Source organism: Chenopodium album, chromosome 12 (genome assembly GCF_948465745.1).
Source record: "Chenopodium album chromosome 12, dcCheAlbu1.1, whole genome shotgun sequence".
NCBI classification, from domain to species: domain Eukaryota; kingdom Viridiplantae; phylum Streptophyta; class Magnoliopsida; order Caryophyllales; family Amaranthaceae; genus Chenopodium; species Chenopodium album.
Genome location: NC_137845.1, coordinates 5,535,493 through 5,661,453, shown reverse-complemented (window position 1 = coordinate 5,661,453; position 125,961 = coordinate 5,535,493). Strand labels below are relative to the sequence as shown.

The following is a 125,961-nucleotide window of genomic DNA, read 5'->3' as shown; positions in this document are numbered from 1 at the left end:
ATACAAGTATTTCGCTTAACTATTGGCGCATAGCTGCTATTTACATGACATATAAATAGCAGTTATAAAACAAAAGAGTGATGAATTTTTTTTTTCTTTCTATTGGTACAAATATTTATATCACTGTTATCTATAATGGTTATAAGAGAGTGAGGGATAACTCAAGTGGTTAGAGCTCCCCTCCCAATTTCAAGTGATCTTGGGATCGATTCTCATCACTCGTCATTGTGGCACTCTAAACACCAAAAAAAATCTATAATGACTATAAATAGTACTATTAAAACAACCTATACTCTAGTAAAATATATTACATGTATAAGTATATTACAAATACCACTGTAAGTACAATGGTACTTTAAAAGTACCACTGAAACGACAAAAACTCAAAAAAAAAAATTATGTGAATTTACCAATTAACCCTCCTATATACATTATAAATCAATAGCAGCTATGCGTCTAGTTGCACGCATTTCGAAGTTTATTAGTGAAACGAACAAATGAATTATTTTCACATTGTTTTCTTAGGTTTTGTTACATGTACAATTTTTAATTAATTATGCTACGTGTTTTTTTTTTAATCTTATATTCTTTTTGTTATGGTATAATATAATGAAGAAATATTTCGTATTCCCTAATACATTTATAACTAATACTAAAGTAGCAATCACTAACATCATTCATTTATCCATATTGTACACGCGTTAGCTTCTCCTTTAATTTTTTCCCACCAAATTTTTTTTTTCTCTTTTACATTTTTTTTAATGCAAAAAACTAAATTTTGGTCTCAAAATAATTTAATACAGTATACTATACAAATAACTCTGCACAATTTTTTTTTTTGAACGGTTTTACAATTTTTTTTTTAATAAACCTTTTGACAACCATTTACCCAATGGGATATTAATTTATGTTTTTTTTAATGGAGTATTGTTTTATATAGATCTTTTTTTCACTATATCCATGCATCGCACGGGAGCTAATCTAGTCAGTAAATAAATTCATTCACCCTCTCCTCGTTTTATCCAAATATATATTCCCATTATGCACCGATTTTAATTTAAAACAAATTTTCAAAATATTGTCCAAGTAGGATTGGTCTTTGATTTAGCTTAAAACCGCTAAATGTCATCAACGATTTTATTAAAACCGCTAATAATATCGGCGGTTTTGTATTTTTTTTTTTTTATAAAGACAAAGAGACCCGTCGTTATTGAAAGGCGGTCTCTTTCATGCATATCATTTTCTTTTTAAATTCTATTTATTGTAGTGTAGGCTTTTGTTATGCACGCAAATTCTTGATTTTTTTTTTTTTGATAAAGGATGAATTTGCATATATTGAAAGAGTTTAAGCTACAACAAGAACTAGGCCTATTAAAACCTTTACATTAACAAAGCTACAAGCAACACTGGGTGTACCATGCGCATGGTACACCCAAATTAAAGCGGAAATAACATAGCAAATAATTATAAAGTACATCATTAATTTATAAAAGAACATATCACTGAAATATAAAGAACACGGTATATTGTGAGATACTTATTATCAAAAAGGTAAAACATAATTATGAATTGAGTTTTACCAATAATTTAATGTCAAATCATTTCAAAAATTTCTCTATCTAAAATTAATTTTACACAAATATAATTCAAAATTTCTTTCTTAAATTTCAAAAATTCGAAATTCAAAATATAAGAACATATTATATAAGTAAAAAGAAAATAATTTGTATTATTATACCCAAAGAACATAATTTGTATTATTATAACCAAAGAACATGATAAATATACATTACCTTAAAGAACATTGTTTGTATTGTAAAGAACATATAGTTTAGATTCAAAGAACATATTGATCAGACTTAAAAAACATATTTCATTGCAATTAAAAAAATGATAAAAGAACATTCATCAAAATAGGAAGAACATCATCTTCAACCTTAGAAAATAACAACAAAACATAAAAAATTGATAACAAAAAATATTTGAAAATACATTTTCTCTCAACAACGAATTTGTCCATTACATCGATCTTTCAATTAAATGATTCATCAAAACGATAAAATCAACTCCGAAATAACATTAAATCACTTTAAAATTCAAAATTTACCATAGTTTCTCTCTCTATAAACCCAATTTTTGTCTCTTAACAAAAAAAATAAAATTTTGTTTATCAAAAGTAATATGGAATGTAAATAATGAATCAAGGAATAAAAATAACAAATCAATCTTTTAAATCAAGAGGAGAATCGTTTTGATTTTTTTTTTTTTTTTTTTTTTTGCTCGTGTACTTCTATTTGTATACAATGTTCTTTTCGCGTTTTTATAACTCATGTATTTTCACCGGGTGTACCATGGTATACCTGGGTGTATGACGAAATTTTCACTGAAGAGAAGATAACAAAACAACTTAAAAGAAATTGTTTTCTTTGTCATCCCACAAGTGTTGGAGCTACTTTGTAGGTAGCACCGCCGCGATTCTAGCGAGCCGAACCCTACATTACATGTTATTCCCGGCGTCCTTTTTCCACCTAGGGTAAAGCTTGGGTAATTGACCACGGTAGAAACTCTTTGTAGCCTGTGGAGCTTGAAAAACAAAACCAAAGCCAGAAACGAAAGAAAGGTAATATCACGATAACAAGTAACTTGAATTCTCTCTTTTAAAGGAAAGAAATTCATGATTGGTAGCATACTATGAACCCCAAATAATATGGGAGCAGCGCAAAAATTTAAAATTTTAAATGTAATGAGTACAAAACCCATCACAGACCTGAAAACACTAAAAGAGCTCCAATTATAAAAATTAGAGCCAACTAACAACAAAACAAAATACCAAACCTTCCGGTCGTACACTCGCAAACCTAATAGACAAAGAGCCTTTAACAAATGACTTTCACCCAACTTGTTCTTCAAGGCAAACCCACAGCCCAGGAAGCATAAGCCAAAACTTACTACAACAAGGAGACCAACTTCTCCAAATCCCATACATGAAACAATGGCGAAGGGCAAGACACTTTTCCTTCCCACCACCCAAAACCTAGAGTCTAACCCAAAATTACTTCCCTTTACCATATCAATTCCATCCAACCAATAACCAAACAAGGACACAATACAAGGAAAAAAAAATCCAACAAAACCAAAATGGGAGACATCCAAACACGCGGCAGGAACTTAAACTCAAAACTAACATGTTAGCTTCAAAATAAGAAGAACTATGGAGAACAAAGACTTACAGAGCAATTCAAAACTAGCCAAAACCAAAAAAGAAACCAGAACATACAAAGAATTTCGAAATCAATCACAAGAAATCTACGAAACCCTAACATTAACTTCACCAATTACCGTCGTGATTTCCACCCCTGACGGTGGCGTTAGAGTTAGCCTAAGAACCCTAAAAAAACGTCAATTTCATCCCTTGAACAACGGATCTATAACCTAGATCCTTCTTCTAAGAAGTGAGAAACAGGCCTCCTTGTCTCCTTATCTAACGAGGAACCAAAAAAACCAAACTAACCTTTTCGGTGAGAAGAGGGTAACACTAAACGGAGTTTGAAGCTCTTCATGGAACTTGGTTCTGCTTCAACTTCACCACACCGGAACACAAACTGTAGAAAATAAACTAGAAAAAAAAGGAAAGGAATGAAACTCGCCGGAGAACCGGCTGCAGCACCGGAAGTCCGGTGAGTACTAGGTTTCAGATGGGTATTTTATGTGGAAGAGGGAGAAAGAACAGAGCGTTTTTCAAGATTCTCTATTGTCAATTAAATATCCGTTGTATGAGTATTAACTACTTTCTCGGTCCCTTTTTTTTTGCCCCATTGTTAATATCGGGTAAAACTTTATTACTGTGTTATCTTTGATTATAAATTCTCTTTAATCTATATGAGATAAATGAAGATTCGTCTTATTATATACTCCGTACTTTGTATTTTATTAATATCCAAAAATATTAAATTATATTTACGTGTATACAAATAAATTTTTTTTAAAAAAAACAGGGACTATCCTTTTATAATCAAACGATATCTGGGCTCTTTCATCTAAAACGGTACTAAATATTATTGAAAATTTTACAGTAGTCGTTTGAAATATGAATACCATAATGTTTTGATGATTATATAGTTTATACTTTATAATTGACATTTTTTTTTCCCATGTAATTAATTATATTACTTTATTAATGGTATTAAATAGCATTATCAACATTTTTTGATTTATCAAATTTTTAGTTTCATTTATGTAATTTTTATTTTATAGTTTCTCAAAAATATTTATTTTATGTTGGATTAAATTTTCAAAAATTATATTTACATTGTAGATATTATAAGACTGATTGTGGCCATTTTATAAAATGAAAAAATAAGCTAATCATAGTATATATTATTAAAATAATATGGTACTCATTTTTCAAACGACTACTGTAAAATCATCCAAACATAATGCTGTCGGGTTTATAATCTAACTATTGTTTCACTTGGAATTATTTTTTATATATTGCATTCAGATTATATACTGAAGGGAGACATAAAACAAGCTGAATAGCAAGCGTACAACAATTAATCAAAAAGCAGAAGAAAAAACAAATTGGCGATGGAATATACTAAAATATGGAAGATGATTGTGAAAAGTGTGAGATCATCCGTCGCTACGACGAAAACATGAAGAATTTAAAAGAACAAGTACAAAAACTAAAGAGACATGAGTCCAACATTGTATTTGATTTATGGCTTGCTGAAGGACCAACCATATTGCCGAAAGAATCCACTTTAAAGTGGCTTGAAGAGGTTAAAAATCTGCTGGAAAATGATCAGGAGTTGAAGGATTTGATCACGGAGATAGATGAAATGGAAAATGGGCAATCAAATGGTCACTGCTTTGGCGTTGTCGGACGACGACAAAGCAGTGTCTGTAGTTTTGAACATCGGTATAAAACTAGCCTTTTAGCTCAAGAGAAGATCGATTTAGTTAAATCAATGTGTAACAATCGTCCCGGCCACGATGATGCACCCATCACTCGATCTCTAAATATTGAAGAGATTGAAGAAAAGGGATATAAAAAGTATCCAGTCAAGAAGTTGGAGTCCAGAAATGAAAATCTTGTACAACAAGTGGTGACCATGTTAAAAGATGTTCAAGTTGATGCTATTGGCATGTATGGCGTTGATGGTTTGGGTAAGTATTCTTACTAATGTATTCATTATCAATTTTATTTTTTTAAAAAAATTTAATTGAACCATACATTTTTAGTATTTTAATATAGAAAAAAAAAAAGGAACAATGGAAATGATTGTTAGAAGTTTAGAACTAAAATTAAATGGAGTGATTAAATTGCTAATAAAATGTTATATACTATGTGTATGTGATAGGTAAGACAACATTGGCAAAAGAAATTGCTAACAAAGCAGCAAATGTTATGTTGTTTGAAAAAATTGTGATGGTTGAGGTTTCAAGAGCCCCAAAATTGGAGCACATCCAAGATCAAATTGCAAAGCAACTAAATCTGAAATTAAACTGTATGCATAGTATAGAGCAGAGGGCAAAGGATCTACACTCCAATCTGAAGAAAATTACTAAGATACTCTTTATATTGGATAACCTCTGTGAGAAAATTGATCTAGGAAAAGTTGGGATACCACAACCTTATCATGAAACAACACAACAATTTTGCTGCAAGTTGTTGGTGATAAGTACAAAGAGGAATGTGTGTGAAGATATGAGAGTACCAATGGCTAACATAGTCGAGGTGTGTCCATTAGATGAAAATGAAGCGAGGAAACTTTTCAGGGAACGAATTGGAGGTAATGTCGTCAATGATGGACTAAAAGAGCAAGAAGAGGCGGAGAGGAGACTGTTGAACAAGTGTGGAGGACTGCCTCTTGCTATTGTGGCATTAGCCTATGTGCTTAAGGGTCAAGAGTTGTCAACTTGGGAACATTTCGCCACTGAATTGGAAAAACCTATTTCAATTAGTCAAGCCAAAATTAGTGGTGTAAATTCTCAAATATACTCAATTCTACAAACAAGTTACAAGTTTATGGAAAGTGAAGATAAAAGGAGATTCTTGTTGCTTGCTTGTTTGTTTCCTTCGGGTGCAAGTATACCTGTTGAAGAAATGATGAGATATGGCATCGGATTAGGGTTGTTTCAACAAGCTGACACTCTAAAAAAAACCATGGAGCAAGCCAACACATGGGTTGATGAACTCAAATCATCAGCTTTATTGTTAGAAGACCATCGCGAAGGTTATGTAAAAATTCATGATTTGGTTCGGACATCTACAATATCTTTAGCAGAAAAAGGTATGTATGTTGTCATTTCTTTCAATTTTAGTTTTATCCCATGTAGTTAGAAGTATGTGTGTGTATGTGAATGTGTCAATAAATAAAAATTTCTAAATGCAAATCATCACAAAATAATGCAGATGGAGACAAGGTTATGGTGGAAGCCTTTCTCGAATGGCCGTCGTTGGAGACTTTCCAAAAGTATTATGCTGTATCTCTCATGTCAGGCTTTGATCATTCTCGAATGAATGATCTCAACTCCGACAAGCTTCAAATATTGATATTAGACAAGAGCATACCTCTAGATTTTTTTTCTGATAGTTTCTTTGATGGAATGTTGAGTCTAAGAGTTTTAGTCCTGAAAGGAATGGACTTTACACTAGGGTTTCCAAATTCCATTAAGAAATTAAAGAGGAGTCTTAGAACATTACTGTTGGAGAAATGTAAGTTGGGAGTAAACATGGGCACGGGCCGTGCCAGCACGCGGGCGGCACGGGCCCGGCACGGCCCAGCACGGGTGGCGGCACGGCACGGCGGCCCACCTGTGGGCCGTGGGCCGTGCCGTGAACAATTTTCTGGATTTTGGCACGGGCACGGCACGTGGCACGGCGGGCGGCACGTGGGCCGGCACGCTGGCACGACCCGCCGGCACGGCACGTGGCACGGCCCGTCATATAATAAAATAAGTTATTCTTTAATTTTTGTGTTTTCGGATTATCGCACTCGTATTTTTTTTTATTATATGCATTGTTGTTTTTTTGCTAAATTAATAAAATTGTTTTTATTTGTTTAAATAAACTTAAACGTAATTATTAATTAGATAAATAATTTATATAACCTAAATTAAAATAAAGTTGTTCAAAAAATGAAAACAAAATATATTAACATTAACATAAACATAAATTAATCACATATATTAAGTTGTACTAAAAAAAATATATATCGTTTAATTCGTTTTTTTTTCATTTATTAAAAAAAAAAAAAAGGGTGGCACGGTTTGGCCCGTGGCCCGGCACGGCACGGCCCGCAAGGCACGTGGGCCGTGCCGTGCCGTGGGCTAGGGTGTGCCAATTTCAGGCACGGCACGGCCCGCGGCGGCACGGGCACGGCCCGTGCCCATGTTTAGTTGGGAGATATAACTGGAATTGATGAGTTGACAAACCTTGTTGTTCTTAGCTTACGTGAATCGAGTATGGAGGAATTACCGGAGGCAATAGGCAGTCTTTCTAATCTTCGTTTGTTGGATTTGAATGGGTGTGTGATTAGCAAGAAATGGATATCAACTAATGTTGTCCTATCTAAACTCTCTAAGTTGGAAGGACTTTACGCTCTTAGTAATAGCTTGATATTTGATTATGAAGAGGGTGAAAATGGAAGTGAATTTGCAATTGTTGAGTTGGATGAAGTAGTGCAAGTAACAATTGAAGATTGTCATGAACTCGAGTTTGTGAAAAAACTGGATCAATTTCAAATATGTGTTGGAAGGAGGACTAGCTCTGATTCAAATATGTACTCTCAGTCTCGTGCTTTGCAGCTCAGCCACATAAAAAATCCGAACTCAATTGCAACATATGAGAGTGTGAGGGTATTGCGAGAGAAAATTCAATTGTTAATGGTTAAATTTATGTGGGAGCTCCAACATATATTTGATCATCGCATCCACCAACAAGAGGACGAACCAAAGGTGCAAAGCTCAATTCTTAGATTTCCGCATTTGCAACATTTGATGGTTAGGCTATGCCCAAAGATGCAGTCTAACTCATCAATCCCTTTCACGGCACCAGAATTGACTGAGATAACTGTGTCGTCTTGTGATAATATAAAATTCATTTTTATGGAGACTGATGAAGATGAGGACATGATTATTGAAAGATATTCTAATTTAAAGCGAATGAGCCTAGAATATCTTCCAAAATTGGAAAGTCTTACAGGTATAACTAAACGTTCCACCACGGCTAGTTATAATCTTGAGGCTCAACATCAAATTCTTTTCAATAAGAAGGTATGATTTTAAGTGTACTCTTACTCTAATTTGACTACAACTTAGGCAATTCATATATCTCTACAAAAAAAATCAATTGTTTATTTGCAATATGAAGTAAATTTTATGTTGACATGCAGATAAAGTTCCCATCGTTGGAGCAATTGGTCTTGTATTGTTGTGGAAGAATTGTAACACTATGGGATGTCAGTTGTACGAGGAGATATCGTTATCGTTCCAGCTTTAAGAACTTGCACAAGTTAGAAATTACAATATGTGACAAACTTGAAACATTGGGTTCGCTATCAATAGCAACGGCACTTGTGCAACTCAAACAATTGTCCATAGATAGGTGTCCACAACTAAGGGAGGTTATAAGTGACGAGGAAACAGAGGATCTTACATATGGTTATGAAATTCTTCCATTGCTTGAAAGTGTTAGACTAAAAGAGTGCCCCAAGTTGAAGATGTTTATATCAGGAGCAAAGCTTAAGGATAAATTTCCTAAATTGTTGTTATTGTCTTTGCAAAAATTGGACATTAGCAAATGTCCTGAGATGAAGTCTTTCTCACTTGAACCTTCTTTCAAGGCACCCAAATTAAATCAAATTGAATTTGATCATGTGGCTACTCCCATGGACAATGAGACTAAGGAAATTAATTTCTTAGTCAATTCCTAAATCGTACTACCACAAACCCAAGGTATGTTTCTCTAAGCATTGATCTCCAACTTTTTCCCAACATTTCTAATAAATTATTAAGGGCTTGTTTGTTAAATGACTTTTCATTGGTTTTTTGATTGGCTTTCGGCTTTCGGCTTTTTCATTTGGTCAAACATTCAAAATTTGTGTTGGTAAATGGCTTTTTCAGCCAACTGAAAAACTTGCTTTTAAGCCAAAATGAAAAAGCTACTTGGAGTAGCTTTTGGCTTTTGGCTTTTGGCCACCTAAGTTACTAATAACATTTAACAACCAATTTTATCAAACATGTTTTTAGACTAATAAAAAGTCAAACAGCCAACAAAAAAGCCAATACAAACAGCCAGTCAAATCAACCAATCAAATCAGCCGACAGCCGACAGCCAACAGCCAGCAGCCAATTACCAAACAAGGCCTAAATGATTAATTAGCTTATTTTGTATTAGCATTATGTATTTTCCGGAACTCTACAACCAATTATCACGCAGTAAAATGAGAAGTCTGTTGAATTTGTCTAGTTAAAAGTCTATGTTGGTCAAAAAGTGTGGCAGCCAAATTAAGACCGGGGGATGCTTTGTTTTGCGGTACTTATAGAACCATGTGAAATTCAATTGAGTGTCAAATTCTTGACTTAGAAAGAAATTAAGGAGTAAGTACAAATTAAATTATGTAATAGCTAATCGGTTTTACACTAGATCACACTTGTTAAAATTTGGGTACTTATAAAATTTTAACATAGTGACTCTAAACGATGTTTGATAACGTATATATGATCTATTTGATTCACGTAATAATTGGGCATTCTTTTTGAATTTTAAGTGGTAAACTACAGTGAAGACATCGTCGAAGGAAGGAGCAGAGGAGTAGCAGCTCTATCAGCATAAATAAGATCAGAATCAGGCGAGAGCTTACCCTGTACTGTACAACTTTTGGATATTATTTGTGAGATATAAAAAGTTCTAAAGTTGTACATAATTATTATACTACCTCCATTAATTATTATGTACTGTACAACTTTTGGATATTATTTGTGAGACATAAAATTTTAAAGTTGTACATAATAATTAATGGAGGTAGTACAAGTATTTGCCAAAAATAACCAATCCTTTGTATATTGAACATAATCATACAATAACCTGTTCTAGGAAAATGCATGTACTAAAATTGTTTTATACTACTGTATGAACTTGTATATCTTAAGATTTGTAATAACTAATAAGCCAACAATGGATTGTTGGACAATTTAGAATATAGTTAGTTCATACTATTCTTAGTCCTCTAACCTCTGTACAAATTAAAATTAAAAAAATAAAAATATTCCTAGCTAAGAATGTGTGTTGCATTGGCAAAAAAATAAATAAATAAATAGGTTTCAAAAAAATAAATAAATAGGTTTCAAAAAAATAAATAAATAGGTTTCAAAAAAAATAAATAAATAAAATAATTACAGTGTTCGAAACAATTTGAGCCCCTTTAATGGGCTAGCCCATAACCCAATAGCCTATCATTACCCAAACGGCCAAACCACATTAACCCAATAACCACCACAAACTTGAGCCAAACAACCCATCATATACTAGTGTAATACTTGTATGAATTATGAAGTATAATAAGCTCAATCTTGGGGAAACAAATCCTAGCTAGTATAAGAATCACCAAGTTAAACTTTGAAGGCAACGGTTCTTAATTCTTTACCCTTCCCCCTTCATTTTCACCGTGTCTACTTTGTTAAGACACTAATCGAATCTGAGTTTACCTACATGGGAATTCAACCTAATCGGGTAGTTCTTTTAATTCTGAAAAGCGAAAATATTCATTTTTATCAATCATTTCAAATTTTGATAGAGGTTATTTGATTTATTTACGGTGTGTTTGGATTGAAGGAAATGGAGGGAAAGGAAGGGAAGGGAAATGGAGAGATTGAGTTTCTTTCATTTGGATAACAAATGAGGAAGGAAGGGAATTGGAGGGGAGAGAAATGCAGGGATTAAATTGTAGGAAATTGATCCCTCTAACAATGGAGAGATTTGGAAAGAAAACTCAACATCCTTCCCTTCCCTCCCTTTCCCTCCCCTCCTCTTTTCCCTCCTCCCCTTCTTTTCTTTCCCTTTTCTATAACCAAACACACTGTTAGTGAAAGGTAGCTATTTTAAGATATGAATTCCTTAACGGTGTGTTTTGATTGAAGGAAATGGAGGGAAAGGAAGGGAAGGGAAATGGAGAGATGGAATATCTTTCATTTGGATAACAAATGAGGAAGGAAGGGAATTGGAGGGGAGAGAAATGAAGGGATTAAATTGTAGGAAATTGATCCCTCCAACAATGGAGAGATCTGGAAGGAAAATTCAACATTCTTCCCTCCCTTCCTCTTCTCCTCCTTCCCCTTCTTTTCCTTCCTCCTTTTTTTATCCAAACACAGTGTAAATCAAATTTCATTCAAAACATGAGATTACTTAAGAGTGCCTGATCACGAGAAAATATCTGTCATTCACATGGTTGAAGTTTGCAAGGATGTAACCAAAACTTTTTTCATTTATTTGGTTCATAATACACCTTAGCTTGTTATAGTTTGTGAAATAAAGAATTCCAGTAAAATCAAGACTTTTTTTTCCATGTAATCACTAGTATTATATATTCAATTGCTCATATTTGTCACTCCACCGTGGTATCATTTAAATTTGTTAATACAAATAAATAAATAAAAATTATAAAACGATTTGGACTATGACATTTGAAATTCAAGCCGAAATAGCAAAAGTTGAATGTTATAAAATGATACACGTATGTGTATTACTCCCTCCGTCCCCTATTGATGGTCACTTTTGCTTAAAAAATCACGGGAATTAAGGAGAAATAAAAAAAGTACATTGAAAAAGTAAATTTACATTGGGTATGCAAAAAAGTAGAGAGAGAAAGTAATTAAAGTACATGGGAAAGTAAAATTTACATGGAAAAGTTAAATTTGTACAAATATTTTTGCAAATGTTAGAGAATTTTGGTAAAAAAATAATATTAATGGTACTTGAAAAAAGCAAATGTGACTAACATTTTGAGTCACCAAAAATGGCAAAAGTGACCATCAATAGGGGACAGAGGGAGTATGTTTTTAGCACTTTGTTTTATTTAGACAGCGATTGTCTTATATTTATAGAAAGGTTAACACGGACAAGTAAGTAATTGTTACCATAACCTTAGGTATTTACTATTTAGTGCTAGATTAAAACAAAAAGTAACTGTAAATACAAGTTGAACAACAACGCCTAATTAATTCAAGAAACATCTTTCAATCGTCAACAATTTGTTACTTTGCTGTTAAAAATGTCCCTTCTTTTCAGTTTCTCTCTCCTGTTTTTCAGATCAGATGCCCTGTTTAAATTTGCCCATATTCGCATTCAAACAAAACCTCAATCTTCTGCTTCTGTGGATCCCACCCCATCTCCCCCATTCACAAACTCTCTTATCATTTTTGTTCAATTATTATTATTCTCACCATTCATTTTCATTCACCTCATCAATTCCCACTAAAAAAAATCATTAATTAATACAGATTTTGTCGCCGGCGAAAACCCATTTTCCGGCGACAAAACCCCGCTTCGATTTATCATATATTTTTGTTTAATTTTTAGAAACGTAAAAGATGCAGAATCTTCGCCGGAGAAAGCCCGCTGAGCCCGACAGGCCCGACGAAGTGACCCGAACCGAGAAAGCCCGAGGAGAGAGAAAGGATAACACTGGTGAGGATGGCAGTAAGAAGAAAGGGAATGGGAAGAGATGGTCGTGTATAGATAATTGTTGTTGGTTAATTGGATTGATATGTTCAATATGGTGGTTGTTGCTGTTTTTGTACAAAGCAATGCCATCTTCATTGCCTCAGTATGTTACTGAGGCGATAACGGGCCCGTTGCCGGATCCACCGGGGGAGAAGCTTAGGAAAGAAGGTTTGAATGCGACGCACCCGGTGATTTTTGTGCCGGGGATTGTGACTGCCGGACTTGAGCTTTGGGAAGGGAAGCCTTGTGCTGAGGATTTGTTTAGGAAGAGGCTTTGGGGTGGCACCTTTGGTGATGTTTATAAGAGGTACATATATTGAATTGTCCTGTTCTATTTGTTGGTTTCTATTCTTGGTTGTTGTCTAAATTCTTGCTTTACAAATGTGTTGGGAAAGTAATTTTGTTTGATTATGTATGTTTTACAGTTTTAGTAAGAGTTAAGAAATGAGATGGTCTAAAGCTAATTGGTGACAAAAATATGAATGTAAGTAGGATTTATAATACCACTAATTCATTTGACTAAAAAGATTGGTCCAAGCATTTGTCATAAGACGTATTCTCTTTGTCCCTTTTTGTCGAGTAGTTTTGGTTAAGGCTTTAGGCAAGAGAAATTGTACATGGGTTGGTTTCTAAGTGGGGCCGGAGGGAGTACACTTAAAGGTACAGAGGGAGTACGCATAAAGTCTTTATTGGTGTACTTGGGTTTATGTATTTGACTTTGGTTTGCTGAAGTATTAATCATACCTTTTGTGGTGTACAACTCTACATGGGTCATGACCTCATGGGTGCATATTGCATTGTTGTAATCATCTACGTAGTAATTATTTTCTTAAATCATTAATTAAATTGCAATTGCTATGACAACTCTCTACATGGATTGAAGCCATCCAAGTCTATCCTTATTTGAGTAGGCAAACATGCCTAAAATAATTTAGCGCAACACAATGCATGGATTTCGGAGTCCACACGCGCCTCTCTTTCTTCAAAAATTATCCAATGTTTGCTAGATTGGAATTTGTAGATGTAGCATTACTTGATTCAAACTTTGCATTGATGATAATGTGATGTTATCAATTCTCGAGAATGAAACATAGAAGGTAGGGTATATCCTTTGTGTTGGTGGCTATCATATTAGGTATACTTGATTTAGGTTCATTTAATAATAAACATAACTTAAATTCTCCCAAATTCCCAATTATAAACATACTTGTTCTTTGACATCAGCTGATGAATACTCTCAAAATGTTCTTTTAAGTAATTATCTTTTCATATTTTGAACAATGATTGAAATATCAAATTGTTGTTAAATTGGATTTACCTACCTTGATGCTGCTACAAATAACTCACGCATTAGAATATTTGATGATCTTTGTTACTTGAAGCATAGAGTTTGTGCATTGATGAGGACTGTTGCTATTTGCTTCATCTTGTAATGCTTTCCATCTTGTACAGCAAGATCTTTCAGGTGCAAGAAATTATACTGGTCGATACTAGATTATGTTCATTTTGGCATAGTTTACAGATTATTTATTTGATTTTGCTTCTGAAATTAGATATCCTGTTTGAGAATGTTTTTCATTAAGTTGAACAAGACTTGCCAATTAAAGATTATTTATATTGATTTTCTTGTCCCATCTTAACAGACCATTGTGCTGGGTTGAGCATATGTCACTCAACAATGAAACTGGACTTGACCCTATTGGTATAAGGGTTAGATCTGTCCCCGGACTTGTTGCTGCTGATTATTTTGCTCCTGGATATTTTGTTTGGGCTGTCTTGATTGCCAATTTGGCACGTATAGGTTACGAGGAGAAGAATATGCATATGGCTTCATACGATTGGAGATTGTCTTTCCAACATACTGAGGTACATGTTTGGCTCTGTATTTTGTGTGATATTATAAACATTTCACCTTTGTGTTCGCATATTCTTCTTTATATGAGGTCTTTCCTTCATGTCCTCACTATTTTGTGACCAGGTGAGGGATCATACGTTAAGTCGTATGAAAAGTACTATAGAGCTAATGGTAGCAACTAATGGTGGTAAGAAGGCAGTGATTGTTCCGCATTCAATGGGAGTTTTGTACTTTCTCCATTTTATGAAGTGGGTTGAAGCTCCAGCACCAATGGGAGGCGGTGGTGGTTCAGATTGGTGTGCAAAACACATAAAAGCTGTGATGAACATTGGTGGACCATTTCTTGGTGTTCCAAAGGCTGTTCCTGGACTTCTGTCTGCTGAAGCCAGGGACATTGCAGTTGCAAGGTATGCTTTTACATGTTACTAACTCTTTTCCTAACGAATTAAATCAGCCTTAGTATTGATTATGCTCAATTTACTGTGGCCACTTAAATTTTTACCAGCTCACTTGTAAGATGCCATTGTAGGCCTCAACTTGACTTGGCGCTGTCTTAGCTAGTCCCAGCCTTGGACCCAATTTAAAGGAGTTATATTCTATTGTTGGGAAATTTGTATAAATATTCACTTTCTGTTTTTGTTTTAATCTGTAGGGCCATTGCACCAGGTGTTTTGGATAATGATATATTCCATCTCCAAACATTGCAGCATGTGATGAGGATGACTCGTACTTGGGATGCTACAATGTCAATGATACCGAAGGGTGGAAATGCTATTTGGGGTGATCTTGATTGGTCACCTGAAGAAGGCTATAGTCCAAGCAAGAAGAAGAAAGATGAAAACCTGACTGTCTCTGGAAATAACGAGGTTGGACCAGAGGATCCTAAAAGAAAAAAGGTTAATTATGGAAGGATGATATCATTTGGTAATGATGTAGCTGAGGCATCTCAATCTGACATCAAAAGGATTGATTTCAGGGTATGAATTTTAGTTACTCTTTCAGTAGCACATCTGACATTCATTTCATTGGCCTTATTCTTAGTTTTGTAGCTGTGGTAAATAACTGTATGATACTAGAATCTGGCTGGGCCATTTTTCGAGACATGGCTGAGCTCGAATAGTGATTTTAGACTACTACTTAGCTCTTCCAATAACACTTTGGCCTTAAAACTTAGTTTGTAGGTCATTACATGTACAAACGTCAATACTTGAGCTGATCATTAACCGGCTGGGCAATGTCTTAGCTTGAATAGTGATATTAAAGTAATCCTAGTCTTTTGACTTACTTGGCCTGATCCAGCCAGCATAATCTTACAGTCAACCTGATGCAACTGGCTGTTTAGGCCTCGGCCATGTTTAGTTGTACTTTATATTGTATGGTATATTTAATCCGTTTCGCATTTTGAAGCTTCAATTGTTCCTGTTGTTCAGGGTGCTGTGAAGGGTAGTAATGTTGCAAATACTACATGTCGTGATGTTTGGACAGAGTACCATGACATGGGTGTTGGTGGAGTAAAAGCTGTTGCCGACTACAAAGCATATACAGCTGATGATGTCTTAGACTTGCTTCACTTTGTTGCTCCAAAGATGATGGCTAGGGGCGATGCTCAGTTTTCATATGGCATTGCTGATGATCTGAACGACCCAAAATACCAGCATTATAAATATTGGTCCAACCCCTTAGAAACCAAGTATGGTTCTCAATCTATATGTCATTCATCAAATTTTCTTTTGTATTCCTGGTGATTTCTCACTTTTGTGTCTTTTTCAGATTGCCAGATGCACCTGAAATGGAAATCTTCTCTCTCTATGGCGTTGGCATACCAACAGAAAGAGCATATGTATATAGAGTAACACCTTATGCGGACTGCAGTATTCCATTTCAGATAAATATCTCAGCGAATGTGGATGAAGAAGGTAGTTGTTTGAGAGACGGGGTGTTCCTAGTTGATGGAGATGAAACAGTTCCAGTCTTGAGTTCAGGTTATATGTGTGCTAAAGGTTGGAGAGGAAAAACTAAGTATAATCCTTCAGGAATTCAAACTTACATAAGAGAATATGATCATGCTCCTCCTGCCAACTTTTTAGAAGGCCGGGGGACTCAAAGCGGTGCCCATGTTGATATTATGGGGAACTTTGCGTTGATTGAAGATGTCATGAGGGTAGCTGCTGGACAAACGGGCAAAGATTTGGGGGGTGATCGTGTTTATTCAGATATCTTCAAGTGGGCAGAGAAGATCAACTTGAAGTTATAACAACAAACTAAATTAACTATGCTTATTCTCAACACTTATCTTTCAAAATCGCTGCTTTCTTGAGATGGAATTGCAAAAGAAATGATGAAAAAATTGTGAATTTCTCAAGTTTGATGAATTGATGCAGGTAATTTCTTGCCCTTTAATGATGTCATTGGAAAAAGGCGAAGTATGATGAGAAATGTGGTACCAAATTACATGAACATATCCTGCTTTGATCTGTTAATAGTTTGACGTTTTGTTTTTCAAATTGAATGAATGATAAATTTATCCAGTGACTACGTGAAATTTAATGTATCATTCTTATACTATATGCCATTGTAAAGTAATTTTGGCGAAAATTAATTGATTTGCATGTATATAGAATCGTCAGATTTATAAGTTTCTGGTTTTGCCGTCACAGTTGCTTGATTTTAGGTGTTGAGAGTCTCTTGTACTAAATACTATGTTATGAATTAAGAGTAGAACGAAATATTGGCAATCATATGTCTTACTATTAGAAAATATACGTAGTATTTCAAGATTCTCTTTATTACAAAGTAGTATAATAAATAACTAAATAACACACACAAACACACCTACTATAACAGCCTTTTATAGTAAGCTAATGTCTTTGCAATCTATTCATCTGTTGCTGTCTTGGAGGTTCACTCATCTGAGATCTTTCTTGAAACTGGTATACTCAATTTATGCAAGCAGTTGAAACTATGAAGTGTAAATTAAAAAGGCCGAGATGATCATGGCTAATCGGCTAATCGACTAATCGGTATTGTGTATTCACTCGACAGTTTTTTCAATAATTTCTATTGTACCACAAGTGATCTTAAGGATCTTACTATGGTAATATATTGTTTACGTCTTGATTCTCGAGTGTTGAGGTAATTTTTCTTTTTGAGATTATCCCAAATGACATCTAACATCATTATCTTGGAAATGATTTTGATATCTAAAGTGTTTGGATATTCAAACTCCACCAAGTACTCAAGTTGTATTTTCCTACTCATCCACAAAAAAAAAAAAATCAACATAGATATCATATGACTACTTAAGCAAGGAAAACAATGTCTCTATATTGTTATGTGAGTATGCCTTGACTCTTGAGCAATGGATTCAAATTCAAACCCTTTCTTTTTTTCTTTTTTTTTTTTTTTTCCCTTACAAGAATAATGTTAATAGATTCCTTTCCAATTCCACTTCCAAGTATAAATAACCCATAATATTGTAAAATCTGTCATTTTACGTTACATTGAAAATTAATAGTAATACATTATTGAGCAGATAAAGGTGGGCATCGTGCCGTGCCGGGCCGTCGCGGGCCGTGTCGGGGTGGGGCCCGTCGGGCCGGCTTCAAGGCTGGCGTGCCGTGCCGTGCCAATTTTTGGCACACCCCAGCCCACGGTACGGCACGACTCACATGCCTAGCGGGTCGTGCCGTGCCGTGCCAATTTTTGGCACACCCTAGCCCACGGCACGGCACGGCTCACGTGCCTGGCGGGCCGTGCCATGCCGGGCTGCGGGCCAGCCCGTAATTTTTTTTTTTTTAATATATATGTATATAAAAAAAAATCGATTTATTGTGTTATAAATAATTAAATAAGTTTATATAAATTAATCCATTTATATAAACTTATTTAATTAAGTTTATTTAAATAAACTTAATTAAATAAGTTAATATAAATAAACTTAATTAAATAAGTTTATATAAATAAACTTATTTATTTATTAATTAAATAAGTTTATTTAATTAAATAAGTTTATATAAATAAGTTTATATAAATAAACTTAATTAATTAAGTTGTATTTGGGCATGGGCCGTGTCACAGGCCGTGCCGGCGTGTCGACGACCGTGCCGCCCGCCGTGCTTGTGGCCGGTGTCGGATTTCAATTTTTGTTCACGGCACGGCCCACAAGTGGATCGCCGGGCCCGTGTCCATCTTTATGAGCAGATTAAATAAGATAACCTTAAACGTCATTTGATTTGGATCAAAAAGGAGCACGAAATATCTTTATTAAATTCATTTTATATACAAGTAGTAATTTGATCAAGGATGACAAAAGTAAAAAGTATCCAACTTTTGGATCAAGAAAAGATCTTAATACAAGTAGGGAATAAAAGATGACTTGGGAGAAGATAAGCATGGGATGAAAACAAAGAGCAATACATTATCTTATACAACTTGATACTTTAGTGACCAATTAGTGATATTAGTATTTTATATACAAAGTAGTACAAAATATTACAAGATTAAGAATTGATAATTATACTTCCACCAATTAATGCAAAGGAACAAACACTTAATATAAAGATTAAAGAGTAAGTACCAACATTGGTGGGTAAAATAAGATGGTGATGTAAGAGGGCAACTAACGATGGTGTTTTTATACTCCTCGTCAATCGTCATTTCTTGAAATTATAAATTTGTATTTTATAGTAATTCACCTTTTTTTTTCTCTCTAGGTAAGAGAATCCATGTTGTTTGTTATGATTATGATTTATGAATCTTATACTATACTTTACTCAAAATTCATTTTTTCTAAGGTGGTCAAACATATTTGTCTTATGCCAAATAGGTGTACCAATTTGGTTAACTAGGGTTGCTCCATCTATTTTAAATAAAGATAAATATTGCAAAATTAATCTTATCAAAAAAAAAAAAAAAAAAAAAAGAAAGAAAAACAAAGATTGCAAAATTACATTAAAAGTAACTTAGCATTAATTATGTTATTACAAAATGTTTTTAATCATGAAAAGTAAAAAAAAAAAATTGTTATATGGTTAGAGGGTTATAAAACTTGTGTCTTGATCATATAAAATTTGTCATTTAGCACCATAAATAATTTACTTTATGTGACTTAGCCCCTTAAGTTTGTTTAATTATTATTGGAAAGTATCATTTGTTTAGTGACATCTTACTTTCGATTTTTGCCATGCCAAATAGCTAGCTTACCGATCAACAAAATCAACTTCCGAACAACCAATAATTATTTAGTGTATGATGGAGCTATTATTTTTTATTTTACGAGATTTGAATAATTAAATTTAGAATAATTGTTCTCGTCAAACAAAAATAAGGAATAACTATTGCATGATCGGCCTTATTAGAATTGGACAGGACAGTTGACTAATTTTTAATTTTTGTTGAGATAAAGATACTGTTATTAGCCAATAATAACTCTAAGATAACATTATACCATACGAAGTAAGTTATGTGTGCAATTATTGAGACAAAGGTGTGTTTGGTTGCAAATATTTGGACAAGAAGTCAACGTATAGTAGCTTCCAAATTAAAGAGAGATTAGTTGTTTGATCATTTAAGAAAAAGTCCAACAATTTATATTAGGAATTTTTTTTTATTTTTTTTATTTTATATATTTAATAGCTAATCCATGTTAGGTATTTAAATCGCAATTTTATAATATTCATTGAATTACTATCACGTTAAACGACATTTTTACTCTTACATGGTATTATTCTCTCTTTTCTATCTAGCGAAACCTCTAAACTACTTACCCACATTTCCAATGTCCATCCACCACCATGCCCTAGCCTTTTCTCCCTCCTCCACATCTCTTCCATCTCACAACTTGGTCTCCTACTCTCCTCATCCAACCTAATGGTTAAAATATAAACAATGGTGGCAATAGGTATATTATATTTCACTAAGGGAGTTTTTATTTCAAACTATATGAGTATGATTTAAAAATAAAATTAGTTCTCTTGAATAGTTCAAGAGCTATTTTTGTACTCCAATATGTTAAATTTTAAATTATTCAGAAAATGATACTTATAAAATAGAATTATTTCTAATCGGACACGTATACAATAGCCTCATGAAAATTTCCTCTACCACATTTAATATCAACTTCACTTTAACAGCACGATCCTATCTTTATCATAATTAAGGGCTTCTTCTCTTCAGCTTAATTTCAGTTCAATTCAGTTTAGCTTCAATCAGTTCAATTTAGTTCATTTCAGTTCCTAATATCCTTCTCTCATAAACAATTTATTTCAGCTCTATTCAGTTCAGTTCAGTTCAGCTCCAATCAGTTCACTTTAGTTTAGTTCAGTTCAGTAAATCAGAACAGACCCTAAGTGTCTAAATCTATTGATGCGAGTATGTGGCACGCAAATAAGAAGCAAAAAATTGATGCCCCACTAGTTGTCCTCCCATACCATGAAAAAGAAGTTCTTTAATGTAACTTGTACCTGTTTATGTAAGGAAGTAACGATTTGTGTCAAACTGTTAATGTCGTAATAGAATCCTTAAAGCCCATAAACTGATTAGTCTAGTCAATAACATCGGATTAGTATTATCACTTAACCCTCGTTACTACTTTGCCAAAAATGAAAAATAAAAAATACGTAGTATATACCTAGTCAAATGCATTGATATAATCAAATTGGGACTTGGCTAATACAATATTTGGGCAAGATCAAGTGAGATTTGGCGCATGGTTGTGATGCCCTCAAACACTAAGAGGGCGGCTGACTACCCACTTTGGTACAAGTCAAGCACATCCCTTTCTTTGTCTACTCTCCTGTCTTTTTGGTTAAACATAAACACAACACTAGTATAACTCAATATTTTATTCAGAATTTTATTTAGAAATAATTCTGTACAGATATACAGTTTTTGAGTATATCCTATAGTTTTATATTTTGCCAATAAATTAATGTTTAGAAAAAGGAGACTATGGTGGGATGATAATGGTGAATTTCAGTATTTTAGCCTTTTGAGGAGAGTTTATCTTTCTTGGTGCTTTGAAGGAGGCAAGAATCCGTCGCTTTTGGAGTTCCTTAGCCTATTATTGGCCCATTCTTTGCAGTAAAGCCCAAGATTTTTCCCAGAAACAGATTTACTTAGAGAGAGAAAGAGTGAGAGAAAATTGGAGATATGCTCAAAAGCTAAAGGTTTTTTCTTCAACCCTCTTTTTCTCTTTTATTAATTCTCTTAATTTGATGGGTTTTGTACTATTTTTACTTTCAATTTTTCTGGGTGTACTTTTATTGATTTATAATGTGATAAAAATATGTTCTTGCTAATTTGGGTATGTATATCCATTTCTTAATTTGGGGTTTTGAGGTTGGAATTCAAGTAATTAGCTTGCACTAGGAAAAAATAAAATCATGTATTTAGCTGGGTTGTTGTTAATCTTGTTTTAGTATTATGCTAATTGAAAAGTCTCAATTTCTGCTATAAGTTTACTGTTTCTGGATTCAGTTCTGTTAGTGGTCTGTTTTCTTTCCATTTCTGGTTGATTTGAGATTTGACTTCTAGTGGTAAAAAAAATTGCTACTCTGGGTATCAAATTGCAGTTAAAATTAGGTTTTATAAAATTAGATTTTGTACATATTTTGGAGGTTTTCCTGATAACCTAAGCATGAATATCTGGTGTGGCTTACATAGTTTCCCTAGACATGCCGTTGACCCTCTTTAGTTATTTATCATCATAGCTTGCTCCAAGTTGCCGGATCGCGTCTTCAACTGGTTTTTATTGTTGAATCTCCTTGTACCGCGTCTTCAATTGGTTTTTGTTGTTGAATCTCCATGTACCTTTACATTCACATTGATCCTATTTAATTTCGATAATAATAACCTATATTATATACTTCATATGTCATAGATTGGTTTTCTTTTCTCTATTATTGTGGTCTACAAGTTTGTAGTGATTTATGGAAATGCGCATAAATATCCCAATCTGTTTGTTATCTATGTTAGGAATTAATAATGTAAAACGGCTTGGATGACGTAAGTCTGTGAGACCAGTTAGAAGAAAAATAAATTTGGTTTGGCTGCGTCTCTTCTATATGCAATGGATTTTTTTTAGCAAAAAGAATTAAGGGTGTTTCAAGTAATCTCTTTTAAATCCAGCTTCTTACATACCAAACCTTGGTTATCAACTATGGTTCTGGAACACTGTAGAGGATGAGCAAGTGTGTAGATTTGGAATAATCTCGAGTTGAGAAGCTTCAAACCTTTTCAAAAACTAACAGGGAGACCCCAAGTGCAAGTTGTGGGATTTCATTCTGGTCTAGGTATAGTGTTGTATGGATGCAGAATTTAGTTTGGCTTGGCATAAGTATATTTTGTGGAAAAATTTATGGCTGGTAGTTCTTTTGTTGCTTGAACTGTATGGTAACAGTAGGCATGTGTCAACACTGTCCATGATCATAATTTTTCGTCGACTAGAACTGGACTCTAGGTGCTGCCTTTTTATTTATGTATTTGTAGAATGGTGGAGACGAGAAAGGGTATCGTCCTTTTAGTCATTTCAAATTGACCATATCGTCACTTCTACAAATTCGATTTAAGAGGAATTGAGAAAAAACATTGCGGAAGTAGCACTGAGTGCATGCGATAGTAACAATGGAAATTGAGATACAATAGATGCTGTTGTCTTACAAATTATCTGCCACTGAATGATTGTTTTCAAGTTACTACATGGGTGATCTTAGCCTGTGGGCTGGGGGGGGGGGGGGGAGGGATTTTGATCACCCATAAGATCATAATAGCTAGGGTGCTGAATGAACATGAGGAACTTGGCTATAGATAAACAGATCAGCTATGCCTGTGTGTTGGGGGTGGGTGGTTGGCAATCTACACCAGATCATATGTTTAGCTTGGATGTTAACTTGTTGAGTAAACGCGAGACTTTAAAATGCAGATAGACAGAACATCTATCAGTTTGTGATACCAATCGATTACACCTCTAGCATAAGTTATTTTCCTGATTTCTCAATTGTTCTAAGCTATCAAAAAACCATAGTCTGGAGAACGTTCTCTTTATATTGACGTACTGGAATTTCTGTCACAGTTATCAACAAGAAATATAGGATCCAAGAAGGAAGCAGATTCAAGTGTTGCTATATCAACTACTCATTTCGCTTTAGCTGCCAATTGTGGTGGCCATCCATTAAACTCATCCAGAATATCCTAAATCCATTTTTCAAATTTGAAAATGGGAGTTCCTGCTCAATGCTATCAGGGTGCAAAGTTGTTAGATTTTTCATTTCAAGATCAGGATTCATGTTCAACTCAATCAACTGGTCAATCTTATACCAGCTCTGCTAGCTTTGGAGAAAATGACCTTCATACTCAAAGCATGAGTTTTGCGCAATCAGGTAATAATTACCGCTACTGGATCCAATGCATGCTTAGATTGAGTTTGAGTGGCTTGCTTGTTGATATCCGTAACATTTTCTCTCTGCTCAAGATATACTCTGTTCCGTGCTAACGTGCCCTTAACGACTCTGTTCCGTGCTAACGTGCCCTTAACGACTTGTGTATGTTTTGAAATTAGAAGTATGGGTGATAATTTTGTTGAGAAAAATATAATCATAGTAAGTAGTAAAGTTTGATTTGGAAGGGTATATAGAAGGAATGAGAGAACATTTATTTTTGTCATCCATTTGTTGTTAATTCCATCCTCTATAAACTTCAGTTTTGCTATCATGAATAGCTTTCCTTTTGCCATTGTTGCCTCTGCCAACAAATCTGGACATCAATTTCTTTATTTCTTGTCCATATGACTTGCTTTCGACTGAATTATTTTAATGCCTGTACTTGAAGAAAAGTTAAACCTCGGAGATTGCTCTAAATCAAAGAAGAAGATTGTTTTGGGAAAGAAGCAGTATTTGCTAGTTAAGATTTTACATAAGAATTGGTTGTAAACAGTGGGAACTTATGGTGCAACAGTTTTGCTTCGTAGGCTCATTGCTAATCAAGTAAAATTCAGACTGGTGAAGTTATATGCATATGATATGAAGCATTGATAGCTACTATAGCTGTGTGGGATCTATTTTCTGCAACTTACACACTTAATCTTCTTTTATGTTGATGATGTTGAGCCAAATTCTTCCTTTTCTCAAGCAAGTCTTAAACTGTGGTTATATGATTGATGACACCCTACTTCTGCTCAACATCGATAAAGCTGAAACCAATGCGACCACTTTATTTGTAAATAAAGCCCAATGAGCTTAATAATAAGCGAGATGTGCATGTAAAAAAATCAAATCATAGCATTAGCTTAGTGATCACCAAATAACCGACTCCTGAGCTCTTTACCTGTGCCTGTGAATGTGTGTAGGCAGTGTAGCAAACTAGCAATCATTAAAGTAACAGGCTCACTGCTAATGTAGTCACCTTTGTGCTATCTATGCTAGTTTTAGTACGCCTCCATTTTGTTCAAGCAATAGTTGTAGAATGGAAAAAGAAAGAATCACTTCCAAATCATTAGCCATTTGCTTATTCAATCTTTTACCTTGCCGTGACTCTTCATAATTTATTTTTCTAAATGCTAAATATGAAATCCACTTCCACTTCAATGTGTTTCTTCCTTTTGCTTTCTCTTTGGTTCACGTGTAATCATGTTTGCTGCGGGTTGCATATTAAATATTTCCCTCTATCCCTAATTAAGAAGCTATGTCTGTTTGATTCTGGGTGTCTATTAAGATATTGATTTGAACTTCCACAACTACCCTTCACTGTTGATCTTTACCTTACCACCCTAACAATGTCGTGTCTCTTTGATTGCTCAATTGAAGTTATCATTTAGGGTAATTTTGAACGTTCAGAGTTTAACTTACTAAATTTAAAACATTGGCCTATTATCTTGGGACTGCAAAATGTAGAGGTGGCCTATAGTCTATCATTTAAATGTTTATATGTGTATATAATATAATTGTTTGAGTCTTGTTAGGTCTTCAGTAAATTGGTAATTGTGCTGTTATGGTTATGAGAGGTTATGTAATGAGAGATAGCGGATTCAAATAGTAGCTGGGATACTTATGTTTTCTTCTTCATCCAGGTTATAATGTAACCCATGGGAAACATGAAAGTAGCGAGTATAAATTCAACTTCTCAATGGGAACTCAGGATTACACCTTACCCCCTCTGCAGACTGATTTTAACCAAGCCATTGTAAGTGTATTATACGACTTGGTATTATCAAACTACCAACTATGATAATGATTTTTAGGGATCCATTTTTATTTATGATTTTTTATAATTCATTTCAGCCTCAGTTTGCTGTCACATTTCCTGATCAACACTACAATGGTGTAATGTCAACATATGCGCCTCAATCTGTGGTAAGACCACTCTTTATGGGGAATATCAGTTAACTTTATGGGAAAACTACCTTTAAAAACTGTGTCGAGTAATTTAAGATACTAATTTCTTTATAATCTGTAATCTTATCTATTGCTAAATTGCTGGTGATCTTAACTATACTAGCATGAGTGCATGACTAGTCACTGGGATTTGTTGCCCATCTTCTGCCTCGTAAATGGTCTGATATAAGAATGGTTTGGGCAATTATATGATGGCCTGGAGCGTATTTGTCTTAGCCGAACTATGATGATAAGTAAAAGTTTTTAGTGGTCCAAGCTTTATATCTGTGTTAGGATAGTGGATTGCATTATTGCCACTTGTTTACATCAGTATGTGTCTAATAGATTCTAGCTCTAGTTCAGTTGTGGTCCTTTCCAAACCTTCTTGTCTAAGCTGAAGTCAGGTACGAATAATTTGTTGTCAGTGTTTAATATTTGGTTATGGATTGTTAAAGTTGGCACTTAATCTCATTTGTGGAATAATTGGTTGTAGTAGAAAATATTATAATCACTTGTTGCCTATTATAGTGGTGAAAGACCTTGGAATAATTCCCGGATTTTTATTAAATTACTAAAAAACTTAAGTTTGACAAATCTAATTGTGGTATTAAAAAATCTGAATTTTCCTGTGAACCCCTCTTTTCCTGTTGAGTTGGGTTTGTATATGTGCTTATAAATAGTGGGTTGAGTGTTCTTTAACCGGATCCAAGTCCATGTATTAAATGGGTTGAGAATGTCCATTCAAACTTCCTATACATTATAGAGGTTACTATAATTTGACCCATCTCCCAGAGTCCCAGGTTTAAATAAGTGGCGTTATAATAGCACTTTTTTTTTTTGGTTAGGATCGGCCATAGGTCGAATCTGAATCGGATTTACTGACGTTTATTCTGATTCAAATTTTTTAAAATTGGACTCCGAATGTAAAATTGGATTCCGAATGTAATTTTCAGAATCAAATTGGAGTCTTTCCCTCAGATTGGGTTGTTATTGAATCAGATTCGGGCTATAACACCATTTAAGATAGTATATAGTACTAGTTCTAGGTTAGACTATGCTTACTCTAATTTAGTGATACAAACTTTATTATCCTAAAAAACTTAAACCTATTATATGCTTAGGTAGCAGTAATAATTGGATTGGATCGGATTTTATGTAGTACTTATAACATATATTGGATTCTGTTTGGTTTTTGCATATTTTTGGATTCATATTGCATTTCTTTCTATGAATTGTGTAGGAATCGGATGTTGCCATCCCCTTTTTTGGATTTTCATATAATATGTTACATACTTCGTAGAACTTCACGTCTAAATATCAAATGGTTTAAAATGTCATTAATGGTTTTTAACAGTTTAAGAAGTCATTTTAGGCTGTAAATCTGAACCTTTACTTCAAGTATTTCATTAAATGGGTCAAAATCTCAACCCAAATATGTCTTTTTTGTGTTCTCTTCGGGGTGAGTTGGGTTTGGTATTTGAGTTGCTAACTTGTATTGGGTTAACTTCTGCCAAGTCCGAGTTGAATCTTTTTATATAAGCATTATTATTACTATTATTATTATTTTGAATAGTATACAAGTGTCATTTTTGTTGGTATATATGCTTCTTTTCTTTCCAATTTTATTGATTGTCCTTTGCTGCAAGATTAATATAAGTGGCATGCATGGTGATCTACTTAGGTGCCCAAGGACATTGTTCTGTACTATTACCTCTTTTTATATCATTAACTTTGCATCTCTTTCCTTTAATTAAAAAAAAAAAAAAAAAGAAATCTATTCTATCTTCATATTTTACCGGCTTTGATTATATATAAAAAAAAATTGCTCGGTGTCATGCTTATATTAAAGTTTTATTTAAATACAGAACTTTGGTGGCATTACTGTTAGTTATTCACTATTTTTAGTAGGTGTGGAACACCCAAGTTTCTGAAAGATTTGATACTATGTTATCTAATTACTATCTTTAGTAGGGTAGAATTTCCAAGTTGCTCAAATATATGATTTTTTTATTTCCTCGTGGTTTCCACGCTGTAGATTCTACGACTAATGATTTCTTAATTAATGCCCTAATTGGTCATCCAACCAGCATATTTATTTAAAGCACTGTGTTTAATGCCTCACCATTTAAGATCTTTCCTCTATCCTCTCATGAGGTGGTACTTACCTGTGAATCATTTTGGGTTACTCCCCTTTACCCAGATGATGGGAATCATGCCTGCTCGAGTTCCTCTCCCTCTTGATTTTTCAGCAAGTGATCCCATTTATGTCAATGCGAAGCAGTATCATGGTATCTTAAGGAGGAGACAGCATCGTGCTAAGCTTGAGGCTCAGAACAAACTTGCCAAAAACCGAAAGGTACTGAACTTGCCTATATTTACTGCAAAAACATGCTAGAATGAGGGTATGTTATATGACATATTGACATGTAATGTATAGATTCTTTTGTGAACCCTCTTCTTGATGATATTATTTCTCCAAGAGGTTTTAACAGCTTTAAACAATCCTGGGCCTCTCTGCTCTTAAACATGTTAGGATCATAGCCTTGCTGTACTGCTGCTCACTAGTATTGTACATACTACAACCCACCTTGGAGGCTTCATGCCGTGCAGTGCCTTGAACAGGCTCGTCTCAGGCTGTGGGAATTGATAATTACACATAGCACTCTATTCAAAAAGTTACCTCATCTAAAAGTTTTTGCTACCTCTTAATAATGTATTTTGTCAAGTTTTTTACTGAGCTTTTTGGTGCAACACTTTTTTTTTTATTAAAAAAAAAAAAAAAAAGTCTTGGTGCTAATTACTAGTTTAATGCTACTACAATCTAATGATTCGACTTGTGGCGTTAAGGGTGCCTTGCTACTGTCAACAGCCTAATACTTCACTGATATTTGCAGCCATATCTTCATGAATCCCGACACCAACATGCATTGAAGCGGACCCGAGGGTCTGGTGGGCGTTTTCTTAACATGAAAAAGCTCCAAGAATCCAACCCTACCGCTCAAACTACCAAGGACCATAACAAGGTTTCAGGCACAATTTCACTTCATTTGGCTGGAAATCCATCAGGTTCTGAAATTCGCAAGCAAGAAAACTATGGAGAAGGCACCTCCACAACTTCTTGTTCCGATGTCACTAGTACCTCCAACAGTGATGATATCTACCATCCACTGGAGTTTAGGTTCTCTAACTACTCATCAGGCTATGGTGAAGCTGTGCTAGGTGGTGGTAGCACGGAGAACTATATTTGAGGGGGTGAAAAACAGCACCCCGATCAACACTCCGGTTGAGAAGTCACCCGGAAGAGATTTTGGTGGTTGATCATCATTCCTTAAAAGGGAAGTCATCCTTGGCTCAGTTACTTTCTGCTTTGTGTTGAGTTTTATAAGCTGTCTAATTTTCGAAGTGCAGAGATTAAGTTCTCCCTAATTACTTTCTGAATGATGTGACAAATAAACTTGGTTGGAAGAAAGTGGATTAGTATGGTGATTTGTTATTATGGGATAACATTATTATCATTTGTGTAAATTTACACTTTGATTAATTTCAAGCTGCTTGTTGGACATGGAGCTTGGCAACTTTAACTCTTTTACGAGTATTTTATTTGTATTTTGAATATGTTGGTTCATAATTATACTAATTTGACCATTTATTTTCTTTTTACTTGTTGATGAATAGGTTTACTGTAATTTAATATTACAATTGAAATGTATAATGTGTGTTTTATTATTAAAAGGATTTTATTTTATACTCTATTTCACACAGTGTAAGTCACTAAAAATACTCAATTTTCATGGAATATAACCTTTTTTGAAAGCACTGTCACCCTTCCTTGTACCTAAGTTTATACGAAGTAGGGAAAACAAATTAAGAACATATTTTTTCCATTTTACCCAATTCACTAGTTAGTAAATAAATCTAGAAGTTTTGGCAATTGATGTCGGATTAACTTACAAAGATCACGACAAATTAACTCTAAGCTTAGAGCAAATCACTAAAATCCTAATTACAATTGGGATAAAAAAAATAAATAAAAGAAAAAAAAAGATTAGAAAATAATCAACTAGTTTCTTACAATTGGCAACTAAAATAAAGTAGAAAATATATTATCTCTATTTCATATTATTTGTAACGATTATACATAAAATAGAGAGGAAAAATGTCTAATCGTTACAAATAATATGAAACGAAAACTCAAGAATTAGCAAGACATTGAGTCACCGAGCCTCGAAGAAAAACCCATTTTTCATAATATGATTTTTATCTATCACAAATCAACTTTGTTTCGAGTTACTGGGGAAAACCCCTTAGCTATAGGGAACAATTTATTTTTTATCATATTTATAATCTACCGTCATTCCTCAATCAAACTGCAGAGTATTAAATAGTTTCATTTATTTAATTTGTATTATAGAAATAACAAATAGTAGTTGTATACTTGTACTAGGTATATGTTAATATGTTATGGTATGAGTCCGGAGTTCTGGTCTTGTGGAAATCAATAGTAATAAACTTAAAACAATCATCCGTAGTACTAAGGAAATGACTATTCAAGTCTAAATTCAGTAAATTGTGAAATGCTACTATCCTTGCCTGCTTGGGCCTTGGACCATGGACATAAAAGACCTATGTCGATTGTTTACACAAGCCAAGGGAGTTATTACCATAAATAAATTAACCAAATTTTCATTTATTGAACTTCCACCTATCATCTCCATGGGTAGGAACTAGGAAGGGGTAATTCTTTTGCTTAAGTTGCTTTCCATGACTTTCCAAACCTTTTGAGTCATTTTTTTTGGTACAATCCTTTCTATCAATGTATTTGGATTAATTTTTGAAAAATACTGTACATAGCCCTATAAGGAGCTTAAAGTAAAAAATAAAAATATAATACGGAGTATTAATTTAATTACACTAATTTGCACGTGATTTTATCATGTTTTTGTAAATTAATACTTCGTACCAAATTAGAAAAGATATTTAATGCTTAATCTTAGCTTAAAAGCTACAAGCCTACATGAAGTATATTATTATCCTTAATTTTTTAGTTAGAGCTTCACAATACTATTCTTTTAAGGTAAGTCTTTTTGCCCATACCCTGTTTGTAAGAATTTAGAAAATTCCCTTTTTTACCCTTCATTAAATAACGAGCTAAAAATAGGTCGATACAAGCAACCTAGGGTGTGAAACTAATCTACCTAACTAGCCTTAAAAACTAAGAGTTACTCGTACTGCCTACCTTTTTCAATATTTTTTTTTTTTTTTTTTTTTTTTTTCAAGTTTAAGATTGACAAAAATTATCCAAATTAGTAAAACTTGAAAAAAATTACCAAAAAAAAGTGGTGAGTCTTGACTAGTCTCGGACTCGTCGCCCACATATCCAATATAGTTAACCCTCATTCTCATTTCTTAAACTCCCCCCATTATTAATATTTTTATTATTCCCCCATTTTTTCTTTTTTTATTAATTTCAAATTTCTCTCTCCTTCTTCAACCTCCTGACTTTCTCAATTTTCTCCATTTTTATTTCCCAGAAATTCTCTGTAATTTTTTATTTTATCGGATAATTCTCTAGAACAATGGATATTGGGGCGCAGTACAACCCTCGAACTGTTGAAGAAGTTTTTAGAGATTTTAAGGGTCGTCGTGCTGGTTTGATTAAGGCTCTCACTACTGGTTTGTCATTTTTTTTTTTTTGGTTTTTTTTCAATTTTTTTTTTCTGTGTTGTTGGTTTCTGGTGTCCAATGTTGTGCGAAATTCCCGGGAAAAATTTACTGGATTGAATTTTTTTGAATTATTATTTTGAATTTTCTACGCATGGTATAAATTATGCTTTTTTATTTTAATTCTTCTGATGTAATTTTTGTTAATTCTTACCTTTTTGGTTTTTTTTGGCAGACGTTGAGGATTTCTACCAACAGTGTGACCCAGGTTAGGGTTTATCTCTCTCTATGTTTTTATTTTCATTTCTGTATTTCATTTTAATATTTTTTTGTTTGGGTTGAGGTTAGTGGGTTTGAGTTAAAATGAAAGTTGCGAATTTGATTTTGATAAACTCGTTTGAATTTCATTGAATTGTTTTGATTTGATGCGGGTGATGAGTGTCTGTTCATTAAAGTATAATTGAGTTGATGTTAACTTTTGTTTGTACTGTTTGAACTAGTTTAATTGCTCAGTTTTTTGATTTTGTGCTTGTGTGCGATGGTTGATGTTGGAAATTTTTGTAAATGTTGTTCGCAAAAAAGAGAGAGAGAAAAAAAAAGGGGAGGTATGTTAAAGAAACAGGGTGATTTTGCTTGTTATTGGTATGTTTGACTGTTTTGCGCGGGGTTTGAATCATGTTATGAGATTTTGATTTTGTGTCTCTGTGAATATGGAATGTTTTCGTTTATAAGAGTCCCGTGGTGTTTTTGGATACATGCAAAGCTATGAAATTGGGAAACTATTGTCGTGTATTCGTGTCTTTCGTTTTAGTGGTTGAATTGAAACACAGTTGCTGTGTCTTGTAGTATATGGTACAAGTATGTGTTACGGAGTAATGTTTAGGTTAGGCTGGTGATAAATTGTATACTCCGTCATTCATCTTGCTTCGTGAGTAGTTAATTATGCTCCAAAGGATTATTCTTCTGCTTGTTTACGAAAATGCCCCTGTAGAATCAGTGATTTTGTTTGCTATTTGGAGCTGTCAATGTTTGGTGTAGCTTGCCTGCATTAAGTTTTTGTCACTTATCGAGTTATCATCTGAACAATAATTTGTGTGCCTGTAATAATGTGTGCACACATGGTGGGTACTTTCCGTAATTCTTGTGGTTGGTTATTAAGTGCGCAGTTTTACTGGTTTTCTTTGCTGTGCAATTTGATTGTATTATATTTTGTTCCCATGTCTTATGCCATGGTGAATCAGATAAAAGACTTTGACTCAGTAGACTTCGCCTCCAGTTAGCATAATATGATTTAACAAGGGTTTGATGAGGTGTTTATGCAAGTGAGTGCACTAAGTTTATTATCATTTTTGGATTGCAGTCTTTGTAAATCTATGTAGACATGTTTTGCTTATACATGCGATACTTTATTTTGAAGATTTACTGAATGTCATTTACTGAAGGAGTATTGTTTCTAGCTCTGTGCCTCTGTCGCTAATATACATGAGTATTGGGGTTCTTTGTTTGGGAAACTCTCATGACTTTATTATGTTTTTTTGTCAATTTATTGGTCAATTATGAAATCATTTTAAGATATTGAAAGATGCATGGTGCATGATTTATGCAACTATATTTATTTATTCAGCTGTAATGCATTTAGGTTACTATTTATGGCAATTTTGCGTACTTTATAACCTCTCTTTGCGATCTGAATTATACTAATCTGTTACTCGTATGACATTTACTGGCTAGTTCACAATGTATTCTACATGTGTTCCTTTTACCATCCTTCTAAATTGCGTAACAATCTGAATGAATTTATGCTGCTCTACAGAGAAAGAAAACCTTTGCTTGTACGGATTCCCCAGTGAGCAGTGGGAAGTCAATCTTCCTGCCGAAGAGGTACCTCCTGAGCTTCCTGAGCCTGCTTTGGGCATAAATTTTGCAAGGGATGGGATGCAGGAGAAGGATTGGCTAGCTCTGGTTGCTGTTCACAGTGATGCCTGGTTGCTTTCTGTTGCATTCTACTTCGGAGCTAGGTTTGGGTTTGATAAAACTGAAAGGTATTGCATATAACCCTGTTTTGATTTTGAATTTGAAATTGTGCAATCAGACGCACACCCCCCCCCCCCCCCCCCCACAAACCTTCTCTTTGGTATAATTACACTGAATTCACGGTAGCATTTGCATGATCATGTGTAGTACCCCGGTAAACATGCATACTGCATGGCATTGACATGTTAGTTATAGAGTCTGTGGTATGGTCATAATTTTGAGTATTTTGTAATTTAAGTAGTTTATTGCTTGATATTGGAGCCATTAGCTGGTGTTGGTAGCTCTTCTTTTTTGTACCAGTACCAGTGAACTCTGATGCTCTCATTTTTGTTCTTAAATTTTCTTGAAGGTAGTTCAGCTGAGTGGTGTGTGGCTTTTTGGATATTAGAATGGAAGTGTGCATTGATCGATGTATTGAGACCCAAATAGTTACAAAATTGGTTTTTCTTGATAGATGGAGTACACATGCTGTTCAAAGTTTTACTAGCTGTGTAATAGCAGCTTTTTGGGCTGGTTTCCCTCGTCAAATTATGCTGTGTTGCTTTCAGATGTCTTGAACGTACTTACATCATGGAGTTTGCACTAATATTTTCCTCTCAATGCAATTAGGGCCAATGAATTCCTTTCAACTATACTAAGAGGGAATGATGAGCTGTTACTAATATTTGTTGCTGCTGTTGGAGCAGTACAGTCCATTGGCAAATATGTCTATTTCGTAATGTCATATATGTAGTATCAAGGAAGTAGCATCTATGGTCTTTCATTAGCTAAGTTCTTTATTTGGTTAATGATCTTGTCTGGGTTTGTGTCTTTTTATTTTCTTACTTGATGAAAGGGAATATGGGGGTTCATCTTATTGCATCTTTCTTTTTGTTGAATATTAGTTGACTTGTGTGATGTAGGAAGCGGTTGTTTCATATGGTTAATGAACTCCCTACTATATTTGAGGTTGTGACCGGCTCTGCTAAGAATAAACCAGTGAAAGAGAGATCTTCGACTCCTAATCACAGCAACAACAAGCCAAAGTCAAACTCTAACTCCAAATCGGTAATGATCCTTTTATTTCTGTTTATGTCTTGTACATTGATGTTTACTTTATTGGGCACTCTTTCTTGCTCTATGTGTTGGTTACTAGGTTAAGGTATGTCATTTAAATACTGCAGACCACATAATAACATCTTTGTAGTTCATCCTATCTGATTTCTTTTGCAATGAACTTGTGATAGTATTTGTTCAATACTGCAAGGTGCCAATATTACATATTAGTAGATACTGAGTCTGTGTAGTGGTATTGATGGTGTGATTAATGGGTTGGTCGAATTGGCTTTTATCTTTGGTATTGCAGTTTGTTGCTCCTTTTTTTATTTTTTTATAAGCTGCATGAATTGAGACAAGGATTATGGGTGCTGGGTCGTCAGCCACATAAAATGATCAGGTGCTGGGTTGCTTTATTAATTAATTATTTATTTATTATGTATATATTTATCTTTATTCACTCTTTTTGTGAAAGCAGCCCGCAATCATAGTTCATACAAATATATTTGTTTGATGTATACGAGTAATAATTTGGGTTCGTCTTTCTCTGTTTCCTGGTTTGTATGGGGAATGACTAGATTCAATTAGGTAGCGGGATGTCTTTTCTTGGACACCAAACCTACTTTATATTTTGTTCAAGGGGAGAACATTTTCTTCTGATATATCAGCTTATTGGTTTAATGTAGCAGCAGTTTCTTTTCTATCTTCAAAGTATGTCATCTTTTCTAGTAATTTAAATGAGAACTTGAAATTCAAACCTTGGATTGCAGGGCAACAAGTACTCAAAGGTTACTTCACAGAAGGTGGAGGAAGAGGAGGAAGGCTTAGAAGATGATATGGATGAGGATGAGCACGGGGATACTCTCTGTGGGGCATGCGCAGAAAGCTATGCATCGGATGAGTTCTGGATTTGCTGTGACATATGCGAAACGTGGTTCCATGGAAAGTGTGTGAAGATCACTCCCGCCAGAGCTGAGCACATCAAGCAGTACAAATGCCCTTCTTGCAGTAACAAGAGAGCTCGACCGTGAATACATGAAACCCACATTGTTGCCTTACATGGGGTACCAAGTTAACCTTCGCTCCTGTCCATTAGTTATGTATGCTCTTATCGGCTACAACTTGTGCATGTCTCTAGAACTTCTCTTAGGATCTAGGATCTTTGGTAGAGGACCTGAAAACTTCTTAAGCCTGTAGATTATACCTCATTGAGGTGTAAAAATTTTCTATTATTAGTTTAATCCTAATTATTGTCTGCAAACATAATTAGTTCTATAGTACTTAATTTTGCAGACAAGTATGTAAGTTTTTAAGTAGATTGCATCAACTTACTAGGATTTTTCAAAGAAAATGATGGAAATTATTGCGTTCGTGCCACTTTCAGGTACAGTTTTTCTATTTTGATGTCGATCATCAGTTCTTATTACCATGATAGAGGGCATGATTTATCCCACACCGCCTTCAACAATACGTGAACTGAGTAGTATAATTATATGAAATGAAGAGAGTATATATTAATAAATAGAGAACATGGGCTGTCTTTTTATGGGCCTGTTCTGATTGACTGAACTGAACTGAACTGAACTTATTAATTAGTGATTTTTAACTACGAATTAGTGGTCTTTGATTATATATTACTATACCTATGTGTATATACAAATGTACTATTTCATATGACATAATTATAAAATTTATAATATAATTATAAATTTATGGAAAATATATTAAAAACTTGAAACCTCTAAATATTTTAAACACATATACTATTTAATTTTAAAATAAAATAATATTATGACAAAAGAACACAAAACACTTACATGTAGCAGAAAAACAGCTATGGATATTGTCCGACAAGAAATAACTGATCAGATATGGGAATTAGTTCAGAGGAATGCCGAGGTAATGGAGGAGCTTGGTGGACAAGAAGAAGACGAAGAACTAACTGACTATGAAAATTAGTTTAAGTTGTGTAGTACTCTAATTTTCTCAATAAGATTAACAATAGAAATGTGTATCAAAAAAATAGAACCATTTGAACAATGAATTGTATCGATATTATTATTATTATTAATATTAATTATTGTTATTATTATTATTATTATAATTAATCATTGATTATTATTATTAGTATTATTGTTATTATTATTATTATTATTATTTATTCATGATTATTATTATTATTTATTGATAATAATAATAATAATAATAATAATAATAATTATTATTATTATTATTTGTTGCGTCGTTGTAATAAGAGCTTAAAAGAATGAAATTTGGCTTTATATCATTAGCAATATCATTAGACATAAGAGTTGAACTGAACTAAACTGAGCTGAACTGAACTGAACTGAACTGAACTGAACTGAATTTCAACGGAAGAGAACAGGCCCTATATTTAGTACCTATATTAAGAGAGTATCAACATGTCTCTGTATATTTGGCGAACCTTTATCTTTAACTATCATGGTTGGTGAAACTATACTCGATATGTATACTTATTGGTAAGTGGGTCTGAATTTTCTTATGAAAAGTTGACAATAAGAACAACTTTCCTGCATTTGCACGACCTGAAAAGAGATTAATCAATTAAGCTTAGACAATGGTTGTAGATTCTTTAGACCTAACTATTACTTTGGATTACCTGCAATCCTCGTGTGAATTTGAGAAGTTAGGTCAGTTTCTTCTTTATGAACTTTTTGAGATGGAGGGTGTACATTCTTACTAAATCGAGTAAATTTTATTGATGAGAATTGTTTTAATTGATAAAATCTGGTTTTTGCTGATAAAAATTGATTAAATCAAGTAAATTATATTGATATGAATCGTTTTAACTAATTAAAATTGGTTTTTTCTGATAAAAATTGGTTCCATCATTCCATCATACTACATCGATCAAGGCTGATACGTGATGATCAATACTGATTGAACTACAAATCAAAACTGAGTTTTCTCTGAAATGTCAAAACAATTTGATTATGGTTGTTATGTTTTCTCAACAGACATAATAGAGCTAAAATAGCTAAACAAATTGACATAAGATATTAATTTAATGAATAAATGTAAACTCAATTTGATTGTCTTTCCATAAGTGATTTTCAACAAATCAAATAAATCCAACATTTGCAGGTGATGTTGATAATAAAATTGATACTAATACTATATATTGTGAAAAAGTAGTTAATGTTAATTAAAAGCATTATCAATCAAGATCCCATTGAATTTGTCAAACCAGAGGAAAAAAATTAAAAAAATAAATAAATAATTACTTAAAAAATAGATACTCCTAGATGCAAGCAAACTTTATGTCGTCCACTGTCAAAATAAAAAAATTAATTTAATTATCCAATTTGAGATAAAGCAACACTATCTGATTATGAGTTACGAGTTATGAGTTTTATGACCCCAACTGCTCTTCTTCTTGCCTTTTAAGAATAAATATTATTAAATTTGGACTAGAAGCTTCTTGATTCTAATTATTCTATGAGTTTGATAGATACTATTTTCCCAATCAAGGAAAACTTGACATATGACTAGTAGTTTTCCATTTCAATCTCAATGGAAGCAAAGATTCATATTCTTATGTGTATGTTGGAAGAAGTATATATGAATAGATCGAAAATATGATTGTGTTTTATTAGTGATGAAATAAGTTATTCTTATGCATATGGGGAATGCGCGCACAAATTAACGGTATTTGATTGTGTTATATAAACTTGCACAATTAATACTGATAGATAAATCTCTTGTTTTTGTTTTTTTTTTTTTGTACAAAACATATGACAAAAATACTACTTGCTGATACTATTTCTCTTGTATATTACTCGTGACTGTTGTATTATATAAATTTGGTGCTTGACATTTCATGAAACTTCTGAAAATCTCAGGACCTAACTAATGTTATTATCTGGTTGTGTTACGTCATTTTCAGCAAGATTTATCGCCATGTATTTCTGTTTTCTTGAAAAACTACTATTTATCCTGCCTTCCCCTAAGTTGATTTCATTTGCCATTTTGGAGTTGTCTATTATGGTTTTGTAATTAACTCGTTATGGAAATAAAACTTTGTTTATCTTGTGAACTTTACTGGTGTCTACCATACATATTCATTGGTTGATTAGTTATTTCAACCGAGTAATTTATTGCTTTTTAGTTTGTATGTCTAGAAGCTTATTTCTTTGTAGAAACTTAGCCCTCAAAATTGATCCGATAATAATTAGAGCAAAGGTATAGCAAGTTACTTGTGCTTGCCCTCCTTTAAAACAACCGTGATCTAAAATTGTTTAGAATTCATATACTCTTGGCACATGAAAGCAATGTGAGGGCCATTCTTGGCTTGAGATGTTATCATAACTTTGAAAGGATATTTACTTTGGAATACTTTGCAAGTTGTCCCCATCTTTCATTTTTCAAATCAAAAGTGAGTAGGCATAATATCCCACTTTTCTTACTTTTGCCTTATCATATGTAAATAAGATTGTATTGTACATCAATCTTGGAAATTTATGTTCTTTGCATACATAAGGAATTTAGAGTGAAGAAATGGAAAAACCAAGTAATAATTCCAAAATATTTAATGGATGTTATAACATTAGCAACATTAATTGTCAAAAAACAGGAACATGTATTCATTTTTGTGAAGTTGAAAGGGATTACATTCATTAAAACTCCTAATTCTCCTGTCAAATTTAACAAAATAAGGGATCAAACAAGGAGATTTAGGGTTACAAAAGACAGAGAATAACTTGTTCTCTGCATTACATTTTGATCTCTTACTCCTATTTTTCCCCTGTATATTGAGTTATTGACCTACAACTATGTCACACCCTCTTGGCTCTTGGCTGACAACCTCTTAAGAAACTCATAAGTAGTGATCATGGTGGTGGCCGACATCGACATGGAAGCACACCGTGGCCCAAGCCCTCGATAGCACGCTGTCCAGCCGCCTTCTCGGACCAGATTACGCACCGTTTGAGCCACCGTAGGGCCTCTACTACGCCCATTCTCCTCACTATCCAACACTTGCAATCTAGTCTTGATTGTATCCAAAGGCATTGTGATCAAAGCGGATGCACCACCAGCCATTGCAGCACTCACACCTTGAACCACCATCACCGCCTTCGAATCCGGCCTATAAGTAGTTGTCACCTCATCACCACCACTAGGATCATCTCTCTTGCAAAAGTAGCACCCAATACCACCCCAAATGAGGCGTTGAGCAACCGAGTAAGACGCCCACCAAACCGCATTAGAAGGTGCATAAGTCAATATAGATATACCAAAACCTCTATATAATCCTCTCAATCCATCTGATTTGATAATTTGTTTGAACCCATCAACCCCATTAGCATACCTCATCTTGCTAAGATTTCCTCTACTATTTTGCACCATTAATCTTTGGCTTACAACATCAACCGGTGTCCATACAAGCTGAGCCGCAACGGCGGCTGATACGCCAGCTGCAGCATTGGCAATAGCAGCCGCCGTGGGCTCAGCGAAACCAAGACCAAGAGTAGTGGCACCTACACTACTCTTGGTCACCTCGAGGGCGGTCATATAGAGCGCCCTCGCGGGTATGGTTCCGGTTAGAGAGGTTCCGAACCCTCTATACAGGGCGCGGAACCCCTCGCTTCGCACGATACACATAGCAGTCGTAAGACTGCAGGATCGTTGCGAGTATCGGCCGACCTGCTGCCGGGTCTTCAGGACTACGGCAGGGTACAGGGCGGCCGATACGCCGGAAAATAAACCAGCACCAAGGATGAAAAACTTGGATTTGTCTAACATTTCCCAGTTTATATCTGCCGGAATGTGGATTTCTTCCTTTGATTCTTCTTCTGCTGTGCCTAAACTCATCTTTTCGATTCTTCCAATTTTGGAAACTTTACAAACTACCCAGAATTTCTAATTTTTTTGGGATTTTTTTTTCTTTTTTTTTTTTTTGAGAGGATTTATATACAAAAATCAACAAAATCAAACCCAGAAAAGGTAATCGACAAAAACTACCCACAAAACCTGAAAAAAATTGGTTATAATTACAGGGGTTTATAATTTATACAGGGGAATTTGTTAGATTAATCCAACTGACAAAAAAATTAATCAAATTTAACGGGAAGCTTGGGATTTTTTGCGTTTTCTAACCCAGATTTTAGAGCGAAATAAAAGAACAGGGAAAAGATCTAGCATTATTTTCTTGTAAAAAAAATTATAAAAAAACGAATAAATTTGTCTGTTTTTACTAAAATTTGAGATTAAAATTAAAGAAACCAATCTACCAAAATAAGAATATTTATTCCCAGAAAACAAATTTAACCCATTTTTTTTGATGATGTGATAAATATAAACCCAGAAAAAGGGGTGAAAGAGAGAGAAAGAGGTAAGTTGTGAAGGGCAGAAATGGTGGGAGGAGTAGAAAGTGTTGTATTGAGGAATGAGGAGAAAGGGGGTTTAGGAGAATGAGTGAATAACTGACACGTGTCGGTTAGTGTTAGGGTTTTTGGCCTTGATTCTAGGTTTTGTCCAAGCACGAGCTGGCCACGTGGGCTGTGACTGTGACTCGGTTACCCTTATCCGGTTTCAGGAGCTTTGTTTTTTCTGTGTTTTCACAACTTGCATAAGAATTAAGGGATGCTCACTAGTTCCCTCAGAAAGAAAGAAAAAAAATAAAATAAAATGGTGCTCAATATTAGGTAGCATGCTTAATATTTTTGATTGTGATATAAATCATTGAGTAGTGTTTTAGAAGGATGATCTTGTTAAGGAAAAAAAATAAAATGATACTCGTATTTATCTGGTTTTATTATATTGGTAAAGTGTTTTTAGGGATATGTATATGATTTTACGGTATTTGTTAGTTCTATTTTATTGGACTCGCTTTGACTTTTACACTATTCATCACTTTTCCATTGACTGTTTTTGTGAATTATATCATTATATGTAAGGAAAAACATATTCATGTGAAATCTTGTTAGAATCATCTCAATAAGTATTATCATATTATATAATTTTTGTAACTTTTACTTATGAAGAATTAAAGTTATTCGTGGTTAAAGTTATGCATTGGCAAGTGTGATACATGAAACAAGTCAAGGAAAAAAGAACGGAGAAAGTACTATCTACCATGATTTATATATAATCTTTTCTATTAAAAATTCAAAAAACAAATTTTTATTAAACATATTTTCTATTTGTATATAATGGGTATAGAATTAGAAGAATACATACTTCGTAATATTTATTTGTGAATGATACTAGTATGATATTGGAGGTAATTGAACTGATGACAAAACACAACTATGTTAACTCCAACTTAATTAAAAAAAAACTCGATCAATACATATGTAATGATCAAACACTTCAGGCTTAAATCCAATAAATCTGATGAGTATGACTATTTTTTTTTTTTTTTTTTTTTTTTTTGTGTTCTACCCGCTTTACCTTTTGGGCTAATCCGAATTCGGGGATCAGTTTTGGGTGGTTAGGTTCCAGTCCCTTCCCAATTGTTGTTATGGGGGATTGAACACAGATCCTCCCTATCAAGTGTAGTCCCAATCATCATTACACCAACCGTCAATTGGTTGATGGTATGACTATGAGATTGGTAAAATCAAGGTGTAAATTCAGATGATGTTCAATTGATCAAGTATTTTTTTTAAGAAAAAAAAATTTGAGAAGCACAATGCATTCCAATTCTATCCCAAATATTGTAATGCTTCCCCAAAACAAAATCCAATATCCAAAATACAAATCAACTTATAACTTTGTATTTATAGGCCCAATGTGGCTGATCTTGGCCCAATGTGATGGAATTGATGATCACTCACAAAATACGGCGTTATTTCATGACATGGCTTTAATCAATTGGCTAAGATAAATTAATGCAGGAGATTGGTAATTTAATTTAATTCTATATATGTATGGTGAAAATTTAATAAAATTCTACAAGTGATCCAACTAAAACGGACACCTGTTGGTCCATTCTAGATTTACATTATAGTTGGCCTGTTAGTCTGACAAACGTGCCCACCTGATCAAACGGTATCTTTCTTGATTTTCGAAAAGTCATCAAAGAATAATATGGATAATGTTAAATCAAATTTTAAGGCCCAATTCTTTACCAAAGCTCATCATAAGGCCCAAATCGGAAATTTGTGAAGGTTCGTTTTTCACCTTTGTTTTGAGTTGGCAATTTCATTTGCATGTATCATACAAGGGTTGGCCCAAGCTTGACTTTCTTTTTTTACTAAAGCTTGGCCCATTATATGTGGACTCTTGTCATGTATAATACTACCTCCGTTTCACTGTTTATGAAAGTTCGACTCACTTACTATTCATGTGATCAAAATAAAAGAACTTTGACCATATTTATAATTTATACAATCAAATTAATTAACAAGTTTGATCTTATTAGATTTCCCGTATGATTAAATTTTCAAATATCAACTTTTTAAAATTTTTACTTATACATAGCCGAAGTTATTAATGGTCAAAGATGTTCACGGGAGATCGTGTAAATGCAATGTGAGTCGAACTTTTAGAAAGAGAGAGAGTATAATATTTTAAAAACTGATTAATTTAGGCAATTTAGTCAGTTAGCAACACCCAAGTGTGTAATAGGTCGACTAAGGGTCTGTTCACATTTACTGAGTTGAGCTGAACTGAACTGAACTGAACTTAACTTAACTTAACTTAACTGATTGGAGATGAATTGAACTGAACTGAACTGAATGGATCTAAACTGAACTGAATTGAATTGAATAGAGCTGAAATGATATTTTATGAGAGAAGGAAATTAGGAGCTGAACTGATTGAGGATGAACTGAATTGAACTGAACTGAACTGAAATTAAGCTGAAGTAAACAGGCCCTAATCATCCGATCTTTACAATAATTCCAAAATTAATAAAATTAGCTACTGACCTAAAACTATCAGAAGCAATCAACAAATACTCGTATTATTTACCGATAGTTTAAATTTTACAACAAAAAACAAAAAGAAAACATTGCAAGATATGAATTGACTCATATAATTAAGTCCAAATACACAACTAATTAATAAATAATTTATTGCATAACCAATATAATTTCCAGCCTAAAAAAAAATGGAAAAAAGAAAATCTAGCCCAAAACCGTTACAAAATCTCATTGATTTCTTGATTTTTTTTTTCTTTTTCTTTTTGATATCTTTTTTTTTTTTTTTTTTTTTTTTTTTTTAGACACAAAATCTCATTGATTTAGTATCTTCAGATTCTTCACACAATATCACAACTTTCCTTTACACTCCCAACCTATAAATATTAGCATATATTCTCATTAAGGAAATAAATCAATCTTAATTCAATCCCCAGAATATTTCTTTATAAAAAAACCCTTTAAACCCTTGTTATTCATTATAATAAACCTCCACAAAAATAAAAGTCCAAAAAATCTCTTAAAACACAAGATGAAACTACAAGAATCAACATCAAGCATGAAGAAAACATACCTTTACAATTTCTTGCCCACCAAGAAAGAAGAGATGGATGTGAATGCTAGAGGTGTAACGAATTCAAACCAAGTCCCCCGTATCCTCATTGAAATTCGAGACGATTCCTCGGTTCCAACCATGCTTATGCCAAACCTCGACTCGAAAGACAACCTCGACAAGAAGTACGACCCGTGGCGGATCCAGAAATCCTTGGACGTGAACGAGATTGCTACCGGTAAGATTCGGTTGAGTCATGACGATGTTTTTGAACATGTGTTTCGTTACTCTAGTTTAGAGACTGCTAACAAAATTGTTACGGGTAATAAAGTCCATGTTTCTGTTTGTGATTTGACTGACGAAAATGCCCCTGTTGTGTACGGTCCGTACGATGAGACGACTTTCATTGAAAAAGGTGGACAGGATGATTATGTTCTTGGGGTTAATATAGATTTGTTCAAGACTCGTGGGTTTAACAAGGATGATAAAATTGGGATATATTATGATCATAGGAATCAAGTTTTTTACTTTAAGGCCTTTCGTTGATCGATTAATCGTTCGATTGGCTTTGTTTCGGAGTTAAATGTCTTGTTACATTGATAGTTTAACTTGATGTTGTACCATGACGATTAATTTGGTAGAGCATTGTCGTGTGTCGTTTTTAATTTTCCGGGTGTAAAACTTTAATTGCGTCGGATGTTTATTTTAGTATGATCAAATAATGTTGTAGTTTATAAACTTTCGTGTTATGATCAATAAATAAGATATAGATTGTTACTTTTCTTTAAATTTTTCTTTTGTTCTTGAATCTTGATTAGAATAATTATTCGAATTGGTTTATGTTATATTGTACTCCGTATTGGAGTAAGACTCCGTTCACTTCACTTTATTTTTAAGGAACGAAATATTAATACAATTCAATTACGTTATTTGAGGAAATGAGGACATATTGTTAGTGGACCAACTCAACCAAAAGCTTAAGTTGATGGTTGAGGCCCAGGAATATGTTTTATACTCTATCACTCCCCCTCACATGAAAGGCCCTTTGGGCTTGAAATGTGGATGCAACACAGGCCCACCTATACCTGGTGCGAATTAATTCCACTTTAAAGGAGGGGTGGATGAGATTCGAACCCGTGACCTTTGTGTCACGTTGGCTCTTGATACCATGTTAGAAGACCAACTCAACCAAAAGTTTAAGCTGATGGTATGCAACACAGGCCTACCTATACCTGGTGCGAATTAATTCCACTTCGAAGGACAATAATATGTGAGGGGGAGTGATAGAGTATAAAACATATTCTTGGGCCTCAACCATCAGCTTAAGCTTTTGGTTGAGTTGGTCCACTAACACATATATATAATCTTGGAGTAACGATGGATGTAATATTTCAGGATGTAATATTTCAAAATTAATTGCCTGTGTTCACCGATATTATCGTTTAATTGCAGTCGCTGAATAATATATTTTCAGTTGTAAATTGTAATTGTCTATTAATTCATGAGTATATTTTAGCAAAAAATAAATATTTTATTAAGACAATAATTTTTTTTAGGATGATGTTTTATCATTTAGCAGGCTTTTAAAAATTGATAAAGAACAAGAAATTAATCAACACCTTTAAAACCTTATACATTTTTAATTTGATGATTAGCTACTTAGATAATTTTTTTTTTTTTGGAAAAAAAGAATTGTTTTAGGTGATTTTAGAGGTTTGGTAATATCACTCAAAGCCCAAGGAAAAAAAATTGTACAAGCTAGGTATTCTCATAATGTATATAATGTCGTAATAACTTTTGCATTGACAAATGAATTTTAGCAAGAACTTATCATACTTTTACCGTTACTTTAAGGTTTGTTCAATCACTTAGCTTAATAACAACACTTTAATCAATAAAATTACATACATACACCAACCTTGTTACATCAAACAAACAAAGAAAAATTGAGCAACTTAAAATCAAACAAACAAATGAAACTGGAATAGCTAGAAATTTACACTTGCTCAAGCATTTGACAATGCATCCTCTCTTCTACCACGCGATTTCCTTTGCTTCATACGCCTTTTGATACTCGTTACAACCCACACAATCAACCGGATGATATTAAGTGCACTAACAATAATCAACAACCCAAACCAAATCAACATAAGAATAACAGCAATATCAAGTTTTGAGTATCGACTTTCAGTTGAAAGCATTTGTCCAATGTAATTCAGTGCCAAAAATCCGATAGCACTATACATCAACTGTATCACAAGCCAAGCACAAAACTTGTTTCTTAAGGGTAAACCACTTACTAGTAACAATATGATCGTTACAGCAGGCACAATGAACCCGAGTTTATTGAGAATTGGTCGGGTATATCTGGTCCATTTACCTTCAAGTAGATTATAGGCAATGCATTAATCGTGACTATGATAGCCGCGATAATTAATATTTGGCCTTTCATATCTTCCAAATGTTTCGTGTTATCATCATTGAATGTGAAAAATCTTTTCCATGACTTTTTTGGGCTTGGTGGTTTAGAATGTGAGGTTGCATTGTTTTCTTGGGTGCTTAGTTTAGATGGTTGAGTGTTTGTGGTTGGTTTTTGAACGTTGGATCGAAGGAGAAGGTTGAGTAGTTCGAGTCCTTTGAAGTCTTTAGGAGAGTTTTCGACCAAATCTAAGGCTGTAAGACCATTGTTGTTCACTGCATTTTGTTCAATACTTGTTGTTTCTAACAAGTATTTTGTAACCTAGAAAAGGAAATAGAAGAATAAGTTTTTTTTTTTTTAATTCATAATGTAATAATAAGTATAGGTAATACGAAGTACGAAAGAACTTGTTATTCAAATGTATGAATTTCTATCATACCAGTAAATAAAGACATACAATGAATCGAAGTCAATTAATTTCAAGACCATGATCAATTTAAGCAACAAATATTTTTGGTCTAAAAAGCTCAAATAAGATAAAATAATTGCCGACAATTTATGATAAGATAATTAAATTCAAATAAAGTCTAATAAGACGAATAAAAGATAGGATAGGATAAGATAAGATAATTAAAGATTGATACTCCGTAATTAAATAAAAAAGTTTAGGGCTAATAAGATTGATATAATAATTGAAATAAAAATGAGGATAACTTTATCTTGGTAATAGCAATTTATGACCTCCATCCCTTATTTATAGTCCCTTATGCCCAATTTTAAGTCCCAAAATGGTAGTCTCATTTATTATTTTTAAGCACCATTAATATTAATTTTTTATCAAAATTTTCCCCAATTTGCAACAATATTTGTGCTAATTTAACTTTCTCATGTAAGTTTTGTTTTTCCATGTACTTATATTCCTTTATTCCTCCACTTTTTTGCATATTCAATGTAAATTTCCCTTTCCAATGCCCTTTTAAAACTACTCCCTCCGTCCCCTATTGATAGTCCCTTATAGGCATTTTTTACGGGAATTAATAAACACAAATAAGAATAGTAAAAGTACATTGAAAAAGTAAATTGACATTGGATATGCAAAAAATAGAGAAAGAAAGTAATAAAAGTACATGGGAAAACAAAATTTACATGGGAAAGTTAAATTTGCACAAATATTGTTGCAAATTGGAGGGAATTTTTTTGTTAAAAAATTTAATATTATTGGTTGTTGGAAAAAGCAAATGGGGTGAACATTTTGGGACTAAAATTTGTCCATAATGGACTATCATTTGGGGACGGAGGGAGTACTTATTTCTGTTTATTAATTCCCGTGAAAATTGCCCATAAGAGACTATCAATAAGGGACAAAGGGGGTAATAATTATTACTGGACGAATAATTTAAAAGTTTAAATGGTACTCCTCCGTCCCCTTTTGTTAGTCACTTTAGAAGAAAATTCACGGGAATTAAGGTAGAGAATGAGAAGTATATTGGAAAGTGAAATTTCCAACCAATAAAGTAATAAAAGTGTATGGAAAAGAGACATTGTCAATTAAAAAAATATGGAGTAATTAAAATACATGGAAAAGAGAGATTGAGATATTCAAGAGTGTAAAACATTAAGTTAGTCAAAAGTTGACACAATTTTTATGGCAAATGTTAGGGTAAAATAGGAAGAGGACTTAATAAGTACAAAAAAAATGAGAGTATAAAAGTCTTTTTTATGTATTTTAATTATTATGAAAATATAAAATGTGATAAATAAGGACACCCAAAATGACAAAAGTGACAAATAAAAGGGGCGGGAGGGAGTACAGCCGTACAGGTATTACTGCATGAAGAAAGTGTATAAAAGACATGATTAAATTTTAAGACATCAAAAAAATAGAGGTTAACAGGAAAAAAAGAGTACCTCCAAATTCCTATGTAGAGCAGCCAAATGCAAGACAGTATTACCATCATCATTTATTGCATACAACAAGTTGTTACAATCACTAATTTGACCTTTAAACATCTCAACCAACACCTTTAAAGCATCCAAATTATCATACTTCACACATAAGTGCAAAATAGTACACCCTCCATCAACCCTCAACCGAGTCGACTCGGGACAAGCCCGAGCCAACTCGGTCAACACCTCAACCTTGACCCCCTTCATTATAGCCAAGTGAAGGGGCAAGTTCCCATCCTTGGTACGAGCAAGGCACGAACTCGGTCCCACACGTAAAAGCTCACGGACGATCTCCACGTTTCCCTTGGCGGAAGCGACGTGGAGGGGCAAGTGACCGAGCGAGTCAGGCTCGGTGGCAAGCTGGGGGTTGTGGCTGAGTACATCATGTACAAACTCAAGGCGCCCGCGTAAGGTTGCAACATGTAAAGGGGTGTCTTGGAAGAAAGTTGTTGAGATTCTATCAAGTATTAAGGGATCTTCTTGTATTAATGCTTTAAAATTTGGCACATTTCCTTCAAAAGCAGCTTCATACAACTTTTTCTCCATTTCCATTTTTTTTTTCCTCTCTTCTATTTTACTCTTTTAGTTGGAAGTTGTACATATTTTGTTAGTTCATAGAACAAGTTTTATAGTAGCTTTGATACCAAGTATAAGAAAGTCAACATAACAAGGAAAGTTTAGGCTAGTTGGATAGTTTGACTTTGAAAGTTGGGCTTGGTCAAATAATGTAGGAAACTAACAGCTAATAATGGAAAGAAGATAACTATGGATAAAATGCGTTTCTTTATGTGTTTGGTGTATACAGTGCCGTCTCAAACATTTTTGGGGCCCGGAACAAAAACTTAAATAGGGGCTCGACACTAAAGTGCAAAGTGTAATTTATACGTAATTTAGCAATAAAATATTTTACCCCTTATTATTGGATTATTAATTTGAATTATTTAATTATTATTTTTTACCATCGCGTATTAATTAAAATTTTGACGGGCATCACAAAATTTGAAAAAAGGGAAAGAAAAGGGCAATAATACACCTTGTATTTCATAATAATCGCAATACTAACACATACGTCAATGTACAAAATTGACTATTAATATTTGTAATTATATATTATTAAGAAGTATAAAAGGTTAATATAATGAATATATATATATATATATATATATATATATATATATATATATATATATATATATATATATATATATAAGTTAATCCAAAGTTTTTTACATGACAGCATATGTTTTTTATATATTAGTAAAAAGTATTGTCAAAGTAATATACGCATACGAATATTGAATAGCGTAAAAGTCAAGCTATATATTACAATTATCACTAAACGGACTTACGGACGTAGTAAAAGATTATTAGCTAGCATGATTATGACCTTATGGGTATAATTAGTGATAATAAATAAACCAAATATTTCTCATATATATCTAGTAAGAGTATTTAAAAATTCATTTTATTTTGTAAAAAAAAAAAAGAATTTTACAATGACGGGGCCCACAAATAGGGGGGTCCTGAGCCGTCGCTCAAGGTGCTCCCCCTAATAGACGGCCCTGGGTGTATACGCTAATTATGATTTAGGTGACCACAAGGCATAAGAGGGGCTTCTCTTGCACGATGCTTAAGAAAAAATGAATAACCGTTACTTTATACTTAATGATCTTTGAGATCTGATCCATACCGAAAAGAAAATTCCCCATAATAACTTTAGCCATTAATAATAAGATTTATAATTAAGATAACTCTCGGCAATTTAAAGTTGTGTTTAAATATGTTCAAATAGTACCATCTTAATATCAACAAAGCGTTTTGTTGATATTAAGTATTGGAAAATTCAAGTTTATTTTGGCATTAATTATTTAGGCGTTTAGGATGTTACCACCTAATAAGCACAACTTTATTTGTATCAACACTAAACATCATCATTTAGGTATTTAGTCGTTGAGCAATATAGGTTGAGAAATGTTCTTTTCGTTTAGCCCGTAGGGGTTTGACATATATTTCAATGCTTGAGTTTGACCATCACATAAATGTCTAACTAAATTGTTCAACGCGATATTAATTGATTTTCATACATTACTCAAAAGTTACACTGTTACAATTACAGTTAAATTGTGTCAATTTTTATCGAATGGAGTATTATACTATATAAAGATTAAATAATGTGTTTTATACTTATTTATGGTGTACTAAGATTGATCATTTTAGAGAAAAAAACACATATTTTGATGTGTTACAGATTGGAAATTACTTTGCATATGTTCCAAGATTATGCGTATATGTTATATCGTATATGTAGGGTATCTAGATCTCCCACCAAAAACGATGTACCATTTGTAATACCTTCAATTATTAGTAATGTAATTGTAATGTGAAATCAAATGTAAACCATTAAAATCTAATAGATATAACATATTACTTGTATGTAGTATACACATAATACATTTACACGACCACATAATCAATCAATACATAAACCATGTTATATTAAACAGAGGAAAATTTTCTTTTTTTTTTTCTTTTTTTTTTTTAAAAGAAAAAACAGAGGAAACTTTGACTAGTGTTACATCAGATCAAAGAAATAAAAGTAAATTTGAGCAGCAATTACGAACTTTTAATCTGTAATATTCACCCTTACATTAAGCATTATTTGCCATAGAATTCTCTCTTCCAAGGCGCAACCTTCTACGCTTCATACACATTTTGATGCTCTTCACTATCCACACAATCAAACGAATGACATTTAGTGCACTGACTAACATAAGCAACCCGAACCAAATCGACACGAAAATAAACACAAAATTCACAGTTGAGTATCGACTTTCATTAGAGACCATCTCTCCAAGGTAATTCAACCCCAAAAATCCAATTGACGTGTACAAACATTGTATCACAAGCCAAGCACAAAGCTTATTGCTTAAGGGAAAACCAGCTACTATTAGCAACATTATTGTAACAGCAGGCACAAATGAAGCCGAGTTGATCACGTATTGATCGGTTAAATCCGGTCCATTTACCCTCATGTAGATGATAGGCAATGCATTTATCGCGGCTATTATAGCCGCGGTAATAAATATTTCACCTTTCATATCTTGTAACTGGTTATGATTGTTGAAGGTGAAAAACTTTTTCCAGGACTTTTTAGGCTTTGGTTGCCTAGGATGTGTTGTTGGTGGTTGGGTTATCGCGGCTGAGAGAGATGAATGAATGTTGGTTGATCGTTTAATAGCGTTCGATTGTAGAAGGAAGTTGAGTAGCTCAAGTCCTTTTAAGTCTTTAGGTGAATTTTCAACCAAATCTAAGGCTGTAAGACCATTGTTGTTCATTGCATTTGGTTCAATGCCTGGTATTGCTAGCAAGTATTTTGTAATCTGAAATAAGCAAAGAAATAATAATCATGACTGCATGCTAAACATGTAATAAAAGATCTCACAAGAGCTACAAAACTTTATATTCTCTTAAATTTCTATATAATAGGCCACGACGACCTTGTATTTATAGTTGAAGTATGGTAACTTTGACCATTAGTTTATATTATTGAACCGTACGTAATAGAACTTGTAAAACTATTTGTGATATGGATACATGTCATATTAATTTAGAAATGTAATTCACATGGTAACTTACTACTCGTACAAAATTTGAAAATTTCATGATAAAAGGTAATTTGGCAGTCTAGTCAACGAAATCAATTTGTAAGAGTTGTTCCAATTTTATAGGATTTTTTGACATGCTACCACTAAAAACGCCTCTCTTCAGATTCGGTACCAATTTTTTTTAAAATTTTACTTTGCTACCATCAAAATCAGATTTTGTTAAAAACAACTACCACTTAACGGAATCCGTTAGGATTTCCGTTAAGTTTATTAAAAAAAAAAAAATTAAAAAAAATATTAAAAAAAAAAACAAGAAAAACCCAGCCACCCCATTGCCACCCCCTCCCCTAAACTGCCACCCACCCCTCCCCCTCCCACCTGCCGGCGGCCGGCGCCAAAAGAGTCGGCCGGCACCGGCGACCTCACCCACGACCCACCACGACACCACCCTAACCCCCAAACCCAGACCACCACCACCGACAACCCTATACCCAAAACCCACGAACCCAGATCTCACCACCACCACGACACCACCTGTAATCCCCCAAATTTTAATTTAATTATAATTTAATTATATGTTATTCTTATAATTATATTTATGGTAATTTTATTAAATAAATTATTTTATGGAAGTTTTTAAAATAAAGTAGTTTTTTTTTATTTTTGATTTACAATAATCCTAATCTATTTAGGAATACCACTCCTAATTTAATTAGGAAATTAACAAGCCCAAAATAAAAACCCTTATAACTCTCCTCCCTCAAATCTCACGTAAAGAAAAAAAAAAAAACACTCTCCTACTTCCTACTGCTTTCACGAAGAGAAGAAGAGAAAAAAAAAAAAAAAAAAAAAAAAAAACCTGCTGCCGCCAGCCACCCCTGCTGCTGCCGCCAGCCACCACCGCCGCCAGCCACCTTGTCACCGCCCAGCCGCCACCTGCTGCCCCTCCTGCAGTTTGCTTCTTCTTCCCTTATTTCTCCTTCTCTTATTCTTGTTTTATTTAATTAAAGTTTTGATCTTTATTAAATTTTGTTTATGAATTCTTATTATTATGGTTTGATAGTATGTTTAGATTATAAAAGATTATAAATTTATGGATTTTGTATATCTAAAATATTAAATAAAATTTCAGATTATGTATTTTGTATATTTTAGGGCTTAAAACATTGATTTTTCATGTTTTAGGGCTTGAAAACGTGTTAAGCAAGTTAATTAGAAATACTATGATTTCATAATTGTAAAACCCACAATTTTACAATTAAAATTAATTTTCAGATTTGGTTTAATTATAAATTTAGGGTTTAAATGTTGATTTTTCATGGTTTTAGGGTTTAAAACGTACTAATTAAGTTATCTAACTATATTATATGTAAATTATGTTTAAGTTCAATTATTTTGATTATTATTAAATTTTCAGATTTTGTATCTTCTATTTTGAAGCCTCTAATTGCGTTGAATTGATGTATTTTTGGGTTTTTAACACTCTAAATTACTATATGATGGCTTTTTCAAATAATTATGCTTATGGGATTATTTTATATGCTTAAACCAAATTTTCAGATTTATTTTACCACTTTAAAGTTGCTGTAATTTATTATTAAACACTATATTTTCATGATTTTAACACCTAAACTTGTAGTTGGGATGTTGTACTATTAGTTTTGGCTAATTGGATTAATTTAAGGACTTTATTTTAATGGTTTGAGAGGTTTTTAAATACTTTAGTATTGCTGTAATTTTAATTGCTTTGGTATTGATTTATTCTTTATTATTTGGTTTAGGAGAGGACTTTGTAGAAGGTGATTTCTAGTCTTTAAAGTGGCCAATCGAATTGTTTACTCAAGGTACGTACAAGTTACAAAACCTTGCTTTTAGGTGCATGTTTAAGGATGGATCGAGAACTTAGTACCATGTCTAGGGATGACTGGGTTAAATTGTTTGGTTATACATTGTGAAATTCATTTGATGTGCATTATTTATTATTGCAATTATTGGTTATGTACTAATTATGCAAGGTATGCTTAGAGGCAAAGGTATGTGATTGGTGAAATGATTCAATTATTACTCATTCATGATTTAATGAATTAGGATGAGTAAAGGAATGGTTCATGTCTTATAAGACAAGGTTAAGAGTTTGGGGTGCCTTATGCACTCAAGGTGTTTATACACCGAGGTAGTAAAGGAATAAATAATAAATGTTGCTTGCCACTAATAAATCAAGAATTGAAATTGAAAAGTTGTTTTACTTGATTGAATTGATATTGGATTGATTGAATTGTTATGCATGTGAGTCATCACCAAGTCTAAACTTGTAAATCACGTAAAGTGCAAGATGGATGAGCAATAAAACTCTGGATTGGTGCACTTCTGGAGTAATGACAATCAAGGGTTGGGGTACATGGGGTATTAGCCGTGTACTTTTCTCGAGGCCGTCTGATCTACGAGTCTCTTATTTCAAATACTTTTTTTTATAAAACTAGGAGTTAGGTGAGATCTCATACTAACTACGGTCACGGAGTCGCGCCCGTGGTCGTTGGATGTTTATTGATGTTTCCGAAAGGAGGCATGGGGTTTTTCTTTATTGATGTTCCAAATGGGACATGGGTTGGACAACCTTGTCTATTGCTAAATCCAAAGAATAAATTGAAATGAGTTAGCTACTATTAGCTAGTGGAGTCTTAATAAATTAAATAATCGAGTCGTGTGTTGAGTTTGTGATCTGATTATGCGTATGATTGATTATTAGTAGCATGTTAAGTACTTCCTTATTTTACTTTGCAGCTTGTATGTACTCAGCTTTGCTGATTGCGTGCTTTTGTGTGTGTGTCCTTCTTTGGTCATGGCCTTCGCCTTCAATGACCCTGTGACGATCCAATTTTTACACTTGTAATATTGGGGAGCAGAATAACCACAGGTTCTCTCACTTGCAGCATTCATCAGGGTTGTGGGATCTTGAGTAGAGAGTTGGTTGCTTATTTTCGCGTTTCTTGCAAGTTTGATTTTGTTTAACTCGATTTCATTTGACACTATTTCTTTTGGTTTAAGTTTGTTTTAACACTGAATTTTAATTACTTACTTTTGCTTTTGGGTTTTGAATAAGGGCCTTAAAGGTTCCAACTTGTAATGCTTATTTTGATTTAAATACTTTGCTTTGAGGTTTATTTAAACTGTTTTGGTTTTCCGCTGCTAACTTCTGAGATAGCCTTAACGTTTGAACACGTGGCGGTAGCACTCCAGTAATTCTCTTGGATTTGTTCAGGTTATTTACAGGTTTCTCACAGGTTTTTAAGAGAGAATTATTGGGGTGTTACACCACCCACGAACCCAGCCCCACCACCACCGACAACCCAATACCCACGAACCCAATACCCACGAACCCAGACCACCGAAACCACTAAACCCAAATCGTGGAATCGGGTATCGAGGGGAAGGGGCTTGGATCGGGTTTTCAAGGGGAGGGGGGCAGGGAACGAGGTTGGGATTGGGGTTGGAAAGGCGTTTTTAGGGGAGGGTTGCGACGCCGGCGCCAACACGGGGGCTAGATGGCCGGATTCGCGGGGTAGCTGGTGGGTCCGTGGGTGAGGAAGGGCTGGTGGTTGGGTGGTGGTTGCGGTGGGTTTGATGTTGAATAGTGGCGGTGGATTAGGCAGTGGGTGGGAAGGAGTGGTGGCTGGACGGTGGTTGGGTGGTGGTAACGGAAATACTAACGGTTGAAGACAAGTGGTACTGATTTTTAACAAACTCTTATTTTGGTGGTAGCAAAGTAAAATTTAAAAAAAAATTGGTACCGAAGCTGAAGAGAGGTGTTTTTAGTGGTAGCAAATGTCAAAAAATCCAATTTTATACTTTATCAATATCCATAATTTAAAATTCATAAGCATCTATATCTGCATATAATTTAATTGTGATGGATAATAATAAAGTTGAAAGTTATAATATTGGAAATATTAAGACATTTTTCTTAATAAAGACTACATTATTGTTATTACGAAAAAAAAAAAAAACAGGAATTAAGGGAAATACCTCCAAATGCCTTTGAAGAGCAGCTAAATGCAAGATAGTATTGCCATCATCATTTCTTACATTCAATAAGTTGTTACCATCTTTTTCACCATTCAACAGCTCCAATATTACTTGAAAAGCATCCAAGTTTTCATACTTAACACACAAGTGCAAAACAGTATCTCCTCTATCCACTCTTGATTGCATTGACTCTGGACATGCTTGAGCCAACTCCCTCACCACTTCAACTCGAACCCCCTTACTTATAGCCAAGTGAAGGGGCAACTTCCCATCCTTGCTACGAGCTAGGCAAGAACTCGGACTAACACGTACCAGCTCATGGATGATCTCCGTATGTCCTTTGGTGGAAGCGACGTGGAGGGGCAAGTGGCCGAGCAAGTCACACTCGGTGGCAAGCCTAGGGTTGTAACTAAGTACCGCCTTTGCAAACTCGAGGTGCCCACGTAGGATTGAAATGTGTAGAGGAGTATCTTGATAGAATGTTGAGGAAATTCTATCAAGAATTAAAGGGTCTTCTTGGATTATTGCTTTCAAGCTTGAAACATTTCCTTCAAGAGCAGCTTCATACAACCTCTTCTCCATTTCCATCTCTTTTTTTTTTGAATAAAGTTGGTTTTTTCTTACTTGTATAAGGAACAATTTTTTATAGTAATATGGATTGGTGTGACTTTATAATATGGACATGGTCTAATAACGTAGGAAACAAATCATAAGATATATTCTTAATCCAATTCAAGTTTGGTGCATATGCTAACCAATGATTGATGTTTTACAATGAGCAATGCTTAATGAATGCCAGCATAATCATGGTCAACTTTTGAAATTGTACAAACCATTGTTTATTCACTGGACAACCTTCAAAAACTAAGATAGAGTTGTAGGGAATTGATCTATGACATTAAGTCTCAACAAAACAATTACACTTTTCGATCTTAAATGTTTGTCTCATATACCAAAAATGGTTGTCCTTAAAAGATGGTCACTTTCTTATTTTTGATAATGAGGACCACCCTTTTCACTCTCACATAAAATACTTTCGACACCATCACTTTTGTCTCTTATTAACTCCACTAAATAAAAAGTCAACACCGTTAAAAAAAGTCAACACTGTTAAAAAAGTCAACAATGTAATAAATTCATAAAGATGAATCTTTAGAGACGTAGGGAGTAATAATAATTCACGATCTAGCTTAAGAGTATTAGACACCATAAAATTTTTCACTTTTTAAAGTTAACATGTTAATACAATTAAGGACTATCTTGTGTGTGTTAGAACAAAATTTGGAGGAATGAGCAAGAGGGACCGGATATTTCTTCTAGGCACGTATCATAGCCGCTTTCCTAATAGTTTATTATCGACCCTCTACGAAACAACAGGGTTAACACGATATAACAATTGGGATACAAAGAAGACAATTGATTTTGGTTGTTTATCAAAATCAATCTACAAGAAGTTTGTGAATAAGTGTTTGTAAAACCAATTAAGAGAAAATACTATAGATAAGTTCTCTCAAAAGAAGCAAGTTAAATGATAATCTCTTTTCTCATCTTATATCCATATATATGTCATACAAACTCCTATTTATAGAGTTTATTTGAAGAGTAGTTAATATCCAACGGATGTGTCCGTCCACAAAGCAATATGTACAAAGCTGTCAAAAACCGTCAATTTTGAACCTTGCCCTGGCAGACCCGGCAAGGGCGCCCTACCGGGCGCGAGCAACATCTCAATGAAATTGAGACAATTAACTATCTTACTCATGCTCGCCCTACAGGGCACGATGCCCTGGGAGCCAGGGCGAAGCACAAATTAGTTAATTTTGCCTTGTATTGTCACTTTAATACATCTTTAATACAAATACATGACTTTGATCAGCCCTTAACAAATTAGTTAATCATTATACTAATCCTCCTCAACACCTAGCATAATATAAACCTCATATATGAACTCATAAGCACATTTATCTATAAATGTTCCAACAGTGTGTGCTAGACTGCTAGTATACTATCTTTAACAACCTTAGCTTAGATGATGTTGACATGCCAAAATACAAAGACTACTTTCCAAATTTAACAAAAAAAAAAAAAAAAAAAAAAAAAGAAGAGAGAGAACCCCATGTTGGAAACCAGATGGTTCGACTATGAATGAAGCAACTCCAATTTAATTATAATCCCAAGTCCGTGTAAAACGGAGAAGATAAGGGCATTAGAGAAACCAGCTTGATGCATTGAATGAGCATATTACAAAACTGTCAAGATTACATGATAGTCTCTCTTTCCTATATACATTCCCGTATATGATGTTTTTCCGGTCATGTATCAGCCTTTCTAAACCTATTCTTTTGTATAATAAGCAAATGGCAAATGTAGTAATGTAATTTTCTCTCTCAAAACTTTTCTTAATGTACATATATACAAGCTGCCTTTCTAGCGCATATTGCAGCGCAACAGATAATAATAGTGTTTCAAGACCGATACAATCCCATGACGAGAAGCATACATTTCAGCTAGTCTCTTGATTGTTGCACCAACTCGAGCCACTGTACCAAAACCAGGTGTTAGTATAGGATACATGGAGTAAGAGGCTAAGGGTAGGACAATTTTAGTAAAAGTTCAAAGAGAGTACCTGTCTCAATAGATCAGCTAGTGTTCTGGGGAGCATTTCAATATTTCTCAACACAATGTAGTATGGGAACGGAAAAGAGTCTAGATATGGAACAGCTTTCTGAAGTAACCCATTCTTGAATATATAATCCTTGATTGGAAAAAAAAAAAAAAAAGATCAGATAACATTTATAAACCCATTCTGCATAGGCCTAAGGATTTTCAGTAATCCATATATCCCCAAATTTGAATTAATTTTTAAGATGCTAGGCCTGCATGACTAAATGCAGCGAGTTGTATAAGGGAAAAATACCTTGCAGTCAACTATAGATTCTTGAGCACTATCCAAAACTATAAATGCCACCAGACAGTTTCTCTGCAACAGGTCTCTCATGAACCTCTTCACCTTTTCCTTGTTGTCATGAAACCGACCATCAGCAATGATCAAAACAAGCTGTTGCAACGGGTTCTGTCCAGAAGGCAGTCTTGCATTAGCCACAGCCTGTTCTAACATATTGTTCAGATATTTAAGGAGTTCAACCATAGGCTCCTCTCGTAAAGTATTCTCTTGATTAAATGTCAGGCTTGAGATCATCTGTTTGAATCAAAGTTCATAAAAAAGGAGACGATTAAATTTCGGGTTGAAGATGGTTTTCGGAAAGATAAAGAAACATAAAGTATTGAACTGACCTTCATTCCAGCTTCCCCAGTTAAGGGCTGATCAAAGTCATGTAGTAACCTGATGTTTCCTTCCTTTCCAAAGCTTGTAACAGCTAATTTCCCCACCTCAAGCTGAGACAAGGCACGACACACAGTGACCAAAGCTTCAACGGCAAAATCACCACAGCAATTTTCAGACATACTACGAGAATCATCCACCACGATCACAACTTGGTAATCACGTTTATTGGGTTTGGTACGCCTCAACCATATCTTATCTTTCCGGTAGTGGCTAGCAATATATGGAATTACCTGCAGTTCAACAGGGAAGAATATGATGAGTTTGAATGAAAATAACATGAAAAAGACGAGGGAAAGATTTGAAGTTTCAATTGCTTACTTTCTTCATATTGATCCTTTTGCCAGTCCTGTAATCCCCCTGAAGCTTGCTAGCCAGTGTAGGTTCCATGACAAGACGTAGCTGCTCGGCCAACTCCTGAGACAGCCTCATTGTGCGGAGCTCGTACTTTCTCCAAAGAGCACCAGCATTCATATTCATCTCACCAAGTTGCTGAGCAAGATTCTGCACTTTCCCTGGTTCATCACCACTAGTTGAAAGTTCACTTAGCTGGTTCATGTCCTGGGTCATGTAAGACTTTCTTACTGAAACTAAACTCTCCACAGATTTTCCTGGACTGCCATCGATCTTTCTCTTAGCTTCTTGAACATCTTCTACAGGCAACTCATCATGTGAATCAGATATATTGATCTTTTCGTCAACCCTGCTTGTAGAAATTGGAAGACTGTGGATGGCCTCAGTATTAGAATCATCATCACGGAGCTCGTCAGGTTCATTCTCCTGAGCAGTGCACCCATCTCCATCAGGCTTGTCATGGCCAATATTATGCTCCATCTGATCAGGCATTGCAGAACCTAGTGCCTGAGCAGTTCCCTGATCAAATTCAGATGTAAACCCAAATTCATCCACTTCCTGATCATCCATTTCGTCAACTGTCTCCTCATCTCTTTGTGGAACATCAGCAGAAACCTTCACTCTATCTTTCCAGTCTTGAAGAGCATCCCCAATGTTGCGCAGTGGGTTTGGCTGATTTTTCTGGAAGGATGACAGATCTTGCTGTGGCATGGACTGTGGTTGATCATTGGATAGTTTACCCTTTGATGAGTTTCCAAACAGCATTTCCACCTGGTTGGAGTTTTCTGATGAGGCAAGGTCATTCTGAGTATCAGTGCTCATAGAGCACTGCATTTCAGGTGCTGTACTTGTAGATTCTGCCTTTTGCATTTCACTCATTGTCTGTGACATGGGCTGTGTGTTAGGAATATGATCGCTTAATAAGTCTGAATTTCCCTGCTCACTGATGTCTTTATTAGGCGCTGTCAGATCCATATTGCCATCCTTGTCATCTTTGTTCTGTGAATCATCTTCAGCTTCTTCACTTAACATGTTAGACTCTGCCTTAGCTACAGTATCATCTTCAGGGTCAGTGTTATCCCCAGGGTCTCCATTATCCATATCATTGTCCCCCACATCAGGTGTATCTTCTTCCATAGTATTGTCCTGGTCTACTTCCATGTTCTCAGTCTCATCAACAGAAGTTTGATTTGGCTCATGGAGATCAATGTCAGTGGTGTCAGCATTAGCCTCTTCTTGGTCAACATTCATTGAATCTGGATTATCCATGTCATCAGTGCCATCTTTACTAGTATCCGCGTTACCATTTTCATCAGTTGCATCATTGTCTCCTTCGGTGGGTTCATCTGTTGTAGCAGCAGCATCATCTTTAGCTCTTAGCTCCCGGTTATCGAGATCTCTGTCTTTCACTGAAGGTCCTGGCTCATGTTTCTCATTTGTATTATCAAGATTTTGATCTTCTTCCTTGTCACAAAGCTTTTCATCTACTACTTCACTATCGTCCCCAGTATTCCCCATGGCACTATCTAACTGCTCATCCTCATCTTCTCCATTGTCATCATCGTTATCCTCATCACCAGTATCCTCACTCAAATTGAAGTCAGGAGCATCAAAATCATTCTTCATCTCAATTCCTTCATCTTTATCGTTTGGTAATTCATTTAATGCATTTGGCTCTTCTTTCTGCAAAAATAAATTGAACAATTTAGAGATGAGGAAATAGGGAAATTATAATAAGTCCCACAGATAAAATAAGCACAAATGGGTTAACAGCTACCAAAGCACAACACACCTCTCCAGAGGCCCCAAGGAGCTGATCTTCATCAGTTATTTCATTGCTCACGTCTTTCACTCCTCCTGTCCCTTCTCCCATGCCAGTCCCACTAGCATCTTGAGTCTTGTCACCAAGGGTATCATCAACTATGTCTTCAGTGCGTACACCATAGCCTTCAGAAAACAATGAAGCAAATATCTCTGCAAGCCTATGAGTCAAAACGGATATCTGCAAATGCAGTTCAAGTCAGTCGGTAATTCAGATGTTTTGACCAACACACATCAGTACCAATAGGATGAAAAACAAGAATTAGAGACTTTAGAGTAGCTAACCATCTCGTGGACAGCCAAAAAATCAAGCAAAAGACCATCACTAAAAGTCAATATCAGAACCAGCAATTCCTTAAGATGTTCAAATTGCAGACCAGTTTCAGAAGATAAATCTGAAATACTTGGTATTTTTCCCTACAGAGAAAAAATAAGATTAGAATATGATTAATTTAACAATATTATCATTTTCCTAAAATACCAGAATTTCAAAGCTTACAGTGTAAGAAATTAATTTATCAAGACTCTGACTAATAAGATCCAACCGGAAGTTTGCTACAAAAGAATCAAACAAAGGTTTCCACGATGTGATCTTCATCAATAAAACTTCATCAGATGCATCCCTGTCACTCCAGGATCCTAGTTCTTGAAGTGCACTGCCAATATGTCTAAACATATCACTGAGCGATGCATTTATTCCAGCTTCCAGACCAGTAAGATCTTCAGCAAAAGTTAAAGGTTGGTCACATTCTTTCGCAGAATAAAACTCATTTTCCACATTTCTTCCCTGCAATTCCAAACAGATTATATAAGCTTCCCACAGCAATTAGTTCATTCAATTCAAAACAGTAGAACACAAAAATTTTAATCAAGATCAAATGATCAATGATATAATTTTGTAACAAAATTACCATAGGGATTTGGATCACAATCATGATGTCCCCTTCCCCACCTCTAACGTAAAAATAACAAATAAAACACTTCATAAATTCTAACAAAAAATTGAAGGGAAACTTTGATTTGTGATAATTCCCTCCAAAACAAATGGACATAACTCCATCACACAGTAATGGTCTCCTTCCATCCATTTTTTTCCCCTTGTCTCTCATTTTGCTCTACAAAGTATGAAAGGGAAGGTGGCTGACAGCAAAGACCAGGCCAGCATGTTGTAAGAAAAATCACTTACCTTTTCAATTATCTCTGAAAAATGACCAAGTAGAACATCTTCAATTGATTTCTTGTTAACTCGCACGCGTAAATCAAGAACATGTTCTTGAAACTCCCTTATGAGCTGAAAATTCTTTTTGACCAACTCTTCCATATCTTTGCCAGCCACAATAGGGTACATTGAATTTGATGCTTTAATTGCAGAATTATCATCACCAAGAAGTTCATTATCCAGCAATACCTGTCAGAAATCACAATGACACACACCATAAATACCCTATATACAAAACTAATTCTGATTAATTTGAAAGAATGAAGATAAGGAAGAGGGAGAGCAGAAGAGATGGATAAGTTCCAAATGCCTACTTTAGATTTCTCAAATGCCGGACTGAATTCCTCAATGAGCAAAAGAATGCCATTTGTTGCATCTTTAATGCTTTGACAGCCACTCATATGGGTATCTTTAACTGTTTTTAGCATCAAGGATTCTTCTCCCAGCATAGAACAAAATGTATCAAAAAGTTCCTGCATTATGTTTACATTACAGATGATTAGATGAAGGAAATGTAGGTTTGATGAAACATAACTAGAAAACCTAAGTACCATGTACCAACCACCAAGACTCTAGGGGCATAAAATCTTACCTTTTGCTGCCACATGCATCTAAAGAGAACTTGTTGACTAGCTAAAACATTGACTTCGTCAGTACGTCCTTCAGCAACAGAATGACAAACCAAACACAATTTTTTCAAGCATTGTACGCTTCTCCTCAAGTGTTGCAATTGGCTACGCAGATCATAAGCAGCAGCACGTTGCTCCATTTGTATCATTACAAGGTGTTCAAGAAAGCTATTACACCGATTAACCTACATGAGACATCATATAAAAATCTTAGATGCATATCCAGGTAATTAAATTAAAGTGAGGAGTGTGTCCATGCTGTGTTTTCCATAGTGTGTGAACTGTGAAGCATGGCTTAAAACAGGTTAACAAGATACTATTTTCGAATTTGTTTAAAGGTTGTCTCAAACTTTAGTTGATCCAAAAAATAATGACAGCTGAAGAAGGTAAAGTCTAAAACAGGTTAACAAGATACTATTTTCAAATTTGTTTCAAAGGTTGTCTTATACTTCAGTTGACCCAAAAAATAATGACAGCTGAAGAAGGTAAAGTCTTCATTGACAAGGTTTTTCATGAATTTTCTTACAACCGAAACCTCCATACTTCTGTGTTTAGATTTCTTCTGATTATTCAAGCAGGAAATAGCTCAAGAATGTGGTCCAACATCAACTTGGAAGAAGTTGTCCTGTTCTTTCAGTATCAATTACTTGTTCCTCAAACAGCCACAGAGGCCACATACAATGAAGATACGGTTGGGATCATTACATCACAAATTAAATCAGATCAAAGATCCGTCCTATTGATTGTTGCATGAGATTTACCTGATCCGGATTAAAATCTTTGTGAAAGCTAAGAGATATCTGCTGCACATGTCTCACTGAAGCCAAACTTTTGAAGTAGTATTGATTAGCACACCTCCACTTGTCTTCTACACTAATGTGGTTTGAATTTTTAATGAGGTTTGAGGCATTGAGATCAACTTCCTTGAAAGACAAACTGTCATACTTCAGCAACAAATGTTGTACATCATAGGATGGAAGAAAAAACCACCAATTTGATTCTCCCTGTTTAAACTTTTCCTGCAATTTTCAAGTTGTCAGTACATTATGCAAGCTAAAATACTTGATCCGAGAAATCAGCACTCCTTCCATCCCAATATTTCTGTTTATTTTGGGTAATCAAACTTTTTTAGGAGATGATCCACATACAGTTGATTAGTCATTGTATTTTCAAATTTAAATCCAATACAACATAAGAGTAAATTCTTGATGTTAGGGCAACCTTTGGGATATACAAATGACAAATATACAGCAGAGTAGCCAAAGAGAAAATGAAGAAAAAATTTAAACCCAGGACACAGAAAGAGATTAAAAGGTTCTTACATCTATTAAGGCATACTTTGCAGTGAACAATGGACTGTTCTCCAAAAGCTTCTGAAGGTTAGATTTGTGCTTTGATAGTCCATGACTCTCCAAAAGCTTCAGAAGATCTGAAAAAGCCCTCATCTTTACTTGAGATTTCCCTTCATTTTTCCACATATCTGCACTTTCGGACACAGCTCTACATATTATTTCTAGATTATGCCAGACTTCAATCCATTCTTCCTTGTAAGCAAGACCAGGAGACTTCAAAGCAGAATGGTACTCAGCATTGTTGGCATCCACTGCATAATAGAACGATTTTAATTAGGTTTTGGAAAATTAATTCCCAGGGTGATCATGTTACCAAGGCAGGAAGGAGATCCTTATAGAAAGAGCCACTTATTGAGTGCGAGAGGGTCACACAGGACTAAACCAAACTCACAAAGTGTAAGCTTAGGCTCATAAAAGGAGCTTAGAAAAGGGTTCCACAAAGTTTGGTCCCCTGATCTTTTGCACTTGATATGACCCTCTGCCACCACAATTAATAACGAAATCAAGAATATCAATGAATTAAATATTTAATTTGATAGGCAAGGAAATCTTTCAGTACCACCACGTGACGTATGAATATTTAATTTTCTTTCACCATGAAAGTACTGTAAGGCATCATCAGCTTTAGTTTTCCAGTCTTCATACCAAGTTGTCCTGTACAGAATAAAATATGTAAGAAATAAGCATATGTTGATATAAAAAAGAACCTAGAGATAAGACAATTTACCTGTAATCAAAATGAGATATATCAAATAAAGAAAGTTCTTGATCCTTGTCAGGTGAGTGGTCAAACTTCTGGGATTTCAAACCTTCAGATTCCTGAGTAAGGACAAGCATAACTGGCTGCTGGAGTGCATCCTGCATCAACATGAATCAGAGGTAAATGATATAAAAACTATTCAGAAAAGGAAAGAACGAAAATAATTCAACAGTAAGCTAGAAGGGGTATGTAACTTGCTTCCTCAAATAAAAAATACTTGCTACATATCCATTTAGGAAGCCTTTTCTCTCTATTTTTCCTATAAATAGAAGCCAACATCAGCAGTAAGTACCCACCTGTTAATTTCTTTCTACTTATTCACTCCACTTTAGAGTCATGTAATAGCAACAAGAAATAGAGGGAGAGCATAGTTTGAGTAATAATCCTCTTCAGCAGCACATTTTATGAGCTACTTGATCATCCATTGGACAAGCAAGAAAGTCTCAGTGGTTCTATTGGTCAGAAAGTCAAATTGGGATTTTAATATACCTCACACTGTAATCCTTTTACATTATTAGAGCCTTTAAAGCTACTTCCACCATCCCATTGATATGTCAATGGTCTTATTTTGGTTTGTCTTACTTTGTTGTCCTCTATTTACCATAAACATATACACCTTATCATGCTCTCCTAATTACACCCTCAAACAGATTACGAATCAAATTCCATTCATTTATTATATTCATGCATGTATGGAACAGCTATGACTTCGATAGAACAGCACTAGTTTATGATTTACAAATACACAAGGATACAAATATTGCTTTCAGATAAAGAGTATGGAAAGAGATATTTACTTATAGGTTTAGACATATAACCATTAGTGGAACAACAACACATACCAAATTAAATATTGCTTTCAGATAAAGAGTATGGAACTACTTGGATCACGCCAAATTAAATTCAGTTTCAGCAGAAAATTTATTGATTGGATTATTACACATGCAACACATACACTATCAGCAGACTAAGAGGAACAACAACTACCAAACCTTTCAACAAGAAAATCAGAAAACTTCTACAGATTTGACTTGTTCCAGAAATGTCAATGATGTTTAGGTACACAACTACACAAGTAAAGAAATTACTTACAGTGTACTTTTGTATGAGTTTTTTCAGCTTTTGACGATTTCTTTTTGAGATTTCAAGGGACACAAGCTTTTCAGGACGATCCCATTGGCAGAGCTTTAGAAGTTCTTCCAACTCTCTTTTTATGTTCTTAGTGCTAGAGGCAATGTGATTCATAACCCTATAGAAACAGATATTAATATCATTATCCATCATCAACATAGAGTAGAGAATATTATATAAGAGGGATTCAGCAGAAACAAGAAATTACTATTATGTGTAAAGACTTACACTGGCAGTGATTGCATATAGAAACCAAAAACATTGAATAAGACATCTCGATTTTCCTTCTGTGTATAACTGCACATTTAAATGAAGTGTGTTCATATAGCATTATGGCATGAACTTGAAAGACAACGATTTAATAAGTTAGTTGTAAAATTGGAGGTAGACAGAAAAGCCAGCATCAGGTCACATGTTGATAACACATATGATGCTTTTGTATTTTATTCTTTGAATGGGCTAAAATTGCAAAAAAAAAAAAAAAAAAAAAAAAAAAACACAATTGAAATTTGTAGCAGAGTTGTTCTTTGGAGACAAGTACAATCTGAAGTCTGCCAACAGATGCAAAACATAGATGAAATGGACACTGGCAGACAAACATAACGATCACGTTACAGGTCATAACAATTTATCAAGGATTATATAGATAATTGCAGCGCATTCAATTACTCAGAGGAAAAAAACCAAGCAGTAACCAAAAAAACCTTTGCAGAAATGAAAAAAAAGGATATTAATTGAGGCAAAAATATTATATTTAAACTTCACTTGGCCACAAATTAAAAAAAAAATGATAAATAAAAACAACATAAAAAATTATAAAGGGGATCACAAAGCGCAGAGAGTAAATACCTAGCATAGGATCCCAGGCATATGCCATAATTAAGTTGCCCATAAAAGGAAAGCATGAGTTGCAGACGTCTTTTAAATTCACCAACACTAGATGTTCGAATAAACTCCTCTAAGCTGCAGGGACATGTCAGACAACATTTGAATCAGTAGTTGCTTCATCTGGAGTTACACATTGTGGAAATAACAATTGCATTGTATTTCAATTCCTAAGAAGGGGCTATATAAGCAACTTTTTGAGATTGTAATTAGTGAAATTGATAGGATGTTGTAATTCATCTATGATTTCAGTCACACAAAACTTCCAAATTTAGCCAATTAATAACCACTACGATTGCAAATGACATGCCTTTGCAGGGTGAATTGAGTATATTCAGCAATATCTGTAGTGCTTTCTCGATGCAGAACCAAGTAAAGTGGAAACCATAACTGCATCAAAAAAATAAAAAACTCATCAATATGCCTTGCATTAATAGAAAATAGAGGGGCAAAAGCGCAATATATGATACTGATACTATCTTAAAATGGTAGCCAAACAGCTTGATGACATCAAAGTTTACAATACATAAATTACCTATCTACTAAGACACTATAATAAAACAACTGGATCCCTCTGATACTTAGCCTATACATGATTCATTTGGTCATCCATCTTGGTCTTACTTCTTGGCTCAGGTGAATAAGATCTAAGCTAGCACTAGCCATTTACATGTACTAGGGAGTGTCATAAATTAAATGAGGATAAGCCAGAACAGAACTGTAGTCTGAGAAATAAGAATATTCAATGCTCATCAGTTTCAAAGCCCAAGAATATCACCAAGATTCTACTGACAAGATTCTGAAGAAGACTAATATAAGATCATCAACATGCATACTAACAATTTAAAATCTTGAAACCAAAGAAATTATCTTTGAGATTTTTTAAAAAATAATAAATAAAAAAACCAGACAATTACCTTCACAGCATTCATCTCAAATTGAATAAGAACATCATCCAACATGGTTTTCCACACATTGAACTCCATCTTTTGAAAGGACGAAATAAGAGCAACAATAGGTTCTAGCTCATCTATCACAGCAAAACCAGAATAAAGTAAATGATCCAAATTATAAATGAATAAAGTAATTAGTGATCTTGCTCATGAAAAAGCCATGTGCCTCACCAGCAAGAGGGAATTTTGCACCATTTTCCTGCAGTAATATCACTCGGCTAACCAAAAATTGCATGCCTGATAAAGCCTTAAGAAGATACAAGGAAAAAAAAAAATAAAAAAAGATAAGCAAAAGCAATAAACTCTTTCAAACTGTTTAAAGGAAATAATCAGCAGAAGGCATGCCAAACTGTAAGTGCAGATCTGAATGTTCAACATAGTAATTCTGATATATTTGGATATAGGGACACTCTTTTTTACACATTCCCTTATAACTCTAATACAATTTATCTACCAAAATGTAGTGATATTTAGCTGCGCTCTATTCATGTAGTTATATTTAACTGCGTTCTATTCATGGAGCTGGAGTTCCAACTTTTCAAATTCCACTATCTTCCCCTCTATTTTGAACCATCTTTCACACTTCAGCCACCCTAATACCCCACTTTACCGCAGGCGCACTAATCCCAACATCTCAAAAATAAACTCATATGCTTCCCATTTAATTACCAGATCAAGGATTGACTACTCAAACCCTAGATCTTATAATTTGATGGTATACAACAAAGTATGCGATTGTTTTTTTTTTTTTTTGGCTCTTTGACATTTTCTCTGCTTCCATATCTAGCCGTATCAAAATGCAAAGTGGCATGTTTGACCTGTAATTCATACCTGGATCGATTTTACACCAGTACGGTGAAGAAAATGCCACGTTTAAATAACATAGATATATCAATCCAGAGTTTAATGCAAGGTCTTTTAATCAAAATTGTTATTATTCCAATATCTATCAACATTGATACCTCACCTGCATTAAGTTTCTACTTCAAAGCACAACATCTAGAACCTATGAAAAATAAGTCTAAATACCTGAGCAACAGAGGTGCTCGGAGGAAGACCCAATAGCATATCAATAATATCGAGGATCTTTTGCAGTCCTGGATGCTCATCTCGCAGCTCTAACAAAGAGAGAACTTTCTTCCTAAGAGCATTGATCAACTCCACCATGCTCGCTACGACAGCAGGATTTGGATCCTAGTTGAAAAATGATGTTATGTTCATCGTAGATTGTAACAATGGATTAACAGTCGGAATGATGTGTAGGAAAGTAGGATTCAATACCTTGTAAAAATTCCGTGAAACAACTGTCACGTTGGATAAAGGCTGCATATGTTCATGCTCGAGACAGAGGCGAAGCATATGCTCCCCAACAAGTTTAGCATCCAAAAAGGAAACAGATGTTCCCGTAAAATCTAGACAATAATTTAATCAACCAGTAAATGATCTTTACACGAAACCTTGACAGATCATGTTAAAATTGCTTTGATATTTGCAATTCTTACCTTTTAGTAATGTTGATCCAAGAGTATAAGATTTAACAAAAACATTCAGCTTGTCTGCATTAGACATCTGGACAATACCCATCTGCAAGAACGGAAAAGTAAGTGGCTAGCATTAAATAAGAAGTTTAAGAAACATAAAAAATATATTATAAGACGGAACATGGAATATCATAAAATAGAAAATATGACAAATCAATCAAAAGGAGAATAAATCTATGACTAATGATATGATAGTTTTATATCTTATGCTAACAATTAACTACAGAAAACTTGGTAGCAAGGAGAAAGACATAATATCAATCCAATATCAACAGCAGCAAACCCTTCTGACAATGCTGGACACGAAAAAAACCAAGGGAAAGAAGAGAAACCATAAAATTAATATGTTCAAGAACATACAGTTTCAATAAGATTGTTTGATCCAAATAGCTGATCATGCACATTCACCATGGTGTTGAGTATGGATTCTGGAATAAGATTCCAATCTCCAGAGCTTTCAAACTGATCAATAGCATCTTTCTGCACAATCAGGAATTTTGTTCAAATTCCGAGCACATGAAAAATAAAAAATAATGTGGAAAAAGTTGAAGGATTTACCCCTTCAGGAGATATGGTATTCTCTTCTTCATGTAACAACTCCTCCTTCCATTCAGTGAAGCTATCGCCAGAAAATGAATCGTTCAGAGATGATAAATCAATCTCATATACATTATCTAGCTTAAAGGGGCGTGGCCTGAACTTGTACAGCTGTGTTTCATTGTCCTTCTCAGTTTTCTCTTGAACTTTGGCATTGCTCCACAATCTCGTAAAGAAGTCAGATATCTTATCAACAATCTGATTCAAGGAAGTACATTGAAAGAAATGAGTTCTCCATTTGAATTAATCACAACCATTAAATTTAAAGGCAAATCCTCACCGCAAAAGATGCAGCATCCAACATCTTAGTGCTACTGACAAGTTTCACAACATGCCCTAGCATGTTATCCAAAAGAGAAGCTTCCAATCGGAAAGATGTAACCTGATATATGTCAAAAGAAATCATTAAAATCATAACTATTATCAAGAACTCATGATGCTAGAGTTACCAGAAACACAAACCTTTCCTCCATCTCGTTCAGTTGATTTAATAACCTTTTTCAATAAATCCACCTTTTCCATCCTAGCGCATGCTGAAAAATCAACAGTGTAAAAGGGGAACTCAGGTGTACCATAGTTTATCTGGACTTGTCTCTCAAAAGGATGTCCATGAGGAAATCTCATGATTGAATAAATTGCATCCTGAGTACATTTTTTCTATTAGTTAGAGGTGAAGTAACAATGTAAAAAAAATGAACAATATCAAAGGGAATTGTCTAATACCAGAATGGGATCAATTTTGCTTTCTTGCATTCTACCAAGAAAATCTGCCTGAAGGGTACTTGACAAGAGCAGTGCCAAACCCAATTTCATTTCATAAATTGCAACTTGAATTGGCTGAATAATATCGACATAACTGTCATACTCCTCTGATAAGCGATCGATAAAGCAGCTTGCAGTAGCCTGAATGTAAAAACATTGCTAGGTCAAACAACTAGGTTCCGTTTTAAAGAGAAATTCCCTTTGGGATGATAGACACCACAATCAAATGAGGTTACAAGTAAAGGCGGGCTAAAAAGGCAGTTGTAAGATGAATGCCATTTTTTTGTTTTTTTTTTTTTTTTTTTTTTTAAAAAAGACAGAATATTATAGTACAAATGCTGCTTAAATCATCAGATACATCACAGCAGTCTTAGCGATATTAAAAGCAAGGGCTAAAGTGCCATTATAGCTTGTGCAACGAGGTGCCAAGTAACAGCTGACTATGTTAGAGAAACAAAAGCCTATAATATAGATGGAAGAACAACATTATCAACTAAACAAGGTATGAGGCAAAGAAAGTTTCTTACCATATCCTGCAGAAAACTGAAAAATATATTACAACAAAGCCATCTAATGTATTAGACACTATAACTAAAATCAACTTATGAAGTATAGTTTCCAAATCAAACACGCCCTGATATACAAGTAATGATACAATTAATCATAATTCCATTGGAAAAGCTGGATATAACTCGCATTTCAGCTAAGTTAAGATAGGGATACTTTAAGCATGATTTTGGTATGATTATAATACAAAATGCTTGAATTTAATAGCTCAAAGTACTAGAGGAGCATCTTAGATATTCAAGCCATACGTTATTAAATAATAGGCAAAGGTGAGTCGAATATGAAAAATTCTTAATAGCTCAAAGATAGTACAAAAATGGGGGGGGGGGGGGCAACGAACTTAGGAAAGGGGATAAAAGATGAGAGGGACCACAAAAATCATGTGAATCACTTAAAACCCATGCATATTATATAAGAGGCCACCATACGTATATTGGATATTTGCAATGTATTATAAGTCTTCAAGAGAAAGGATGTAATAGATGTGATTAGCACTGTCAAAACGGTTTGACAGTTCGGTTTCGGTTCGGTTTGAAATCGGTTCGGCATTTAATCGGGTCGGTTTGGAATCGGTTTAATTGACTCACGGGTCGGTTTTGGTTCGGTTTAAATAGTTTTCGGTTCGATTCGGTTTCGGTTTATTCTTAAGCGGTTTTAATTCGGTTCGGGTTGTAAACAATCCGGGTAGTAAACGGTTCGGTGCAGACGGGTTGCGGTTTGTTAACGGTGCGGTGTAAACGGTTTTTATCCCGGTTCAAACAGTTTGGGTTGGAAACGGTTTCGGGTTAGAAATAGTTCGGTTCTTTTTTGGTTCAGTTTATAACTGGTTCGGTTCTTTTTCGGTTCAGTTTTTAACTGGTTCGGTTCTTTTTCGGTTCAGTTTATAACTAGTTCGGTTCTTCGATTGTTTAACCACTTTAACGTTATTCATATCGGTTCCATTTCAAGTTTACTAAATTACGGTTCGGGTCGGTTTTCGGTTTCAAAAAATAAATTGTTTATCGAGTTGTTTGGATTCGGGCAGTTAAATGGTTTTGGTTTGAAATTTGATAGTACTTGCTAACCTTTTGCGTTCACAAGTTTTATATAAAGCCGCGAATCATTTCATATTCAGGCATCATATTATAAACAAATTCTCATTGATTTTATAAATACATATTATGTTCAATTTCAAGTTTAGTCATACTGATCTTACTAGTTTATTACGAAGTAGATTATAAGAGTTAGTGTATTAAACTATTAATGTATTATTGTTTTACAATTAGTTTATTATATGCTTCTTATTTAATCATTTATATATTACGCATAGTATCATAATCATGATTTGATGAGTTCTTGTGAAATGGAAATTTGTAATTTGGTAATTCGATACTTGATTAGTCAACAAGACTGATAATTATGACTCGTTTATCATTATATATTTTCAATTTTTCATGAAATCATGAAGATATTACAAAGTGCTTTGATTTTAATAATGAAAGAAAACGCTAATGACTGATTAACAAGGTAATATTGATTAGTTCAATCGATCATATGTACACATTATTAACACATGGCATCTAACCATCTCATAGTTAAATATTCGTATCATCGTTATTCGTATGTATTAGTACAAAGTTATAGACTCGTTACTTCATTAGTGATCTTTTTAAATTTATCTATTTATACATTTCATTAATAAAACGTTTTTATAATTTTTACGTGTATGGAAATAAAGATATACTAGTAGTTTAGTAGATGTTTTAATACGTGTCTTGAGCACTGATCCCGATCAAATGGAGCAAAAAAATACTAAAGATTTGAGGGAATAATATTTTTGTAGATGAATGTACAACACACAAGCACACACGGATCACCACTCTCAACCATAGATTAAAAAATCAATGGTTAGATGCTTTCTCCCACAACACACACGGATCACCACTCTCAACCATAGATTAAAAAAAATCAACGGTCCTCCTCATACTGGTGTTGAGATAGGGTAAAGCTTTTTTTTTTTTGCTGTTGATAATTCCGCCTCATTCCTGATAACTCCCTCCTCTCATTTCAATCTATTGAGAGTACTCATCTCTTTCTCCCTCCTCCTTTTCTCTTTCCTTCTCATCCCATTAATTTCCTTCATGTTTCTCTAAATTTCAAGTACTGATCTTTTCTCATAATTCAAGATCTATTGTCAAGGTGAGTTTGTATTTTTGTTTTTCCGTATTAAAGGGCTAATTTTCAAATTTTCGTTTTTCCTTAATGAAAATTTATTTTCTTATAATTGTATATAAATTTTGTTTTTTTTTTTGAAAAACTTTGTTCGAATTTTCTTTTAGTTATGATAATTGAATTTTTTATTTAGTTTTCTTGTTAATAACGTGGTATTAACAATGTTGCTGCTGAATATCGCGGTATTCTAGGTGAACTTGGAGTTAAACTTATTTTCTTCAAAATTTGTTTATGAGGTTTGAATCTTATGTGTTTCCGATTTTGTTTTGAGCTTTTTTGAAATCGATTTTTCTTTTTAATATTATTCCCTTTTTGTTATACATTTTTTTTTAACTTTAGTTCTTTTATAGAGTTAGATCTAGTTTATAATTTTTTTTTTGAAGCCAGATCTAGTTTATAATTAGTTTAGTTTATTTTCGATCACTTCGTTTTTTTTTAATTAATTTTCACTATTCTCTTTTTTTTTCACTTCTTATGTGATAGTCAGATGTGAGATGTTGATGTATTTTATTTCTATTTTCATTATTCTCAATGTCCTTTTTTAGTTCTTCAAAATTTTGTTCTGGTACTTTTTTTCGTTTTTAATATTTATTCTTTTGCTTTTCCTGCCAGTTCGTTATTATGCTCGTTTGTAAATTTATCTTTTTATTTCGTCGTTCGGTTGATTTTTTTTTTTAATCTTTTATATCTGTTAGTATAATTTCTGATTTATATTTCTATAGACTAATTTTGTTTTTTTTTTACTATGTCTATATTTGTTTTTATTACAGGTAAAGATGTCTACAAGCTAAGTTTGGAGTGGAGAAATTTGTAATTGAAGATCTAGAAGATATCATTTACAATTTTTTTTTTTTTGCTTTGTGTATCATTATTGCTATTTGTATTATATTTGTAACACTTGAGATATACAAGTATGACATTTAAGAAATATTTTTGTATTTCGTAGGAGTATTTAATATTGCAAAAAAAATAAAAAAAATAAGTAATATCGATAAACTATTATAAATGTAAATGTAAAATGAAATAAGATTTTTTTATTTTTTATTTTAATTGGGACTCGAGAGACCTGTTGAGCTTAATAAGCGGTCTTAAATTTTTTAAAAAAGAGACTGCCTATCTCTAGTAGGTAGTCTTAGTTTTTCACAAAAAAGAGACCGCCTATCTTTAATAGGTGGTCTTAGTTTTCTGAATCTGGAGACCGCCTCTAGTCAAGCAATCTCTTTCTCTTAGTTAGAGACCGCCGGTAAGGTAGTCTCTTTGGCTAATTTGGACGGGTCTCTTTGGCTAATTTTGTAGTAGTGTTGCCTTGCTATTTTTAAAAAAATATTCTAAGATCTCTAATATTTAATCCATTTAATTATATCCCGTCAAAAAAAAAAAAAACAAAAAAAAAATCCATTTAATTATATAAAAAATTTTGTAAACGGTTCGATTTAGAAGCGGTTTGGTTCATAAACGGTTCGGTTTATAACCAGTTCGGTTTACAATCAGTTCGGTTTTTAAACGGTTCGGTGCAAACGGGTAGCAGTTTGCTAACGGTTCGGTGTAAGCGGTTTTTTTGCCAGTTTAAACGGTTTCGGGTTGGAACCGGTTTCGGGTTAGATACGGTGCGGTTATTTTTCGGTTCGGTTTTCATTCAGTTCGGTTTATATTCGGTTCGGTTTGTTAACGGGTTCGGTTCTTATACGGTTTAACATTATTCGGGTCGATTCGGTTTCGGGTTTACTAAAATACGGTTCGGGTCGGTTTTCGGTTTCAAAAAAATCGGTTTTTAATCGGTTCGGTTCTCATTTGGGTCGGTCGGTTTCGGACAGTTAAACGGTTTCGGTTTGAAATTTGACAGCACTAGATGTGATACTTAAAGAACAAAGGAATTGTAAAATGTTATATCAAAATTAACCTGTTAGTTGGTAACTGATAATTCAATAAATACCAAGAATAATAAGTAGTTGATTGCAAGATGCATAAAAATTAAGAATACTTAATCTTAGTGCAGCTTTCCCACTCCCTTTGATTATAATAATAAAAAAAATGTACTATCTGCACCAATATTCCTCGTCCTACAAGTTTCTTTTTTTTTCATTTTTTTTTTTCTTTCTTGCAGGCATGAACATGAGCACAGAAGGAATAAATCAATTTTAGAAAGAGCAAATAAAAATGTACCTGCCAGTTGCTAGCTTGGTTGATAAGATAAGACAGGTTGGTAATTTTCCTAGACTGCTCCAAAAGCTTCAATCCTGAGTTAACATTCTCAGAGAACTCAACACACTCATCCTTTAATTTGATGAATTTTCCAGGATCTGAACGGTATACAATCTGAAACGGGAATTTAAACCTCTATAAACCATTAGGTTAAAATACACAACATAAAAACTAGATTTCAGGCTTCCATGTACTCCCAAATTCCAAAACATAGTAGCTTGATGACATGAACAAATTGCAACTTTAACAAAGGATATAAGTACTACATTAATTCGAAGAAACCATCAAGCCAAGTCCTTGACATCATATGACCATATACTTTTTTTGCATAAACTGGCAAAGAACTCCACAAACTCAGTAAGCAGACACCAAATAAGCACACTAAAAGGAAGAAAAAGCATTTGAAATCACTGGTGCAGTATTTAATCTTTTTCTTTAGTAACAGTATTATACCATGCAACATTGCAATGACACTTTGCATTTTAGCTTTTAAACAGTACCTTTCTTTGCAACCTTTTACACTCAGTCTCATGTTTTTTCAACAATTTTGCTCTTTCATCATCAGAATTTCTTGTTGACAACGATCCCGCCTGATAATGACATTGATGTCTGACCTGAAATTTTCAAATGAAAGGCATTCAATTTTGAAAGGCTTAAAGTTTGATCTGAATAGGTGCATAAGCTCAATACTACTAACAATCATTTTTTTCTAAATGCTTTGAGGACTTTACAGAAGTATTAATATACTACGAGAGAAGAACCATACCCATTTAAGATTTTGCTAACGTACTCAAGACTAAATTAGGACTCTGGTAAATGTTAGTCACTTGTAACTGGTTGTGTCTCTCAATTTAATCAATAATGTTGCAAGAAAATAGCATGGGCAACAGGGCTCAACTAAGGGGCTATCCCAATAGATGAAGTTTGGACTTCTGGCTATTCAAATCAATGTGAACACAATAAAAGAACAGAAAATCCTTGCAAGAATAACTTCAGAGTCATTCAATATAAAGAGAGCATTTAAGACTGGTACAATTTCAATCATTAATATCTTTAATATAAAGAGAGCAGTTAACACGTTTCTCTAGTCACGTTTGCTAATGCACAATTTCAATCATTAATATCTTTAATTACCAATTAGTAAAAATTATAAAAGTTGATATTTTGAAAATATATACCGTGATGAATCTAACAAGATCCCACGTGACTATATTTTTCATTACGTATAAATCACAAAACATGGTCAAAGGAAAGTGTGTGAATAGAGCTAAAGTCAAAATATGCCAACTAAAAAAAATGGAGACAGTACTTGTACAATCTAAAAAATAAGGAGTTTAAAAAAAGAAAAATGATGTCATATCAGCACTTTTATTCTACAGTCTATTATCCTGTGTATTGTTCTTGTTTATGATTGAATAAGAAGATAACACTAGAGTGATGAGCAAATAGCATGAAATATAAAAAAAATAAAAAATAGCATGAAATAAAGGGGAAGTACAATACCTCACTTTCCAGTTCAAGTGATTGGCATTTATCCACCAGCTTCTGATGTTTGGAACTAAACTTAATAGCTGGATCCAGCTCGTCGCAAGCAAGCAAAAGGTGAAATCGCAGGGCTCCAAGTCTTAACCAGGCACAGGAAATGTGATACAGCAATACTGAAGACAAAACATTGTAAAATTCGTGTTTTAAGACTGTAGTAAAGATATAGATATATATAGAAATTGAGACAAACAGTACCCTCAAAGGAGTGTATATTATCAATGTCTTTGAGCAGTGGTTCAATAAATGGTTTCACAAGTGAAACAAATTTCTGATGTCTGGATAAACCCAAAAGTGAAAGCAGATTATCCATGTCATTTGGCTGCATAAAAACAATAAATAAAGGGTTAGGCAACCATATATATATATATATATATATATATATATATTGTTACTCGTTGCACCTATAATACTTACTTGGAAAGCTAAATTAGTATCAGACATAGGTACAAAATACATAATTCCCTACTGACTGGATGAAAAAGTGGTTTACCAACTTTCTACACTGTAGACTTGTCTCAATAACTGTCATTAAATTTAATTAAATAATCAACATTAATGTGACAACTATCTTTTGATTCTATGAAGTAGGACGATCTATCAGTGAAGGGCAGAAGGCTAAATGTAATTTTTGAAGACTGGAGATTGAAGCTCAGGTAACCGGGGTGGTAAACACTCTATTGGCCAGTAATCTGTCAAGCAAATAACAATTCCAATAATCAACCTTTTAAACAAAAGTTCCCCTGCCCGAAGGCCCCACACTATCCAAGCTCCTCTCTTTTTCTTCCAATCCATACAGAGAGGAGATGACTAGAAATGGCTGTCCTATTGGTAAGAATGAAAAAAAAAAAAAAAAAAGAAGTAAACAGCATATCCCAAGAGTGTCCCACATTGAATCAGCAGAAAACAGCACTGAGACTAATTAATTCTACAGTATAACTACAAAGAGGTCAGCAGAAGGCTATTACATAAAGTATAAAGAAAGACATTACCTTGATCTTATTCCTTTGAAGTAACATGAGACTTGATTTAATTTTCAAAAAGTCTTCAGCAGTGAAAGAATTTCTATGGGAAGATATAATCTGAAGATAGAGGATCAATTAATTTAGGCAGATGCACTACAATCGCAAAGGAAATGATTAGAAGGTAAATATGTGGCATACCTGCAGCAACAAGTTACGAGCACCACACAAAAGAGAATATTGCAAGTCTGTATTAGGCACAATGCTATGCCAAATGTTTGATGAGCTAACCCTGAGCTTGAAGCAATGGAAATGATAATCCTTCATAACAAATGCAGCTTGCCTGCAGAAAATCCGGTAAAGTACACACATCAACACAGCAAACAATATATAGCGTGAAATCAACAGAAGAAGGTTAAGAAATAAATCCCATTAAAGAAAAACTCTTACAGCATATTTTGTACTGTATCTGTCTTCACTGGCTTAAAAAGCACATTAGGCAATATTAATTTATAAGCATTTGATCCATAAAGATCCTGAAAAAAGAAAGAATATTTCGTGATCAAGTTTCTAGAAAGAATAGTCGAGGTAGGACAACAAAACCTGTTTTCAGTAGACAGAAATAACAGAATACCTTTTTAGAGACTATGGGGAAATTCCACAAGGCGGAATGCCATGTAAACCAAGTTTCTAGAACAGAACTAATGATTTTATGGCCAACTGCAACACAAAGAAAGATAAAAATTAAGACATTAGCACCAGACTTGTGACAGGAAATGTGACACGAGTAGAATTCATTTGACCTTCTGGTGTAGGCGTTGATGCATCAACTATCCACAACATTTCTTGATGAGGAACAAAATCTAAGGGCGTCCGTGATGAGAAATTAATTGAGAAGCGCAAAGAATTTTGCATATCATCACGCAATCCAGATAAAAGCTGCAAAGAGATTCAAATTTAAAATGCACAGCATTGGGGGGAAACCAACTGGTATTTAATGACCTTTTACCTCTCAACAGAAGACTAAGAAACATAATAACCTAACAGTTCCAAATGAGTTACAAAAGTTTGCATAAAATATCCTAACTTAATTCACCTTAACATCAAGCTAACAACAAGGATGAATTGAAATATATGTTTTCCTGATTGAGACCCAAGCCACAGGAGAGGGCAAGCAAGACCACACTCCATCAAAAATCTTGCATCAGAACAGATTCTTGGGTTTTGTGAATTATAACCCCAAATACCATAGTTAATTGGCCTATTAGAGAGAATTTTTAAGTAAAGGACTGATAGGTTTCTAAGGAAATTAACTTTTTCGAATTCAATTTTTCGACCTCTTTTCTTTGTTTGGTGCCTAGTTTACTCCCTTCGACTCTTACTACTTGCTACATATTCAAAATTTGAAAATCCTCAAATAATCCCGGAGAGAACTTATAACAAACTATTTTCCTTAAATTTATCTTTAAAGTAGAGCGAATAAATTGGGACTTCTCTGAAAGATTGTCCCAAAGCAAGAGTAACAAGAACAGTGAGACAAAAAGGCATCATTATCTTAATAAGTAGTTGACCGTTAATTTAAAAAATTAGAAACAAAAGCAATACCCCTACTATTGTCATCATTATCATATAAAAAAGTCTAACATACAAATTTAGGAAAATTTGCAAATTGCAGCCATTTAAAGTTCGTATTTTGCAAATTGCAGCCATTTAAAAAAAAATTGCAAATTGCAGCCCAAAAGTTTGTATAAATTGTAAATTGCAGCCCGATTCAACTTTTTCAACGGTTTACATGTCGAAAAATATTCGGTTAAGGTTTTAGAGGCCATTTTAGCCCTTAGGGACCCGAATTGAGCTCAGAATTAGCAAAAAATTAACGTAAGTATGTATATATTTTATAAAATGGTAGCTAATGAATTAATGTGAAACAAATCCACTAATTGCATAAAAAGTATCAATAATTAGCATATCCGTGAAACTAGCAAAAACATATATTATATTAGGCAGCACGTTTATTAAAGATAGGAAATTTTTTTTTTAAAAAAGAAAATGGCATACCGATTGTAACTCTTTGGGATCAGCAAGAATGATTTCTGATAAATCTTGGAGCAAAAATAAATCCAGCAATAGACTTGTCTCATCAACTATAGGAAGTGTATCTATCCACGTCTCAAAACCACACCTATGGCTCACGATTTCAGGTAAAATTATACAACAAGCAGAATTTCCAAGAGAATATCCAATTGTCTGAGATCTGCTATTTGCCTCCAGTACATTCGTTTCACATTCAAATCTTTTTAAAAGCATCTGCGCAAACCATCAATCATGTTAGCTTTTAAATAAGAAGGATATGCATGCGTGTGTGTGTGTGTAGTAAAAAAGACATACCTCATACATCTCCTGAAGTTTATCTGCAATGTCCCCCTCTTCATATCTCCCGAATAGAGAAGATGTCATGCAAACACCTATAGATTCCGAGGGGGAAAAAAAAGAAAGAAAGATAAAATGCTACTTGACTTCTACCAACCAAAGCAAAATACACAGAACAAAGAGAAGAGTCAGGACACAATATCCGACTTCAAAGTTGAAACACAAAGGCCTTCAATTTGATGTGTCCATGAAACAAAGAGCGAATTAGGCTTCCTTACAGAGGGTCTGAGGCAAATCCAATTGAAATGTTCTTGGCAAAAAAGTTATCCGATTGGAAAACTAAAATAAAATATCTTATATAATTCAAATAAACTCCTCTACCAAATGCAATTTATTTTAATGTAAGGTTTCTTTAAGGAATTGTGTCAAATCACTCCTTTGAGTTTCTTTGAGTTACTTATGTAGGGCATGAAAGGAAAAAAAGGGAATTCCTTTGCATAACTCTCTCTCTCTCTTTCTCTCTCACTGAACACTAGAGTTTTTAATTTTCAATTTTCCATGTTTCAATATTCATTTTCCTTGCAACACGTAGAGATACAAGTACAACACAATTTCTAAAATCAAAAGAAGCATGCAAATTTATTCCTTTCTTGAGAAAATCACATCATTTTACAAAAATCATCATATATCCATTAAACAATGGAAGATTACCCCACAAAATGAAGCACATAGGTTGTGAGACAATGGTTACTTCGTTTGATTAAATCTGCATGTGTTAGCTTTATCAAAGATCACAAATAGTGTTAAAGGAACTTAGCCTACCTTGCATTGAAAGAAAACGAAGTTCTTGATTCGTTGATACAGCAGTTTCAACAATACGATCATCCACTGCAACATAAATAATTATCAGTAAAATATTCATACCCTACAAAAATAACTAACACATGTGAAAGTACACATACACTGCTTCTGTAAATGTTTTCTTGGCCAGACTAGCTTTGCAAAACCAATAAGTTGCTGGAGTTTATTACATATATCAGCAGAACAGGGTAAAGATGGATGGCCTCCATGTGCCCATAGCATTGACTTTTCGGAATTCAGAGAGTAAGGCAATCTTCTATGAAGACTTATCGACATCATATCAAAACTTTTCTACAGTATTGATAAACAGAATTAGTCACAAAACGAGCAACCAACAGGCTAAAAAGATTTTCACAGAAGAGTAAAATGTCATGAAAGAATAAACAAGTCAGGGAGTATTCCCCTCATGCCCTCACCCCCCCCCCCCCCCCCCAAAAAAAAAAAAAAAAAAAAAAACAAACATAAAATAAAATCTGTTTAAGTATGGGCCAGGGTGAAGAATCTAAGAAATTACATCATTTGAAAGAATAGGACTTACAAACAAATTATTTGCTGCTTCAGGGAAAAAATCTCTCAATTTTAATGCAATCTTTATCAAAGCGCGCCAATGAACTAGCAAAGTTGTTAGCTCTGATGACACAAAAACATTCCAAAATAAGATGTGTTCTTCCAGAAGGTCAGTATATAATTGATGTAATATTTCAAACGATGGAGATTCAACAATCACATCAAGCACTTCTTTTTCCAGCTTTCGCAAAGATTTCACCAGACATCCAAAGGATTTATCACCGAAGTTTTTATTGACCTCAGCATTCCACTGCCACAGACTACGCCTTAAAAGTCTAACACTCTTGATAGCATTAAAAAGATGTTTTCCAGAAGAACCTGATAATTTTGTGAGAACTTCAGCAGACTCCAAAGAAAGAATTGGCAATAACTCCAGGTCAAATATAAAATTTTGATGAGACATTTCATGGCGTTTTAGGAAGATGAACTTCCAGATTGGATGTTCCAATTCCATTCTAAGTAGATTCTCCAAACCCAAAGATCCAAAGAATTGACAGCAGGGCTGCAACTGGGAATCAAACCAGCTAAACCACAAAAGACATAGATCAAGCTCACTTTTTTTAGTGACTTGATCTATGGCCCAATCAACAGCAAATAAAAGCTTCTTCTTGGTGAGCAGAATATCATATTCCTTTGACAAAATATAACTAATAGATTCACCGCTTTGACCTTGAGGGTACATTAATGTCTGCAACATCTTCAAGTCCAACAGATATATTGACTTGGAACCATTCGAGTAGACATCCTCCCTCAACATCTGATTCCTGGGAATGTATAGTTCATATGATGCACATTGCACCCCAAGATACTCCAGATACAGGCAGTTTTGTCTGACAGAAGCTTCGACTGAGTACCAGACATAATCCCGAAGTTTCAATGGCGCAGGCCACCCACCTGGCAAGCAAAGAGATAACCCTCCATTAGAGGCCTCTGTCACCTCCTTTGAACAAGAATCCCTCGAATTGACAATGAACTTTCCTCCAAGAAAAACAGAATCAAGGTTGGTCAAATAAGATGACTTTGCTTCTTGGACAATATGCCATCCTGCAGCTTCACCTAATGATGAAAGATAAGAATGCTCCCAGCTACAATGGAGACTCCACAGAACATCATTGCCAGTCATTAAAAGCTGCTCAAATAAATGAATCCATCGTCTCAGCTCAAGATAAGTAATTTGAACACCAAGGCACAGACCTTCATTCCTAGCATGCATATGAGCTTTTGCCATTGAATCAACTAACATCCCATTTGGGATGTTAAATAATGCAAGAAAGCTCTTAATATCATCTAATTCTAACGCCTGAATCTTTTCTTTGCCATCTACATCTAGTAGCCAATATGGATGCATCATAACAATCTCAATTCCTCTATTTCTCATTGCACGAGAAACATCACCTTGGCTTGGGTTAATGGTGAAAAACATCCGAAAATTAGGATGTGGGGAGAGTACCAAAGGTTTCCCATCCACGTTACCGCACTCATTTATAGTGATTGATCCTTCTGATTCAACTAATGAATTGATTCGATCAAGAACCTACAATAAAAAAAAAAATTAAAAAAAAAATAAAAAAAATCATATTAGTTTGACAAAGTTAAAATCGATCCACATGTATGGAAAACATAAAAACGACATTATTATATATATATATATTTTTTTTTTAAAAAAAAAAAAAAAAAAAAAAAAGGTAGTTTCAAAATGGTTGGAAGTTAAAACTGATAACCAAACTAAAGTTTACATTTTATTTTACTTATGTTTGCTACCAGATATGCAGTTCCACAAATAAAAAGGCATACCGTTGGATTGCAAAGATTAGCATCCTCGAGCACAATCCATTCTCCGTTCTCGATTGCCTTTATCAGTAGTCCGGCAGCCCACTCGAACTTTGCTGAAACTGGCCTTCCTTTTTGAATTTCCTGCAGCTTCTGAACTTTTTGCAAAAGTATAGACAAATCATTCAATGACCAAGACACAGGTAGCAGATACCTTTCCAAGTCCAACGCTAGAAGTTCAATAATTTCAACCAACGACGGTAGACTTGTCATCCAATTTTCACCATCAGCAGTATCAGATTTTGTCATGTGACCGGAACTTATATTAGATGATAAACAGAGCCATTTAGAAATCAGGTCTTTTCTTTCTCTTAAAAATTCATCAGCAGAAGAATCTAACTGCAAATTGCAGTACTCATTCATATAGCGCTCAACTTGAGATACAATAGAGTGGAAGTTCCTATAGGCATTATATTGCTCAAAGGACCCAAGCAACTCAGAAATGTCTGTAGCCGATGAAAGATTGATTTCATTGAGCACATTTCCAGTTAATTGTGCAAGCAGCCTTATCAGTGATGTTTTGCCAGAAGATGTTGGCCCAACAAAAATTCCTAACCACTTATGCTGTATACATTGTGCAGCAGCTTCCAATGTATTCCTCAAACCTGGAAAAATCTTAAGCTCGCTACCAATGGTCTTAATGGACTGGAATTGATTCCTCTTAATACGAGTATTCCCGACTACTAAAAAGTGATCATCCATCTGTACACGTGGATAAGGGTTTATGGAAGGCTTTATCCCAAAAACTTCTTCATATAACCGCAATACCTCCTTCCGATCTGCAGCAGTTCGCATTCTTTGCACATAAACAACATTTAGGAAACAATCGTTCTTAGAATTTTCAGGTGAACCTGCAAAAGATAATTCTTTAGCAAACAAATAACATGTTTGTATCAGAAATACTTTAGGTATACTTGAAAAAAATACCTTGAATTATCTGACAGGAGCGAATGATGTCACGCAGATTGAATTCCCATGGAGATCCCTGCTGCGCAAATTTATGACATACCATAGTCTCTTCATACAATCTCTTATTGAATGTAATCAATCGCACAAGTATGGACTCAGGGATTGACGGAAAGAGAGAACGGCATATAAAATGATAATCATGTTCACCTAACTCGTCCACATAAACCTAACAAAGACCAGGTCCAAAAGAGAGGATAATAAGGGCATAAGCTATTTTGCAACATTTATTTCAAAGAATCTAAAACAAGAACAATAGGTATACGGTTACTGCATACATAACCACATACCTTTGTGAACCGATTAAGAAATGATTTTGGAAGACCCTTCCTCCCACCACCTTGACAAGAGGGGTTCTGACAAGCAAAAACTCGGAAGGAAGATGGACACTTGAAAGACTGGCCCAACTCTGGAATAAACACCTCAGCTCGGTGGTCCAAAATAGCATTCAGACCCTGAAATAAAAAATCTCAGTGAGAAGGAGAAAAACACTCAAGAAAAGCTACACTAGAGCCAAAACTTATAAACGATAAGAACACAGAAATGAGAAATCTATATGCCTCCAAAACAGATTGCTGAGCTAAGTTGATCTCATCCAGTAAAACCCAAGATCCCTCCTTCAAGGCCTGCGAACAAAAATCATAAACAATGTTATTATTACTGCAGTCTAACTGAATAATCTACCATGAAAACAAACTTCCAGTACCTGCAATAAAATTCCATCCGACCAAGCAAATTGCAACCCTTCTTCACTCTCAATAGGCAAGTCTGAACCCAATAGGTCCATAATATCAGTCTGCAACAGGTCAAAATGAAAATAACTTATAATGCAAAAGCAACAAATAAAAAACACGCAACGACACAAGAGTAAGAAATGCAAAAATATAAAACATATAGGAGAATATATATGGAGCTCAAAAGAGGCTAACAGCGCAATTCTAACCTGTTCGGACAGGTTGATACGTACAACCTTGTGGCCTGAAAACTTTCCAATGGCTGAAATCAAACTTGTTTTTCCAACACCAGGGCTACCTTCCAACAGCACTACATTTGGTAGAATAAATTAGGAAAATCGGCAGAATAACACATTAGCACCAAGCTATGGTGGGGGAGGGGGGTGGGGGGTGGGGATAACAATATTTATAAAAAAAATAACAATAATAATTAAAAAAACAAACCAGGCTTTGAGAGTTGCATAGCACGCAAGACTCGCAAGACATTCCTATGTGTAGTAGGAGCCAAGAACTCAAATCCACTATTTTCCACATGAACGCCACCTACACAGAAATATATAAAGAACATGGTTTTTAAAACAGCTAACAGTGCACAATTAATTTAACTGAAAAATGCATGCAGGTCCGATCCATCCTATAATTCATAGTTTCACAGAGTTACATATCAGTTAAAATGGTTAAAAGGTTAAACTAACACAAAATCAAGTGCAATGCAACAATATCATGATCAATCCATAATAGAGAACATGAAATTTTGAACATTACAAATCATGAGGAAATAAAGAAACAACAAAAATAAGAAAGGAATGCTGACAGTCATAATCAACGAAGATAAGGAGTGTGTCAAAACATGCTTTACAGACTTACAGTACCAAATATAACAGAAGATATGCAAATAAACTATTTAGACTATCAAGTCACATAGCTCTCACAACAAGACCCGAAAAAAAAAAAAAAAAGCAGCCAAACAAGATGATTGCCAGACCAATCTTCTTACCTTACTCCTAATTCATACCAAATTACAAACCAGATATGAAGAATTTGTGATGTGTGAGAAGGTGAGTTTACAATATTACATGGCAATAATTTCAAAAAAATTTCTCCAATTTTTCATAAGAGCTATAAAATTCTTCTCCAAGTAAATGATAAATTAAATTTTTTTAAAAAAAGAGAGCTTATTTTATCAGGAGAGTAACAGAAAGGAATGGCACAACAATACATGACAGGCAACAGATTAGTTGCAGAAAGAAATTAAGCAGTAAATACCTTTCGAAATATAAAATGGATGAATGCCAAAAACATTGTCACATTGCATCTCCTCGGGTATTGAAATATCCACATCCCTGCTAATATCAGCCCAACCATAAACTTCCATCTGAAGTAGTTCTGAATCAATCACAGAGGAATCATCTGCCTGTAACAAACAACTTAAATGAAATTGCAATTATCTTGAACCAGCAACAGTATAGCTTAGTAAATCATAAACAATATAGAGTACCAATGAGTACTGCAGAAACGTAACCATACATAAAAGATAATTCAAAGCACAACAATCCATCATGAGGTCTTAAATTCTGACTACCTACCAACGTACAGGTTATTTTTGCACACTTTTGAGGCAAGAATTCCTCACATGAGTTAAGTTAAAATGGTTGTGTTAATTTGGGACTCAAGAGTACCAAATCCATTCCCTTACAGGAGAGAGAGAAACGAGAGATGAGACAAGTCAAGCAGAACAGTAAGCACACCTTAAGCTGTTTCACAAGAAAGGCAAGGCATCTGTCTCTTACTTCAGCAGCTTCGTTCTTCAATATACCAGTGCCTGGCAAAAAAAAGAAGAGAACAAACATAAGTGATTAGCAGAAAGAAAGAATTTCATTACGTAAAGATAATATCACAGAATTTATATATTAAGTAAGAAGTAGAAGAAGGCAAGCTTATGGGATCAGACATTAGAGTTTTATATAATTTGTCAATGTAAATGACATAAGCCCATAGGTCATCCTGCAGGATGTTAATAGGGTTCAAAACTTCAAACCATTCAAGACTAAAGCAGCCGTAGTCAGCTATAAATGTACATAGCACTAATGTACTTGGGAGACAAAATGAGTTTTAAAAAAATAATAATAATAATAAAAATAAAACACACACAATGAAGTTAGAATCATGATTAACTATACTAGATGGTTTTTTTTTTTTTTTCTTTGTGGTTCTTGACAGATTACTCTAGCTCATGAGAAACATAAATATAAGAAAATAGCAAATAAAGGAAGAACAAATAAGAGAGATCTAAAAGGAATATACATGAGAGAGAGAGAGAATATGGGGGGGGGGGGAAGCAGAGTCAAAAAAGGATCCTGAAAAAATTTCCTTTGTTCTTTTGTTCAGAATACTTGCCCCATCATATTTACACCTTTTCACTCACTCCCTCACTCTTACTTTATCTACTTTTTCCTTAGATCTACTAACTTTTTTTACTCCATCTACCAACTCTCTCTTTTCACAATTTTCCTAATCTATGTATCCACAGTAGCTGAGTCAAACTAAAAAATGGAGATAGTTTGTATGTCCTTTCACTTAGATTAGTTATATCAAAATAATTAATAAAGCTAGAGTGTGCCCCGGTAACGTAATACATACTTCCTCTGTTTCAAGCACTTGTCAATGTATGATATGAAATATCAATATCTTCAATAATCAATAGGCAAACATTAATTTATAGAAAGTATATATTGAGATAAATCTAACAAGACCTCAAAATACTATGTTTTCTTAAGTATAAACCACAAAACAAAGACAGTAACTTATGTTAATAGTGTCAGAGTCAAAACATGACAACTTTTAAGAGGCAGAGGAAGAATCAACTTCTCTGACTTATTTATTGTTGTTCTCTAAGAGTTACTACAATTTATCATCTCTTCTTTGTTTCCCTTTTCAGGGGTAATATAAGATTATACTATATTCGTCATGAGCATATTCTATTTAAAAGAGAACAAAAAAATCGCAAAATAAACAGTATATCCTTACAAAAAAACAAAACACAATTTAGTCGTCCAGTTGACTTTTTCTAATGAATTTTTAAATATAATTGAAGGTTGAACTATGTCTGCAGCTAGTACAAGTTAATTGTATCCATCTATGCAAACCCCTACCTATCCCTTCTCCATTTTATGATATTTGAAAAAAAGGTAAGACCAATCTTAATTCTCTAGAACAAGATAATACAGTAAACAAAAACTAAAGACATACCCAAGCTCAGTCCATCAAGCAAAACAAGGAAGGCCCCATGCAAAAACGCAAAATTAGGATGTAAGCTCTTCTCTGTCTTTGAAACAAAGTCCAACCACGCGAGAAGGTCCCTCACAGTAAGCATCCTTCCTGCTTGTATCTGATTGAACCACTGTAGAATGATAAAGCATGCGTTAAAATCATATATAGTGCATTGTAATATCCATATTTGACAGGAAGAGGAATGATTCATATATCAAAACAAAGACGCAAAAACAGCATCTTCCAAATTTGATAAAGAACATGTCAATCTAACTTGAATAGCTAAAAGATTATAAAGCTTAAAACAATTACTACCTCTGTTATTTTTATGATGTACCCACTTTCCAATTTGAGGAGTTTTATATGATGTACCCAATTTTAAATAATTCTACTTTGGTTAGCACATTTTACAATCTTATCCCCTTACACACAGTAATATACATCTTTTCACTCATTGTCTCTAACTGAATCCACCTTTCTCTTACACCCCCTTACCTCTCAACTATATCTCTCTTACTTTATCCAACTTGCTCTTACACCCAAGTACCTTTTTACTACATCTTTATTACTTTATCCATCTTTCTTACTTTATCCATCTTTCTCTTACACCCACTAAGTCTACAATAAATGGGTTTATTAATAGAAAACTGAAGTTGTACAATCAGCCAATACCATAAACATGCCCAAGGAAAGAATACGACCCCTTGTACTCGTAAACATGTACTTATTTACTCTACCTTCCCACCTCAGATGCTCAAGCAATGGCTAAAATGAAGGAGAGCTCAAAGGAAAGAATACGGCCCCATATACTTCTCTTTTTGGATTTTATCCAACATTTTTGTCATAAGAATTTGCTTCAAATCATCTATTGTGATTCAAGAGACAAAAGAAATCAGATGTTATGGTACCGCGTACAATGTTTAGTTGGCCATTATTTGGTGTATGTGTTTACATTAAAGTGCCATAATTTGATAAAGTGCCATAATTTGGTAAAGTTACATTAAAATGCAATAATTTTATAAAGTTACATAATAGAAGCATTTTCTTTGGTGTCCTTTCCTAAGAAGGCAAGGGTTTCTAGGTGCTACTTGTTTGGATACACTATAGGAAGGAAAAGAAGGGAAGGGGTAGGGAGGGGAAGGGAAATAAGGGGAGGGGAGGGAAGGAGAAATCGAACCTTCCTTGTTTGGATAAAGGAGAAAGGGGAGGAGCATTCACCATTTTTTTTTTATTCTTAATCAAAAATTATATTGTAGTTATTTTTATTATAATTTAAACCTGATAAAAATAAATAAAAATAAAAAAATAATAATAATTGATAAACGTCATTAAAATCAAGCAAAAACAGATAATTTAATATCTTGTGCTATTCCAAAAAAATATTATGTACAATAATCTAAAATATCAAATTGATTTTCATACAGATTTTCCGGAACTGATTTTCAAACAAAATCGAAGAAATATATATATATATATATATATATATATATATAATAAAAATAAAAATAAAAAATAAAAAAGAAAAATTTGTCAAAAAAAACCTTTTAAAAGCTTTTTGGTTTAAAAAAACCCAATTTTTAACATTTTGGCAAAAGAAAACCCGATTGTAAAATTTTTTTGTTAAAGGATACCTAGTATCCCTAATTTACTCAATTAACCTCTAATTTTTTTTAATTAACTTCTAACTCTTACTTAACTATTTAATAATTAAATTAATTTATGAATTAAAAACAAAAAACACCACTCCACCACCATCCAGCCACCCTCTTGCCTTTCCCAATCACCTGGCAAGCTTCTTCCCCAACTGAGCCACTGCGTAGAATCCTCTACCGGCCACCCTCGGTGACCCATCTTCACCGGCAACAGGCAAACCATTCAGCTTTACTCTCGTTCGCTACTTTCTCTCTCCTCCTTTCAACCTCCATCTCCCCCCTCCCGCCACCAAACTCCTCAACCCCATTGGCAGCATTTTTTGTGGTTGTGGGTTGTCACCATTACCAAACCTGCCATTACCATCTCCCCATCCACCAAACTCCCTAACCTCAAATGGAAGATGCCCACCTTAATGTTTTCTCTTTCCTAAGAAGATTCACAGTGATAGGCACACCAAGTAACCTGACATTATCAACATGGATGCTTCCTTTCACAAATGCATTTTTTTATTATTAATTACAAATAGCTAGAATCAGAGAACATCTCAAGGTTAGGGTTTAGAAAGGCGGGTGGTCGCTGGCGGGGATAAGGGGGAAAGGGAAGGTCGGCCGGCAGTGGAGGTTGGTTGCCGGGGTAGGGGGATCTTGGTGATGGGTCCGACGGGGGAGGAGGCTGCTTCCAAGGGAGGGGGAAGGGAAGATGGTGGTTGGCGGGTGGTGATTTTTTTTTAAAATTAAATTTATTTATTAAATTATCAAGTGGGTTAGAGGGTACTTAGAAGGAATAAGAGAAATTAGTGAGTAATTAAGTAATTAAAGAGTAATTACGTAAACAGGTTTCTATTTGCAAAAAAAATAAACCTGGTGGTTTTTTTTAACCAAAAAGCTTTTAAAAGATTTTTTTTTCGCAAAATGGCCCTTTAAAAAGGTTTTTTTTGACAAATTTTCCAAAAAAAAATAAACGAATTGAAAGATAAAATTCGTGAGAAGCAGAGTAGAATAACATGTTGAATTATTTGGCCTTTACCTTGAAAATTCAAGAAATTGAAAGAGATGAATTAGGAATGCCAAAACCCTAGAAATTTGGGGCAAAAAATCGTGAGAACAGTATGGAGGATAGGGGTGTAAATGAAGTCATACGTTCGTGAACAACTCGCGAACAAGCTCGGTCAAAACTTGGTCAAAACTCGTTTGTTAAGCTAACAAACAAGCTTGAACAAAAAATTTAAGCTCGTTAAATAGATGAACAAAGCTCGAACAACATGTTGTTCGACTCGGTAATGTTCATGAACAACTCGTTTAAGTCCATTTTCAGGTTTATACACGACCAATTAAAACTCAATCAATTTATATATCTTTTATTCATACATACTAATTATTTCATCATGTAAAGGCATGAAAGCTCCGTCATTATCTTTTTCTATAAAAAGAATATAAAAATCTTATATAAAATTACATGGATGTGTTAAAATTTGAAAGAAACAATTTTCTAAATGATAAATTAGGGTTCGTTCATTTTATCAAGCCCGATTTAAACCCGTTCAAGCTCGAACTTAAACTCAAAATGCAACCGAGTACGTTCGTGAACAAAGCTCGAACAAGCCAAATTCTTAACGAGCCCACCTCAAACAAGATTTTTAAAAGCTCGTTCAAGCTCCAGATAGTTCGAACATGAATAATTCTTATCAAACATAGTTCGAACAGACTAAAACTCGGCTCGACTCGAATCGTTTGTAGCCCTAATGGAGGAGGAGAGAGAAAAATAATAGAGGAGATTCAATAAAGTATTCCAGCTGTCTATTGTTTTCCTTCCAAATCTTTTCAAATTTGGAAGGATTTTATTCTTTAACAATTAAATAAAACTTTTCCCTTCATTTCCCTCCCCTCCATTTCCCTCACCCCCTTAATTTGCTATCCAAACAATGGATTTAATCCCCCTCCCTTTCCCTTCTCTTCCTTTCCCTCCATTTCTTCTTATCCAAACAAGCTGTATAGAAATTAAAGACATGTTGTTTGCATATAAAATTATTGGTTTTTTCACAAAGACACCTTATCCTCCTACTTTGTATTATTCTCTACAATGTTACTCCGACTCTTCACTTTACCTACACTATCTGTGTGTTGAATACTTGACTCTTCATTTTACCAAAATCACACAAAACTTTCATATAACGAGTGTCCCTAACACTTGCACTACTATAAAATAACTCCATCATTGAGATCAACAAGAAACATACCTCCCAGAAATGTACAAGAGGGTTCAAAAAACAATGAAGATTGGGACTTAGGAACCTGTGCAAGAAGATGAAATAAAGTCATTTAAACATAGAAACAATCAAACAGATATCTCAAATCCTCCAAGAGTCCAAGTAAACCAGCATACCTTTCAGCGATCCCTCTCAACTCATCTAAGTCATCAACAGGGGGAACCCATATCTCAGTGAACCTATTCCGAAGTGCTGGAGATAATTCTTTCTTACCAAAATCCCCACCAGGATTCATCGTAGCGAGAAGGAAAAAATCATCAGAAGCCGTTATAGTCTCTAAACTAGGTCCTCCCTTCTCGGCCAAAGACTGCACAAAGTAGAAAATAGAATTACTTAAGCATTTCAACAACAGAAGAACCTATTCTACTTCCCTAAAAAAGGTCTTAAAAGGACTATTTCATACTGTGGATTACAGTAAACCTAATCATATGCCTCATTTTCTTTACAAGGTAGTTACAAGTGATGCATAAGAAAGATTATATTCTAACGATGGGTTGAGCATTGTGACCCAAAATGTATGCTGACAATCAAGGGGGTTGATACGGAAGATATTCCATTATAACAAACCAAATAAGTTTTAACTAATGATTATCATTCTTGGTGACAAGAGAACAATCCAGTAATCTCACGAACAATATAATAACCGTTCTTAACAGAAAATATGATATTAAAAAACTGGTTAGAGTCACAGTGAACGTGGATGGCTGCAACTAATAGACCTCTCGGTCTTCCCACGAGCCAAATTAAGAGTGAGAGGTAGCAAAATGAGCAGGAGGCCCAAGTGACCAACGGGACATACTTATGCAAGTCACAAGGACTCTCAATTTTCATCGTCTGGAATTGTGGTTTTGAATGGTTCAGAATAGAGTATTGTGTCAGTGTTGATCCATAATATTGTTATTCCCTGTGTCAATGAAGCCTTTCTAGTTACATAATTATTAAAAAAACTAAAGAAAGAAGCCCTTTGAACTTGGTAAATCCACAGCATTAGAGAACCAGGATCCTAGTTATATTGAGAATCATGAGAAAAATCTAGCCACATACTGAACAAGAAACTCTAAGCTGTGATGATCTACCACCAAAATAAAACGAAGCAACAGCTACTGCAGCAATGTAGAATATGCACAAAATATTAAACAGATTTATAACACTCACTAGTTTCCTATCTGGCTCAAGCACACTATTTAACCGTTCCAGCACACTATCATCAGCTAAAGAGATCTCATCCACAAGAAGTAAGTTCCCATTCTTCATAGCTTGTACTAGTGGTCCATCTTGCCATACGAAAATTGTTTGCCATTGCTGATACAGCTGAGATAGCTCTGCTTTCGTTTTTTCAAAAGAACCAAGATCATTTTCATGCCCATCAGACATAGAGACCGGAGTACGTTTACATTCATCCAAAACTTCTCCCAATTGCTTAAGAGTAGACGGAGCTTTGCCAATATCAGTAGAAAGTTTCTGCACCCACAACTATGATAATTTCAAAACAAGAGCATTTTTTCCATATAATGGACGCATCATCAGAGATTCAAAGGTACCATACACTATCAAAATGGATTGAAGCCAATGAGATCACTAGGTGTTCAATCAAATTCTTGAATTCTGATGCTATCCTCGACCTCTCGCGAACTGGATAGAATCCCTGTCAACAATAAATCCAAATACATTAACAGAGTAATCAACATGTAGAAAATCTAAAAATCGGATCAATTAAATGAAAGAAAGCTAGACACAAACCCCAATAAAATCAGAAGTTTCTGTGTACTGATGACAGTTTAAGATATGCAGTTTGGCACTCAAAGCCATGCTCAGTAGCTGGCACACGGTAGTCTTTCCACCACCAGTTTCACCTACAAGCAGTACAGGCTCCTTTAGCTGATAACAGCGTTCAATAAGGAAGTAAAGCCTCTGCATACTTTTAGTCCAAACAATACTGCAGCAATCAAGATTTTTCATTTAGGCAACAGTGATAGAAAAACTAATTGAAGATACTGAAAGACGGCTATACAGAATGTAATAAGTAAAATATATATATATATACGTACTCTCCAACATTTTCCTGAAAAGAATTCATCTCTATAGATCCCTGAAAAGTATAAACATAAAATTTAGAAGAAAAAGATACTTTTAACTTTACTGACCCCATATATCATTAGCACAATTGAATGTCAAAGCACACATAATAAACAGTAAAAAGGCACACACTGATTTGTGACAACTGGTAAATATAATTAGTATCAAAAGGAAACAGCATCGTGGCTATAACAGAAAAGATCAAGGGTAAAATGTAACAGAAATTATGTAGAGGACCACAATTTTTTAGTCAAGACAATAAGGGAAATACCTGTTTATACAATTCATCTTTCTTGAGTTTAACACGCAGATGCTTTTCCAAAACTTCCTGCACAATATTCTTCTCAATCTCATCCCTGAGCCTCTCTGCCAAAAGGAAATAGCCATCTTTGGCTAAGTCTTCATACGAAGTTCCATACTTACTGAAACGGTTAGCCCATCGAAATAAATCTCGCGGAGTAATGAATCCATGTTTTCCAGCAAACACTTTGCTCTTCTGCCTCCGTAGCTGTAGTTCCTTCATAACTTCAATCATTTTATTCGCATAACTGCGAGGAATTTTGCATTTCTTCTCTAATATTTCAGTTAACTCATCATCTGGGATATCATTAACATGTATCTCAACAAAACGGTTACGAAACGCACGTGAAAGCATCTTCCGGCCACCATAAAAAGTTGGAGGATTTTGAGTAGCAAAAAGCATAAAATTTGGGTGAGCACGCACAGTTTCACGCAGCTCTGGAACAAAAAGTTCTCGATTATCATCTAGCAATCGATTCAATGCTTCTAGGACGTCAGAAGGTGCAAGATTAAGCTCATCCAAGACAATCCAATGTCCATAACGAACGGCCTTAACCAATACACCTTCATGAAATACAAGTCTCCCACTGGCATCAGTAATATACGATCCTAAATACTCCTGCAGATCAGTATGTTCATGATTATTTATACGAACAAACTCATGGCCAGTTTTTGCAGCAAGATACTGCACAAGACTAGTCTTCCCACTAGAGGTTGGACCCTGCAAGAGAACAGGATATCTTTTTACGTAAACTGCTCGAGCCAAACTCCTTATATGCTCCTCAACACTTTTAGTTATTACGTATTCTCTCAGAAACTGTTCAGATCCAGGTTTTTCTTTGATGTTCAACAGTTGCTCCAGAGGGATAGGTGGTGGTAGTTGTTTATGGTCTCCAAGCAAGAATGAAATAATTCTTTCATTCATCATTTCAGCACTGCGATCCTCCAATAAAGTCATAAAGAACATGCAAAATCCATCATACACTGCTCTTTTAAAACCTAACTTCCTTGCTTTTCTAATGTATTCTAAAGCCCGATAAAGAGACCTCAAACTATATTGAGGCTTCTGGTTGGCCCCATCCTGCAGTTTTTCTTCAGATTCCTTTTTAGCCATCTTATAAAACCGCACAATCTTATTTGCTAAATCTTTATCTGTGTGCCTGTCATCAAGAAACTGATTAACAAAGAGAGTCAAGTCCTCATCTTCCAAAACATCATCTACAAAGTATTCTGTAAATCTACTTCGCAAAGAATATGGCAAGTCCCGTTTCCCAGCATCAGTTGCGGGATTCATGCAGGCAAACATGCGGAAGTTAGAATGTCTATCCACGACAACACCATTTTCCGCTAAACATAGTGAACCACTCTCTCCATCAAGGACACCAATGATTCTCTGCAATGTCTCAGGAGGAGCTAAATTTACTTCATCTAGCAGAATCCACTCGCCATTTCGCAGTGCTGTAACAAATGCTCCTTCAACAAATGAAAATACCATTCCTGATGAGCCAGCAAGTTGATTGCGTGCTATCTCCACTTTCTGAGACAAATTTTCCCAGAGCCCCAAAACTCTTTCCTCCAGAGGTCTCTTTCGCTTTGTTCCAGACCCACACCTCCCTATACGAACCACCCTTTCGACACCCTTCTTAAAACCAGTCAACAGTTTAGTCCAATTCTTGTCGTTCACAAGCTTTTTCAACAGAGCAAGAAAATCCTGATTATCCTGAAAATACAAAAATTAAATAAAAAATTAAATTTTAAAAAAAAAAAAAAGTGTGTCAAATCAGGGTCGAATAGGCAGCTTAAAAAGCACTCAAACATATACCAATACCTTTACAGAGAATGTAGTCATGAACAAGCTCTCAAATTCCTTGTAAAGAGGTACACATATATACTGAGGATCCATTGGTCTAAAACCCCCCAACAAGTCTGCCACATCACTCTGCTGACTTAGGTTCTGAAATATCAAATAATACCGCATGAGACAACGAATAAATAAGACCAACCTACAAAGATTGCATAAATAAGAAGAAATTATGATTGAAGACATTATCTAATTATGCGTAGCACAAAATATGCAAATCCTTAAATACCAGAACAGTAAGTTTTTGACCAAGTCTTGTCGCCAGATTCTGCACAAGTGTAGTTTTTCCAGTACCAGTTTCTCCAACCAAAAGAACAGCCTCGTTCCATTTAACAGCACATGCTATTCTCTCAAGTACATGAAAAGAGCTGCGAATTTCCACAAAGGGTTTCCTTTCATGGAGAAGCTGCAGAGAAATAGAATATTTTTAATTCAGGAAAACAAACATACACTTCCATTGACACAAGAGCTAAGCATATCAACTTACATCTTCTTTTTTTGGCAGAGTGACCCTTCCAATTTGTACAGCTCCAATAAAATCCTATTTTTATTTAGGTTGTCAAAGTTAAATTACATATTAAACCACAAAAATAAGCTGGCAAAAGATCGAACAGAACACGAATGACCTTGAGAACAGGTCTGTTAAGACAATATAGGGCTTCCGCTTCTGGAACAGGCACCGCCCACATCTTTGCTATGTTCCTTACAATATTCAGTCTGGTACCTGGTGACGCTGCATTGACAGCAAATACATCGACAGCCTGTAATGCAAATGTAACACAGATAAGCTAGCAACCCAAAATAGATACAGAGTAAGCTTAAACAGTCAAAGATCAAACCTCCAGATAAATCATGCGACACAAGTCAGCTGACAGACCATCAAAGCTGAAGCTGAAACCAGAACCAGCGATTCTTTTACACCACTTCAGTAGATCCCTGTTGTTGAAAAAAGATGATCAGATGTCACATTAAAGCCAACGATTACAGTTTTGTGTAGAATAGAGCATCTACATTCATGGCTTGGATCAACAAACCTCAGCGAGAACCTGCTGGTTGAATTCTTGCAACCAGATTGTCCGGATCCAAATAATTCAGAATCTCCATTAAGCGTTTCAAAGGTTTCTGCAAGACCAAAATAACAATAAATTTTCTCTCCACATTGAGATCACAAAACTTCTAGGGGAGGAAATTACCAATGAGCTTCCAAGCTATAGGCTCCAAATCCGGGTACCATGCAGACACTACATTTGCCAAATCTGTGCAAGCTGCTGGCTTGACCATCACTCGTCTCCAAAGAGCAGACAAAGCATTTCTACCTATCAAAAGACACAAAGCTCCCCTTTGATGTAAAATCATCCACAGATAACGAAATACAGTAAATTCTAGGAAGATTACTGCATCTACAATATCAGCATTCTAGATAGTACACCAAATCATCCACTCCCCTATTCTTACAACAAATACCACTTCCCATCTTACCAGTACACCAACTTTCCCTACATGATCAATATGTGGAATTCAAGATAGTAAGAAACCTCTTCTGTTTAATCCACTTCTTTAACTCAATACGGTCAACATAAATACACTAAGACTCCTCTTTTTTCACTGCCTCTATGGATGTTAAGAGGCAGAAGGAGACTATACTATTCTGTGGAGCTGAAGCACATGTTAGCCATATGGACATTCAAATTTTCGACAAAGACCAAACCAGGAACAAGATAGAAAGCTTTCTTCCCATGCAAATTCTTCTGATGATTTGCACCAAAAGCATGAATCTAGAAGACTAACACTAAACAGAAATAGTATACAAGAAGCCATTCACAAACCTTCTGCATGGCCGCATATATCAGGCTTGGAAGTTGAGATGGTAGAAAATAGTCGAAAACCTTCTGCCACTCTAATAGCCTGCAAGAATATCAATCATCAGTAAAGATTCACAATCACATAACCCTTGTTGTACAATTTTATTCTGATTATAAGCAAAAAATGATCCTGCAGGAGAATAATGGTCAGTATTATAAAATCTGCAGGATTTCAAAGCATGTGAAGATTTACTCATCACAGGAAAGCTATTTTCCTAAACTACAGAGAAAAATCACTCCAACAACTCTCCACAATCCGGGCACCAAACCAAAAAGAATAATTGGCCTACATGAATCCTGAAGTTGATGGTGTCCGGTACTCTAGTGGGATACAGATGCAAACAGCACCACTGCTACTCCATACTCTATACACCTTAAGGTGCATAGACAACATGATTCTTTATCTCTTTAGGTGTGTTTGGTTGGGTCAGATAATCTTTTCCTGGAAAATCCCAAAAGTATAATCCCATTGAAATATCACTAAACTGTTTGATTATCACATGTTTCGATACTATTTTGACTTACTAAATGTTAGAACCTGATAATTACTTTCGGGCAAAAACAAAGGCATCAGGCTTATCCATACATCTAGCATTATTATGGTGTCTGTTAATTCAGAGAGGATTTAAACCAAGGATTGGATTTGTTTAGATTTTTTTAGTATATCTGGCAGTTATGGTGCATCTGGTTGACTCTACAAGGACTCAAATGAAGGTGGAGATTATTTTAATATACCTTGAATCAGTTTTCCACTATGTCCCCTATGAACAATCGAACACGGTTCTTTAGGTTCTGTTTTCTATTTGGGCCTATACTGATTATGTTTGGAAGTAACATATAAAATTTATAGGTTATTAGCCTAATTCCGCATATAGAGATTCCTCAAGATCAATAAAAACTTCACCTTACCACCTTATGGACATAACTAACACACTTTTTATGAATCATGCCAATCTATGATTCTATGTGTGTCTTTGTTTTTAGTTGATCTTCCTTCAAGAAATTATAGCATATTGCAAGATCCCACCATACTTTAACATGATAAAAATAATTTTTATACCCCACAATTACATTATAATACTACTATTCATATCCCACTTTTACGTTAAAACACTATTTTCCATACTACACTTGCCCTAGTTTTACATTTAAATACTTTCCATACACCACTTACCTCAATTTTATCAACTGCTAAGTCTCCAAAAACTAAGTGTAAATGCAAGTGATGCGTGAAAAAATTTACAGACCTGTTCCCTGTGGCATACTGGTGGAGCAACATCAAGGCAAGGAACTTGATCGCCAAGCCTTTTTGTCAATGGGAATTTTTTTTCTAACACCATTGAGTAGTTGACATTGTTTTAAGATTATTGCTCAGCTGGAGCTAAAAGTTGATTTTTCAATCCACGTGCATGAAAATTAATGTTCAAGACCCTAAAATTTTGTGTATGAGCAATGACTCTTGATTTGTTTCATGATTTTCACATTAACTGCATCATTTTGACAAAACTTGTTTGCCGATGCACGACTTTAACCCTTAAATATCTTTATATTTAAATTCAAATCATAAAAAAAATATATACTACCTCTGTTTCATATTATGTGCAACAAATATCTGGACAAGAAATGGAAAGAACAAGAAAGAGGCAAGGAGAGGCCATGGGAGTTTTTGAGGACCGTTTGCCACTCTCCTCTTTGCCGATGATTTCTGCGACCAAATTAAACGACCCTCAAACCATCATCATCATCAACAACAACAAAAAAAGATCTGGACAAGGACTCCTAGGCAAAATTTGCTTGTAAGTGATAGATGGAGAGAGATGGAGAGAAATGATAACTTAAAAAGGAAAGAAGATATTTGTTGCACTTAGTGTAGCAACAATTTTTAGTAAATGTTGCACACAATACGAAACGGAGGTAGTATATAGTGTAATAATATGAACTTAGAATCTGACCTGAAAACAGAAGAAAAAAATGATATACATTGACCCATATTAACAATTAAACATGATTAAAGTTAATATGGGAATAGTGTAAAAATTCAATATGATAAACAGAGGAAGTACTTTGTACAAAAACTTAATAAGATAAAATAAATAAATAAAATAATCCAGTGAGGAAAAAAGGACTTAAACAAAGTAGGAAAAAATTGAACTAGAAATGACTGATAAAATCTTCATCATGACCAATGTGGACAAATTGGAGATGCATCAAGATTGAATCCTAGCCCAATCAAACCAACCCGAACAAGGCTACATCCTTCCACCTCAAATAAATAATGCCATAAGATCAAGAACCCTTCGAAAAAAAAATAAGTTATTCTAGTCTCACCCACTCAAACAATACACATATGAAACGAACAAAATAAGTCCAATTTGATTACGAATTTGAAGAATATCATCAGTACAAAGCTTATCCAAAGTCCCCATCCAACACATATAATCATGTAAATCAAATAAATCCTGCAGAAGATTTTAACCAATATTTTCTCGAAAAGGGCAGCAGCAAGTAACAATTTTTATAATTGGCGCAAATTTATAATCAACAGTGTACAAAATGACAAAATGATTTGCTGTAGTTCAGTTTTTTTAAAGCAAACTCTATATCCATAGAAAACAGTCAAGGGTAATATACAACATTAAACGAAACACTATGATCATATCTTCAGTTAAGTAATCAGCATAATGAATATCACTTAATTTCATTTACTACAACATATTTTTCAAAGCCATTTGATTCCACATGAGAAATCAAATCATATTATGGGTGGATCAAAAGCAAGAAACAACAGAATACAATACCTCTCCATAACCAGTTAGAAAAGAAGTCCCATCCTCCAGAAGAGGCAATAATATAGACTGTACATCTGAAGCTGCTTGATCTATGTTTTCAAAGACAACCCATACACCATTTTTAACTGCCTGTAAATGATAAAGAGTCATTAATTATATGAAAACAAAATAAAAATAAATAAATAAATAAATAAAGAGCTGAAAAAATAACTGCAAAGCCACCAGTCTATGCAAACTAGTACAACCTGAGTCAGAGGACCTGGTTGCCATCTGAACTCGCCAGGCTGTTCTGTGCAGACATAACTTCCTACCAATGTTCTTCCATCAATTTGCTCATCCATATGAATTGAAAGAACTAAGCAAAAAACAAAAACAAAAATAAGAGATGTACAATGGTACATAAATCGGCAGAACTAAAACTACAAAACTCAAGCTGGCAACAGCCATTCTGTGAAAAAAATTACACAAAAAGACCATTACCATCAAGATATATAAGAAGCAATTGTTCAAAGAAATATGGGTAAAACAAACAAACAAACAAACAAACAAACAAAAACAGGAAAAAAGAAAAGATGGAAATAATAAGGATGCTACCTTGGGTTCCAATTTCCTGAGCTAATTTGCTAATAAGTGCAGTCTTCCCACAACCAGGTGGACCATACAGCAGTACAGGCCATTTCTGATTTACTGCTAAGATCACTCTTTCATAACTGCTCTGTATTGAAGATGTCAGAAGAAAAGGGCTGCAGTCCCTGATAATACCACAGAAAATAAATAACAGGATCATATGATTAGGATGTAACAAACAAAAACTTCAAGAGCATGAAATAGAGATCAAGAGAGGACATATCTTCTAAACAAAACATCAATAAATTTTACTCATTTGCTGCCTGCAACCATTAGAGGCCACAAATTTTATATATGTATACGCCAAAAAAAAATTATCAGATATTTCTACCTAATTCCACAAGATAATTCCTAGGCTTCATACATTTTGGCCTAATCAAGCTAAATGGAAAATATACAAACATCAAATGTTTCATAACCTCCACTAAGGGATAGCAAGAGAAATTGGAAGATATTCAAAATCAAGCACATAAGTCAAACTCCGCAACCCACTGCCAGTCCCACAGCAGTGTAAAACTTTGTCACATCAAATGACATGAGCCACAATGATTGAGAGTAGTAATAAGAGGCTTATGGGGTTAAGGCGAAATCCTAGTGTTGGTTCATGTAGCCGACCCCACTAATGGGATTAAGGCATTCAAGCAAGCACGTATGACAGTCAAATTCAAAATTGTCAGCAGTCAGACAAAAAGCCTCTTACATAGAGTAGACTTTTGTAATACATGGTTTGGATCCCAAGGGAAATGATGAACTCAAGATTATATAGCTTTTGTGGATTTTTAGAGGCAATGTAATCCTAGAATACATCGGATATGCTTGCAGTTTTTCCTAACATTTATTCAGTCAAGGGTAACAGAGGGTAACAAACCTTTGCAACCTCTTTTTAAATTTTTCAGGTTCATATTCAATAAGCTTCAATAGATCAATAGCTATAGTGTCTCCTCCACCACTAAAAGCAGCATCTCCATCAGAAAAAATAGGAGCTTCTTTTCTGGATATGAACCAGCCAGCTTTTTCTATCGATACATCCCAACAGAACTCATGCCACCTATTAAGAGAAATCCATTTAGCAAAGTTTGATTTGGAAGGTCATTATTACAAGCTTCGCAACAGCCCTGACAACAAAGCTATGTAGACATGAAGACAGCTCAGATACAATAACTTACCGTAACAAAGAGGGTAAAACTTCTACAGGCTCCATCCCAAGTACGGCAGTTCTAGAGGGTAACTTCAGAAGGATACACAGTATCTGCACTCCACACCATCTTATATCTCTAGCAAGATCAGTACTAAAACAACCATCAAAACTTGCAGCCTGATGTACCAGGTCCAAAAAACAGCACCAATTCCAATGGCATGAAAAAAATTCAGGGTCCAGAAGAAGTAGACGATAAGACGTCCAGACAAGATTTCGTAGATGTCTTGCGGCTGGCTGCGAAACCAAAAGTAGAAGGAATAAAAAAGAAGATAACAGATTGGAGAATGAAAAATGATATAGAGCATGAGAATGTATTTAAAATCAGAGAGCCAGGCAGATTTAAAAAGTAGCTTAAACTCACAGCATGGTTTCCAAAACTACAGAAGTGCAAAAGTCCAACAAATCATTAAGAAACTGAACGACATTAGACAAAACATCTCAACAACATGAAAGGAGTGCCACTTTCATTAATACTACCTAAATTCTTTTTAAAAAATAAAAAAACCTAAATTCGTTAAACATATAATCTAAATTCATTAATAATTCCAACTTTATCTTTTCATAGGCAATCATCGAACATATATCTCCCTCAAAATATAATGGTATAAAGTAAAGTATATTGATAGATATGTGTCTGAGAGTACTTTTGTAATCAAAATAAAGTATGTAAATAACAATGAAAGATCAACCAACTGACATCTTTAAAATCAAGAATTCAAAAACCAAGGTGCCAAAAAGTGAAAAAATAATACCTCGGACTTCACCTTAGAAATGAATGTCGCCTCAATAATACGATGAAATGGTGGTCCGCCAAATTCGTAGTAGCATTTTATTGCACTGAAACAATGATCAGGGATCAAGTGTCATATACATATCCTACATGAAAGTTAAATCCATATTGTATTGAATAAACATAACACCACTCAAATAGTGCTGGACAGCACACACATTCTTTACATACTCCGCCAATAAGAAGATATAATTTTGAGATCAAGATGTATGAAACACCTTTAAAACTATATTAGGCCCTATTCACTTCACCTTATTTTTGCTGAACTAAAATAATTTTTAATGAATTGAAATTATTTTTGATTAACTTAATTAATTTTTACTCAACCAAAATCAATTTTACTAAACTGAAATTAATTATACTAAACTAAAATTATTTGTACTAACTTTCTATTATATTTCTTCTTTAAAATTATTGATTTTTACTGAACTAAAATTCTTTTTACTCAATATTATTATCTTAAGGTAAAGTGAACAGGACCTTGCTTAGAGATAGGCAAGTTTTGAGTGTTAATACATATCCAATGCATCTGAAACATCAAGGTTTGATAATTTAAAGTTTTAAACACAAGGACATTGTCCTTAACTTTGACATGGGTGTGGCCCATGTGGGGCTTGGCATTAATGGAACATGTTCCTCACCTCAACAAACTTAACTTAAGATGTACAAATGTTCATATACAATATTTTAGGCTAGCTTGATGGTTAATCCTTGTCAAAATTGCTTACTAGAAGCCTATTTAAGAGCAGTGCAAATCCTTCACTCTGATTCTACATTTTCTTCTACAGTCATGTGATTCAAGATAATTGTAGTATCTTAATATGGATAAAAATGTCAGATAAGGATTGCATACCCTTGTGGATTTTAGTGTCCGGTACAAAAGACAAAATGATGAGTCTAGGTAATATGGCTTGGAGATTTATTTCCTCAAAAATATAATCAGAACTTAATATATTAAATGATTAATCAATATTCTTAAGCTTGTGTTTTGTAATACCACTCCAAAATAAAGATATGTACTTGTATATACTAAGAAACCCTTTAAATATTGAAGTTGTCAGAACTTAGGAATATAATTTAATAAGCATTAAACAGAAGCAGTCTCAGTTTCTAGTGTTAACTCAAGAACACAAACGCAAACTACTAAATACTAATTATTCTCCTAAACACTTCAAGAAACAAAGACGACATTTATTTATGAAGTCAACCAGATCAAGGCAGTTTTACAGAATACAGCTCACTACCCCAGGAGAAAGCTTTATTGCTTACTAAGTCTGCATAGCTTTACACAGATGCAGCATGCAGAAATACTATGTTTGACAAAAAAGCACAATCAAAAAATATGAAATATTGGAAAAGATCGGTTATAATTATTAAAAAAAAAAATTAAAAAAAAAAAAATTAAAAAAAAAGAATCATGCATGAATCATCCAATACTAATACCATTGAAAACTGGAAAATGGGTTCTTGCAATGCAAAAAATAGCTATGCAATGATTGTTTTCTACATTTTCCTTAAACAGACATGTACAAGTCTTACAAAGTATACAAATTATAAGTTCATACATAAATAAAACGTTATTAATGTTTAGTTGCTTACCCCCTCAAGAAAGGTGCAAGATCAAGTACTCGACTAAAGGCAAGACTCACAAGTTCGTGAAGATCCAAAAACCTCCCATGTCTAGAATATGCCTCAATCACTCCAAATAGATATACTTGTTCAAGTTCTTCACAGTCTATAAAATACCTATCCTCCATAGAATTTGTGATTCCCCCGGGATGATCAAACCTCAAATTCGGTACTAGTTTTAACAACTCGACAACACGGTTTATGATTTTCTTAGCAATCGAGCGAAAACAGCCCATAATAGGTATTGTATAGGTGGGATGCAGCAATACCATCGCCAAAGCATTCACTAATTGTTTTTCCTCCAATTCATGCCCCTTCAAATAACCCAAACACAACCCCAGAATTAATCACACATAAAGTAATCCAAACAAACAAACAAATAATTAAGAGAATTTTGTACCTTCTCTAACAAAGAACTGAGATGAGCTAGATTTCTAAGCTTCGGACAACGAGCAATTAACCTCTGTAACTCGAAATTCAAAGAAACGCGTCCCAGAGCCAGGGCAGAAGGGGCGGCCGCTTCCGCCCCGGGAATAGGTCCAATTTCATAATCCATTTCCGACATTGAAAGATTATAAACAAAGCCTGCAACAACTTAGCAGCAAAATTTGAATCAATAATCAAAATTAAACTCCAAAAATCAATAAGAAATTACCTGCCGCTTTAATAGAGGAGAGAAAGCACAGAAGGCGGTTCAATGAAAAGCTCTGAATAAGCTTTAATGGAGGAGAGAAAGCTCAGAAGACGCTTCAATGGAGAAGCTCGGATAACTCTGCAATGGAGGAGAGAGGTAGAAAGAGGTGCAACGTAATAAAATTGAAAAGTTTGAAAAGAGGTGTTGAGTTTATTGAAGGTGTAGGGTTTAAGGTTTGTTGTAAGGGTTTAAGGCACCGTGCTACTGTGCTAGGTTAAAGTACCAGATATTTATCGCTACATCAAATACAATGAATTTGGTATGTCTAGAAAATTTTATATCGAATTTTATTTTATTATAATGTATTAACAAAAAAAATTATTTTTAACCAAATAACTCAAATTAAATTAAACTAGATGAAAACTCGTGCGATACACAGTTTATCCATATATAAATCTCTCGTATAAATTCTAAGTTTTTTTTTTAATTATTTGATTTATTTTACTATTTAATAATTGCAGAAAAAAAAAACACACATAATATTTCAATTAAAGTGTTATTGCCTGTAACAAAAGTATATATTTTTTTAATGTGATTTATAATGCGACTTTATTTATTGTTGTTTTGTATTTTACTAGATGTAAGCCCGTGCATGCATAGTTTTAGTAAATCATTTTATTTAATTTAAAATTTTGTAAATTTATGAAGATTATTCATTAAATATATGGATAAAATTCAAAATATCATAAGATAATTTTTTAATTTTAACCCTAAAGTTATCTTTTGTTGTTTTATTTATTTTATGTGATGCTTGAATTTAAAATCTCAAACCTTATTCACTAATTTTGCTTATGTGACAATTTAAACTTTTAATTCAAAAAAGAAATGATAAATCTCGTTTTTTTATTGATCAAAATAAGTCTTTTACCTATGCGTTTATTTAATATACTCGTTCTGTTTAAAATGTTAGTCTCATTTATAATCATTTAACTATTAAAATTATGGGAAATTAGTCATATGAGATATAGTTTTATTCATCTCGATGAATACATTATTAAAATCAAACTTTTTTAATATTTGTTAAGGAGAGATTAAAGATATTTGCAATAAAAAATTTGCATCCATATATGTAAAAAAGATAATTATTACTTTTTTTTTTGAGAAGATAATTATTGGTTTTTAAAAATAATTTAAATTTTAATTATTCTCTATTTGTTGTTTTCACCTATGAGTCAAAATTCATAAATTTTATTCGTCATTTTTGCTTAGGTGGCGAGTAAATTTTTTAATTCTAAAATAAATTATTAATCTACTTTTTCATTGGACAAAATAATACATTTTCTTAAGTGGCGCGCCAAATGCTCCTGAAAAATGCCTACTTTATTTATAAATATTAGATTTGTGGTTTTTATTTATATGACAACTGAATTTAAAAATATGAATAAATTGTAAATATAATATCTTTCAAAAAAAAATTTGTAAATATGATATTTTTATCGGTTACATATTAGGATAAAATCTTTAATGTGAAAAGATATTTTTTTATTTTGTAAATAATTTAAATGCTAAATCATTATTTGTTGTTTTTTAAAAAATAACCAAAACATGTATATTATTTATCTTCTATTTCGATAGAATCACCAACTTTGTTCACACATATATCTCTTCCATCTAATCAAAATGGATAAATAAAACATGTTAGCATAAATAAAATTAATATAAAATTAATCTTTATAGTCTTATAAAATAAATCAATATATTTACCAAGACGTGAAAAATTGTTGTGAAATTGATCTAAAAATTTTAATTGTACTAAATCAAATCTATGCATTGGAATTTTTTCATCGTCCCCAATCGCCCGACCAATAGTATATTGAAAAATTAAATCATTATTTTGTTGTCACTGGCAATGCACTGGCAATGCGTATGATATTGCTTCTTATTTGTAACGATTGAAAAGTATCTAATTGAGTAAACTTTTCTTTCGAATTGATTTTGAACGAAATTGTACAAAGTTGGCTTTAATTGAGGCATGAACGCAATCAATCATTCACCCCAAATTGAAAAATACTTACAATTAAGGAATAATTTTTATTTCTTGTCATAAACACTATCAAGATTATCTTAGATATATAAATCCTATATCTAAAGATGATTTTTTTTTAAATCTCAAGAAAAGATATTTTCGTATTTGATTTTTTGTTTCTATTTAATAATTTCAGACAAAAAAAAAAAAAAAAAAAAAATTAAAGTGTTATTGCCTATTACAAAAGTATTATTTTTTTTAATGTAATTTATAATGCGACTTTATAATTATTGTTGTTATGTATTTTATTTGTGGTTATGTATTTTATTTGTGGTTGTTAGTTATATGATAATTGAATTTAAAAATATAAATAAATTGTAAATATGATATCTTTTAAAAAAAATTAGTAAATATGATAATTTATCGGTTACATAAGGATAAAATCTTTAACGTGAAAAGATTTTTTTTTATTTTTTTTATTTTGTACATATTTAAATCCTAAATTATTATTCGTTGATTTTTTTAAAATAGAAATATTAAAAAATAATAAAAATATGTATACTATTTATCTTCTATTTCTTCATCTAATAAAACTGGATAAATAAAACATGTTAGCAAAAATAAAATTTATATAAAATTAATCTTTATAGTCTTATAAAATAAATCAATAAAATTTTTGTAAAATTGATCTAAAAATTGTAATTGTACATCATCAAATTTATGCATTGGAATTTTTTAATCGTTCCCAGTCACCGCTTCTTATTTGTAACAATTGAAAAGTAACTAATGGAGTAAACTTTTCTTTCAATTAATTTTGGACGAAATTATACAAAGTTGGCTTTAATTGAGGCATGAACGTTAATTTGTTCAATTAAGTTAATTTGATGACTTGATTAAGCTACCTAAATCACAAAAGAATTGTTTTAATCATAAAATTAATTAATAAAAACTAAAAAGGTTTATAAAAAAATTTAATAAATGTAGACGATTTATATAGATATAATACCTTATCATAATTTGTTTTTCCAATCATTATTGCTCGAATTTAATTCGTTGATTAATTAAATTAGATCTGCATATAAAAATAAAATTTAGAAAACAAAACATAAACATATAATCATTAAGCATTTTTCCAAATAAACACAATGTAAGCAATAATCACAAATATACATTTAAATATGGATTTTAAAAATAAAACTAAAAATTACGCAGCCACTGATGACCTAAAACTAACACAAAATTATGACACAAAATTCGCTTGATTTGGTTTTGTATTGATATGAAATTTTATTGGTGTTGTAAGATGTGTCAATTTATAGTGGTAGGCATCAAAATTTTTAATTTAATTATTATTAAGAAATAATTTTTATTTCTTATCATAAACACCATCAAAATTATCTTAGATGTATAAATCCTATATCTAAAGATAATTGTTTTCTTAAAAGATAATTTTTAGTTTTTTAAATAAGTTAAATCCTTATTAATCACTATTCATTGTTTTTAACTACGTGGAAAAATTCTTAAATCTCATTCGTCACTTTTGTTTAGGTGGCACGTGAATTTTTTAATTCTAAAATAAAATAGAAATCTAATTTTTAATTGATAAAAAATATACCTTTGCTTATGTGGCGCGTCGAATGCTCTCCAAAAATGCCTACTTTATTTATATATATTAGATTAATATATCCAATACCATAGACATCAAAGTTATTACCCTTCGTGTTTTTTTTTTAATATATATATACTTCGTATAAAAAAATGATAATATTACTTAGGTAAATTATAATTACCTTATGTAATAGTAGATATAAAAATGAATTTACCTAGTATATTATTGAAGATATATAGAAAAATTCTAGTAAATTGTATACAGATTGAACATGATTACCAAAATGAGAAGAAAATAAAATAGGTTATAAATTGAAATTTAAAATTTAATATACACTTTTGTAGGCCTTATTGTTATATACTTCGTACATATAAGTGAATCAATTGTAATATAAGACCTCTCTAATGGTGAGACTCAAGTGAGTATTTTTAGGAGAGAGAGTATTTTTTGTAATGTATACCAATAAGTTAGTATCTAAACTTAGCAACTCTAAAAGAAAGTTGCCAAGTTTAGATACTCAACTTTGAGTCTCATTTGACAAAAAGTGTAGGACTCTTATCAATATTCAAATATATTTTGTAATTTATTTAAGTTTTACCTTTTTTTTTTCGTTTTTTAATCTTATAATATTTTATATTAAAAAAGAAATGGATTTGGTGGGCCATAAATTGAAAGTGACATTTGTATATTTTAAGAGAGTCTCACCATTGGGAAATTAGACTTCACATGAGTTGTTAAATTAAGAAGTGGGTATAGTATCACCATTAGAGGTAAAAAACAACTCATTTTGTATTTCAATACTAAAACTTGAGTCTCATCTTTGGATATGGTCTTAACATTTTGTTTTTTGGAAGTAATATATTGATGTTTTTGGAATCTCCACCAAATTACTCATGAAGGAACTAATAAAAAATATTAGGGTTGGCAAATGTGTTGTGTCGTTTCATTCTCGTGTTAGTGCTTGAAATTAAACGAGTTAACAGATCTCAACACTAACCTGGTCCATTTAATAAATGTGTCGTGTCGTGTTGACCTATTTTACTAATCGTATCAGAAACCTTTGACACTAATTTGTTTTTCCGTAATCAATTTGATTCATGTCATGTCAACATTTGTCAACTAAAGAATAACATTCGAAAATGTATCTACTAATTTCTATTAAAATATAGCTACAAGTTTCACGCAAATTTTGTGAGCTTTTTTTTTTTTTTTTTTTTTTTTTAATACATATCAAAATATGGCAAGCAAAATGAGTCTATGGGAGTAATAATGACATTAACAAAAGCAGTAATACTTTCCTTGTTTTTCAATACATGCAACAAACTGACTTTTATGTTTAAGAAGTTGAAAAGGTATGGTACTTTGTTAATAAAAACAAAAATAAATAAATAGATTGTTTCATTTCCATCAAACTAAATTCTATTTTTTACATCACCATTACACCAAACACAATAACACATAATGTACATCAATGAGGAGCCACCACAAAAGAAAAGGGATGCTACATTATGACATGATTGACAATGCTCTCATGGCCAGACAATGAACATAATGTAGCTTTGTGCACGGTTGATGCACATTACGTCCCCAAATAAATACCACTCCGGGTAAAAATATAAAGATAAATTTGTGGCTTCCTATCATTGTCCACACGAAAACATACCCCCCTCAAAAAAAATATATTAATGACAAAAAATTAAGATGGAAAAGAAACAGGCAGCCATCATTTTGACCGATGAGGAAAAAATAAACAGCCCAGACAAAATAAACGAGTGTCTGGACTAGAATTTACAGGAATATACATAGAAGCTTCACAGCAGTGATGTACATGTGAATGCTTCGCATGGAGCAAGAATAAGGCAACAAGAGGTGTGATCAAGAAATATCAATCGGATCGTTGCAATAGAAATGCAAAGCCTGAATTCTCACGAAGTAGAGGTGGAGGGTCAACATCGGCCAACTCCACTTGTTCCATAGACTTGGAAATTTCATCCACCGAGAATGGGATGCTGCAGTAATTAATGAGTGGAGCCATGGATTTTCATTATCAAGTCAGTATAAATATAAGGAGTAGAAAAGTTTAGATGGATTTGAAACACCATTACCTCGAGTCATCATCTAGTAGGAATGAGCTGCTCACAGCATTGTTGGAGTCTTCTGTCATCATGACTCTCATATTCGAAATAACCTACCATATGACAGATAAGTTTTCAAGTATTAGGTCAGTAAACTAATATACAAATCAGTGAAGTCAGGGGAGCAGTGTAGGAAGAACTTTAATGGTGTGTTTGGAGTAACGTGTCTAAAGTGGAATGTAAAGTATTTATCTGTCCTTATTTAAGTATGGAGTTGCAAAAGGGAAAAAAAGGGCGTTGGAGGTGTCCTTTTTCCTTCCCCTTATATAAACCAAATCCTTCCACTATTAAAAAGATGTGAAAGGGAAATGGAAGCAATGCTCCTTCCCTCCCCTCACTTTCCTTCCTCATCCCTTTTAACTTTGCCCTTCTCTCCGTTATTAATAAACAAACACAGCCTAGGTCTTTTTGGAGGAAAAAGGCCACATCAACATTGCAAAGATGCTTTTAAAGGTAGTGCCGTTTAGAGCTTTACTTACAAAAAAAAAAAAAAATTTAAAAAAAAGTTAGCTTTGAGACAAAAAAACATTAACATCAGAATTAACTTCCAGTCACCTCAGCAGATACACTGTGTGTTCCATATTTGTCATCCCAGTACATTGTACTGATGCGGTACAGCTGTTGTATGCTAAGTGCCTGAAAAATCAGAAAGTTAAGAGTGAGTTTAAGGTTATGCAGAAACATAAGTTATCAAATTTGCATATATAAGACAATTAAAAAAGGATTTGAACTCACTGGACACAAATCATTTGTTATTTCCTTCAAGCTTTTTTTAGGCTTTTGGTGTATAACCTGTTTGTCATCAAAATAAGAAAGATACAAATAAGCAAGCTCCCAAGTATTATCAGAGTGAATTTAGAATTAGATTCATGAAGCTGACCAAAAATCCAACGGCTTGTTTTATATGCTTGAGTTCTTCCCAGGCAGAGCCTGCATACTGGTTATAAAAAAAACAAGGGGAATTAAAACAATGTACGTAGCACAAGGAACGGAAAGACAGAAACTTGAAGTACCTCCTCTGTTGCATCATGACACCATTGTTCTAGCTCAGCCAGACCTGCTTTAACGTACTCCCCATTGCTAAATGAGCAGCATTCACGGCGCAGCAGAAGACTGAAGTCATGAACCAAAACTATAGGTCAGTCAAATAACTCTCACAAGTCAAAGAAACTCAGATGCATAATTATGTAGATAAGGATTACCTATTGAAAAGCTGAACATTGATAAAACAAAATGTCTGTGTAAACACCTTGTGGATGAGGAACGGTGGAACCTGCAAATTTACAATTAGGCAAGCATTAGCATCTATGCGGAAAAAAAAAGGCCATCTTCAAGTTGAAATTTCCTTCACTTACAAAGTTTGCTTTCATAGTGTTCAAATAATTATTTAGGCTTTTGACAATGTTCTGCCAATGAGCAATCAGAGCTTGTTGAGCGACTGCATTGGCCTGAGCACGCCCTTTTACTAAGCTTGCGCGGGAAGTTCTAGGTGCCTGCAGGCAAGTTATATTTATCAAGTAGCCCACAAAAAATGGTTAGCTTCAATCATTTAACCTTGTTCTGTTGTTCACAATCCTACATAACCTCAGGCCAAAGCCAGAGTAGTATCACATGACCACAATCAAAATAGTATCAAATAGGAATTGCACAATAACAAACATGGTTAACCTACTCCTTGAATACATAATCATCTGTAGATATCAGCTAGCAAATTACCAACATAGTTGATGATTGACAACTATTCTAAGGCAGTTTAATGACAGTATTTTAATTAACCATGGTTAGTCTGTTACAAATATTAAGTATATAGTTTGTATTGTATCTTCTGTGTGATTTTCAAAAATCTGTTACCTGCATAAACATTGTAATGATAAGAAAATAGATTTTCATGTTAACATCGCAGCAAGTAATTATACTGTTTGTCTTTCACCAATGAAGCTCCCTACCTGGATGCATAAACCAAGCAGCGGAGAAATTTCCTTTTTCAAATTGTCTCTGATCATTCCATATATCTTCTCAAGGAAAGCAGTAAGTTGCTGTTTGAAAAGCAAAGCAGGATACTTTGCCTCAACCTGACGCAACTCTTCACCAAGAACCCGACCATTGAAAAATGGGAACCCAGCACTTTGTGGAGATGCTCGAAGTCCCTACTTACAAAAGAAGAGAGAAAAATAAGTCCCTAAGTACAAAGAGAGGTAAATATCAAGCAGCAACGGGTTTTTTTTTTAGGGGTTGAAGGGGGGGAGGGGGGATGTTTACTCCCAAGTTGTTTGGTCAATTGGTCATGATTGAAGAAAAAATTGCAGCTTACCTGAGACACCCTACCAAATAAAGAAGCTGAAGAAGCTCTCCTTCGATGTGGAGTTAGGCTAGCAGCTCCACTTGCTTTTAAGGTGCGTTGAAGCAGCAATAGCAATGTGGCTGAATTGGATAACCAGTAGGACAGCACATCAGTGTTATCCTGGGTCTTCAGTCAGTAAGATTCAGAAAATTAGTTGAGTTGAAGTTCAAAAAATGCAAATTAGTGAAAGGAGCAATACAAATCAACTTTTTTTTACAGTGACCAAGATCACAACAGGAAAATTGGATTGAAGTCGTGTGTTCTACATTTTTAGAAAATAAGTAGTAATCTTGTCATCTCTATAAAACTTAATGTGCTATACTATGCACCCAATATCTTAAAACCTCACAGCTTGTGGCAAAGTAATGGGGCATTTAGGTGTACAATGCACATATTGCTTATACATACAAGCTCTGTTCCTTTTAGTTGGGTACATTTGCCTTTTTTTCTATTTCTGCAAACTATTTGTTTTTTTTTTTTTTTTTCACTTTAAATAAACCTCCACTTACAACACTCACTCCTACTCCCCTTAATTTCTGTGGCTACAGAACATTAAATATAACTATCATTTGTAGTGTGTGTGTGTGTGTGTCCTAGTTATCCTACATAAACCCCACTACAACACTCTCCACAAGCCTCCTTAGTGTACACATGAGTCAAGACCCAAAGGGAAATTGTTCCACAAAAAACTATACACAATATAGGAAGTAAATATCCTTCACAAAAGAGTAAAGAGAGGGAAAATGGGGATAGGAAAGATCTTCTGACAAATAAATGTAATGTGAGACCACACCTCAATAGCAGCAGATATCGTTTGAATGATGCGATCAAATATATTTGTTCTTTCAACCTCAAATGATCGCCATTGTAGAAGAGATTTGTATATCAAACATGCAGCAATAGGCCTGCCTTTAGAGAACCCCAGATCTTGCGATATACACTTTATGAGAAGATCATGGTTCTCCTGGAAACAAAATAATGTCCAAGCATAGGGAATGTTCAGTTCCAGAACTCTAAAGGAAAACATATCACACCTATAAATAAATTAATTTATACTTGATCTTATGTTTATTACCTGCTGCTTCTCACTGAGGAATTTCTGGGGCTTGGCTTCACTCTCGGGTGTGTAAGGTACCGGAGAAAGTGCCTAAATTTTCAACAATTAAATCAGAATAGGAGACAGGAACGGGCATGAAAGTGTACTGCCTGGAGTATTAGTGGTAATCTTACCGACACTCTTCTAAATTCTCCATCGACAATATTCCCATTCTCTGGAGTCCTCTGAAACCATAAATAAACATGTAGATCAACAGAGGCCATTAACACGATACATGCAAAAGAGTAAACGTGAATGCCAAGAATACCTGTATAATTGTTGTCTTCGGCCGAGCAGCTAAAGCTTTTCCTGTTGGAGATATGGCCACTGCTTGTTGGCGAAGTACTTGGTTTTCAGATTCTAAATTTGAGACCATTTCTTCAAGCCTGAATGCGAGAAGACACATAATTCAGTGGATTTCATAATGCAATATGAAAGCACAGTCAATGTTGTATATTCAAATCTACAACCATGTCTATTCTCACAGACTACAATGTATGCTCAGTAATTTTTGTTGTCACTATTAAACTGAGTTTCACCAAATTGGTCATCCTATCTGGCAATGTCGTGTTGTTCATGTTTCCAATCTTTCAGAAAGTGTACTCTGCTGGTCTACTAAAGAACAAACATATATTAGCAGCTGTTTTGTACAAGCCACATATCCAATGCTCTAAGAACCCCCCCCCCCCCTTTTTATATACAGCAAAGGAATCATACTCGATGAGATCATACACAAAGCAGACGGCATCCCTTGGGTAATACATAACACAATTTCAAGAAATCAGTAAACTAAAAATGGTAGAGCCGTCCAATTCTGTTGCATATCAAAGCATGCTGAATTGCTGACAACACAAAGCAAAGGTATGATTGGAATTTTAAAGCTGTTGATATTTGGAAAATATTCATAGATGGAGGCTTCAGAAATTCAGTTTCAATGTAAAACCAAATGAGCACTAATAGACCTAGAATATAGATTTAGGAAACTAAGAGTGACTTTTCAGACCCATCCCATAAAGGGATATGTACAGAGGTTACTCAGTTCAAATGTTCAATAAAGAATTAGAACCAGACTACTTTGAGAAGTTCACTGCTAACCTCTGCATTGATTCTTGGAACTGATTTGCTTTTTTCACTGCCTCCTCTAGCTTCTGATTTAGTTCTTCATTTCTGGTCAGCATCGTTGCATAAGATTGCTTCACCTCTTCCTTTGACTGTTTCTCCGACTGCAGCAAAGCCTGCACCCAATCATGACAGCCTTAGGAAACTATTGCACTTCCAAAAAGATAAGAGTATCTACAATTAGAATCTAGATTATTGAACTTGGCCAGGTATTAGAGCTCAAATGTTGGTTCAAGTTGCATAAGCTGTGAATTTAAGCTTGACTATAAGCCAACTTCCAAGTTCACAATGGATAAAGACCAAAAGGAAAAAATTAAATGTGTTGCCCTAGACAAACTCCCATGCTGATGCTTGAAATCATAGAATCATTGCTTGACAATACAATATACCATCATTCATAATCCACCCACCAGATAGGTAAGCAGCATTATTATTGATAACACTTTTTTACAAGTAAACTGAAAGGATTAATGATCCTTTATCAGCTATTATTTTTCCATGGTTACTCAATAATGTTCACTTTTCAGCACAAGAAGACTGAGCTTAACCAAACATCAATTTCAAAGTGGTCGTCATGTAACTTTTTACTTGGATAAAAATGGAATACATAAAAGCATGACTCATACAACAAAAAACTGTCAGAGCAAGAAAATACAGTATAGTCTAATTCCCAATGTCACCAATAAAAATCTTTAAGCAATATAGATGTAATACACAAGAAACGCATGGATTTTCTTCCGAAATGGGTAGCTTTTCTAGCAACCTTACCTTGACCGTTTCAAGTTCAGCAGTCAATGAATCAATCTTCTCAGTGTCCTGAATAATAACAGGAGTTTCTTTAATAACAGGCGGAGCTTCCGCAATTGCTTTCCTAGCAGCCTCTCTTTCTTTAATGGCCATCGCTTTAGCTTCTTCAAGCTGTAGCTGCATGGTATGTAATGCTTCTTTTAGCTTCATAGTCTCTTGGGCTTTTGCCTCCTCATGGTCAGTCTGCAATGTGGTGATCCAATAGATTTATAAGACTAAACCAATAGAATCTATTCTCAGGAAATATAGTATTAAGATAACTTCCAAAAATAATACCCGCAAACGCTTTTCAAGTTGTAACCGCCACGTCAGTTCCTCTACACGCTTTTCAAGCTTGTCTTTGGCTTCTTTAAGGGCTCCTGTTTCTTTTGCAGCCTAACAAATTCAAAGCAATAGTTAAACATGCAAGATAAAAAAGCATTGAGGAGTAAATCATAGAAAAAAGGTCAATGTTTGAACCATTTTGAGCTTTCTGAGCTCCTTTCTTGCAACTCTGCACCTCCATCCACATTGCGTAGCAATAGCTGCCTTGTATAATTTCTTGTAATAAGCATAAGAATGGTGGCAACGCCACTTGGCCTGAAATTAGGGACCACGGGGAAAAAATTCAAAATTCAGGTTATCTAATCACGGGGAAAAAATTCAGGTTTGTCTCATACTGTAATTTGATTTGTTAGAGAATGTACCCAGTACTCACGTGACATGAATGCAGCAATAAAATTTTAAACAAAAATCACCAAACATCGAAAGTACCTGGATATGGATGGCTGCTTTTGTCTGTTTCTTCATTCTAAATTCTAGGCAGGCAGTCATTGTTCTTAATCCTGTCTGCAAGGTGATAGCAGATAACCGTAATTCCAAATAAGCTTTTCTGGCCACATGCTGCCGGAACTTTGTCTGAATTCGTAGAGCTGCAGCCTCACGCCGCAATTGTTCATACTGCTTACAAGCCATACTGTCTGCAAAAGACATCATGCATATTAGAACTCCAAGATCAGGAGCAAAACTTGAGAAGATATCACAGTGCAAACCGAAAACATTTTCCAGATTATAGGAAATTATGTAGTGCTTTTGGGAGATATGAAGTATGATTTAGATTGAAATCCCTCATTGCAAAGATATCAAACTTTGTCTTTCTTAAACATGCAACCAACTCACAAGGTCCACAGACAAGACACTGGATATTTACATCTATGGAAGCATCGATTTAAATGAAGATAAATTAATTTTTTAATAAATTCTCGATGCTTCCAGCAAAAGACCAGGCCCATCAAAAAGAAACATTTCTTCAGCTGTAAACTAGCAAATAATTTGCAGAAAGTAAGCAAATCCAGAGCAAAGCAACATACATCGACATAAAGCCTGCAATTGAATAGCAGAATCCCGAAGAGCCACAAAATCCTTGCGAGCAATATAAGTGCGAACCCTCCGCTGCATCTTCCTTGCTGCATTTCCAAGTACTTCAGCCCTTCTAGCATCCAATTCAGCCATCTGGCCTGCTCTTAAGAAAACTTTTGTCTTGCCTATCTGTCAGAAACATAACAAAGATGATTAATAACAAAACTAAAAACATAAGTGAAAAACAAGAAGCAACTACACAAAGACAATACAGGCAGAGGTGTAGGTGCATGTATAATAACAAATCAACCAGATCTTTCCATGGTTTCTTCTTCTTCTGCTTGAACACCTTAACCCCACAAATTATGGTTTCTCCGAATTAAAGTTCAAATAATCTCATGAACAAGAATCTCAACAACAGTTCCAATTCAGACTACTAGAAATAACCAAAGATTACAATGATACCTGGTATCCTTGCAATCCCATTTTATCAAGAATCATCTGACATGCAACCTTGTCATCATAACTGCAATGAGGGAATTAGAATCAACAAAAAAAAAAAAAACACTTTTGCTTATGAATAGAAGATTGGACTTCCTTATGACACTCATTCGTAGTACTATGCAACAGTTTCAAAGATATGTCATACTTCCAAAAGAAAACTGATCAACAGCAAAGGCATACGAAAACAAGATGTATAGTTGACAGTTAGAAAGCAAAAAACAATGAGATTATTTGGATATGAGATGACTTACTTTCCTTCCAGTGCTTCTGGTGCAAGGACACCAAAACGTAAAAGGAACTCATAGAATGTCTTTCTAGTAGGATATCCTGCACAGCTTATCCTGATTGCCTCAAGGACACCCTGAAATTTTGGGGGTCCAAAAATTAAGTTTATTAAGGAAAAGTGATCATAATCAAATGAAAAAGCAATTTAAAAAAAAAAAAAACAATGAATTCCTGAATTGATAGCGTTCCAAAAAAAAAAAAAGATCACCAAAACCTTTCTCCATTCCGAAAGAGTTAAAAGTCTAAAAAGCAAAACTTACACCACATCGTAATTGTTGGATGACGTTGACATTCTCAAAAATGGCAGGCTTCAATGCATTATTTGGCTTCACACACCTTATATAGTGAGGTTCAGTTGCACTCAATGTCTCCATCAAAGATTGAAGTTGCAGCTGCAATGCATAACATACTTATCAATAAATAAATAACTTACAATAGCCACTATCATATTATAAGTGGACCATAAACAGGAATTTTGCAATAAAAAATCAAGAAAGCAAAAAATACATTGGAGTTAACTAGTAATCGCAATGTTTCAGACTAAAGACAAGATAACTGCAGAGAACTTTTTTTTTTTGAAGAAGAAGAAGCTGCAGAGAACAAATTGACATATCATATAATAAGAGATTACACATAGAAGATAGCATCAAATACAAGTACTTAGTAGTACCACTGTTACAAACATACAAACTAACAGCATAAGACCTTAACTATGGAAATCAGTTGACTAAGAAAATCAATCATTTTAGTCTCAATAAAACAGTTTAATGCTAACTGTTGTGGACATTTCTGATCATATTTTATGCAAAGTATCAGTGGCAGCAGAGCTGTTAAATTATGTCTATCAGCTACACACACACACAAACAAAATAAAATAAAATAAATAAATAAATAAATAAAACACAAACAGTGTAAAATCATGTTTCCATAAGAACACTAAAGTTTCATCACCAAAATATTAAGTATAAAACACTATGAAAGGCAAGAATCTTCTATGATCCCTACAGGCATAATTACTCTTTGCTGATGGGGAAAACGGGGCCACAAAACGCACATTGAAATTATGCTTTAGATCACACACACACGCGCGCGCACAAGAAGAAATGCAGACCTTGAATCTTGATCCAATTGAAGAAAACTTGGATGACTTTGATGAATCCTCTGGCAGTGGAGGAAAGAGTGCAGCAACGAAATCACATTTTGATGCAGTCAGCAAAACTTGATGTTCTGCAACTACGTAATCTTTATTTTTATCTAGAAACTGATCAGCTTGGTAAGTAACCTGAGAAAACAGCAGGATATTCCAGACACTGAGTGTGTTGCAACAAGAATGATGCACCAAAAGGATGTCACAAGCCAAGAGAACATACCTCCCCAGCATAGTGAGATATAATAAAATCTGTGCGAGAAAGTTTTGGTTTTGTAAAGCGTTTGTTTTTCTGAAAGGTTTGGTACAACTTCTGAGCAAAAGTTTCATGTGTAGACTTAGGGAACATGCTGCAAACAATAATATCATTATCTTCTTCTGTTGAGGATCACACATTATCGGAGATACACAAAAGGAAAAGTGAATTTTTTTTTCATGTACTCGGATTATATGATTTAGAACAAACAACAGAGATGGTTATCCTTTCATACCAGGCTTCATCAAGCAGGGAAATGATTCCTCCAGGTTTCTGTAGAGGATAAGTAAGTTATATAATCTAAATAATCAAATACAAGTTCACATACATGATACTCTAAATAATAAAGAAAAAAAAAAGTTTACAAATTGTATATAAAAGCAGAAAGATGTTGTCACCAATTTAAGGAACAACCATAACACACCTTCTCAATTAGATCCAAAACATCCTGGTTATCAACAAATTCTATGTAGCTCCAATCGATCTCTTCTTTGGAGTATTCTTCTTGCTCCATCTTGAAGACATGCTGCAAATGTGTATTTATGAGTAAATTGCTCATTTTCGATCCATATTCCAACACAATGACAAAAAGGGAAGACTAACTTGGTTGAAATGCTGCTGCAGTTTCTCATTTGTAAAATTGATGCAAAATTGCTCAAAACTGTTTCACATTAAAAAAAAATTAACAAAAAATAAAATAAATAAAATAAAGATTGATGAGCAAGGAGCCAAGGAAACAACTACATACAAAGAGGATAGGAAGTTTTCCCATAGCTCTGACTTCCCTTTCATAACCTCTCACAACAAGTACAACCAAGTTTCAACTAGAGCTATAAGCCTATTAATGAGCAAGGAAACAGCAACCTACAAAGAGGACAGGAAGTTTTTCTATAGTTCTGCTAGTTCTGGCCCTTTCCTAGCCTCACACAAAAGTCACAATAAGTATAATCAAGTCTTAACTAGAGCTATAATGCTATAAATGTAACCAAACAGATCTGGCATAGAGAACCCAAAGTTTAAAAGATCAAAGCACAGCTTGAGGCCTTAAGCTAGTTTGCCTTTACCCGGGCCATTAGATGAGCCAAGTCTTGAACCAAGTCCGATAGAGTGCAGCAAAGCTTAATCTCAATCTTTGTATAAGCACACAATTAAATATATACTACCTCTAGTTAGAAATAGTTGCACCATTTTGGGTTTTTACACTATTTATATGTTAAATTTGACCCCATGTTTTAACTAATACTTCCTATGTTTCTTTTTACATGCAACAATTTTCATGTCACTCTTGACAATGTATCATATCAATCACTAATATCTTACATTATCAATTAGTAAAATTACAAAATTTTGATATTATGAAATCATAAATTGGGGTGTATCTGACAAGATCTCACATGACTATATGTTTTCATAATAAAAATAAAAATTAAAAAAAAATACCAAGCTAGTCAAAGAGCAATAGAGCATGTAAATAGTGCATAAGTCAAAGCGTTGCAAGTAAAAAGATACAGAGGAAGTATAAAAAAATATAAATTGTTGCATATAAAAAAAATATTGAAAATTGGGTTAGTCTCAATATTATTTTCAAAATCATTTTTTAAATTTGTAGATAATAATAAATAATAATGGTCAAAATTGTTCAATGACAAACATGAAAGTCAAAATGTTGTAGCTATTTCTAAATAAAGGGAGTACATAGGAGCAATGTATAGCATGAGCCAACCTTTGCGCCTAGTATTAAAAGACCCAAACCAAGCTTGAGCTCTATCTCACACTTGGCAAGCTCTAAGGCTTTAGCTAATATTGAGCCTAAAAAGGTCGAAACTGGAAGTTGGGCTTCTACAAGAAAAGGCATCCCCTAAGATCACATTGCTCAGTATTCAAACAAGTATAGAAGAAACAGCTTTCCCCTAAATCCTTAACAATCCTTTAAAATTATCACCACATTCATCAAGAAATGGGTAAAACAACAACAAAATTACTCCTTAGTATCACCATTGAATGGAAAAGTGTGCATCAATTTTGATTGATAGTTCCTTTCCCAGTGTAGATGTGCCATAATTTTGAGATACATCTGCTACCACATATTTTATTAGAAAAAAAGAGAGGGGAAGGGGGCAAAATTCACCTGTTGAACTTGAAACTTTCAAAACCATAGATATCAAGAACCCCAATAATTGATTTTGAATGTGGATCCTGTCCAATTGAAACGTTGATTTTCTCCACTATCCTGTATCATAAAAGAAAAGTATAGATTTGACAAAACCGTAACCTGAGCGGAAAAGAATATTTTAGTGAGTGTGGCTTGATACCAATCAAACAAACGAGAGTATATTGTCTTAGCCAATGCATCCCTGCTAGCCAGAGCATTAACAGGATCAAGAGTCCTTGTAATCACTTCTTCAGGTGTCACCATGACACGCTTTATCAATGCATCTTCCAGGCTCTGGGCATCACACCTACCAACAACCCAGAATATTAGCAGGTTTCACTATTTACAGAACAAAGAAGACCAGTTATAATATATATATATATATATATATACCTAAGGAGTTCTGCAGTCATATTGAGGTGAAACCTAGACTTCTCATCCTTGATAGCAGAGGAATCAATATCATCTCCCTTAACAAAATTAATATTACCAAGATGAAGAACTGCAGCCACAACCCTAAAGATAGCTTCCTGGAAAAAATTGTTTAGTTTTAGTATAAGAAATTTCATTTCCCTGTAGTAAAAAGCTTGCAACGGAAAACACTGACCTGTTCCTCCTCATTGATTCCAACTATATCCATAGCTCTCCTGAGTGCTAGATACTCATGAGCATCATTTACTCCTTCCAGCTCATAAGAACTTGATTGATTTAAGTAGTGAAATGATTTTGGGTTCCCCAACTTGTATTTCTCAATCTCCTGAAACACAATGCGTCAGCTCATGAATACAGATGTGGCAGATATGGAAAAAAGATAATCCCGTATCATAGAACAGCAAATTACCTCAGTTGGACCAGAACAAAGAAGATAAAAGCAATGATAATTCCTCTCAGGGTCTGAAATTTGGCAGACGCGTGATCTTTCGAGAAGATAAGTTCTGATAGCCGCACCAGATATCCTTCCACTCTTGTCAAACTGGATTTCAACAAATTTACCAAATCGACTACAGTACCGCGGATAAAGTGAACAAACAAAATAAGAAATTAGAAATAATAATTTGTGGAATATTAAGGCAGCCATGATAATTAATAATAAAGAGCAAATCAAAGTTCTACTTTCCATATATAAATCACACCTGGAATTATTGTTCCTGACCGTTTTTGCATTACCAAATGCTTCAAGTACTGGGTTTGACTGCGTTCCAAACACCATGCAAAAGCATCAATGTTGATGTTAGATAAAACAGAAAAAGTATATGCAGAATAATAGCTGGAAAGAGATAGTACAGGCAGATATTAATTCATTTACCTCAAGAACTTGTTGCTCAACAGTTCTTCCCTCCACCCCGGATCGACCACCCAAGTAAGCCAGATATCTCATAAGCATCTTTGTGGTTTCTGTTTTACCGGCACCACTCTCTCCACTAACAAGAATAGAATTGCTCCTTCCCTCATTAATCATCGCCCTATTTTCTCATTGATGACCAGCTTTGTTAGAATTAAAGTATAAAAGCTAGAAACATTTGTTGCATCATGTGTATATCACAAATAGAAAAAATACAAAAAACTTAAGCAACTGCAAGGGGAAGAAAAATCAACCTGTATGCAACATCACCAATCGCAAAAACATGAGGACTCAACTCCCCTAGACTTGCCCCTTTATATTGTTGCATCATGTGTGTATCATACAAATGTGGTAGTCTTTGAAAGGGATTCACAGCGATAAGGATATTGCCAGTATATGTCTGGAAAACATTATCCATTAGTATTCCTTTAATAGTTCTCTCTTCTCCACTTTGCCATTGAGCAGATGATTTTTATCTAATAAAAACCATACATGAAAAGAACTAACTCTCTATACTTACATATATTTCATTTAATTCATATCTAGTAGCCAAGTTTTG

The 125,961-nt window shown here is 34.1% G+C and overlaps 8 protein-coding genes, 1 long non-coding RNA gene and 1 pseudogene across 10 annotated transcripts in view; 5 read left to right on the top strand and 5 right to left on the bottom strand.

Annotated features, from left to right (window-relative positions):
• Nucleotides 1–4,604: 4,604 nt before the first annotated feature.
• Nucleotides 4,605–8,939, top strand: LOC145570720 (putative disease resistance protein At1g63350). Its single transcript, XM_081629873.1, has 5 exons — nucleotides 4,605–5,169; nucleotides 5,364–6,296; nucleotides 6,419–6,710; nucleotides 7,455–8,280; nucleotides 8,400–8,939. The coding sequence occupies exons 1-5, from the start codon at nucleotides 4,605–4,607 to the stop codon at nucleotides 8,937–8,939; spliced, it is 3,156 nt and encodes a 1,051-aa protein (XP_081485999.1).
• A 3,256-nt stretch (nucleotides 8,940–12,195) lies between these two features.
• On the top strand, nucleotides 12,196–17,217 carry LOC145570147 (phospholipid:diacylglycerol acyltransferase 1-like). Its single transcript, XM_081629155.1, has 6 exons — nucleotides 12,196–13,034; nucleotides 14,371–14,593; nucleotides 14,706–14,989; nucleotides 15,235–15,559; nucleotides 16,013–16,272; nucleotides 16,353–17,217. Exons 1-6 carry the CDS (start codon nucleotides 12,595–12,597, stop codon nucleotides 16,834–16,836), a joined length of 2,016 nt encoding a protein of 671 aa, XP_081485281.1. The 5' UTR covers nucleotides 12,196–12,594; the 3' UTR covers nucleotides 16,837–17,217.
• Nucleotides 17,218–21,212: 3,995 nt separating this feature from the next.
• On the top strand, nucleotides 21,213–29,608 carry LOC145570146 (nuclear transcription factor Y subunit A-3-like). The gene is made up of 6 exons (XM_081629154.1): nucleotides 21,213–21,748; nucleotides 23,653–23,959; nucleotides 25,645–25,757; nucleotides 25,856–25,927; nucleotides 28,149–28,304; nucleotides 28,843–29,608. The coding sequence occupies exons 2-6, from the start codon at nucleotides 23,797–23,799 to the stop codon at nucleotides 29,194–29,196; spliced, it is 858 nt and encodes a 285-aa protein (XP_081485280.1). The 5' UTR covers nucleotides 21,213–21,748; nucleotides 23,653–23,796; the 3' UTR covers nucleotides 29,197–29,608.
• A 1,735-nt stretch (nucleotides 29,609–31,343) lies between these two features.
• Nucleotides 31,344–36,029, top strand: LOC145571761 (PHD finger protein ALFIN-LIKE 4-like). The gene is made up of 5 exons (XM_081630794.1): nucleotides 31,344–31,621; nucleotides 31,845–31,877; nucleotides 33,423–33,651; nucleotides 34,546–34,690; nucleotides 35,449–36,029. Exons 1-5 carry the CDS (start codon nucleotides 31,525–31,527, stop codon nucleotides 35,707–35,709), a joined length of 765 nt encoding a protein of 254 aa, XP_081486920.1. The 5' UTR covers nucleotides 31,344–31,524; the 3' UTR covers nucleotides 35,710–36,029.
• A 3,250-nt stretch (nucleotides 36,030–39,279) lies between these two features.
• LOC145571760 (uncharacterized) lies at nucleotides 39,280–41,089 on the bottom strand. Its single transcript, XM_081630793.1, has one exon. It carries the CDS (start codon nucleotides 40,529–40,531, stop codon nucleotides 39,491–39,493), a length of 1,041 nt encoding a protein of 346 aa, XP_081486919.1. The 5' UTR covers nucleotides 40,532–41,089; the 3' UTR covers nucleotides 39,280–39,490.
• A 4,833-nt stretch (nucleotides 41,090–45,922) lies between these two features.
• On the bottom strand, nucleotides 45,923–49,081 carry LOC145571759 (uncharacterized; annotated as a pseudogene). The gene is made up of 2 exons (XR_014096621.1): nucleotides 48,465–49,081; nucleotides 45,923–46,877 (listed from the first exon to the last, which is right to left on the bottom strand). The product of XR_014096621.1 is annotated as an uncharacterized LOC145571759 (transcript).
• A 1,969-nt stretch (nucleotides 49,082–51,050) lies between these two features.
• LOC145571758 (uncharacterized) lies at nucleotides 51,051–56,719 on the bottom strand. The gene is made up of 2 exons (XM_081630791.1): nucleotides 56,132–56,719; nucleotides 51,051–51,883 (listed from the first exon to the last, which is right to left on the bottom strand). Exons 1-2 carry the CDS (start codon nucleotides 56,717–56,719, stop codon nucleotides 51,152–51,154), a joined length of 1,320 nt encoding a protein of 439 aa, XP_081486917.1. The 3' UTR covers nucleotides 51,051–51,151.
• Nucleotides 56,720–58,337: 1,618 nt separating this feature from the next.
• On the bottom strand, nucleotides 58,338–107,167 carry LOC145570719 (midasin-like). The gene is made up of 76 exons (XM_081629872.1): nucleotides 107,012–107,167; nucleotides 106,582–106,925; nucleotides 104,945–105,029; nucleotides 104,161–104,426; nucleotides 103,863–104,042; nucleotides 102,962–103,119; nucleotides 102,613–102,722; nucleotides 102,377–102,496; nucleotides 99,543–99,621; nucleotides 98,910–99,032; nucleotides 98,751–98,838; nucleotides 98,556–98,652; nucleotides 98,343–98,477; nucleotides 98,204–98,257; nucleotides 97,946–98,122; nucleotides 97,684–97,809; nucleotides 95,827–97,575; nucleotides 95,528–95,568; nucleotides 95,220–95,415; nucleotides 95,026–95,124; nucleotides 94,635–94,952; nucleotides 93,596–93,786; nucleotides 93,450–93,504; nucleotides 89,540–89,690; nucleotides 88,037–88,112; nucleotides 87,557–87,717; nucleotides 86,735–86,833; nucleotides 86,500–86,600; nucleotides 86,263–86,352; nucleotides 86,117–86,182; nucleotides 85,847–86,011; nucleotides 85,518–85,725; nucleotides 84,555–85,441; nucleotides 82,732–84,294; nucleotides 82,295–82,484; nucleotides 82,155–82,220; nucleotides 81,351–81,427; nucleotides 81,021–81,269; nucleotides 79,766–79,901; nucleotides 79,597–79,682; nucleotides 79,413–79,498; nucleotides 79,164–79,305; nucleotides 78,993–79,082; nucleotides 78,199–78,322; nucleotides 77,962–78,116; nucleotides 76,959–77,072; nucleotides 76,420–76,572; nucleotides 71,440–71,619; nucleotides 71,179–71,358; nucleotides 70,997–71,098; nucleotides 70,678–70,914; nucleotides 70,480–70,599; nucleotides 70,081–70,162; nucleotides 69,860–69,990; nucleotides 69,608–69,772; nucleotides 68,750–68,825; nucleotides 68,543–68,655; nucleotides 67,936–68,015; nucleotides 67,590–67,703; nucleotides 66,969–67,037; nucleotides 66,702–66,858; nucleotides 65,577–65,707; nucleotides 65,409–65,503; nucleotides 64,820–65,100; nucleotides 64,259–64,516; nucleotides 63,461–63,682; nucleotides 63,183–63,341; nucleotides 62,836–63,057; nucleotides 62,149–62,436; nucleotides 61,935–62,066; nucleotides 61,621–61,830; nucleotides 59,796–61,511; nucleotides 59,426–59,707; nucleotides 59,049–59,330; nucleotides 58,758–58,886; nucleotides 58,338–58,671 (listed from the first exon to the last, which is right to left on the bottom strand). The coding sequence occupies exons 1-76, from the start codon at nucleotides 107,165–107,167 to the stop codon at nucleotides 58,639–58,641; spliced, it is 16,428 nt and encodes a 5,475-aa protein (XP_081485998.1). The 3' UTR covers nucleotides 58,338–58,638.
• On the top strand, nucleotides 74,045–75,194 carry LOC145570145 (uncharacterized). The gene is made up of 2 exons (XR_014096395.1): nucleotides 74,045–74,223; nucleotides 75,027–75,194. It is a non-coding gene; the product is annotated as an uncharacterized LOC145570145 (long non-coding RNA).
• Nucleotides 107,168–112,251: 5,084 nt separating the features above from the next.
• The window catches only part of LOC145570144 (myosin-17-like), a 16,265-nt gene continuing 2,555 nt past the window's right edge, over nucleotides 112,252–125,961 (bottom strand). Inside the window, exons 3-39 of the mRNA XM_081629153.1 lie at nucleotides 125,923–125,961; nucleotides 125,657–125,802; nucleotides 125,367–125,523; nucleotides 125,194–125,252; nucleotides 124,902–125,061; nucleotides 124,668–124,817; nucleotides 124,454–124,590; nucleotides 124,221–124,367; nucleotides 124,037–124,138; nucleotides 122,512–122,569; nucleotides 122,333–122,434; nucleotides 122,144–122,181; nucleotides 121,876–122,002; nucleotides 121,617–121,787; nucleotides 120,766–120,897; nucleotides 120,472–120,581; nucleotides 120,182–120,242; nucleotides 119,728–119,905; nucleotides 119,132–119,337; nucleotides 118,838–118,957; nucleotides 118,655–118,753; nucleotides 118,340–118,561; nucleotides 117,548–117,687; nucleotides 116,721–116,838; nucleotides 116,587–116,637; nucleotides 116,432–116,503; nucleotides 116,150–116,320; nucleotides 115,327–115,482; nucleotides 114,962–115,162; nucleotides 114,371–114,508; nucleotides 114,218–114,288; nucleotides 114,029–114,128; nucleotides 113,896–113,952; nucleotides 113,751–113,807; nucleotides 113,571–113,651; nucleotides 112,986–113,068; nucleotides 112,252–112,889 (exon numbers count right to left, since the gene is read on the bottom strand). The exon at nucleotides 125,923–125,961 is cut by the window's right edge and continues 105 nt beyond it. Coding sequence (XP_081485279.1) covers nucleotides 112,766–112,889; nucleotides 112,986–113,068; nucleotides 113,571–113,651; nucleotides 113,751–113,807; nucleotides 113,896–113,952; nucleotides 114,029–114,128; nucleotides 114,218–114,288; nucleotides 114,371–114,508; nucleotides 114,962–115,162; nucleotides 115,327–115,482; nucleotides 116,150–116,320; nucleotides 116,432–116,503; nucleotides 116,587–116,637; nucleotides 116,721–116,838; nucleotides 117,548–117,687; nucleotides 118,340–118,561; nucleotides 118,655–118,753; nucleotides 118,838–118,957; nucleotides 119,132–119,337; nucleotides 119,728–119,905; nucleotides 120,182–120,242; nucleotides 120,472–120,581; nucleotides 120,766–120,897; nucleotides 121,617–121,787; nucleotides 121,876–122,002; nucleotides 122,144–122,181; nucleotides 122,333–122,434; nucleotides 122,512–122,569; nucleotides 124,037–124,138; nucleotides 124,221–124,367; nucleotides 124,454–124,590; nucleotides 124,668–124,817; nucleotides 124,902–125,061; nucleotides 125,194–125,252; nucleotides 125,367–125,523; nucleotides 125,657–125,802; nucleotides 125,923–125,961 — 4,341 coding nt within the window. The 3' untranslated portion in view covers nucleotides 112,252–112,765. The remainder of the gene's footprint in view (nucleotides 112,890–112,985; nucleotides 113,069–113,570; nucleotides 113,652–113,750; nucleotides 113,808–113,895; nucleotides 113,953–114,028; nucleotides 114,129–114,217; nucleotides 114,289–114,370; nucleotides 114,509–114,961; nucleotides 115,163–115,326; nucleotides 115,483–116,149; nucleotides 116,321–116,431; nucleotides 116,504–116,586; nucleotides 116,638–116,720; nucleotides 116,839–117,547; nucleotides 117,688–118,339; nucleotides 118,562–118,654; nucleotides 118,754–118,837; nucleotides 118,958–119,131; nucleotides 119,338–119,727; nucleotides 119,906–120,181; nucleotides 120,243–120,471; nucleotides 120,582–120,765; nucleotides 120,898–121,616; nucleotides 121,788–121,875; nucleotides 122,003–122,143; nucleotides 122,182–122,332; nucleotides 122,435–122,511; nucleotides 122,570–124,036; nucleotides 124,139–124,220; nucleotides 124,368–124,453; nucleotides 124,591–124,667; nucleotides 124,818–124,901; nucleotides 125,062–125,193; nucleotides 125,253–125,366; nucleotides 125,524–125,656; nucleotides 125,803–125,922) is intronic.

What these genes read in the sequence shown, in the direction of transcription:
- LOC145571760 (XM_081630793.1), bottom strand. Translation starts at nt 40,531, where the DNA reads ATGAGTTTAGGCACAGCAGAAGAAGAATCAAAGGAAGAAATCCACATT.
- LOC145570720 (XM_081629873.1), top strand. Translation starts at nt 4,605, where the DNA reads ATGGAAGATGATTGTGAAAAGTGTGAGATCATCCGTCGCTACGACGAA. An exon ending in AGGAGTCTTAGAACATTACT is followed by an intron (nt 6,711 to 7,454) that starts GTTGGAGAAATG and finishes TGTTGTTCTTAG; the next exon opens with CTTACGTGAATCGAGTATGG. An exon ending in AAATTCTTTTCAATAAGAAG is followed by an intron (nt 8,281 to 8,399) that starts GTATGATTTTAA and finishes GTTGACATGCAG; the next exon opens with ATAAAGTTCCCATCGTTGGA.
- LOC145571758 (XM_081630791.1), bottom strand. Translation starts at nt 56,719, where the DNA reads ATGGAAATGGAGAAGAGGTTGTATGAAGCTGCTCTTGAAGGAAATGTT. An exon ending in CTCTTCAAAGGCATTTGGAG is followed by an intron (nt 51,884 to 56,131) that starts GTATTTCCCTTA and finishes TGCTTATTTCAG; the next exon opens with ATTACAAAATACTTGCTAGC.
- LOC145570146 (XM_081629154.1), top strand. Translation starts at nt 23,797, where the DNA reads ATGGGAGTTCCTGCTCAATGCTATCAGGGTGCAAAGTTGTTAGATTTT. An exon ending in CATATGCGCCTCAATCTGTG is followed by an intron (nt 25,928 to 28,148) that starts GTAAGACCACTC and finishes CCCTTTACCCAG; the next exon opens with ATGATGGGAATCATGCCTGC. An exon ending in AACTTGCCAAAAACCGAAAG is followed by an intron (nt 28,305 to 28,842) that starts GTACTGAACTTG and finishes TGATATTTGCAG; the next exon opens with CCATATCTTCATGAATCCCG.
- LOC145571761 (XM_081630794.1), top strand. Translation starts at nt 31,525, where the DNA reads ATGGATATTGGGGCGCAGTACAACCCTCGAACTGTTGAAGAAGTTTTT. An exon ending in GATTAAGGCTCTCACTACTG is followed by an intron (nt 31,622 to 31,844) that starts GTTTGTCATTTT and finishes TTTTTTTGGCAG; the next exon opens with ACGTTGAGGATTTCTACCAA. An exon ending in CAAACTCTAACTCCAAATCG is followed by an intron (nt 34,691 to 35,448) that starts GTAATGATCCTT and finishes CTTGGATTGCAG; the next exon opens with GGCAACAAGTACTCAAAGGT.
- LOC145570147 (XM_081629155.1), top strand. Translation starts at nt 12,595, where the DNA reads ATGCAGAATCTTCGCCGGAGAAAGCCCGCTGAGCCCGACAGGCCCGAC. An exon ending in TTTGGTGATGTTTATAAGAG is followed by an intron (nt 13,035 to 14,370) that starts GTACATATATTG and finishes CCATCTTAACAG; the next exon opens with ACCATTGTGCTGGGTTGAGC. An exon ending in TGTCTTTCCAACATACTGAG is followed by an intron (nt 14,594 to 14,705) that starts GTACATGTTTGG and finishes TTTTGTGACCAG; the next exon opens with GTGAGGGATCATACGTTAAG.
- LOC145570719 (XM_081629872.1), bottom strand. Translation starts at nt 107,167, where the DNA reads ATGGATTATGAAATTGGACCTATTCCCGGGGCGGAAGCGGCCGCCCCT. An exon ending in TTAACAGACCTGTTCTCAAG is followed by an intron (nt 98,258 to 98,342) that starts GTCATTCGTGTT and finishes AAATAAAAATAG; the next exon opens with GATTTTATTGGAGCTGTACA. An exon ending in TTGAGAGGGATCGCTGAAAG is followed by an intron (nt 93,505 to 93,595) that starts GTATGCTGGTTT and finishes CTTCTTGCACAG; the next exon opens with GTTCCTAAGTCCCAATCTTC.